Source organism: Anomaloglossus baeobatrachus, chromosome 11 (genome assembly GCF_048569485.1).
Source record: "Anomaloglossus baeobatrachus isolate aAnoBae1 chromosome 11, aAnoBae1.hap1, whole genome shotgun sequence".
Classification (NCBI taxonomy): domain Eukaryota; kingdom Metazoa; phylum Chordata; class Amphibia; order Anura; family Aromobatidae; genus Anomaloglossus; species Anomaloglossus baeobatrachus.
Window position 1 is genome coordinate 76953837 of NC_134363.1, and position 144179 is coordinate 77098015.

The window sequence follows — 144179 nt, forward strand, 5'->3', positions numbered from 1 at the left end:
CGCACCCAGCAGCTCAACAACTTTCATCACTCCAGAAGTCTTTTGGTCTGGCGGGTCAATGCCTGAAATGCGATGTGCCGACACACCGGAATTTGAATCTGCACATGATGCAGCGTCAGTGGCAGCACCGCAGAGCCCTGCTGAAATACGTTATGAATTATACCCTGGGCTAACTTGATCCAGAAGTGGTGCAGATCATGCTGCTGGAGTGGTGTCAGATCAAGGACCTATGCACCCTTCTACACAGTTTACAATTGTCGACGAAGATGTTTAGCACTGGCGATGCCATTCTCAGCGTGACAATTCTGGTCATCTACAAGATGGAGCACACTGTAAGCATTATTCGGAGTCAGGTGTTGGGACAAGAGGAAGGGGAGGAAGTACAGGAGTAGTCATATGCGGAAGGGATAACAAGATCTACAAAGTCCAGATGGTCAGTGGCACCTAGGCGGCAGTCATGGGACGGTGGGGGAGAGGGATTAACAAGGGTGCATAAAATCAGCAAAACTGTTGAGGAAGGTGCAGGAGCCCATGAAGAAATGGAGGACGAACTGGCGATGGGCATGGAAGACTCAGCAGACGAGTGAGAGCTTGCTCACATTTTGGTTGTGCGAGGTTGGGGGAGAGGGCAGAGGAAGGAGGCACGATTTTCACCTCTCCGTCACCAACACAGCAAAGACTTGGTCCTCCTGGATGCACAAGACACATGAGCGCCTTCTTGCTGGACTACCTACAACATGACCCTCGGATTGTACGAATTGGACAAAATAATTACGGCCATAGAAAGGGACGCACGTATGCAGGAGTATCAGCAGAAGGTGGTACGCAATCTTAGATTTGCTTTCCACTAAACACCTGTTCTGCACAGAGTGAATCTCAACTCTTTGTCATGGATAGGAGGAAATGGTCTTTTACTTGTCCAGATCTGAGGGACCGAGGACTGGCTGCTGTGCTGAGACGGCATTGAGTACGGTGTCCCCGCAGAGTTGCACTTTTGGTCATATACAAAATGAGTTGAAAAAGGACAGATGCTGGTGGAAAGGGGAAGAGGTGTGTTGGAAAGGGGAAAAAGGTTTGTGTCCGTGGGTTTGGTGGTTAAGCAACTGTAACATTTGTGAAGAAACAAGATCTGTTATAATGGGAATGGCAGATTTTATACTATGTTAGCGAAATATAAAAAAAATTAAGAAGAAATGAAAGAGAAAGGTATATATCCCCATAGCCAGTCGGTGTCCACCGTGCTCCCAGATGGAAAAAGGAGATACTGGCAACTGGAAGCTTAGGTTGAGGATACAGAGCTGAGTGGCTATGAAACTAATAGCAGCCTGAACTGAGTTAGACGCCACTCGGATCTGGAGAGTGGGAGCCCTGTTAGCGTCACAGGGTCCACACGCCCACCCAGCCCAGGAACTCCCTGTTAACAACACAGTGGACATTGGGTTCGCTGTCCATGTGCGTAGGGGCTACACCTGTGGACAGCAGGCGCATCAGCAGCAGCAGGCCTGTTAATGCCACTGGGATGCACTAGCAGGACTGGTAGGACAGGAGCTGGTCTTAACCGTTTTGCGTTACCAACTGTGGTGGCAGCCTGCATCGACGCCCTATCCCTGCCTACCTCTGGACTAAAGCCGCAATGGGTTCAACACATGAAGGTGTGCTCTTTCGGAGCATAACAGAAGACTGCGCACCTCCTTGTTGGCTCCAGCCCCTTTTATAATCTGGGTGCGCCCCAAACCAGGGTGGACCACAATGCACCTCCTGGAGACAAAAGCAGAGTGACACGTTATGAGTGGCATAACTAGCGTCCTATTCGGAACCGCCACTTTAATGATGACCTCATGGCTGCCACGACCCAAACACCTCACCAGTCATCGTCTGACCAACAATAATGAGGTGACAAGTCATAGGGGCTGGCCTCTGCAAGCCAGTTGGGAGTGGCCTGGCCACATCGTCAGGACACCTGATGCCCTGTGGTCTATATGGGCCCCCCACATCAGGGACAGGGCCAAAGAGTTCATTACCAGATCTAGCCTCTGATGCAGTAAGTGCCTGAGCATGCTCAGTAGCATTTAATACAGTCTCCGAAAAAAGACTATCCGCTTCAGCATGCTGTCTAGGCACAACACAGGACTTAGACCTGGCACAGAGTGCAAGTACCTGTGCAAAGAGGCTTTTCGCACTAAGTGTGAAGCCCCACAGATGTTTTGTCAGTGCGTTACCTTCAGGGACTCCACGTGGAGGAACAGTCTGGTCACAGGTAGGTTGCTTCTTTATATATAGTTTTGTGACACCACTCTCGATATTGCAGTCAGTGGGGACCGCCACTGCAGTATAAGGGGACACCTGGGGCTGATGTTGGGTGCAGTCAGTTGTAGTGGCCTCCCGAGAGTGATGCAAGCCCCAGGGCCCTGTGTAAGTGTGTGGAACCACAGGTCGCAGAATGACTCAGGCACAGTCCAAACGAGCATGCGCTGTAGCCCGAAATGAAGACTTAGGAATGGCACAGTCAGGCTGAGCATACTCAGTAGGCGAAACACTGAAGTTAGGCTGGGGTAAGTCGGCACACGCATGTGCACTAGCCGCCTCTCCACACTTAGACGTGGAGGAGAAAGCAGCCAGCTGGACAACCTGAGGCACAGCCCTAAATGGCAACTGACACCTGGGCGCAACTGGAACCACAGCAGGTTGCTTGCGTTTACGACGACACCAATTCGTAACAACAAATAACAGCCAAAATAACAGGTGTACTTCTTCCCGTGGATAATCGCATATGATCTTTTTTTCATGGACACGACCATCGCTAACAAATGTAGATGAGGCACCAAAACAGCAGCTGCTTCAATGGATCTCAAGTGCGCCATAAAGTGGCCTTTCCTCCACCTCAAGTTCAATATCACAAATACTCCATTCCACTGTGGTGTCAACCCAATCGCACTTGCTTCATAACAGCTCTCACGTTTCCACCAGCCCTGCTGAGTATGGGGTAACAGAGATGGTTGAGTCTGCAGAGCTGTTCAGTCACACTATAGCTTGTGAATCAGAGGTCTGCTCAAAAGCTGCAGTGAGTACAGACAAAGAAGTTATTATTATAATTTATTTTTAGAGCACCATTGAGTCCATGGTGCTGTACATGAGAAGGGGGTTACAAACACAATACATATACAAGTAACAATAGACAGACTGGTACAGAGGGAAGAGGGCCCAGCCCTTGCGGGATTACATTGTAAAGTATTTTGGGGAGGAGACAGTAGGTGGGGTGTAGGTTGGGCGGCAGCTCCACACGGTGGTGGGGTCATTGAAGGTTATATTAATTTCTGAACAGATGAGTTTTCAGGTTCCGTTTGAAGCTTGCGGGTGTAGCAGATAATCTGACGTGTGGAGGCAGTGAGTTCCAGGAGACAGGGGAAATGATCTGCACAGATGGCCAAAAGCTTTGTGAGTCGGATCCAGACCCCGATGAAGAAGGTGCTGAGCATAATGTACACCCTCATTTCCAAACCGTACATCATCCTGGTGGAGATAATGGTGAACATGATGAGGAGACTCAGATACCTGATTGTAACGACAACTTTGCTATTCGGTCAGGGCAGGAAGAGGTTGTCACGGAGGACTCAGGACGAGGGGAATGAAAACACACAGGGTGATGATGAGGTTGGAGACCCCACTTACTGTCAAACCAAAGTCAGCCAGTCGATGACGTCAGCAGAGGAGGTGGAGGAGGATGCTACTGACAACAAGTTTACGTTGTGTCTTCCTGGACAGAGACAAAGTACTGGCAGCACGTAAACAACTGAATCCTCGGTCACAACTCTGCCTCTGAGCATAAGTCATGTTGGCTACGCAGGTCGCATGGGTGTAAGCCTTGCCTAGCCTGGGACTTTTTGGACATAGCAAAGGATCACCCAAGTCATGTAATCTGTACCAATCTCTAAGTAGAAGGCAAAAACTCACAACTTTGAGTACTTCCACCATGAAGTGTCACATGGATAAGAATTGATAGCGTGAGGCTGTATTGCTCAGCTTTAGCCACTGTCAATGCAACATGCTTATTTGCCATTCATTGCATGCATTGTTGCAGACTACACACAAGGGGCTGCTGTTTTTTTGGATCTGCCTTTGTCTGTTTGGTCACTATAGCAATAGCAAAACGGTCTTTGGGTGTGGACTTGGAGATGCTGTCTATGAACAGAAGGAAAAGCCGAAGGTGTGTGTTACAGCAAGGAGCCACCGCAGAAACACTTTGTTCAATTGTGAGGGGAGTCGTGTTGGAGTTTGGTGAGGAGGACCGTAACGTCGGTGAGCAGCATCCTGTGCCACAGACCAACATTCTTCCGGTGCTGTCTATACTGTTTACCATGAGAGGAGCGTAAAGTCTGTATTTATGGCACCTGGACATCACAGTACCCGGGTACAGTAGGCTGTGCCCAGACAGTAATGCGTGCATGCAACACTTTGTTTTATTAGCAAAACACATATCTGTTCTGGGTAGACCGACTGTGTAGACAATAAGACTTGCTGCCTTTGCACTGTCAAATTGTCACGTACAGTTTAAGTCATAGAGGGACAGCGACACATGTTTGCATTGACTGTTGCTTTTCAAGATTTCCATGACTGTGTTGCAGAGCTGTGTGGTTTGCATTCACACTGTTATCATCTGCCTTATCTGTGAGGCTTCAGCTAACAAGGGTATTCGGGGGGGGGGGGGTAATGTGGTTTGTCTATGTTTAGGTAGATAATTTTGTAGCTCTTGTGATGCACCACTGGCAAGTCGTGATTGCACACACACACACACACACACACACACGCACAAACACACAATTACTGCTGCTACGCAGAGGGATTAGCAGGTAGTAGGCAATTGAATAGCTTGTTCTATTATTTCAATTTTCTGCATGGTTCTTATTGTTTTTTTTGGGAAAGTTAAACAATCATTTATCAACCCAACTGCCTAGAGTGCTTTTCCTGTTACGTGGTTTTGCTGCATACTGGGGAGCCCACCAAGCACAAGACTTAAAATGAAGCATAAGTCGCAATGGGAATTTCACTGTGCTACAATGCGGCCTAGTATGCCTGTGCAACCATCGCCTACCCCATCAAGTGCATCTGCGTGGTCTTCATCCTCTGTGACTCTGGGGACAGCAGTCACACATGCTTTTTCACACTGAACTTCCACCCCGTTACCCATAAGCGGGAGTGTGATTGGCAGGTCGTCACTTGTTTTGGAAGTGGAAACAGATGATATTGTTGAGCTGTCAGACATCGAGAGAACCACCATTGGAAGAAGGCAACATTATATCCACGCCTGCACCTTCGTCAAAGATTGGCTGGACTACCTGCAGTTAATAATTGCGTTCCACAAATGGAAAGGAGTGTAGAATGCACATGTGTTGCAACTTGCTTGGCAGCAAAGGAACACTAAGTATTCCAGACAATTTTAGGATAGCAAAAAAAGAGTCAGCTCTATGGGCAAATTAAATAGCGTGGCAAAAGTGGGCAGGTGGGTACAGTGGCCGTGTTCTGTGGGTACCAGGACAGTAAAGGAAGCCTCACTTTCTATCCCTCCTAATGATGAAATGCAGCAAGGAATACCCTGAGTTTGCTATAAAATTTGCGAAGCAAACTGTGCCGGAGGGGAGAATGCAGAGGTGGTGGGACTTGCTTGGCACCAGTGCCACAATAATGGAGTACAGCAGCCACTCTTTGGATGGGACTAACTGTCAGCACTCTTTTCAATTAAAATGGCTTTGCGAAAATGAGCAGGAGGATGTAATGCAGAGGTGATGGAAATTGCTTGGCACTAGAGGGACACAAATGGAGTAAAACAGCCACTTTTTGGATGCCACTAAGTTTCAGCAGTGTTTGACTTTCCTAAGGGGGCGGGTCGTGCGGCGTCATAGCGACGTCACACGACAGGCGGCCAATAGCGGCGGAGGAGCGGAGATGAGCAGGATGTAAACATCCCGCCCACCTCCTTTCTTCCGCATATCCTACGGACGCCGCGGTAACGCCGGTAGGAGATGTTCCTCGCTCCTGCGGCTTCACACACAGCGATGTATGCTGCCGCAGGAACGAGGAACAACATCGGACCGTCGCGTCAGCGTAATTATGGATTACGCCGACGCTGCACCGATGATATGATTATGACGATTTTGCGCTCATTAATCGTATCATCTAGGCTTTACACACTACGATGTCGCATGCGATGCCGGATGTGCGTCACTTTCAATTTGACCCCACCGACATCGCACCTGCGATGTCGTAGTGTGCAAAGCTGCCCTAAGGGCGTACAACAGCCACTTTTTGGATGCCACTAAGTTTCCTCAGTGTTTTCTATTATAACAGCTTAGTAAAAATGAGCAGGAGGGTGTAATGCAGAGGTGCTGGAAATTGCTTGGCACCAGTGGGACACAAATGGAGTACAACAGCCACTTTTTGGATGCCACTAAGTTTTTGCATTTTTTGCTATTATAATAGCTTAGTAAAAATGAGCAGGAGGGTGCAATGCAGAGGTGCCGGAAATTGCTTGGCACCAGAGGGAAACAAAAGGAGTACAACAGCCACTCTTTGGATGCCACTACGTTTAAGCATTTTTTACTATTATAATAGCTTAGTAAAAATGAGCAGGAGGGTGCAATGCAGAGGTGCTGGAAATTGCTAGGCACCAGAGGGACACAAATGGAGTACAACAGCCACTTTTTGGATGCCACTAAGTTTCAGCATTTTTTGCTATTATAATAGCTTAGTAAAAATGAGCAGGAGGGTGTAATGCAGAGGTGCTGGAAACAGCTTGGGAACCAGTGGGACACTAACGGCGTACAACAGCCACTTTTTGGATGCCACTAAGTTTCCTCAGTGTTTGCTATTATAATAGCTTAGTAAAAATGAGCAGGAGGGTGTAATGCAGAGGTGCTGAAAATTGCTTGGCACCAGAGGGACACAAATGGATTACAACAGCCACTTTTTGGATGCCACTAAGTTTTGGCATTTTTTTGCTATTATTATAGCTTAGTAAAAATGAGCAGGAGGGTGCAATGCAGAGATGCTGAAAATTGCATGGCACCAGTGGGACACTAATGGAGTACAACAGCCACTTTTTGGTTGCCACTAAGTTTCCTCAGTGTTTGCTATTATAATAGCTTAGTAAAAATGAGCAGGAGGGTGTAATGCAGAGGTGCTGGAAATTGCTTGGCACCAGTGGGACACTAATGGAGTACAACAGCCACCTTTTGGATGCCACTAAGTTTCCTCAGTGTTTGCTATTATAATAGCTTAGTAAAAATGAGCCGGAGGGTGTAAAACAGAGGTGATGGAAATTGCTTGGCACCAGAGGGACACAAATGGAGTACAACAGCCACTTTTTTGGATGCCACTAAGTTTCAGCATTTTTGCTATTATAATAGCTTGATAAAAATGAGCAGGAGGGTGTAATGCAGAGGTGCTGGAAATTGCTTGGCACCAGAGGGACACAAATGAGTACAAAAGCAACTTTTTGGATGCCACTAAGTTTCAGCATTTTTTGCTATTATAATAGCTTGATAAAAAAGAGCAGGAGGGTGTAATGCAGAGGTGCTGGAAATTGCTTGGCACCAGAGGGACACAAATGGAGTACAACAGCCACTTTTTGGATGCCACTAAGTTTTAGCATTTTTTGCTATTATAATAGCTTAGTAAAAATGAGCAGGAGGATGTAATGCAGAGGTGCTTGAAACTGCTTGGCACCAGGGGGACACTAAGGGCGTACAACAGCCACTTTTTGGATGCCACTAAGTTTTCCAGTGTTTCCTATTATATTAGCTTGGTAAAAATGAGCAGGAGGGTGTAATGCAGAGGTACTGGAAATTGCTTGGCACCAGTGGGACACTAATGGAGTAAAACAGCCACTTTTTGTATGCCACTAAGTTTCCTCAGTGTTTGCTATTATAACAGCTTAGTAAAAATGAGCAGAAGGGTGTAATGCAGAGGTGCTGAAAATTGCTTGGCACCAGTGGGACACTAATGGAGTAAAACAGCCACTTTTTGGATGCCACTAAGTTTCCCAGTGTTTCCTATTATAATAGCTTAGTAAAAATGAGCAGGAGGGTGTAATGCAGAGGTACTGGAAATTGCTTGGCACCAGAGGGACACAAATGGAGTACAAAAGCCACTTTTTGGATGCCACTAAGTTTTGGCATTTTTTGCTATTATAATAGCTTAGCAAAAATGAGCAGGAGGGTGTAATGCAGAGGTGCTGGAAATTGCTTGGCACCAGTGGGACACAAATGGAGTACAACAGCCACTTTTTGGATGCCACTAAGTTTCCTCAGTGTTTGCTATTATAATAGCTTAGAAAAAATGAGCAGGAGGGTGCATTGCAGAGGTGATGGAAATTCCTTGGCACCAGAGGGACACAAATGGAGTACAACAACCAGATTTTGGATGCCACTAGGTTTCAGCTTTTTTTGCTATTATAATAGCTTGACAAAAATGAGAAGGAGCGGTTAATGCAGAGGTGCTGGAAATTGCTTGGCACCAGAGGGACACAAATGAGTACAACAGCAACTTTTTGGATGCCACTAAGTTTTAGCATTTTTTGCTATTATAATAGCTTGATAAAAATGAGCAGGAGGGTGTAATGCAGAGGTGCTGGAAATTGCTTGGCACCAGAGGCAGACAAATGGAGTACAACAGCCACTTTTTGGATGCCACTAAGTTTTAGCATTTTTTGCTATTATAATAGCTTAGTAAAAATGAGCAGGAGGGTGTAATGCAGTGGTGCTGGAAACTGCTTGGCACCAGAGGGACACTAAGGACGTACAACAGCCAATTTTTGGATGCCACTAAGTTTTACAGTGTTTCCTATTATATTAGCTTGGTAAAAATGAGCAGGAGAGTGTAATGCAGAGGTACTGGAAATTGCTTGGCACCAGAGGGACACAAATGGAGTACAAAATCCACTTTTTGGATGGCACTAAGATTTAGCATTTTTTGCTATTATAATAGCTTTGTAAAAATGAGCAGGAGGGTGTAATGCAGAGGTGCTGGAATTTCCTTGGCACCAGTGGGAGACAAATGGAGTACAACAGCCACTTTTTGGATGCCACTAAGTTTCCTCAGTGTTTGCTATTATAATAGCTTAGTAAAAATGAGCAGGAGGGTGTATTGCAGAGGTGCTGGAAATTGCTTGGCACCAGTGGGACACCAATGGAGTACAACAGCCAATTTTTGGATGCCACTAAGTTTAAGCATCTTTTGCTATTATATTAGCCTAGCAAAAGTGAGTAGTAGGGTGAAATGCAAAGGTGCTGCAAACTGATTGGCACCAGTGGGACACCAAGGGCATACAACAGCCACTTTTTGGATGCCACTAAGTTTCCTCAGTGTTTGCTATTATAATAGCTTAGTAAAAATGAGCAGGAGGGTGTAATGCAGAGGTATTGGAAATTGCTTGGCACCAGTGGGACACTAATGGAGTACAACAGCACCTTTTTTGGATGCCACTAAGTTTCAGCATTTTTGCTATTATAATAGCTTGATAAAAATGAGCAGGAGGGTGTAATGCAGAGGTGCTGGAAATTGCTTGGCACCAGAGGGACACAAATGAGTACAAAAGCAACTTTTTGGATGCCACTAAGTTTCAGCATTTTTTGCTATTATAATAGCTTGATAAAAAAGAGCAGGAGGGTGTAATGCAGAGGTGCTGGAAATTGCTTGGCACCAGAGGGACACAAATGGAGTACAACAGCCACTTTTTGGATGCCACTAAGTTTTAGCATTTTTTGCTATTATAATAGCTTAGTAAAAATGAGCAGGAGGATGTAATGCAGAGGTGCTTGAAACTGCTTGGCACCAGGGGGACACTAAGGGCGTACAACAGCCACTTTTTGGATGCCACTAAGTTTTCCAGTGTTTCCTATTATATTAGCTTGGTAAAAATGAGCAGGAGGGTGTAATGCAGAGGTACTGGAAATTGCTTGGCACCAGTGGGACACTAATGGAGTAAAACAGCCACTTTTTGTATGCCACTAAGTTTCCTCAGTGCTTGCTATTATAACAGCTTAGTAAAAATGAGCAGAAGGGTGTAATGCAGAGGTGCTGAAAATTGCTTGGCACCAGTGGGACACTAATGGAGTAAAACAGCCACTTTTTGGATGCCACTAAGTTTCCCAGTGTTTCCTATTATAATAGCTTAGTAAAAATGAGCAGGAGGGTGTAATGCAGAGGTACTGGAAATTGCTTGGCACCAGAGGGACACAAATGGAGTACAAAAGCCACTTTTTGGATGCCACTAAGTTTTGGCATTTTTTGCTATTATAATAGCTTAGCAAAAATGAGCAGGAGGGTGTAATGCAGAGGTGCTGGAAATTGCTTGGCACCAGTGGGACACAAATGGAGTACAACAGCCACTTTTTGGATGCCACTAAGTTTCCTCAGTGTTTGCTATTATAATAGCTTAGAAAAAATGAGCAGGAGGGTGCATTGCAGAGGTGATGGAAATTCCTTGGCACCAGAGGGACACAAATGGAGTACAACAACCAGATTTTGGATGCCACTAGGTTTCAGCTTTTTTTGCTATTATAATAGCTTGACAAAAATGAGAAGGAGCGGTTAATGCAGAGGTGCTGGAAATTGCTTGGCACCAGAGGGACACAAATGAGTACAACAGCAACTTTTTGGATGCCACTAAGTTTTAGCATTTTTTGCTATTATAATAGCTTGATAAAAATGAGCAGGAGGGTGTAATGCAGAGGTGCTGGAAATTGCTTGGCACCAGAGGCAGACAAATGGAGTACAACAGCCACTTTTTGGATGCCACTAAGTTTTAGCATTTTTTGCTATTATAATAGCTTAGTAAAAATGAGCAGGAGGGTGTAATGCAGTGGTGCTGGAAACTGCTTGGCACCAGAGGGACACTAAGGACGTACAACAGCCAATTTTTGGATGCCACTAAGTTTTACAGTGTTTCCTATTATATTAGCTTGGTAAAAATGAGCAGGAGAGTGTAATGCAGAGGTACTGGAAATTGCTTGGCACCAGAGGGACACAAATGGAGTACAAAATCCACTTTTTGGATGGCACTAAGATTTAGCATTTTTTGCTATTATAATAGCTTTGTAAAAATGAGCAGGAGGGTGTAATGCAGAGGTGCTGGAATTTCCTTGGCACCAGTGGGAGACAAATGGAGTACAACAGCCACTTTTTGGATGCCACTAAGTTTCCTCAGTGTTTGCTATTATAATAGCTTAGTAAAAATGAGCAGGAGGGTGTATTGCAGAGGTGCTGGAAATTGCTTGGCACCAGTGGGACACCAATGGAGTACAACAGCCAATTTTTGGATGCCACTAAGTTTAAGCATCTTTTGCTATTATATTAGCCTAGCAAAAGTGAGTAGTAGGGTGAAATGCAAAGGTGCTGCAAACTGATTGGCACCAGTGGGACACCAAGGGCATACAACAGCCACTTTTTGGATGCCACTAAGTTTCCTCAGTGTTTGCTATTATAATAGCTTAGTAAAAATGAGCAGGAGGGTGTAATGCAGAGGTATTGGAAATTGCTTGGCACCAGTGGGACACTAATGGAGTACAACAGCACCTTTTTTGGATGCCACTAAGTTTCAGCATTTTTGCTATTATAATAGCTTGATAAAAATGAGCAGGAGGGTGTAATGGAGAGGTGCTGTAAAGTGCTTGGCACCAGAGGGACACAAATGAGTACAACAGCAACTTTTTGGATGCCACTAAGTTTCAGCATTTTTTGCTATTATAATAGCTTAGTAAAAATGAGCAGGAGGGTGTAATGCAGAGGTGCTAGAAACTGCTTGGCACCAGAGGGACACTAAGGGCGTACAACAGCCACTTTTTGGATGCCACTAAATTTTCCAGTGTTTCCTAATATATTAGCTTGGTAAAAATGAGCAGGAGGGTGTAATGCAGAGGTACTGGAAATTGCTTGGCACCAGTGGAACACTAATGGAGTAAAACAGCCACTTTTTGGATGCCACTAAGTTTCCTCAGTGTTTGCTATTATAACAGCTTAGTAAAAATGAGCAGAAGGGTGTAATGCAGAGGTGCTGAAAATTGCTTGGCACCAGTGGGACACTAATGGAGTAAAACAGCCACTTTTTGGATGAAACTAAGTTTCCCAGTGTTTCCTATTATAATAGCTTAGTAAAAATGAGCAGGAGGGTGTAATGCAGAGGTGCTGGAAATTGCTTGGCACCAGTGGGACACAAATGGAGTACAACAGCCACTTTTTGGATGCCACTAAGTTTCCTCAGTGTTTGCTATTATAATAGCTTGGTAAAAATGAGCAGGAGGGTGCAATGCAGAGGTGCTGGAAATTGCTTGGCACCAGAAGGACACAAATGGAGTACAACAGCCATTTTTTGGATGCCACTAAGTTTCAGCATTTTTTGCTATTATAATAGCTTAGTAAAAATGAGCAGGAGGGTGGAATGCAGAGGTGCTGGAAATTGCTTGGCACCAGTGGGACACTAATGATTCCAACAGCCACTTTTTGGATGCCACTAAGTTTCCTCAGTGTTTGCTGTTATAATAGCTTTGTAGAAATGAGCAGGAGGGTGTATTGCAGAGGTGCTGGAAATTCCTTGGCACCAGAGGGACACAAATGGAGTTCAACAGCCAATTTGTGGATGCCACTAAGTTTTAGCATTTTTTGCTATAATAGCTTAGTAAAAATAAGCAGGAGGGTGGAATGCAGAGGTGCTGGAAATTGCTTGGCACCAAAGGGACACAAATGGAGTTCAACAGCCAATTTGTGGATGCCACTAAGTTTCAGCATTTTTTGCTATTATAATAGCTTAGTAAAAAATGACCAGAAGGGTGGAATGCAGAGATGTTGGAAATTGCTTGGCACCAGTGGGACACTAATGAAGTCCAACAGCCACTTTTTGGATGCCACTAAGTTTCAGCATTTTTTGCTATTATAATAGCTTAGTAAAAATGAGCAGGAGGGTGTAATGCAGAGGTGCTGGAAATTGCTTGGCACCAGTGGGACACTAATGGAGTACAACAGCAACTTTTTGGATGCCACTAAGTTTCAGCATTTTTTGCTAATATAATAGCTTAGTACAAATGAGCAGGAGGGTGTAATGCAGAGGTGCTGAAAACTGCTTGGCACCAGTGGGACACTAAGGGCGTACAACAGCCACTTTTTGGATTCCACTAAGTTTCCTCAGTGTTTGCTATTATAATAGGTTAGTAAAAATGAGCAGGAGGGTGTAATGCAGAGGTGCTGAAAGTTGCTTGGTACCAGAGAGACACAAATGAAGTACAACAGCCACTTTTTGGATGCCACTAAGTTTGAGCATTTTTTGCTATTATAATAGCTTAGTAAAAATGAGCAGGAGGGTGCAATGCAGAGGTGCTGGAAATTGCTTGGAACCAAAGGGACACAAATGGAGAACAATAGCCAATTTTTGGATGCCACTAAGTTTCAGCAGTGTTTGAAATTATAATAGGTTAATAAAAATGAGCAGGAGGGTGCAATGCAGAGGTGCTGGAAATTGTTTGGCACCAGAAGGACACAAGTGGAGTACAATAGCCACTTTTTGGATGCCACTACGTTTCCTCAGTGTTTGCTATTATAATAGCTTAGAAAAAATGAGCAGGAGGGTGTAATACAGAGGTGCTGAAAATTGCTTGGCACCAGAGGGAAACAAATGGAGTACAACAGCCACTTTTTGGATGCCACTAATTTTCAGTATTTTTTGCAATTATAATAGCTTGATAAAAATGAGCAGGAGGGTGTAATGCAGAGGTGCTGGAAATTGCTTGGCAGCAGAGGGACACAAATTAGTACAACAGCCACTTTTTGGATGCCACTAAGTTTCCTCAGTGTTTGATATTATAATAGCTTAGTAAAAATAAGCAGGAGGGTGCAAGGCAGAGGTGCTGGAAATTACTTGGCACCAGAGGAACACAAATGGAGTACAACAGCCACTTTTTGGATGCCACTAAGTTTTAGCATTTTTTTGCAATTATAATAGCTTAGTAAAAATGAGTAGGAAGGTGTAATGCAGAGGTGCTGGAAACTGCTTGGCACCAGTGTGACACTAAGGGCGTACAACAGCCACTTTTTTGGATGCCACTAAGTTTCAGCATTTTTCCTTTTATAATAGCTTGATAAAAATGAGCAGGAGGGTGTAATGCAGAGGTGCTGGAAATTGCTTGGCACCAGAGGGACACAAATGAGTACAACAGCCACTTTTTGGTTGCCACTAAGTTTCCTAGTGTTTGCTATTATAATAGCTTAGTAAAAATGAGCAGGAGGGTGGAATTGCAGAGGTGCTGGAAATTGCTTGGCACCAGTGGGACACAAATGGAGTACAACAGCCACTTTTTGGATGCCACTAAGTTTCAGCATTTTTTGCTATTATAATAGCTTAGTAAAAATGAGCAGGAGGGTGTAATGCAGAGGTGCTGGAAACTGCTTGGCACCAGTGGGACACTAAAGGCGTACAACAGCCACTTTTTGGATGCCACTAAGTTTCCTCAGTGTTTGCTATTATAACAGCTTAGTAAACATGAGCAGGAGGGTGTAATGCAGAGGTGCTTGAAATTGCTTGGCACCAGTGGGACACTAATGGAGTACAACAGCCACTTTTTGGATGCCACTAAGTTTCAGTATTTTTTGCTATTATAATAGCTTAGTAAAAATGACCAGGAGGGTGTAATGCAGAGGTGAAGGAAAATGCTTGGCACCAGTGGGACACTAATGAGTTCCAACAGCCACTTTTTGGATGCCACTAAGTTTCCTCAGTGTTTGCTATTATAATATCTTAGTAAAAATGAGCAGGAGGTTGTAATGCAGAGGTGCTGAAAATTGCTTGGTACCAGAGGGACACAAATGGAGTACAACAGCCACATTTTGGATGCCACTAAGTTTCAGCATTTTTTGCTATTATAATAGCTTGATAAAAATGAGCAGGAGGTTGTAATGCAGAGGTGCTGAAAATTGCTTGGTACCAGAGGGACACAAATGGAGTACAACAGCCACATTTTGGATGCCACTAAGTTTCAGCATTTTTTGCTATTATAATAGCTTGATAAAAATGAGCAGGAGGGTGTAATGCAGAGGTGCTGGAAATTGCTTGGCACCAGAGAGACACAAATGAGTACAACAGCCACTTTTTGGATGCCACTAAGTTTCAGCATTTTTGCCATTATAATAGCTTAGTAAAAATGAGCAGGAGGGTGTAATGCAGGGGTACTGGAAATTGCTTGGCACCAGTGGGACACTAATGGAGTACCACAGCCACTTTTTGGATGCCACTAAGTTTCCTCAGTGTTTGCTATTATAATAGCTTAGTAAAAATGAGGAGGAGGGTGCAATGCAGAGGTGCTGGAAATTGCTTGGCACCAGAGGGACACAAATGGAGTACAACATCCACTCTTTGGATGCCACTAAGTTTAAGCATTTTTTGCTATTATAATAGCTTAGTAAAAATGAGCAGGAGGGTGGAATGCAGAGGTGCTGGAAATTCCTTGGCACTAGAAGGACACTAATGGAGTACAACAGCCGTTTTTTGGATGCCACTAAGTTTCAGCAGTGTTTGCTTTTTTAATAGCTTAGTAATAATGAGCAGGAGGGTGTATTGCAGAGGTGCTGGAAATTGCTTGGCACCAGTGGGACACCAATGGAGTACAACAGCCACTTTTTTGATGCCACTAAGTTTCTTCAGTGTTTGCTATTATAATAGCTTAGTAAAAATGAGCAGGAGGGTGTAATGCAGAGGTGCTAGAAATTCCTTGGCACCAGAGGGACACAAATGGAGTACAACAGCCAGATTTTGGATGCCACTAAGTTTCAGCATTTTTTGCTATTATATAAGCTTAGTAAAAATGAGCAGGAGGGTGTAATGCAGAGGTGCTGGAAATTGCTTGGCACCAGAGGGACACAAATGGAGTACAACAGCCACTTTTTGGATGCCAATACGTTTCAGCATTTGTTGCTATTATAATAGCTTGATAAAAATAAGCAGGAGGGTGTAATCCAGAGGTCCTGGAAATTGCTTGGCACCAGAGGGACACAAATGAGTACAACAGCCACTTTTTAAATGCCACTAAGTTTCAGCATTTTTTGCTATTATAATAGCCTAGTAAAAATGAGCAGGAGGATGTAATGCAAAGGGGATGCAAACTGATTGGCAACAGTGGGACACCAAGGGCGTACAACAGCCACTTTTTCGATGCCACTAAGTTTCCTCAGTGTTTGAAATTATAAAAGCTTAGTAAAAAATGAGCAGGAGGGTGTAATGCAGAGGTGCTGGAAATTGCTTGGCACCAGTGGGACACAAATGGAGTACAACAGCCACATTTTGGATGCCACTAAGGTTTAGCTTTTTCTGCTATTATATTAGCTTAGTAAAAATGAGCAGGAGGGTGCATTGCAGAGATTTTGAAAATTGCTTGGCACCAGTGGGACACTAATGGAGTACAACAGCCACTTTTTGGATGCCACTAAGTTTCCTAGTGTTTGCTATTATAAAAGCTTATTAAAAATGAGGAGGAGGGTGTAATGCAGGGGTGCTGGAAATTGCTTGGCACCAGTGGGACACAAATGGAGTACAACAGCCACTTTTTGGATGCCACTAAGTTTTAGCATTTTTTGCTATTATAATAGCTTAGTAAAAATGAGCAGGAGGATGTAATGCAGAGGTGCTTGAAACTGCTTGGCACCAGGGGGACACTAAGGGCGTACAACAGCCACTTTTTGGATGCCACTAAGTTTTCCAGTGTTTCCTATTATATTAGCTTGGTAAAAATGAGCAGGAGGGTGTAATGCAGAGGTACTGGAAATTGCTTGGCACCAGTGGGACACTAATGGAGTAAAACAGCCACTTTTTGTATGCCACTAAGTTTCCTCAGTGTTTGCTATTATAACAGCTTAGTAAAAATGAGCAGAAGGGTGTAATGCAGAGGTGCTGAAAATTGCTTGGCACCAGTGGGACACTAATGGAGTAAAACAGCCACTTTTTGGATGCCACTAAGTTTCCCAGTGTTTCCTATTATAATAGCTTAGTAAAAATGAGCAGGAGGGTGTAATGCAGAGGTACTGGAAATTGCTTGGCACCAGAGGGACACAAATGGAGTACAAAAGCCACTTTTTGGATGCCACTAAGTTTTGGCATTTTTTGCTATTATAATAGCTTAGCAAAAATGAGCAGGAGGGTGTAATGCAGAGGTGCTGGAAATTGCTTGGCACCAGTGGGACACAAATGGAGTACAACAGCCACTTTTTGGATGCCACTAAGTTTCCTCAGTGTTTGCTATTATAATAGCTTAGAAAAAATGAGCAGGAGGGTGCATTGCAGAGGTGATGGAAATTCCTTGGCACCAGAGGGACACAAATGGAGTACAACAACCAGATTTTGGATGCCACTAGGTTTCAGCTTTTTTTGCTATTATAATAGCTTGACAAAAATGAGAAGGAGCGGTTAATGCAGAGGTGCTGGAAATTGCTTGGCACCAGAGGGACACAAATGAGTACAACAGCAACTTTTTGGATGCCACTAAGTTTTAGCATTTTTTGCTATTATAATAGCTTGATAAAAATGAGCAGGAGGGTGTAATGCAGAGGTGCTGGAAATTGCTTGGCACCAGAGGCAGACAAATGGAGTACAACAGCCACTTTTTGGATGCCACTAAGTTTTAGCATTTTTTGCTATTATAATAGCTTAGTAAAAATGAGCAGGAGGGTGTAATGCAGTGGTGCTGGAAACTGCTTGGCACCAGAGGGACACTAAGGACGTACAACAGCCAATTTTTGGATGCCACTAAGTTTTACAGTGTTTCCTATTATATTAGCTTGGTAAAAATGAGCAGGAGAGTGTAATGCAGAGGTACTGGAAATTGCTTGGCACCAGAGGGACACAAATGGAGTACAAAATCCACTTTTTGGATGGCACTAAGATTTAGCATTTTTTGCTATTATAATAGCTTTGTAAAAATGAGCAGGAGGGTGTAATGCAGAGGTGCTGGAATTTCCTTGGCACCAGTGGGAGACAAATGGAGTACAACAGCCACTTTTTGGATGCCACTAAGTTTCCTCAGTGTTTGCTATTATAATAGCTTAGTAAAAATGAGCAGGAGGGTGTATTGCAGAGGTGCTGGAAATTGCTTGGCACCAGTGGGACACCAATGGAGTACAACAGCCAATTTTTGGATGCCACTAAGTTTAAGCATCTTTTGCTATTATATTAGCCTAGCAAAAGTGAGTAGTAGGGTGAAATGCAAAGGTGCTGCAAACTGATTGGCACCAGTGGGACACCAAGGGCATACAACAGCCACTTTTTGGATGCCACTAAGTTTCCTCAGTGTTTGCTATTATAATAGCTTAGTAAAAATGAGCAGGAGGGTGTAATGCAGAGGTATTGGAAATTGCTTGGCACCAGTGGGACACTAATGGAGTACAACAGCACCTTTTTTGGATGCCACTAAGTTTCAGCATTTTTGCTATTATAATAGCTTGATAAAAATGAGCAGGAGGGTGTAATGCAGAGGTGCTGGAAATTGCTTGGCACCAGAGGGACACAAATGAGTACAAAAGCAACTTTTTGGATGCCACTAAGTTTCAGCATTTTTTGCTATTATAATAGCTTGATAAAAAGAGCAGGAGGGTGTAATGCAGAGGTGCTGGAAATTGCTTGGCACCAGAGGGACACAAATGGAGTACAACAGCCACTTTTTGGATGCCACTAAGTTTTAGCATTTTTTGCTATTATAATAGCTTAGTAAAAATGAGCAGGAGGATGTAATGCAGAGGTGCTTGAAACTGCTTGGCACCAGGGGGACACTAAGGGCGTACAACAGCCACTTTTTGGATGCCACTAAGTTTTCCAGTGTTTCCTATTATATTAGCTTGGTAAAAATGAGCAGGAGGGTGTAATGCAGAGGTACTGGAAATTGCTTGGCACCAGTGGGACACTAATGGAGTAAAACAGCCACTTTTTGTATGCCACTAAGTTTCCTCAGTGCTTGCTATTATAACAGCTTAGTAAAAATGAGCAGAAGGGTGTAATGCAGAGGTGCTGAAAATTGCTTGGCACCAGTGGGACACTAATGGAGTAAAACAGCCACTTTTTGGATGCCACTAAGTTTCCCAGTGTTTCCTATTATAATAGCTTAGTAAAAATGAGCAGGAGGGTGTAATGCAGAGGTACTGGAAATTGCTTGGCACCAGAGGGACACAAATGGAGTACAAAAGCCACTTTTTGGATGCCACTAAGTTTTGGCATTTTTTGCTATTATAATAGCTTAGCAAAAATGAGCAGGAGGGTGTAATGCAGAGGTGCTGGAAATTGCTTGGCACCAGTGGGACACAAATGGAGTACAACAGCCACTTTTTGGATGCCACTAAGTTTCCTCAGTGTTTGCTATTATAATAGCTTAGAAAAAATGAGCAGGAGGGTGCATTGCAGAGGTGATGGAAATTCCTTGGCACCAGAGGGACACAAATGGAGTACAACAACCAGATTTTGGATGCCACTAGGTTTCAGCTTTTTTTGCTATTATAATAGCTTGACAAAAATGAGAAGGAGCGGTTAATGCAGAGGTGCTGGAAATTGCTTGGCACCAGAGGGACACAAATGAGTACAACAGCAACTTTTTGGATGCCACTAAGTTTTAGCATTTTTTGCTATTATAATAGCTTGATAAAAATGAGCAGGAGGGTGTAATGCAGAGGTGCTGGAAATTGCTTGGCACCAGAGGCAGACAAATGGAGTACAACAGCCACTTTTTGGATGCCACTAAGTTTTAGCATTTTTTGCTATTATAATAGCTTAGTAAAAATGAGCAGGAGGGTGTAATGCAGTGGTGCTGGAAACTGCTTGGCACCAGAGGGACACTAAGGACGTACAACAGCCAATTTTTGGATGCCACTAAGTTTTACAGTGTTTCCTATTATATTAGCTTGGTAAAAATGAGCAGGAGAGTGTAATGCAGAGGTACTGGAAATTGCTTGGCACCAGAGGGACACAAATGGAGTACAAAATCCACTTTTTGGATGGCACTAAGATTTAGCATTTTTTGCTATTATAATAGCTTTGTAAAAATGAGCAGGAGGGTGTAATGCAGAGGTGCTGGAATTTCCTTGGCACCAGTGGGAGACAAATGGAGTACAACAGCCACTTTTTGGATGCCACTAAGTTTCCTCAGTGTTTGCTATTATAATAGCTTAGTAAAAATGAGCAGGAGGGTGTATTGCAGAGGTGCTGGAAATTGCTTGGCACCAGTGGGACACCAATGGAGTACAACAGCCAATTTTTGGATGCCACTAAGTTTAAGCATCTTTTGCTATTATATTAGCCTAGCAAAAGTGAGTAGTAGGGTGAAATGCAAAGGTGCTGCAAACTGATTGGCACCAGTGGGACACCAAGGGCATACAACAGCCACTTTTTGGATGCCACTAAGTTTCCTCAGTGTTTGCTATTATAATAGCTTAGTAAAAATGAGCAGGAGGGTGTAATGCAGAGGTATTGGAAATTGCTTGGCACCAGTGGGACACTAATGGAGTACAACAGCACCTTTTTTGGATGCCACTAAGTTTCAGCATTTTTGCTATTATAATAGCTTGATAAAAATGAGCAGGAGGGTGTAATGGAGAGGTGCTGTAAAGTGCTTGGCACCAGAGGGACACAAATGAGTACAACAGCAACTTTTTGGATGCCACTAAGTTTCAGCATTTTTTGCTATTATAATAGCTTAGTAAAAATGAGCAGGAGGGTGTAATGCAGAGGTGCTAGAAACTGCTTGGCACCAGAGGGACACTAAGGGCGTACAACAGCCACTTTTTGGATGCCACTAAATTTTCCAGTGTTTCCTAATATATTAGCTTGGTAAAAATGAGCAGGAGGGTGTAATGCAGAGGTACTGGAAATTGCTTGGCACCAGTGGAACACTAATGGAGTAAAACAGCCACTTTTTGGATGCCACTAAGTTTCCTCAGTGTTTGCTATTATAACAGCTTAGTAAAAATGAGCAGAAGGGTGTAATGCAGAGGTGCTGAAAATTGCTTGGCACCAGTGGGACACTAATGGAGTAAAACAGCCACTTTTTGGATGAAACTAAGTTTCCCAGTGTTTCCTATTATAATAGCTTAGTAAAAATGAGCAGGAGGGTGTAATGCAGAGGTGCTGGAAATTGCTTGGCACCAGTGGGACACAAATGGAGTACAACAGCCACTTTTTGGATGCCACTAAGTTTCCTCAGTGTTTGCTATTATAATAGCTTGGTAAAAATGAGCAGGAGGGTGCAATGCAGAGGTGCTGGAAATTGCTTGGCACCAGAAGGACACAAATGGAGTACAACAGCCATTTTTTGGATGCCACTAAGTTTCAGCATTTTTTGCTATTATAATAGCTTAGTAAAAATGAGCAGGAGGGTGGAATGCAGAGGTGCTGGAAATTGCTTGGCACCAGTGGGACACTAATGATTCCAACAGCCACTTTTTGGATGCCACTAAGTTTCCTCAGTGTTTGCTGTTATAATAGCTTTGTAGAAATGAGCAGGAGGGTGTATTGCAGAGGTGCTGGAAATTCCTTGGCACCAGAGGGACACAAATGGAGTTCAACAGCCAATTTGTGGATGCCACTAAGTTTTAGCATTTTTTGCTATAATAGCTTAGTAAAAATAAGCAGGAGGGTGGAATGCAGAGGTGCTGGAAATTGCTTGGCACCAAAGGGACACAAATGGAGTTCAACAGCCAATTTGTGGATGCCACTAAGTTTCAGCATTTTTTGCTATTATAATAGCTTAGTAAAAAATGACCAGAAGGGTGGAATGCAGAGATGTTGGAAATTGCTTGGCACCAGTGGGACACTAATGAAGTCCAACAGCCACTTTTTGGATGCCACTAAGTTTCAGCATTTTTTGCTATTATAATAGCTTAGTAAAAATGAGCAGGAGGGTGTAATGCAGAGGTGCTGGAAATTGCTTGGCACCAGTGGGACACTAATGGAGTACAACAGCAACTTTTTGGATGCCACTAAGTTTCAGCATTTTTTGCTAATATAATAGCTTAGTACAAATGAGCAGGAGGGTGTAATGCAGAGGTGCTGAAAACTGCTTGGCACCAGTGGGACACTAAGGGCGTACAACAGCCACTTTTTGGATTCCACTAAGTTTCCTCAGTGTTTGCTATTATAATAGGTTAGTAAAAATGAGCAGGAGGGTGTAATGCAGAGGTGCTGAAAGTTGCTTGGTACCAGAGAGACACAAATGAAGTACAACAGCCACTTTTTGGATGCCACTAAGTTTGAGCATTTTTTGCTATTATAATAGCTTAGTAAAAATGAGCAGGAGGGTGCAATGCAGAGGTGCTGGAAATTGCTTGGAACCAAAGGGACACAAATGGAGAACAATAGCCAATTTTTGGATGCCACTAAGTTTCAGCAGTGTTTGAAATTATAATAGGTTAATAAAAATGAGCAGGAGGGTGCAATGCAGAGGTGCTGGAAATTGTTTGGCACCAGAAGGACACAAGTGGAGTACAATAGCCACTTTTTGGATGCCACTACGTTTCCTCAGTGTTTGCTATTATAATAGCTTAGAAAAAATGAGCAGGAGGGTGTAATACAGAGGTGCTGAAAATTGCTTGGCACCAGAGGGAAACAAATGGAGTACAACAGCCACTTTTTGGATGCCACTAATTTTCAGTATTTTTTGCAATTATAATAGCTTGATAAAAATGAGCAGGAGGGTGTAATGCAGAGGTGCTGGAAATTGCTTGGCAGCAGAGGGACACAAATTAGTACAACAGCCACTTTTTGGATGCCACTAAGTTTCCTCAGTGTTTGATATTATAATAGCTTAGTAAAAATAAGCAGGAGGGTGCAAGGCAGAGGTGCTGGAAATTACTTGGCACCAGAGGAACACAAATGGAGTACAACAGCCACTTTTTGGATGCCACTAAGTTTTAGCATTTTTTTGCAATTATAATAGCTTAGTAAAAATGAGTAGGAAGGTGTAATGCAGAGGTGCTGGAAACTGCTTGGCACCAGTGTGACACTAAGGGCGTACAACAGCCACTTTTTTGGATGCCACTAAGTTTCAGCATTTTTCCTTTTATAATAGCTTGATAAAAATGAGCAGGAGGGTGTAATGCAGAGGTGCTGGAAATTGCTTGGCACCAGAGGGACACAAATGAGTACAACAGCCACTTTTTGGTTGCCACTAAGTTTCCTAGTGTTTGCTATTATAATAGCTTAGTAAAAATGAGCAGGAGGGTGGAATTGCAGAGGTGCTGGAAATTGCTTGGCACCAGTGGGACACAAATGGAGTACAACAGCCACTTTTTGGATGCCACTAAGTTTCAGCATTTTTTGCTATTATAATAGCTTAGTAAAAATGAGCAGGAGGGTGTAATGCAGAGGTGCTGGAAACTGCTTGGCACCAGTGGGACACTAAAGGCGTACAACAGCCACTTTTTGGATGCCACTAAGTTTCCTCAGTGTTTGCTATTATAACAGCTTAGTAAACATGAGCAGGAGGGTGTAATGCAGAGGTGCTTGAAATTGCTTGGCACCAGTGGGACACTAATGGAGTACAACAGCCACTTTTTGGATGCCACTAAGTTTCAGTATTTTTTGCTATTATAATAGCTTAGTAAAAATGACCAGGAGGGTGTAATGCAGAGGTGAAGGAAAATGCTTGGCACCAGTGGGACACTAATGAGTTCCAACAGCCACTTTTTGGATGCCACTAAGTTTCCTCAGTGTTTGCTATTATAATATCTTAGTAAAAATGAGCAGGAGGTTGTAATGCAGAGGTGCTGAAAATTGCTTGGTACCAGAGGGACACAAATGGAGTACAACAGCCACATTTTGGATGCCACTAAGTTTCAGCATTTTTTGCTATTATAATAGCTTGATAAAAATGAGCAGGAGGTTGTAATGCAGAGGTGCTGAAAATTGCTTGGTACCAGAGGGACACAAATGGAGTACAACAGCCACATTTTGGATGCCACTAAGTTTCAGCATTTTTTGCTATTATAATAGCTTGATAAAAATGAGCAGGAGGGTGTAATGCAGAGGTGCTGGAAATTGCTTGGCACCAGAGAGACACAAATGAGTACAACAGCCACTTTTTGGATGCCACTAAGTTTCAGCATTTTTGCCATTATAATAGCTTAGTAAAAATGAGCAGGAGGGTGTAATGCAGGGGTACTGGAAATTGCTTGGCACCAGTGGGACACTAATGGAGTACCACAGCCACTTTTTGGATGCCACTAAGTTTCCTCAGTGTTTGCTATTATAATAGCTTAGTAAAAATGAGGAGGAGGGTGCAATGCAGAGGTGCTGGAAATTGCTTGGCACCAGAGGGACACAAATGGAGTACAACATCCACTCTTTGGATGCCACTAAGTTTAAGCATTTTTTGCTATTATAATAGCTTAGTAAAAATGAGCAGGAGGGTGGAATGCAGAGGTGCTGGAAATTCCTTGGCACTAGAAGGACACTAATGGAGTACAACAGCCGTTTTTTGGATGCCACTAAGTTTCAGCAGTGTTTGCTTTTTTAATAGCTTAGTAATAATGAGCAGGAGGGTGTATTGCAGAGGTGCTGGAAATTGCTTGGCACCAGTGGGACACCAATGGAGTACAACAGCCACTTTTTTGATGCCACTAAGTTTCTTCAGTGTTTGCTATTATAATAGCTTAGTAAAAATGAGCAGGAGGGTGTAATGCAGAGGTGCTAGAAATTCCTTGGCACCAGAGGGACACAAATGGAGTACAACAGCCAGATTTTGGATGCCACTAAGTTTCAGCATTTTTTGCTATTATATAAGCTTAGTAAAAATGAGCAGGAGGGTGTAATGCAGAGGTGCTGGAAATTGCTTGGCACCAGAGGGACACAAATGGAGTACAACAGCCACTTTTTGGATGCCAATACGTTTCAGCATTTGTTGCTATTATAATAGCTTGATAAAAATAAGCAGGAGGGTGTAATCCAGAGGTCCTGGAAATTGCTTGGCACCAGAGGGACACAAATGAGTACAACAGCCACTTTTTAAATGCCACTAAGTTTCAGCATTTTTTGCTATTATAATAGCCTAGTAAAAATGAGCAGGAGGATGTAATGCAAAGGGGATGCAAACTGATTGGCAACAGTGGGACACCAAGGGCGTACAACAGCCACTTTTTCGATGCCACTAAGTTTCCTCAGTGTTTGAAATTATAAAAGCTTAGTAAAAAATGAGCAGGAGGGTGTAATGCAGAGGTGCTGGAAATTGCTTGGCACCAGTGGGACACAAATGGAGTACAACAGCCACATTTTGGATGCCACTAAGGTTTAGCTTTTTCTGCTATTATATTAGCTTAGTAAAAATGAGCAGGAGGGTGCATTGCAGAGATTTTGAAAATTGCTTGGCACCAGTGGGACACTAATGGAGTACAACAGCCACTTTTTGGATGCCACTAAGTTTCCTAGTGTTTGCTATTATAAAAGCTTATTAAAAATGAGGAGGAGGGTGTAATGCAGGGGTGCTGGAAATTGCTTGGCACCAGTGGGACACAAATGGAGTACAACAGCCACTTTTTGGATGCCACTTAGTTTTAGCATTTTTTGCTATTATAATAGCTTAGTAAAAATGAGCAGGAGGGTGCAAGGCAGAGGTGCTGGAAATTACTTGGCACCAGAGGAACACAAATGGAGTACAACAGCCACTTTTTGGATGCCACTAAGTTTTAGCATTTTTTGCAATTATAATAGCTTAGTAAAAATGAGTAGGAGGGTGTAATGCAGAAGTGCTGGAAACTGCTTGGCACCAGTGGGAAACTAAGGGCGTACAACAGCCACTTTTTGGATGCCACTAAGTTTCCTCAGTGTTTGCTATTATAATAGCTTAGTAAAAATGAGAAGGAGGGTGTAATGCAGAAGTGCTGGAAATTGCTTGGCACCAGTGGGACACTAATGGAGTACAACAGCCACTTTTTGGATGCCACTAAGTTTCAGCATTTTTTGCTATTATAATAGCTTAGTAAAAATGACTAGGAGGGTGGAATGTGGAGGTGCTGGAAATTGCTTGGCACCACTGGGACACTAATGGAGTCCAACAGCCACATTTTGGATGCCACTAAGTTTCCTCAGTGTTTGTATTATAATAGCTTAGTAAAAATGAGCAGGAGGGTGTAATGCAGAGGTGGTGAAAACTGTTTGGCACCAGAGGGACACAAATGAGTACAACAGCCACTTTTTGGATGCCACTAAGTTTCAGCATTTTTTGCTATTATAATAGCTTAGTAAAAATGAGCAGGAGGGTGTAATGCAGAGGTGCTGGAAACTGCTTGGCACCAGTGGGACACTATGGGCGTACAACAGCCACTTTTTGGATGCCACTAAGTTTCAGCATTTTTTGCTATTATAATAACTTGATAAAAATGAGCAGGAGGGTGTAATGCAGAGGTGCTGGAAATTGCTTGGCACCAGAGGGACACAATTGAGTACAACAGCCACTTTTTGGATGCCACTAAGTTTCAGCATCTTTTGCTATTATAATAGCCTAGTAAAAATGAGCAGGAGGGTGTAATGCAAAGGTGCTGCAAACTGATTGGCACCAGTGGGACACCAAGGGCGTACAACAGCCACTTTTTGGATGCCACTAAGTTTCCTCAGTGTTTGCTATTATAATAGCTTAGTAAAAATGAGCAGGAGGGTGTAATGCAGAGGTGCTGGATATTTCTTGGCACCAGTGGGACACTAATAGAGTACAGCAGCCACTTTTTTGGATGCCACTAAGTTTCAGCATTTTTGCTATTATAATAGCTTGATAAAAATAAGCAGGAGGGTGTAATGCAGAGGTGCTGGAAATTGCTTGGCACCAGAGGGACACAAATGAGTACAACAGCAATTTTTTGGATGCCACTAAGTTTCAGCATTTTTTGCTATTATAATAGCTTAGTAAAAATGAGCAGGAGGGTGTAATGCAGAGGTGCTGGAAACTGCTTGGCACCAGTGGGACACTAAGGGCGTACAACAGCCACTTTTTGGATGCCACTAAGTTTCCTCAGTGTTTGCTATTATAATAGGTTAGTAAAAATGAGCAGGATGGTGTAATGCAGAGGTGCTGGAAATTGCTTTGTCACCAGTGGGACACAAATAGAGTACAACAGCCACATTTTGGATGCCACTAAGTTTTAGCTTTTTTTTGCTATTATATTAGCTTAGTAAAAATGAGCAGGAGGGTGCAATGCAGAGTTGCTGGAAATTGCTTGGCACCAGTGGGACACTAAGGGCACACAACAGCCACTTTTTGCATGCCACTAAGTTTCAGCATTTTTTGCTATTATAATAGCTTAGTAAAAATGAGCAGGAGGGTGTAATGCAGAGGTGCTGGAAATTGCTTTTCACCAGTGGGACACTAATGGAGTACAACAGCCACTTTTTCGATGCCACTAAGTTTCCTCAGTGTTTGCTATTATAACAGCTTAGTAAAAATGAGCAGGAGGGTGCAATGCAGAGGTGCTGGAAACGGCTTGGCAGCAGTTGGACACTAAGGACGTACAACAGCCACTTTTTGGATGCCACTAAGTTTCCTCAGTGTTTGCTATTATAATAGCTAAGTAAAAATGAGCAGGAGGGTGCAATGCAGAGGTGCTGGAAATTGCTTTTCACCAGTGGGACACTAATGGAGTACAACAGCCACTTTTTCGATGCCACTAAGTTTCCTCAGTGTTTGCTATTATAACAGCTTAGTAAAAATGAGCAGGAGGGTGCAATGCAGAGGTGCTGGAAATTGCTTTTCACCAGTGGGACACTAATGGAGTACAACAGCCACTTTTTGGATGCCACTAAGTTTCCTCAGTGTTTGCTATTATAATAGCTTAGTAAAAATGAGCAGGAGGGTGCAATGCAGAGGTGCTGGAAATTGCTTTTCACCAGTGGGACACTAATGGAGTACAACAGCCACTTTTTGGATGCCACTAAGTTTCCTCAGTGTTTGCTGTTATAACAGCTTAGTAAAAATGAGCAGGAGGGTGCAATGCAGAGGTGCTGGAAATTCCTTGGCACCAGAGGGACACAAATGGAGTACAGCAGTCAGATTTTGGATGCCACTAAGTTTCCGCATTTTTTGCTATTATAATAGCTTAGTAAAAATGAGCAGGAGGGTGTAATGCAGAGAGTCTGGAAATTGCTTGGCACCAGAGGGACACAAATGGAGTACAACAGCCACTTTTTGGATTCCACTAAGTTTCAGCATTTTTTTCTATTATAATAGCTTAGTAAAAATGAGCAGGAGGGTGCAATGCAGAGGTGCTGGAAATTGCTTGGCACCAGTGGGACACTAATGAAGTCCATCAGCCACTTTTTGGATGCCACTAAGTTTCCTCAGTGTTTGCTGTTATAATAGCTTAGTAAAAATGAGCAGGAGGGTGTAATGCAGAGAGTCTGGAAATTGCTTGGCACCAGAGGGACACAAATGGAGTACAACAGCCACTTTTTGGATGCTACTAAGATTCAGCATTTTTTGCTATTATAATAGCTTAGTAAAAATGTGCAGGAGGGTGTAATTCAGAGGTGCTGGAAATTGCTTGGTACCAGAGCGACACAAATGGAGTACAACAGCCACTTTTTGGATGCCACTAAGTTTCAGCATTTATTGCTATTATAGTAGCTTAGTAAAAATGACCAGGAGGGTGGAATGCAAAGGTGCTGGAAATTGCTTGGCACCAGTGGGACACTAATGAAGTCCAACTGTCACTTTTTGGATGCCACTAAGTTTCCTCAGTGTTTGCTATTATAATAGCTTATTAAAAATGAGCAGGAGGGTGCAATGCAGAGGTGCTGGAAATTGCTTTTCACCAGTGGGACACTAATGGAGTACAACAGCCACTTTTTGGATGCCACTAAGTTTCCTCAGTGTTTGCTATTATAATAGCTTAGTAAAAATGAGCAGGAGGGTGCAATGCAGAGGTGCTGGAAATTGCTTTTCACCAGTGGGACACTAATGGAGTACAACAGCCACTTTTTGGATGCCACTAAGTTTCCTCAGTGTTTGCTATTATAACAGCTTAGTAAAAATGAGCAGGAGGGTGCAATGCAGAGGTGCTGGAAATTCCTTGGCACCAGAGGGACACAAATGGAGTACAGCAGTCAGATTTTGGATGCCACTAAGTTTCCGCATTTTTTGCTATTATAATAGCTTAGTAAAAATGAGCAGGAGGGTGTAATGCAGAGAGTCTGGAAATTGCTTGGCACCAGAGGGACACAAATGGAGTACAACAGACACTTTTTGGATTCCACTAAGTTTCAGCATTTTTTTCTATTATAATAGCTTAGTAAAAATGAGCAGGAGGGTGCAATGCAGAGGTGCTGGAAATTGCTTGGCACCAGTAGGACACTAATGAAGTCCATCAGCCACTTTTTGGATGCCACTAAGTTTCCTCAGTGTTTGCTGTTATAATAGCTTAGTAAAAATGAGCAGGAGGGTGTAATGCAGAGAGTCTGGAAATTGCTTGGCACCAGAGGGACACAAATGGAGTACAACAGCCACTTTTTGGATGCTACTAAGATTCAGCATTTTTTGCTATTATAATAGCTTAGTAAAAATGTGCAGGAGGGTGTAATGCAGAGGTGCTGGAAATTGCTTGGTACCAGAGCGACACAAATGGAGTACAACAGCCACTTTTTGGATGCCACTAAGTTTCAGCATTTATTGCTATTATAGTAGCTTAGTAAAAATGACCAGGAGGGTGGAATGCAAAGGTGCTGGAAATTGCTTGGCACCAGTGGGACACTAATGAAGTCCAACTGTCACTTTTTGGATGCCACTAAGTTTCCTCAGTGTTTGCTATTATAATAGCTTAGTAAAAATGAGCAGGAGGGTGTAATGCAGAGGTCCTGAAAATTGCTTGGTACCAGAGGGACACAAATGGAGTACAACAGCCACTTTTTGGATGCCTCTAAGTTTCCTCAGTGTTTGCTATTATAATAGCTTATTAAAAATGAGCAGGAGGGTGTAATGCAGAGGTGCTGGAAATTGCTTGGCACCAGTGGGACACTAATGGAGTACAACAGCCACTTTTTTGGATGCCACTAAGTTTCAGCATTTTTGCTTTTATAATAGCTTGATAAAAATGAGCAGGAGGGTGTAATGCAGAGGTGCTGGAAATTGCTTGGCACCAGAGGGACACAAATGAGTACAACAGCAACTTTTTGGATGCCACTAAGTTTTAGCTTTGTTTGCTATTATAATAGCTTAGTAAAAATGAGCAGGAGGGAGCAATGCAGAGATACTGAAAATTGCTTGGCACCAGTGGGACATTAATGGAGTACAACAGCCACTTTTTGGTTGCCACTAAGTTTCCTAGTGTTTGCTATTATAATAGCTTAGTAAAAATGAGCAGGAGGGTGGAATTGCAGAGGTGCTGGAAATTGCTTGGCACCAGTGGGACACAAATGGAGTACAACAGCCACTTTTTGGATGCCACTAAGTTTCAGCATTTTTTGCTATTATAATAGCTTAGTAAAAATGAGCAGGAGGGTGTAATGCAGAGGTGCTGGAAATTGCTTGGCACCAGTGGGACACTAAAGGCGTACAACAGCCACTTTTTGGATGCCACTAAGTTTCAGTATTTTTTGCTATTATAATAGCTTAGTAAAAATGACCAGGAGGGTGTAATGCAGAGGTGAAGGAAAATGCTTGGCACCAGTGGGACACTAATGAATTCCAACAGCCACTTTTTGGATGCCACTAAGTTTCAGTATTTTTTGCTATTATAATAGCTTAGTAAAAATGACCAGGAGGGTGTAATGCAGAGGTGAAGGAAAATGCTTGGCACCAGTGGGACACTAATGAATTCCAACAGCCACTTTTTGGATGCCACTAAGTTTCCTCAGTGTTTGCTATTATAATAGCTTAGTAAAAATGAGCAGGAGGTTGTAATGCAGAGGTGCTGAAAATTGCTTGGTACCAGAGGGACACAAATGGAGTACAACAGCCACATTTTGGATGCCACTAAGTTTCAGCATTTTTTGCTATTATAATAGCTTGATAAAAATGAGCAGGAGGGTGTAATGCAGAGGTGCTGAAAATTGCTTGGCACCAGAGAGACACAAATGAGTACAACAGCCACTTTTTGGATGCCACTAAGTTTCAGCATTTTTGCCATTATAATAGCTTAGTAAAAATGAGCAGGAGGGTGTAATGCAGGGGTACTGGAAATTGCTTGGCACCAGTGGGACACTAATGGAGTACCACAGCCACTTTTTGGATGCCACTAAGTTTCCTCAGTGTTTGCTATTATAATAGCTTAGTAAAAATGAGCAGAAGGGTGTAATGCAGAGGTGCTGAAAATTGATTGGCACCAGAGGGACACAAATGGAGTACAACAGCCACTTTTTGGATGCCTCTAAGTTTTAGCATTTTTTGCTATTATAATAGCTTAGTAAAAATGAGGAGGAGGGTGCAATGCAGAGGTGCTGGAAATTGCTTGGCACCAGAGGGACACAAATGGAGTACAACATCCACTCTTTGGATGCCACTAAGTTTAAGCATTTTTTGCTCTTATAATAGCTTAGTAAAAATGAGGAGGAGGGTGCAATGCAGAGGTGCTGGAAATTCCTTGGCACTAGAAGGACACTAATGGAGTACAACAGCCGTTTTTTGGGTGCCACTAAGTTTCAGCAGTGTTTGCTTTTTTAATAGCTTAGTAATAATGAGCAGGAGGGTGTATTGCAGAGGTGCTGGAAATTGCTTGGCACCAGTGGGACACCAATGGAGTACAACAGCCACTTTTTTGATGCCACTAAGTTTCCTCAGTGTTTGCTATTATAATAGCTTAGTAAAAATGAGCAGGAGGGTGTAATGCAGAGGTGCTAGAAATTCCTTGGCACCAGAGGGACACAAATGGAGTACAACAGCCAGATTTTGGATGCCACTAAGTTTCAGCATTTTTTGCTATTATATAAGCTTAGTAAAAATGAGCAGGAGGGTGTAATGCAGAGGTGCTGGAAATTGCTTGGCACCAGAGCGACACAAATGGAGTACAACAGCCACTTTTTGGATGCCAATAAGTTTCAGCATTTTTTGCTATTATAATAGCTTGATAAAAATAAGCAGGAGGGTGTAATGCAGGGGTACTGGAAATTGCTTGGCACCAGTGGGACACTAATGGAGTACCACAGCCACTTTTTGGATGCCACTAAGTTTCCTCAGTGTTTGCTATTATAATAGCTTAGTAAAAATGAGCAGAAGGGTGTAATGCAGAGGTGCTGAAAATTGATTGGCACCAGAGGGACACAAATGGAGTACAACAGCCACTTTTTGGATGCCTCTAAGTTTTAGCATTTTTTGATATTATAATAGCTTAGTAAAAATGAGGAGGAGGGTGCAATGCAGAGGTGCTGGAAATTGCTTGGCACCAGAGGGACACAAATGGAGTACAACATCCACTCTTTGGATGCCACTAAGTTTAAGCATTTTTTGCTCTTATAATAGCTTAGTAAAAATGAGGAGGAGGGTGCAATGCAGAGGTGCTGGAAATTCCTTGGCACTAGAAGGACACTAATGGAGTACAACAGCCGTTTTTTGGGTGCCACTAAGTTTCAGCAGTGTTTGCTTTTTTAATAGCTTAGTAATAATGAGCAGGAGGGTGTATTGCAGAGGTGCTGGAAATTGCTTGGCACCAGTGGGACACCAATGGAGTACAACAGCCACTTTTTTGATGCCACTAAGTTTCCTCAGTGTTTGCTATTATAATAGCTTAGTAAAAATGAGCAGGAGGGTGTAATGCAGAGGTGCTAGAAATTCCTTGGCACCAGAGGGACACAAATGGAGTACAACAGCCAGATTTTGGATGCCACTAAGTTTCAGCATTTTTTGCTATTATATAAGCTTAGTAAAAATGAGCAGGAGGGTGTAATCCAGAGGTCCTGGAAATTGCTTGGCACCAGAGGGACACAAATGAGTACAACAGCCACTTTTTAAATGCCACTAAGTTTCAGCATTTTTTGCTATTATAATAGCCTAGTAAAAATGAGCAGGAGGATGTAATGCAAAGGTGCTGCAAACTGATTGGCACCAGTGGGACACCAAGGGCGTACAACAGCCACTTTTTGGATGCCACTAAGTTTCCTCAGTGTTTGAAATTATAAAAGCTTAGTAAAAATGAGCAGGAGGGTGTAATGCAGAGGTGCTGGAAATTGCATGGCACCAGTGGGATACAAATGGAGTACAACAGCCACATTTTGGATGCCACTAAGGTTTAGCTTTTTTTGCTATTATATTAGCTTAGTAAAAATGAGCAGGAGGGTGCATTGCAGAGATTTTGAAAATTGCTTGGCACCAGTGGGACAGTAATGGAGTACAACAGCCACCTTTTGGTTGCCACTAAGTTTCCTAGTGTTTGCTATTATAATAGCTTAGTAAAAATGAGCAGGAGGGTGCAAGGCAGAGGTGCTGGAAATTACTTGGCACCAGAGGAACACAAATGGAGTACAACAGCCACTTTTTGGATGCCACTAAGTTTTAGCATTTTTTGCAATTATAATAGCTTAGTAAAAATGAGTAGGAGGGTGTAATGCAGAGGTGCTGGAAACTGCTTGGCACCAGTGGGACACTAAGGGCGTACAACAGCCACTTTTTGGATGCCACTAAGTTTCAGCATTTTTTGCTATTATAATAGCTTAGTAAAAATGAGCAGGAGGGTGTAATGCAGAGGTGCTGGAAACTGCTTGGCAGCAGTGGGAAACTAAGGGTGTACAACAGCCACTTTTTGGATGCCACTAAGTTTCCTCAGTGTTTGCTATTATAATAGCTTAGTAAAAATGAGAAGGAGGGTGTAATGCAGAAGTGCTGGAAATTGCTTGGCACCAGTGGGACACTAATGGAGTACAACAGCCACTTTTTGGATGCCATTAAGTTTCAGCATTTTTTGCTATTATAATAGCTTAGTAAAAATGACTTGGAGGGTGGAATGTAGAGGTGCTGGAAATTGCTTGGCACCACTGGGACACTAATGAAGTCCAACAGCCACATTTTGGATGCCACTAAGTTTCCTCAGTGTTTGTATTATAATAGCTTAGTAAAAATGAGCAGGAGGGTGTAATGCAGAGGTGGTGAAAACTGTTTGGCACCAGAGGGACACAAATGAGTAAAACAGCCACTTTTTGGATGCCACTAAGTTTCAGCATTTTTTGCTATTATAATAGCTTAGTAAAAATGAGCAGGAGGGTGTAATGCAAAGGTCCTGAAAATTGCTTGGTACCAGAGGGACACAAATGGAGTACAACAGCCACTTTTTGGATGCCACTAAGTTTCAGCATTTATTGCTATTATAGTAGCTTAGTAAAAATGACCAGGAGGGTGGAATGCAAAGGTGCTGGAAATTGCTTGGCACCAGTGGGACACTAATGAAGTCCAACTGTCACTTTTTGGATGCCACTAAGTTTCCTCAGTGTTTGCTATTATAATAGCTTAGTAAAAATGAGCAGGAGGGTGTAATGCAGAGGTCCTGAAAATTGCTTGGTACCAGAGGGACACAAATGGAGTACAACAGCCACTTTTTGGATGCCACTAAGTTTCCTCAGTGTTTGCTATTATAATAGCTTAGTAACAATGAGCAGGAAGGTGTAATGCTGAGGTGCTGGAAATTGCTTGGCACCAGTGGGACACTAATGGAGTACAACAGCCACTTTTTGGATGCCACTAAGTTTCCTCAGTGTTTGCTATTATAATAGCTTAGTAAAAAAGAGCAGGAGGGTGTAATGCAGAGGTGCTGGAAATTGCTTGGCACCAGTGGGACACTAATGGAGTACAACAGCCACTTTTTGGATGCCACTAAGTTTCCTCAGTGTTTGCTATTATAACAGCTTAGTAAAAATGAGCAGGAGATTGCAATGCAGAGGTGCTGGAAATTCCTTGGCACCAGAGGGACACAAATGGAGTACAGGAGCCAGATTTTGGATGCCACTAAGCTTCCGCATTTTTTGCTATTATAATAGCTTAGTAAAAATGAGCAGGAGGGTGTAATGCAGAGAGTCTGGAAATTGCTTGGCACCAGAGGGACACAAATGGAGTACAACAGCCACTTTTTGGATGCCACTAAGTTTCAGCATTTGTTGCTAATTTAATATCTTAGTAAAAATGAGCAGGAGGGTGCAATGCAGAGGTGCTGGAAATTGCTTGGCACCAGAAGGACACAAATGGAGTACAACAGCCACTTTTTGGATGCCACTAAGTCTCCTCAGTGTTTACTATTATAATAGCTTAGTAAAAATGGCAGGAGCGTGTAATGCAGAGGTGCTGGAGATTGCTTGGCACCAGAGGGACACAATTGGAGTACAACAGCCACTTTTTGGATGCTACTAAGATTCAGCATTTTTTGCTATTATAATAGCTTAGTAAAAATAAGCAGGAGCGTGTAATGCAGAGGTGATGGAAATTGCTTGGCACCAGAGGGACACTAAGGGCGTACAACAGCCACTTTTTGGATGCCACTAAGTTTCCTCAGTGTTTGCTCTTATAATAGCTTAGTAAAAATGAACAGGAGATTTTAATGCAGAGGTGCTGGAAATTGCTTGGCACCAGTGGGACACTAATGGAGTACAACAGCCACTTTTTGGATGCCACTAAGTTTCCTCAGTGTTTGCTATTATAACATCTTAGTAAAAATGAGCAGGAGGGTGTAATGCAGAGAGTCTGGAAATTGCTTGGCACCAGAGGGACACAAATGGAGTACAACAGCCACTTTTTGGATGCCACTAAGTTTCAGCATTTATTGCTATTATAATACCTTAGTAAAAATGACCAGGAGGGTGGAATGCAAAGGTGCTGGAAATTGCTTGGCAGCAGTGGGACACTGATGAAGTCCAACTGCCACTTTTTGGATGCCAATAAGTTTCCTCAGTGTTTGCTATTATAATAGCTTAGTAAAAATGAGCAGGAGGGTGTAATGCAGAGGTCCTGAAAATTGCTTGGTACCAGAGGGACACAAATGGAGTACAACAGCCACTTTTTGGATGCCACTAAGTTTCAGCATTTTTTTCTATTATAATAGCTTAGTAACAATGAGCAGGAGGGTGCAATGCAGAGGTGCTGGATATTGCTTGGCACCAGAGGGACACAAATGGAGTACAACAGCCACTCTTTGGATGCCACTAAGTTTAAGCATTTTTTGCTATTATAATAGCTTAGTAAAAATGACTTGGAGGGTGGAATGTAGAGGTGCTGGAAATTGCTTGGCACCACTGGGACACTAATGAAGTCCAACAGCCACATTTTGGATGCCATTAAGTTTCCTCAGTGTTTGTATTATAATAGCTTAGTAAAAATGAGCAGGAGGGTGTAATGCAGAGGTGGTGAAAACTGTTTGGCACCAGAGGGACACAAATGAGTAAAACAGCCACTTTTTGGATGCCACTAAGTTTCAGCATTTTTTGCTATTATAATAGCTTAGTAAAAATGAGCAGGAGGGTGTAATGCAGAGGTGCTGGAAACTGCTTGGCACCAGTGGAACACTATGGGCGTACAACAGCCACTTTTTGGATGCCACTAAGTTTCAGCATTTTTTGCTATTATAATAGCTTGATAAAAATGAGCAGGAGGGTGTAATGCAGAGGTGCTGGAAATTGCTTGGCACCAGAGGGACACAAATGTAGTACAACAGCCACTTTTTGGATGCCACTAAGTTCTAGCATTTTTTGCTATTATAATAGCTTATTAGAAATGAGCAGGAGGGTGCAAGGCAGAGGTGCTGGAAATTGCTTGGCACCAGAGGGACACAAATGGAGTACAACAGCCACTATTTGGAAGCCACTAAGTTTTAGCATTTTTTGCAATTATAATAGCTAAGTAAAAATGAGCAGGAGGGTGTAATACAGAGGTGCTGGAATATGCTTGGCACCAGTGGGACACTAAGGGCACACAACAGCCACTTTTTGCATGCCACTAAGTTTCAGCATTTTTTGCTATTATAATAGCTTAGTAAAAATGAGCAGGAGGGTGTAATGCAGAGGTGCTGGAAACTGCTTGGCAGCAGTTGGACACTAAGGGCGTACAACAGCCACTTTTTTGATGCCACTAAGTTTCCTCAGTGTTTGCTATTATAATAGCTTAGTAAAAATGAGCAGGAGGGTGTAATGCAGAGGTCCTGAAAATTGCTTGGTACCAGAGGGACACAAATGGAGTACAACAGCCACTTTTTGGATGCCACTAAGTTTCAGCATTTATTGCTATTATAGTAGCTTAGTAAAAATGACCAGGAGGGTGGAATGCAAAGGTGCTGGAAATTGCTTGGCACCAGTGGGACACTAATGAAGTCCAACTGTCACTTTTTGGATGCCACTAAGTTTCCTCACTGTTTGCTATTATAATAGCTTAGTAAAAATGAGCAGGAGGGTGTAATGCAGAGGTCCTGAAAATTGCTTGGTACCAGAGGGACACAAATGGAGTACAACAGCCACTTTTTGGATGCCACTAAGTTTCCTCAGTGTTTGCTATTATAATAGCTTAGTAAAAATGAGCAGGAAGGTGTAATGCTGAGGTGCTGGAAATTGCTTGGCACCAGTGTGACACTAATGGAGTACAACAGCCACTTTTTGGATGCCACTAAGTTTCCTCAGTGTTTGCTATTATAATAGCTTAGTAAAAAAGAGCAGGAGGGTGTAATGCAGAGGTGCTGGAAATTGCTTGGCACCAGTGGGACACTAATGGAGTACAACAGCCACTTTTTGGATGCCACTAAGTTTCCTCAGTGTTTGCTATTATAACAGCTTAGTAAAAATGAGCAGGAGGTTGCAATGCAGAGGTGCTGGAAATTCCTTGGCACCAGAGGGACACAAATGGAGTACAGGAGCCAGATTTTGGATGCCACTAAGTTTCAGCATTTTTTGCTATTATATAAGCTTAGTAAAAATGAGCAGGAGGGTGTAATGCAGAGGTGCTGGAAATTGCTTGGCACCAGAGCGACACAAATGGAGTACAACAGCCACTTTTTGGATGCCAATAAGTTTCAGCATTTTTTGCTATTATAATAGCTTGATAAAAATAAGCAGGAGGGTGTAATCCAGAGGTCCTGGAAATTGCTTGGCACCAGAGGGACACAAATGAGTACAACAGCCACTTTTTAAATGCCACTAAGTTTCAGCATTTTTTGCTATTATAATAGCCTAGTAAAAATGAGCAGGAGGATGTAATGCAAAGGTGCTGCAAACTGATTGGCACCAGTGGGACACCAAGGGCGTACAACAGCCACTTTTTGGATGCCACTAAGTTTCCTCAGTGTTTGAAATTATAAAAGCTTAGTAAAAATGAGCAGGAGGGTGTAATGCAGAGGTGCTGGAAATTGCTTGGCACCAGTGGGATACAAATGGAGTACAACAGCCACATTTTGGATGCCACTAAGGTTTAGCTTTTTTTGCTATTATATTAGCTTAGTAAAAATGAGCAGGAGGGTGCATTGCAGAGATTTTGAAAATTGCTTGGCACCAGTGGGACAGTAATGGAGTACAACAGCCACCTTTTGGTTGCCACTAAGTTTCCTAGTGTTTGCTATTATAATAGCTTAGTAAAAATGAGCAGGAGGGTGCAAGGCAGAGGTGCTGGAAATTACTTGGCACCAGAGGAACACAAATGGAGTACAACAGCCACTTTTTGGATGCCACTAAGTTTTAGCATTTTTTGCAATTATAATAGCTTAGTAAAAATGAGTAGGAGGGTGTAATGCAGAGGTGCTGGAAACTGCTTGGCACCAGTGGGACACTAAGGGCGTACAACAGCCACTTTTTGGATGCCACTAAGTTTCAGCATTTTTTGCTATTATAATAGCTTAGTAAAAATGAGCAGGAGGGTGTAATGCAGAGGTGCTGGAAACTGCTTGGCAGCAGTGGGAAACTAAGGGTGTACAACAGCCACTTTTTGGATGCCACTAAGTTTCCTCAGTGTTTGCTATTATAATAGCTTAGTAAAAATGAGAAGGAGGGTGTAATGCAGAAGTGCTGGAAATTGCTTGGCACCAGTGGGACACTAATGGAGTACAACAGCCACTTTTTGGATGCCATTAAGTTTCAGCATTTTTTGCTATTATAATAGCTTAGTAAAAATGACTTGGAGGGTGGAATGTAGAGGTGCTGGAAATTGCTTGGCACCACTGGGACACTAATGAAGTCCAACAGCCACATTTTGGATGCCACTAAGTTTCCTCAGTGTTTGTATTATAATAGCTTAGTAAAAATGAGCAGGAGGGTGTAATGCAGAGGTGGTGAAAACTGTTTGGCACCAGAGGGACACAAATGAGTAAAACAGCCACTTTTTGGATGCCACTAAGTTTCAGCATTTTTTGCTATTATAATAGCTTAGTAAAAATGAGCAGGAGGGTGTAATGCAAAGGTCCTGAAAATTGCTTGGTACCAGAGGGACACAAATGGAGTACAACAGCCACTTTTTGGATGCCACTAAGTTTCAGCATTTATTGCTATTATAGTAGCTTAGTAAAAATGACCAGGAGGGTGGAATGCAAAGGTGCTGGAAATTGCTTGGCACCAGTGGGACACTAATGAAGTCCAACTGTCACTTTTTGGATGCCACTAAGTTTCCTCAGTGTTTGCTATTATAATAGCTTAGTAAAAATGAGCAGGAGGGTGTAATGCAGAGGTCCTGAAAATTGCTTGGTACCAGAGGGACACAAATGGAGTACAACAGCCACTTTTTGGATGCCACTAAGTTTCCTCAGTGTTTGCTATTATAATAGCTTAGTAAAAATGAGCAGGAAGGTGTAATGCTGAGGTGCTGGAAATTGCTTGGCACCAGTGGGACACTAATGGAGTACAACAGCCACTTTTTGGATGCCACTAAGTTTCCTCAGTGTTTGCTATTATAATAGCTTAGTAAAAAAGAGCAGGAGGGTGTAATGCAGAGGTGCTGGAAATTGCTTGGCACCAGTGGGACACTAATGAAGTCCAACTGTCACTTTTTGGATGCCACTAAGTTTCCTCAGTGTTTGCTATTATAATAGCTTAGTAAAAATGAGCAGGAGGGTGTAATGCAGAGGTCCTGAAAATTGCTTGGTACCAGAGGGACACAAATGGAGTACAACAGCCACTTTTTGGATGCCACTAAGTTTCCTCAGTGTTTGCTATTATAATAGCTTAGTAAAAATGAGCAGGAAGGTGTAATGCTGAGGTGCTGGAAATTGCTTGGCACCAGTGGGACACTAATGGAGTACAACAGCCACTTTTTGGATGCCACTAAGTTTCCTCAGTGTTTGCTATTATAATAGCTTAGTAAAAAAGAGCAGGAGGGTGTAATGCAGAGGTGCTGGAAATTGCTTGGCACCAGTGGGACACTAATGGAGTACAACAGCCACTTTTTGGATGCCACTAAGTTTCCTCAGTGTTTGCTATTATAACAGCTTAGTAAAAATGAGCAGGAGGTTGCAATGCAGAGGTGCTGGAAATTCCTTGGCACCAGAGGGACACAAATGGAGTACAGGAGCCAGATTTTGGATGCCACTAAGTTTCCGCATTTTTTGCTATTATAATAGCTTAGTAAAAATGAGCAGGAGGGTGTAATGCAGAGAGTCTGGAAATTGCTTGGCACCAGAGGGACACAAATGGAGTACAACAGCCACTTTTTGGATGCCACTAAGTTTCAGCATTTGTTGCTAATTTAATATCTTAGTAAAAATGAGCAGGAGGGTGCAATACAGAGGTGCTGGAAATTGCTTGGCACCAGAAGGACACAAATGGAGTACAACAGCCACTTTTTGGATACCACTAAGTCTCCTCAGTGTTTACTATTATAATAGCTTAGTAAAAATGGCAGGAGCGTGTAATGCAGAGGTGCTGGAGATTGCTTGGCACCAGAGGGACACAATTGGAGTACAACAGCCACTTTTTGGATGCTACTAAGATTCAGCATTTTTTGCTATTATAATAGCTTAGTAAAAATAAGCAGGAGCGTGTAATGCAGAGGTGATGGAAATTGCTTGGCACCAGGGGGACACTAAGGGCGTACAACAGCCACTTTTTGGATGCCACTAAGTTTCCTCAGTGTTTGCTCTTATAATAGCTTAGTAAAAATGAACAGGAGATTTTAATGCAGAGGTGCTGGAAATTGCTTGGCACCAGTGGGACACTAATGGAGTACAACAGCCACTTTTTGGATGCCACTAAGTTTCCTCAGTGTTTGCTATTATAACATCTTAGTAAAAATGAGCAGGAGGGTGTAATGCAGAGAGTCTGGAAATTGCTTGGCACCAGAGGGACACAAATGGAGTACAACAGCCACTTTTTGGATGCCACTAAGTTTCAGCATTTATTGCTATTATAATACCTTAGTAAAAATGACCAGGAGGGTGGAATGCAAAGGTGCTGGAAATTGCTTGGCAGCAGTGGGACACTGATGAAGTCCAACTGCCACTTTTTGGATGCCAATAAGTTTCCTCAGTGTTTGCTATTATAATAGCTTAGTAAAAATGAGCAGGAGGGTGTAATGCAGAGGTCCTGAAAATTGCTTGGTACCAGAGGGACACAAATGGAGTACAACAGCCACTTTTTGGATGCCACTAAGTTTCAGCATTTTTTTCTATTATAATAGCTTAGTAACAATGAGCAGGAGGGTGCAATGCAGAGGTGCTGGATATTGCTTGGCACCAGAGGGACACAAATGGAGTACAACAGCCACTCTTTGGATGCCACTAAGTTTAAGCATTTTTTGCTATTATAATAGCTTAGTAAAAATGACTTGGAGGGTGGAATGTAGAGGTGCTGGAAATTGCTTGGCACCACTGGGACACTAATGAAGTCCAACAGCCACATTTTGGATGCCATTAAGTTTCCTCAGTGTTTGTATTATAATAGCTTAGTAAAAATGAGCAGGAGGGTGTAATGCAGAGGTGGTGAAAACTGTTTGGCACCAGAGGGACACAAATGAGTAAAACAGCCACTTTTTGGATGCCACTAAGTTTCAGCATTTTTTGCTATTATAATAGCTTAGTAAAAATGAGCAGGAGGGTGTAATGCAGAGGTGCTGGAAACTGCTTGGCACCAGTGGAACACTATGGGCGTACAACAGCCACTTTTTGGATGCCACTAAGTTTCAGCATTTTTTGCTATTATAATAGCTTGATAAAAATGAGCAGGAGGGTGTAATGCAGAGGTGCTGGAAATTGCTTGGCACCAGAGGGACACAAATGTAGTACAACAGCCACTTTTTGGATGCCACTAAGTTCTAGCATTTTTTGCTATTATAATAGCTTATTAGAAATGAGCAGGAGGGTGCAAGGCAGAGGTGCTGGAAATTGCTTGGCACCAGAGGGACACAAATGGAGTACAACAGCCACTATTTGGAAGCCACTAAGTTTTAGCATTTTTTGCAATTATAATAGCTAAGTAAAAATGAGCAGGAGGGTGTAATACAGAGGTGCTGGAATATGCTTGGCACCAGTGGGACACTAAGGGCACACAACAGCCACTTTTTGCATGCCACTAAGTTTCAGCATTTTTTGCTATTATAATAGCTTAGTAAAAATGAGCAGGAGGGTGTAATGCAGAGGTGCTGGAAACTGCTTGGCAGCAGTTGGACACTAAGGGCGTACAACAGCCACTTTTTGGATGCCACTAAGTTTCCTCAGTGTTTGCTATTATAATAGCTTAGTAAAAATGAGCAGGAGGGTGTAATGCAGAGGTCCTGAAAATTGCTTGGTACCAGAGGGACACAAATGGAGTACAACAGCCACTTTTTGGATGCCACTAAGTTTCAGCATTTATTGCTATTATAGTAGCTTAGTAAAAATGACCAGGAGGGTGGAATGCAAAGGTGCTGGAAATTGCTTGGCACCAGTGGGACACTAATGAAGTCCAACTGTCACTTTTTGGATGCCACTAAGTTTCCTCACTGTTTGCTATTATAATAGCTTAGTAAAAATGAGCAGGAGGGTGTAATGCAGAGGTCCTGAAAATTGCTTGGTACCAGAGGGACACAAATGGAGTACAACAGCCACTTTTTGGATGCCACTAAGTTTCCTCAGTGTTTGCTATTATAATAGCTTAGTAAAAATGAGCAGGAAGGTGTAATGCTGAGGTGCTGGAAATTGCTTGGCACCAGTGGGACACTAATGGAGTACAACAGCCACTTTTTGGATGCCACTAAGTTTCCTCAGTGTTTGCTATTATAATAGCTTAGTAAAAAAGAGCAGGAGGGTGTAATGCAGAGGTGCTGGAAATTGCTTGGCACCAGTGGGACACTAATGGAGTACAACAGCCACTTTTTGGATGCCACTAAGTTTCCTCAGTGTTTGCTATTATAACAGCTTAGTAAAAATGAGCAGGAGGTTGCAATGCAGAGGTGCTGGAAATTCCTTGGCACCAGAGGGACACAAATGGAGTACAGGAGCCAGATTTTGGATGCCACTAAGTTTCCGCATTTTTTGCTATTATAATAGCTTAGTAAAAATAAGCAGGAGCGTGTAATGCAGAGGTGCTGGAAATTGCTTGGCACCAGAGGGACACTAAGGGCGTACAACAGCCACTTTTTGGATGCCACTAAGTTTCCTCAGTGTTTGCTCTTATAATAGCTTAGTAAAAATGAACAGGAGATTTTAATGCAGAGGTGCTGGAAATTGCTTGGCACCAGTGGGACACTAATGGAGTACAACAGCCACTTTTTGGATGCCACTAAGTTTCCTCAGTGTTTGCTATTATAACATCTTAGTAAAAATGAGCAGGAGGGTGTAATGCAGAGAGTCTGGAAATTGCTTGGCACCAGAGGGACACAAATGGAGTACAACAGCCACTTTTTGGATGCCACTAAGTTTCAGCATTTATTGCTATTATAATACCTTAGTAAAAATGACCAGGAGGGTGGAATGCAAAGGTGCTGGAAATTGCTTGGCAGCAGTGGGACACTGATGAAGTCCAACTGCCACTTTTTGGATGCCAATAAGTTTCCTCAGTGTTTGCTATTATAATAGCTTAGTAAAAATGAGCAGGAGGGTGTAATGCAGAGGTCCTGAAAATTGCTTGGTACCAGAGGGACACAAATGGAGTACAACAGCCACTTTTTGGATGCCACTAAGTTTCAGCATTTTTTTCTATTATAATAGCTTAGTAACAATGAGCAGGAGGGTGCAATGCAGAGGTGCTGGAAATTGCTTGGCACCAGAGGGACACAAATGGAGTACAACAGCCACTCTTTGGATGCCACTAAGTTTAAGCATTTTTTGCTATTATAATAGCTTAGTAAGAATGAGCAGGAGGGTGCAATGCAGAGGTGCTGGAAATTCCTTGGCACCAGTGGGACACAAATGGAGTACAACAGCCACTTTTTGGATGCCACTAAGTTTCAGCATTTTTTTGCTATTATAATAGCTTAGTAAAAATGAGCATGATGGTGTAATGCAGAGGTGCTGGAAATTGCTTGGCACCAGAGGGACACAAATGGAGTACAACAGCCACTTTTTGGATGCCAATAAGTTTCAGCATTTTTTGCTATTATAATAGCTTAGTAAAAATGAGCAGGAGGGTGTAATGCAGAGAGTCTGGAAATTGCTTGGCACCAGAGGGACACAAATGGAGTACAACAGCCACTTTTTGGATGCCAATAAGTTTCAGCATTTGTTGCTAATTTAATATCTTAGTAAAAATGAGCAGGAGGGTGCAATGCAGAGGTGCTGGAAATTGCTTGGCACCAGAAGGACACAAATGGAGTACAACAGCCACTTTTTGGATGCCACTAAGTCTCCTCAGTGTTTACTATTATAATAGCTTAGTAAAAATGGCAGGAGCGTGTAATGCAGAGGTGCTGGAGATTGCTTGGCACCAGAGGGACACAATTGGAGTACAACAGCCACTTTTTGGATGCTACTAAGATTCAGCATTTTTTGCTATTATAATAGCTTAGTAAAAATAAGCAGGAGCGTGTAATGCAGAGGTGCTGGAAATTGCTTGGCACCAGAGGGACACTAAGGGCGTACAACAGCCACTTTTTGGATGCCACTAAGTTTCCTCAGTGTTTGCTCTTATAATAGCTTAGTAAAAATGAACAGGAGATTTTAATGCAGAGGTGCTGGAAATTGCTTGGCACCAGTGGGACACTAATGGAGTACAACAGCCACTTTTTGGATGCCACTAAGTTTCCTCAGTGTTTGCTATTATAACATCTTAGTAAAAATGAGCAGGAGGGTGTAATGCAGAGAGTCTGGAAATTGCTTGGCACCAGAGGGACACAAATGGAGTACAACAGCCACTTTTTGGATGCCACTAAGTTTCAGCATTTATTGCTATTATAATACCTTAGTAAAAATGACCAGGAGGGTGGAATGCAAAGGTGCTGGAAATTGCTTGGCAGCAGTGGGACACTGATGAAGTCCAACTGCCACTTTTTGGATGCCAATAAGTTTCCTCAGTGTTTGCTATTAAAATAGCTTAGTAAAAATGAGCAGGAGGGTGTAATGCAGAGGTCCTGAAAATTGCTTGGTACCAGAGGGACACAAATGGAGTGCAACAGCCACTTTTTGGATGCCACTAAGTTTCAGCATTTTTTTCTATTATAATAGCTTAGTAACAATGAGCAGGAGGGTGCAATGCAGAGGTGCTGGAAATTGCTTGGCACCAGAGGGACACAAATGGAGTACAACAGCCACTCTTTGGATGCCACTAAGTTTAAGCATTTTTTGCTATTATAATAGCTTAGTAAGAATGAGCAGGAGGGTGCAATGCAGAGGTGCTGGAAATTCCTTGGCACCAGTGGGACACAAATGGAGTACAACAGCCACTTTTTGGATGCCACTAAGTTTCAGCATTTTTTTGCTATTATAATAGCTTAGTAAAAATGAGCATGAGGGTGTAATGCAGAGGTGCTGGAAATTGCTTGGCACCAGAGGGACACAAATGGAGTACAACAGCCACTTTTTGGATGCCAATAAGTTTCAGCATTTTTTGCTATTATAATAGCTTAGTAAAAATGAGCAGGAGGGTGCAATGCAGAGGCGCTAGAAATTGCTTGCCCCAGAGGGACACTAACGGAGTTTAACAGCCACTTTTTGGATGCCACTAAGTTTCCTCAGTGTTTGCTGTTATAATAGCTTAGTAAAAATGAGCAGGAGGGTGTAATGCAGATGTGCTGGAAGTTACTTGGCACCAGTGGGACTCTACTGGAGTACAGCAGCCACTTTTTGGATGCCACTAAGTTTCCTCAGTGTTTGCTGTTATAATAGCTTAGTAAAAATGAGCAGGAGGGTGTAATGCAGAGGTGCTGAAAATTGCTTGGCACCAGAGGGACACAAATGGAGTACAACAGCCACTTTTTGGATGCCACTAAGTTTCAGCATTTATTGCTATTATAATGTCTTAGTAAAAATGAGAAGGAGGGTGTAATTCAGAGGTGCTGGAAATTGCTTGGCACCAGAGGGACACTATTGGAGTATAACAGCCACTTTTTGGATGCCACTAAATTTCCTCAGTGTTTGCTTTTATAATAGCTTAGCAAAAATGAGCAAGAGGGTGTAATGCAGAGGTGCTGAAAATTGCTTGGCACCAGAGGGACACAAATGGAGTACAACAGCCACTTTTTGGATGCCACTAAGTTTCAGCATGTTATGTTATTATAATAGCTTAGTAAAAATAAGCAGGAGCGTGTAATGCAGATGTGCTGGAAATTGCTTGGCACCAGAGGGACACAAATGGAGTACAACAGCCACTTTTTGGATGCCACTAAGTTTCAGCATTTATTGCTATTATAATAGCTTAGTAAAAATGACCAGGAGGGTGGAATGCAAAGGTGCCGGAAATTGCTTGGCAGCAGTGGGATACTAATGAAGTCCAACTGCCACTTTTTGGATGCCACTAAGTTTCCTCAGTGTTTGCTATTATAATAGCTTAGTAAAAATGAGCAGGAGGGTGTAATGCAGAGGTCCTGAAAATTGCTTGGTACCAGAGGGCCACAAATGGAGTACAACAGCCACTTTTTGGATGCCACTAAGTTTCATCAGTGTTTGCTATTATAATAGCTTAGTAAAAATGAGCAGGAAGGTGTAATGCTGAGGTGCTGGAAATTGCTTGGTGTCACGCTCCCCGGGTCCCGACATCGTTTCTCACTCACCGCTCCAGTCCCCGGGTCCCCTGCCTCCAGCCACACGTCCTCCTCGGCACCGCTCCCTGCTCTGGCCTCCGGCACCCGGGCGTCACGCATGTGCATTAGGGCGCACGTGCAGTCACTGACTTCCTCTTAAAGGCCCTGCACTCCCTAAACAGGATATTACATCAGTCAGGGTCAGGTATATTAGGAGCTTCCTGCCTGGAGGGCGTCGCCTGTTCCTCAAGTTCTGCAAGCTAGGAGTCCAGGTCCCCATGTGCCTTGCCTGTGCTAACGCTGTCTCTTTCGTAGAGTCTGATCTGCCTCCGTAACCGGCTCCTGAATCCGGGTTTGCCTAGAGGTCCTCCGGTGTCCGTCAGCGGGGAATCCCACCACCGTTACATCTGCCTGTGCCTGTCTGTGATCCCCGGCTTCACCCGGCTGCCTCCCCGTCACATCCAGCTAACCCGGATCCCGTCTGAGCTTCCTAACCAGCACCCGTACCGGACTCCCTTAATTGTCTCCTAGAACTCTGTGGTTCTAAAGACTCCGTTCTTCCCGTTCCCTGAGGGACGCTATCCCGGTCCCGCTAGTACTCCGGCTACCGTGTACCTAGGCCCTCTGGTGGGGTGACCGGACAGTCCCTGTATAGGGGTTAGCTCCAGGTTGCCTCACTGGGGGAGTCTGGTGCACGGCCCAGAGGATCCACCATCACCCGGACCTAACAGAATGAACAGGCCATGGATCCCGCCGAAGCACTAGCATCCCAACTGGCCGGATTGCAGCAGGAGCTGGTACGTCAGCGAGAAACCCAATCCCGTATGTTGGCCTTCATGACGTCAGTGGACACCCGCCTGAACACACTGCAATCCACAGCCACGTCCCTGTCCACTTCCGCCACATCCACAGCTTCCGTAGGGACAACTTCTGCGACCTCGCAACTGAGACTAGCCTCTCCGCCTCGGTTTGCCGGGGACTTGAACCAGTGCTCGCTGCACTTCAAACTGCTCCCACATCTCTTCGCTTCCGACCAAGCTGAGGTTGAATTCGTCATTTCTCATCTGGAGGGTGAAGCACTGGCATGGATGAACCCCTTGTGGGAGAGGGAAGATCCAGTAACCACCAACATCCAGGACTTCCTGCACACCTTCCGCACCGCGTTCGATGAACCCGGACGTGCTTCTTCATCCGCCTCATCCCTCCTCAGGCTACGCCAAGGAACTTTGACAGTTGGTCAGTATGCCATCCGATTCCGCATGCTGGCATCTGAGTTGGGGTGGAACAATGAAGCCTTGACTGCCGCTTTCTGGGAGGGGCTTATCGGTCGTATCAAGGACGAGCTGGCCGGCCGAGACGTCCTCTCCACCTTGGACTCCCTGATCGCCCTCGCAACCCAGATAGACCTCCGCTTTCAAGAAAGGTCTAAGGAAATGTCCCGCGAGCGGCGCCCTGTAAGGCACTCCGCTTCTCCACAGATGCCTATCCTCTCCTCATCCGGGCTCTCTGGCTCCTCCATCCATGAGCCCATGGAGTCCGGCTACGGTCCTCCGAGCAGCGTCGAGCGGAACGAGCCGCCAAGGGTCTCTGTTTCTATTGTGGAGATGGCGCACACCGGGTGCGTGCCTGCCCAGCGAAACCGGGAAACTCCAAGGCCTAGGGTTGGTAGGAGAGGCCACCCTAGGTACTGGGAAGCTCTCTGACCCAGTGACATGGACTGTACAGGTGACAACAGGAGAAACCTGCTTCACGGCTGAGGCATATCTCAACTCCGGGGCAGCGGGTAACTTCATCCACCAGGCCACAGTTGACAAGTACAAGTTACCTGTCACCCCGCTGCAGACACCGCTTGTGATAGCCTCTGTGGATGGGAAACCCCTCTCTGATTCCGTCCTGTTCGTCACTAAACCTGTGAAACTGCGTATCGGTGCGCTACACACCGAAGAAATCGCCTTCTATGTTCTACCACGCATGTCTCATCCGCTTCTGCTGGGTTTACCCTGGTTACGGGTACACGAACCTACTGTCAGCTGGCGTACTGGAGAAATCATCCGCTGGGGCCCGTCTTGTCATGAGAACTGCCTCCAGTCAGTCCAGCCCGTCCGTCGTCCTCCGGCCCCGGACTCCTTACCTGGTCTTCCTCCAGCCTATTGGTCCTTCGCGGATGTGTTCGATAAAAAGGAGTCGGAGGTATTGCCTCCACATCGACCCTACGACTGTGCCATTGACCTTCTGCCGGGAACCACACCCCCTCGGGGACGGATATACCCTTTGTCCCCTGCTGAGACCCGGGCCATGTCTGAATACATCACCGAGAACCTGGCACGGGGGTTCATTCGCAGGTCCTCGTCCCCGGCTGGTGCGGGCTTCTTCTTCGTCAAGAAAAAAGAAGGCGACCTATGGCCCTGTATCGATTACCGGGGACTAAACCAGATCACAGTGAAAAACAAATACCCCCTGCCTCTCATCCCTGAACTCTTCGATCGGCTCCGGGGAGCCCGTATATTCACCAAATTGGATCTCCGTGGGGCTTACAACCTGGTTCGCATACGCTCCGGGGACGTGTGGAAGACCGCCTTCAACACCCGGGACGGGCACTATGAATATTGCGTGATGCCCTTCGGCCTTTGCAATGCTCCGGCAGTCTTCCAGGAGCTGGTGAACGACGTGTTCAGGGACCTCCTCTATGTCTGTGTAGTCGTATACCTGGACGACATCTTAATCTACTCCCCAGACCTACGTAACCACAGAGAGCACGTGCAAATCGTGCTACAGAGGCTGAGGAAGAATCGCTTATACGCCAAACACGAGAAGTGTGTGTTCAAACAATCATCTCTCCCCTTTTTGGGCTATGTAATATCGGACACCGGACTGCAGATGGATCCCGGGAAGGTCACTGCTATCCTCGACTGGCCTTCTCCTTCGGGACTAAAAGCCATCCAACGTTTCCTCGGTTTTGCTAACTACTATCGCCAGTTCGTCCCTCACTTCTTGACCCTAACTGCTCCGCTCTCCGCCCTGACCAAGAAGGGGGCCAATCCGAAGGCTTGGACACCCGAGGCCGAAGCCACCTTCTGCTCTCTGAAGCGGTCCTTTGCTTCTTCTCCCGTCCTTCACCGTCCTGAGTTGAACCGCCAATTCACCTCCGCAGGGGCAGGAGCCGTACTTATGCAGAAATCCGCCACCGGGAAGATGGTCACCTGCGGCTTCTTCTCCAAGGTCTTCTCAGCCCCAGAACGCAATTATACCATTGGTGATCGAGAGCTCCTGGCCGTCAAGATGGCGTTGGAGGAATGGCGATATCTCCTGGAGGGAGCGGTTTACCCGGTGATCATCTATACTGACCACAAAAACCTGGAGTATATATGCTCCGCTCAAAGGCTGAATCCGTGCCAAGCACGTTGGTCTCTCTTCTTCGCCAGGTTTGATTTTCAGCTACACTATCGGCCTGCGGACAAGAACATACGGGCAGATGCCCTGTCTCGGTCCTTTGTTCCGGTAGACCAAGAGGAGGAGCCAAGCCAGCCCATCATCTGTCCTAGCAAGGTCATCCCGGTGGCTCCCGTCTCCCTGGCACAGATTCCTCCTGGGAAGACGTACGTCATGGAGACCGACCGACTCAAGGTCCTCCAATGGGGATACTCCTCGAAAATGGCCGGACACGCCGGCCAGAAGAAAACCTGGGGCGTCCTCGCCCGTCACTATTGGTGGCCGTCTCTTCGTACGGATGTCACCGCCTTCGTCTCTGCATGTTCCTCCTGTGCCCGGAACAAGACGCCTAAGCACCTGCCCTTTGGTCCTCTTCTTACATAGTTACATAGTTACATAGTTACTTAGGTTGAAAAAAGACCTAGGTCCATCTAGTTCAACCTTCCTCCACCAGTTCTACATTTAGTCACTAAGTCATTTATAACCAACAATGTTTTGTGTACTGAGGAAATCATCCAGCCCTTTTTTAAAAGCTGTTATAGTATCTGCCATTACTACCTCTTGTGGTAGGGCATTCCACAGTCTGACCGCTCTAACTGTAAAGAACCCTTTCCTATTTAGGTATCGGAATCGCTTTTCTTCCACTCGCAGTGAGTGCCCCCTAGTCCTTAGTACTGTCTTTGGAAGGAATAAGTCATGTGCCAGTCCTTTATATTGACCACACATGTATTTATACATATAAATGAGATCTCCTCTGAGACGTCTTTTTTCTAAGCTAAACATATCTAACTTTTTCAACCTGTCATCATATGGGAGGCCTTCCATTCCTTGTAATAGTCTAGTTGCCCGCCTTTGAACTGACTCTAATTTCTGAATGTCCTTTTTAAAATGTGGAGCCCAAAACTGGATCCCGTATTCCAGATGTGGCCTTACAAGTGATTTATAGAGGGGTAACAATACGTTAGGATCACGGGATCTAATCTCTCTTTTTATACACCCTAAAATCTTGTTTGCTTTAGCAGCTGCTGCTTGACATTGAGTGCTGCTGCTCAGCTTATTTGTAATGAGAATACCCAAGTCCTTCTCCTGTTCTGTAGTCCCGAGTTTACTTCCATTTAATGTATATGCAACTATAGGATTACTCCGTCCTAGGTGCATTACTTTACATTTATCAACATTAAATCTCATTTGCCAAGTATCTGCCCATTCTGACATCTTATCCAGATCTTTTTGTAATATTGTACTATCCAGGTCAGTTTTTAATATCCTACATAGTTTGGTGTCATCGGCAAAGACTGACACTGTACTATCAATCCCATCCACAAGGTCATTAATAAAGAGAGTAAAAAGAATCGGTCCAAGCACAGATCCCTGCGGCACCCCACTGCTGACTACAGCCCATTTAGAGAATGTACCATTTATGACTACTCTTTGTTTCCTATCTTTTAGCCAATTCCTTACCCAGTTGCATATTGTGTCCCCTAGTCCTTGCTTCTGGAGCTTTAGTATAAGGCTATTATGTGGTACAGTATCAAATGCCTTTGCAAAGTCCAAATAAATCACATCAGCTGCATTACCAATATCCAGGTTTGAACTTACCCCCTCATAGAACCCCAACAGGTTGGTTAGACACGACTTATCTTTCATGAATCCATGCTGTTTGTCAGTTATCATATTATTTTCTGCAATATATTTTTGCATGTCATCCCTTAAAATGCCCTCAAAAACTTTGCATACTACTGATGTCAGGCTTACTGGACGGTAGTTGCCTGGATCTACCCTCTTACCTTTCTTAAATATCGGTACCACATCAGCAATCCTCCAATCCTGAGGCACCAACCCTGTTACAAGTGAGTCTAAAAAGATGAGATACAGCGGTCTGTCGATTACGGAGCTCAATTCCCTCAATATTCGTGGATGAATGCCATCTGGCCCTGGGGATTTGTCAATGTTTAATTTACTCAGACGTAGGCGTACTTCATCTTGTGTTAAATTAATTATATCGGGTGGTGGACTTTGATTTTTCACTTGTTGAATGATCCCTGTTGAATGATCTCCCTCTGCCAACTCCTTCCATTCCATGGCAACACATAGCCATGGACTTTGTCACGGACTTACCCTTGTCCTCCGGTCATACGGTCATCTGGGTCGTGGTGGACCGATTCTCGAAAATGGCTCATTTTGTTCCTATGGCCGGATTGCCCTCTGCTCAAGAGCTTGCGGATGCCTTCATACAGCACATCTTCCGGCTGCATGGCTTTCCTGCCCATATCGTGTCCGACAGAGGAACCCAATTCACCTCACGCTTCTGGAGAGCTCTCTGTGAACACCTGGGGGTGTCTCTGGACTTTTCCTCTGCCTACCACCCTCAGTCAAACGGACAAGTGGAACGAGTCAACCAGATCATGACCACCTTCCTTCGTCACTACGTCAATGTCCACCAGGACAACTGGTCCTCGCTCCTTCCTTGGGCTGAATTCTCTCATAACCACCAGGTCAGCGAATCCACCTCCAGTTCTCCCTTCCATGTTGTCTATGGTCTTCAGCCTTCTGTGCCGTTACCAGTCTCTCCAGCTTCCGATGTACCTGCAGCAGATGCCCTGGCCAGAGACTTCTCCGCTATATGGGCCTCAGTCAAGACCTCCCTGGGACATGCTGCTGCACGAATGAAGAAACATGCGGACAAGAGACGTCTTGATCCTCCTTGCTTCTCTCCTGGGGACTTGGTCTGGCTTGCCTCCAAGTATGTCCGACTCAAGATTCCTTCGTACAAGCTGGGTCCGCGGTATATCGGTCCCTTCAAGGTCCTCAGGAAGATCAATGAGGTGTCCTACAAGTTGCAACTACCGCCCTCCATGCGGATACCCAACTCCTTCCATGTGTCCTTGCTGAAACCTGTTGTCCTCGGTCCCTTCTCCTCTGATGCCTGTCCTCCTCCTCCCATAGCCGATGATGACATCTATGCGGTAAGAGATATTGTGGCCATGAAGACCGTCAGGGGACGGCAGTACTTCCTGGTTGATTGGGCAGGTTATGGTCCCGAAGATAGGTCCTGGGAACCCCGGGAGAATGTGGGTACTCCTCTGATTCGTGCCTTTCTGTCCCGGTTGCGGGGAGGAGGGCCTGGGGGGGGGTACTGTCACGCTCCCCGGGTCCCGACGTCGTTTCTCACTCACCGCTCCAGTCCCCGGGTCCCCTGCCTCCAGCCACACGTCCTCCTCGGCACCGCTCCCTGCTCTGGCCTCCGGCACCCGGGCGTCACGCATGTGCATTAGGGCGCGCGCGCGGTCACTGACTTCCTCTTAAAGGCCCTGCACTCCCTAAACAGGATATTACATCAGTCAGGGTCAGGTATATTAGGAGCTTCCTGCCTGGAGGGCGTCGCCTGTTCCTCAAGTTCTGCAAGCTAGGAGTCCAGGTCCCCATGTGCCTTGCCTGTGCTAACTCTGTCTCTTTTGTAGAGTCTGATCTGCCTCCGTAACCGGCTCCTGAATCCGGGTTTGCCTAGAGGTCCTCCGGTGTCCGTCAGCGGGGAATCCCACCACCGTTACATCTGCCTGTGCCTGTCTGTGATCCCCGGCTTCACCCGGCTGCCTCCCCGTCACATCCAGCTAACCCGGATCCCGTCTGAGCTTCCTAACCAGCACCCGTACCGGACTCCCTTAATTGTCTCCTAGAACTCTGTGGTTCTAAAGACTCCGTTCTTCCCGTTCCCTGAGGGACGCTATCCCGGTCCCGCTAGTACTCCGGCTACCATGTACCTAGGCCCTCTGGTGGGGTGACCGGACAGTCCCTGTATAGGGGTTAGCTCCAGGTTGCCTCACTGGGGGAGTCTGGTGCACGGCCCAGAGGATCCACTATCACCCGGACCTAACACTTGGCACCAGTGGGACACTAATGGAGTACAACAGCCACTTTTTGGATGCCACTAAGTTTCCTCAGTGTTTGCTATTATAATAGCTTAGTAAAAATGAGCAGGAGGGTGTAATGCAGAGGTGCTGAAAATTGCTTGGCACCAGTGGGACACTAATGGAGTACAACAGCCACTTTTTGATGCCACTAAGTTTCCTCAGTGTTTGCTATTATAACAGCTTAGTAAAAATGAGCAGGAGGTTGCAATGCAGAGGTGCTGGAAATTCCTTGGCACCAGAGGGACACAAATGGAGTACAGGAGCCAGATTTTGGATGCCACTAAGTTTCCGCATTTTTTGCTATTATAATAGCTTAGTAAAAATGAGCAGGAGGTGTAATGCAGAGAGTCTGGAAATTGCTATGCACCAGAGGGACACAAATGGAGTACAACAGCCACTTTTTGGATGCCACTAAGTTTCAGCATTTATTGCTATTATAATAGCTTAGTAAAAATGACCAGGAGGGTGGAATGCAGAGGTGCTGGAAATTGCTTGGCAGCAGTGGGACACTAATGGAGTACAACAGCCACTTTTTGGATGCCACTAAGTTTCCTCAGTGTTTGCTATTATAACAGCTTAGTAAAAATGAGCAGGAGGGTGCAATGCAGAGGTGCTGGAAATTCCTTGGCACCAGAGGGACACAAATGGAGTAAAGCAGCCAGATTTTGGATGCCACTAAGTTTCAGCATTTTTTGCTATTATAATAGCTTAGTAAAAATGAGCAGGAGGGTGTAATGCAGAGATTCTGGAAATTGCTTGGCACCAGAGGGACATAAATGGAGTACAACAGCCACTTTTTAGATGCCACTAAGTTTCAGCATTTGTTGCTATTATAATATCTTAGTAAAAATGAGCAGGAGGGTGCAATGCAGAGATGCTGGAAATTGCTTGGCACCTTAAGGACACAAATGGAGTACAACAGTCATTTTTTGGATGCCACTAAGTTTCAGCATTTTTTGCTATTATAATAGCTTAGTAAAAATGAGCAGGAGGGTGGAATGCAGAGGTCCTGGAAATTGCTTGGCACCAGTGGGACACTAATGAAGTCCAACAGCCACTTTTTGGATGCCACTAAGTTTCCTCAGTGTTTGCTGTTATAATAGCTTAGTAAAAATGAGCAGGAGGGTGTAATGCAGAGGTGCTGAAAATTGCTTGGCACCAGAGGGACACAAATGGAGTACAACAGCCACTTTTTGGATGCCACTAAGTTTACTCAGTGTTTGCTCTTATTATAGCTTAGTAAAAATGAACAGGAGATTTTAATGCAGAGGTACTTGAAATTGCTTGGCACCAGTGGGACACTAATGGAGTACAACAGCCACTTTTTGGATGCCACTAAGTTTCCTCAGTGTTTGCTATTATAACATCTTAGTAAAAATGAGCAGGAGGGTGTAATGCAGAGGTGCTGGAATTTCCTTGGCACCAGAGGGACACAAATGGAGTACAGCAGCCAGATTTTGGATGCCACTATGTTTCAGCATTTTTTGCTATTATAATAGCTTAGTAAAAATGACCAGGAGGGTGGAATGCAAAGGTGCTGGAAATTGCTTGGCAGCAGTGGGACACTGATGAAGTCCAACTGCCACTTTTTGGATGCCACTAAGTCTCCTCAGTGTTTGCTATTATAATAGCTTAGTAAGAATGAGCAGGAGGGTGCAATGCAGAGGTGCTGGAAATTCCTTGGCACCAGAGGGACACAAATGGAGTACAACAGCCACTTTTTGGATGCCACTAAGTTTCAGCATTTTTTTGCTATTATAATAGCTTAGTAAAAATGAGCAGGAGGGTGCAATGCAGAGGCGCTAGAAATTGCTTGGCCCCAGAGGGACACTAACGGAGTTCAACAGCCACTTTTTGGATGTCACTAAGTTTCCTCAGTGTTTGCTGTTATAATAGCTTAGTAAAAATGAGCAGGAGGGTGTAATGCAGATGTGCTGGAAGTTACTTGGCACCAGTGGGACTCTAATGGAGTACAACAGCCAAATTTTGGATGCCACTAAGTTTCCTCAGTGTTTGCTGTTATAATAGCTTAGTAAAAATAAGCAGGAGGGTGTAATGCAGAGGTGCTGAAAATTGCTTGGCACCAGAGGGACACAATTGGAGTACAACAGCCACTTTTTGGATGCCACTAAGTTTCAGCATTTATTGCTATTATAATATCTTAGTAAAAATGAGAAGGAGGGTGCAATGCAGAGGTGCTGGAAATTGCTTGGCACCAGAGGGACACTATTGGAGTACAACAGCCACTTTTTGGATGCCACTAAGTTTCCTCAGTGTTTGCTTTTATAATAGCTTAGCAAAAATGAGCAGGAGGGTGTAATGCAGGGGTGCTGAAAATTGCTTGGCACAAGAGGGACACAATTGGAGTACAACAGCCACTTTTTGGATGCCACTAAGTTTCAGCATTTATTGCTATTATAATATCTTAGTAAAAATGAGAAGGAGGGTGCAATGCAGAGGTGCTGGAAATTGCTTGGCACCAGAGGGACACTATTGGAGTACAACAGCCACTTTTCGGATGCCACTAAGTTTCCTCAGTGTTTGCTATTATAATAGCCTGATAAAAATGAGCAGGAGGGTGCAATGCAGATGTACTGGAAATTGCTTGGCACCAGAGGGACACAAATGGAGTACAACAGCCACTCTTTGGATGCCACTAAGTTTAAGCATTTTTTGCTATTATAATAGCTTAGTAAGAATGAGCAGGAGGGTGCAATGCAGAGGTGCTGGAAATTGCTTGGCACCAGAGGGACACAAATGGAGTACAACAGCCACTTTTTGGATGCCACTAAGTTTCAGCATTTTTTGCTATTATAATAGCTTTGTAAAAATGAGCAGTAGGGTGCAATGCAGAGGCGCTAGAAATTGCTTGGCCCCAGAGGGACACTAACAGAGTTCAACAGCCACTTTTTGGATGCCACTTAGTTTCCTCAGTGTTTGCTGTTATAATAGCTTAGTAAAAATGAGCAGGAGGGTGTAATGCAGATGTGCTGGAAGTTACTTGGCACCAGTGGGACTTTAATGGATTACAACAGTCACTTTTTGGATGCCACTAAGTTTCCTCAGTGTTTACTATTATAATAGCTTAGTAAAAATGAGCAGGAGCATGTAATGCAGAGGTGCCGAAAATTGCTTGGCAGCAGAGAGACACAAATGCAGTACAACAGCCACTTTTTGGATGCCACTAAGTTTCAGCATTTTTTGCTATTATAATAGCTTAGTAAAAATGAACAGGAGGGTGCAATGCAAAGGTGCTGGAAATTGCTTGGCACCATAGGGACACTAATGGAGTACAAGAGACACTTTTTGGACGCCACTAAGTTTCCTCAGTGTTTGCTATTATAATAGCTTAGTAAAAATGAGCAGGAGGGTGTAATGCAGAGGTGCTGGAAATTGCTTGGCACCAGAGGGACACAAATGGATGGAGTACAACAGCCACTTTTTGGATGCCACTAAGTTTCAGCATGTTTTGCTATTATAATAGCTTTGTAAAAATGAGCAGGAGGTTGCAATGCAGAGGTGCTGGAAATTGCTTGGCACCAGAGGGACACAAATGGAATACAACAGCCACTTTTTGGATGCCACTAAGTTTCAGCATTTTTTGCTATTATAATAGCTTTGTAAAAATGAGCAGGAGGGTGCAATGCAGAGGCGCTAGAAATTGCTTGGCCCCAGAGGGACACTAACAGAGTTCAACAGCCACTTTTTGGATGCCACTTAGTTTCCTCAGTGTTTGCTGTTATAATAGCTTAGTAAAAATGAGCAGGAGGGTGTAATGCAGATGTGCTGGAAGTTACTTGGCACCAGTGGGACTTTAATGGATTACAACAGTCACTTTTTGGATGCCACTAAGTTTCCTCAGTGTTTACTATTATAATAGCTTAGTAAAAATGAGCAGGAGCATGTAATGCAGAGGTGCTGAAAATTGCTTGGCAGCAGAGGGACACAAATGCAGTACAACAGCCACTTTTTGGATGCCACTAAGTTTCAGCATTTTTTGCTATTATAATAGCTTAGTAAAAATGAACAGGAGGGTGCAATGCAAAGGTGCTGGAAATTGCTTGGCACCATAGGGACACTAATGGAGTACAAGAGACACTTTTTGGACGCCACTAAGTTTCCTCAGTGTTTGCTATTATAATAGCTTAGTAAAAATGAGCAGGAGGGTGTAATGCAGAGGTGCTGGAAATTGCTTGGCACCAGAGGGACACAAATGGATGGAGTACAACAGCCACTTTTTGGATGCCACTAAGTTTCAGCATGTTTTGCTATTAGAATAGCTTTGTAAAAATGAGCAGGAGGGTGCAATGCAGAGGTGCTGGAAATTGCTTGGCACCAGAGGGACACAAATGGAATACAACAGCCACTTTTTGGATGCCACTAAGTTTCAGCATTTTTTGCTATTATAATAGCTTTGTAAAAATGAGCAGGAGGGTGCAATGCAGAGGCGCTAGAAATTGCTTGGCCCCAGAGGGACACTAACAGAGTTCAACAGCCACTTTTTGGATGCCACTTAGTTTCCTCAGTGTTTGCTGTTATAATAGCTTAGTAAAAATGAGCAGGAGGGTGTAATGCAGATGTGCTGGAAGTTACTTGGCACCAGTGGGACTTTAATGGATTACAACAGTCACTTTTTGGATGCCACTAAGTTTCCTCAGTGTTTACTATTATAATAGCTTAGTAAAAATGAGCAGGAGCATGTAATGCAGAGGTGCTGAAAATTGCTTGACAGCAGAGGGACACAAATGCAGTACAACAGCCACTTTTTGGATGCCACTAAGTTTCAGCATTTTTTGCTATTATAATAGCTTAGTAAAAATGAACAGGAGGGTGCAATGCAAAGGTGCTGGAAATTGCTTGGCACCATAGGGACACTAATGGAGTACAAGAGACACTTTTTGGACGCCACTAAGTTTCCTCAGTGTTTGCTATTATAATAGCTTAGTATAAATGAGCAGGAGGGTGTAATGCAGAGGTGCTGGAAATTGCTTGGCACCAGAGGGACACAAATGGATGGAGTACAACAGCCACTTTTTGGATGCCACTAAGTTTCAGCATGTTTTGCTATTATAATAGCTTAGTAAAAATGAGCAGGAGGGTGCAATGCAGAGGTGCTGGAAATTGCTTGGCACCAGAGGGACACAAATGGAGTACAACAGCCACTCTTTGGATGGCACTTACTGGCAGCACTCTTTTAAATTAAAATGGTTTTGCAAAAATGTGCAGGAGGGGAGAATGCAGAGGTGGTGGGCTTGTTTGGTACAAGTGGCACAATAATGGAGTACAACAGCCACTTTTTGGATGCCACTAACTGTCAGCACTGTTTTAAATTAAAATGGCTTTGCAAAAATATGCAGGATGGGAGAATGCAGAGGTGGTGGGACTTGCTTGGCACAAGTGGCACAATAATGGAGTACAACAGCCAGTTTTTGGATGCCACTAACTGGCAGCACTCTTTTAAATTAAAATGGCTTTGCAAAAATGTGCAGGAGGGGAGAATGCAGAGGTGGTGGGACTTGCTTGGCACAAGTGGCACAATAATAGATTACAATAGCCACTTTTTGGATGCCACTAACTGGCAGCACTCTTTTAAATTAAAATGGCTTTGCAAAAATGTGCAGGAGGGGAGAATGCAGAGGTGGTGGGACTTGCTTTGCACAAGTGGCACAATAATGGAGTACAACAGCCTCTTTTTGGATGCCACTAACTAGCAGCACTCTTTTAAATTAAAATGGCTTTGCAAAAATGTGCAGGAGGGGAGAATACAGAGGTGGTGGGACTTGCTTGGCACCAGTGGCACAATAATGGAGTGCAGCAGCCACTCTTTGGATGCCACTAACTGGCAGCACTCTGGAATTAAAATGGTTTTGCAAAAAAGGGCAGGAGTGTACAGTGGCCGGGTTGTGGGTCAGTGTAGAGGAAAGGAAGCCTCACTTTCTATCCGTCCTAATGGTGAAATGCAGCAAGGAATTCCCTAAGCTTAGCTACACAGATGCTGTTATCTGAAGCTGTATACAGCGTTTCCACGGACCTTACTGTCACCTATGGCTCTGAGCCAGCTGTAATTAGCCCTAAAAAGGACTGAAATAAACTTCTGCCCCTAATCAGGAGAGCGCTGTGTGTATAGCGTACACAGCAGGACCGGTGACAGGAGCTGCGTGAGCGGTGACTGACACCCAGACTCAGAAGGCAGATAATGGCGTCCTGAGGGAAAATGTCCGTTTTTATAATGCAAGTACATGTGACATGGACAGCCTATGACACATGCCCTTGCTTGTCTGGCAATAAGTACACTTAGCCGTGTGTGTGTCTGGGATTGGCTGACATGCTGGCCCGCCCCACTAGACGCGCGCTTAGAAAAAAAAAAAAATGGCGATCGCCTTTATACCAGCAACGGTGATCTAAACGTGCAGCCCCCACACACTATACGCTGAAATTTGATAATAGTGTGAATCACAGAGTGACTCACACTATTAAAGTGAAGAGCCAGCTAGTAATTAGCTAGGCTTTTTGTTGATAGAACCGTTCTCAAACGTAACTCGAGCTAACAAACTTTTAGCAAAAAGCTCGAGTTCTAGTTCTATCTAGAACACCCCCCAAAATCACTCGAACCGCAAACCTGGAGAACCATGAACCACGAACCGCGCTCAACTCTAGTTGTGATATGGTGGACTTCCCGGTGTGGAACACGGGAGTCTGCTCCCGGTACTTCTGTTGGGAGCCGTGCCTGCTGACACTGACCCGTGGGACCTACCAGGCCCTGGCGGATGCCCTATCCCTCTCTGTGGGTGGTTGTCTGCTTTTGGGACTTTTCTTGAGACAGGACCTGTAATCCTGCCCTCAATTGATTAATTAGCTAGGCCGTTGGTTCCGGTCCTGGATTCAGGGTCCAGGTATCCCCTCTGTGCACGGTTTCCATGTCGGATTTCCGGTGTCGGTACCGGCGGGCTCCAACTCTGCCCCGGTCCACGTCGGATCTCCGGCTGCCGTCCTCCCATCTCCTGTCAGACACGGACCACCGTCTGCCACCTAGCCAATACACCGGGGCTCCAACCCCAGCGCCTCTGCTCTTAGACTGCACTTTCCCCTCCTCAACTACTCCACTCCTCTCCACTTGAACTTCAACTCAGAACTACTGCATTTCCCGCCCCGGGTTCTCCAGACCCCTAGGTGGGCATTTTCCATCCGCCTGGTCCCGCCCACTGGTGTGCCTTTCCTACCCTGGGGGGGTGACTAGGATTTAGAGATGAGCGAACCGGTTGCGGTTCGGCTCGAGGTCGGTTCGCCGAACGGAGCTCCCGTTCGAGTTCGGTTCGTCGAACGTTCGACGAACCGAACTCGAACTGCATAGGAAACAATGGCAGGCATTCACAAACACATAAAAACACCTAGAAAACACCCTCAAAGGTGTCCAAAAGGTGACAAACAACTCACAACACAACACAAACACATGGGAAAGTGACAAGGACAAATTCTCATGTGAAAACAAAACAGCGTTACGAGGAAAAAGAGGACGAGACACAGATATAGGCATGGCATGCCCTTCTAAAATCATGTAAAACACCGCAAGGTGACTCCAAGCGGAGTCTCCCTTTTTTACAAAAATTGGGCCACACAGACACCCCTTCAGTGGCAGCAGTTGTGCCCCAGTTGTACACTTCACAGCTAGATTTGCATCAAGCACATTCAAAAAAACGCCATACTTAACCGTCCCCAGGATGACACCGGGGTAGGTAGCAAAGTCTTTGCTGAACCATGACTTGTTCATCTTGGCTTCTTTTAAAAACAATGTAAGCAAGGGTTACTCGAAGTGGAGTCTCCCTTTTTTCCAAAAATTTGGCCCCACACACACCCACCCCTTCAGTGGCAGCAGTTGTGCCCCAGTTGTACACTTCACAGCTAGATTTGCATCAAGCACATTCAAAAATACGCCATACTTAACTGTCCCCAGGATGACACCGGGGTAGGTAGCAAAGTCTTTGCTGAACCATGACTTGTTCATCTTGGCTTCTTTTAAAAACAATGTAAGCAAGGGTTACTCCAAGCGGAGTCTCCCTTTTTTCCAAAAATTGGGCCCCACACACACCCACCCCTTCAGTGGCAGCAGTTGTGCTCCAGTTGTACACTTCACAGCTAGATTTGCATCAAGCACATTCAAAAATACGCCATACTTAACCGTCACCAGGATGACACCGGGGTAGGCAGCAAAGTCTTTCCTGATCCCAGCTCTGTTCATCTTGGCTTCTTTTAAAAACAATGTAAGCAAGGGTTACTCCAAGCGGAGTCTCCCTTTTTTCCAAAAATTGTGCCCCACACACACCCACCCCTTCAGTGGCAGCAGTTGTGCCCCAGTTGTACACTTCACAGCTAGATTTGCATCAAGCACATTCAAAAATACGCCATACTTAACCGTCCCCAGGATGACACCGGGGTAGGTAGCAAAGTCTTTCCTGATCCCAGCTCTGTTCATCTTGGCTTCTTTTAAAAACATTGTAAGCAAGGGTTACTCCAAGCGGAGTCTCCCTTTTTTCCAAAAATTGGGCCCCAGACACATCCACCCCTTCAGTGGCAGCAGTTGTGCCCCAGTTGTACACTTCACAGCTAGATTTGCATCAAGCACATTCAAAAATATGCCATACTTAACCGTCCCCAGGATGACACCGGGGTAGGTAGCAAAGTCTTTGCTGAACCATGACTTGTTCATCTTGGCTCCTTTTAAAAACAATGTAAGCAAGGGTTACTCCAAGCGGAGTCTCCCTTTTTTCCAAAAATTGGGCCCCACACACACCCACCCCTTCAGTGGCAGCAGTTGTGCCCCAGTTGAACACTTCACAGCTAGATTTGCATCAAGCACATTCAAAAATACGCCATACTCAACCGTCCCCAGGATGACACCGGGGTAGGTAGCAAAGTCTTTCCTGATTCCAGCTCTGTTCATCTTGGCTCCTTTTAAAAACAATGTAAGCAAGGGTTACTCCAAGCGGATTCTCCCTTTTTTCCAAAAATTGTGCCCCACACACACCCACCCATTCAGTGGCAGCACTTGTGCCCTAGTTGTACACTTCACAGCTAAATTTGCATCAAGCACATTCCAAATCCACAAGCATTTACTCTCCCCAGGATGACACAGGGGTAGTAAATTCCTGGTGGATCCATGACTTGTTCATTTTGATGAACGTTAGTCTGTCCACATTGTCACTGGACAGACGCGTGCGCTTATCTGTCAGCACACACCCAGCAGCACTGAATACACGTTCAGAGACAACGCTGGCAGCTGGACACGACAAAATCTCCAAGGCGTAACTGGAGAGCTCTGGCCATTTTTCTAGATTTGAAGCCCAAAATGAGCAAGGCTCCATTTGCAAAGTCATGGCATCGATGTTCATTTGGAGATACTCCTGTATCATCCTCTCCAGCCGTTGACTATGTGTCAGACTTGTTGTCTCTGGTGGCCTTGCAAAGGACGGTCTAAAAAAATTATGAAAAGATTCCATAAAATTGCTGTTACCAGCACCAGATACAGTCCTACTGGTACAGGAAGACTGTTGAAGATGACGAGACCGTCCCATGTTTGTCAAGTTACAACTGGGAGATTCACTCCCTGCACCTGCACGGTTGTTTGGTCGAAAAGCCGAGCTAAGATCGAGTAACAGCTTCTGCTGGTACTCCTGCATACGTGCGTCCTTTTCTATGGCTGGAATTATGTCACAAAATTTGGACTTGTACCGGGGATCTAATAGTGTGGCAATCCAGTAGTCATCATCACTTCTAATTTTGGCAATATGAGGGTCATGTTGGAGGTAGTGCAACAAGAAGGCACTCATGTGTCTTGCGCAGCCATGCGGACCAAGTCCACGCTGTGTTTGTGGCATAGAGGTGCTACCCGTTCTTTCTTCCTCTGATATCTCCCCCCAACCTCTTTCAACTGAAATTTGACCAAGGTATCCCTCATCCGCTGAGTCTTCCATGTCCATGGACAGTACGTCCTCCATTTCTTCATGTTCTCCTGCACCTTCCTCAACATTTCGCCTGCTACTATGTGCCCTTGTTGATCCCTGTCCACCATGGTCCCATGCCTGCTGTGTTGGTGATGATGAATGTCTGGACCTTGGTGATGTTGTTGTCCCTTACGCATATGAATCCTCCTGTAGTTCATCCCCTTCCTGTTGTCCCACCCCCTGACTCCGAATAGTGTTTAGTGTGTGCTCCAGCATGTAAATGACTGGAATTGTCATGCTGATAATGGCATTGTCAGCGCTAAACATATTCGTCGCCATGTCGAAACTGTGCAGAAGGGTGCATAGGTCCTTGATCTGAGACCACTCCATCAGGGTGATCTGCCCCACCTCTGCATCTCGTTGGCCCAGGCTATACGTCATGACGTATTGCACCAGGGCTCGGCGGTGCTGCCACAGTCGCTGTAACATGTGGAGAGTCGACTTACAGCGTGTCGCCACATCGCATTTCAGGCGATGAACCGGCAGACCGAAAGACTTCTGGAGCGATGCAAGTCGCTCAGCTGCGGCGGTTGAACGGCGGAAGTGAGCAGACAGTTTTCGTGCCCTGTTCAGAAGGCCATCTAGGCCGGGATAGTGTGTTAAAAATTGCTGGACAACAAGGTTCAACACGTGAGCCATACAAGGCACGTGTGTCACCTTGCCCAGGCGAAGGGTCGCACCCAGGTTTGCAGCATTGTCGCACACGGCCTTACCAGGCTGCAGGTTGAGTGGAGACAACCATTTATTAAACTCGGACCGCAGAGCTGACCACAACTCCTCAGCTGTGTGACTCCTATTCCCAAGACATGTCAAGCTAAAGACCGCCTGATGCCGTTGTGCTCTGCTGCCAGCATAGTAATGAGGGGTGCGTGATTCATTCTGCGCAGTGAGAATGCTGGTGGCCTGACCAGGCAGGCTTGGGGCGGAGGTGGAGGACCCAGATGAGGTGGAGGAGGCAGAAGCAGTGGCGGAACTTGGACAGACAGAGGATTGACACACAAGTCGTGGGGACAGCAAGTCTTGTGCAGCAGACCCTTCACCATCTATCACTATAGTTACCCAGTGCCCTGTCAGCAACGTGTAACGTCCCTGTCCATGCTTACTGGTCCAAGTATCAGTGGTGAAATGCACCCGTTCACACACAGAGTTTCTCAAGGAAGCAGTGATGTTGTGTGCGACATGCTGGTGTAGCGCGGGCACACCTTTCTTAGAGAAGTAGTGGCGACTAGGCATCTGGTACTGGGGCACAGTGACAGACATAAGGTCTCTAAAATCCTGTGTGTCCACTAGGCGGAAAGGCAGCATTTCGGTAGCCAAGAGCTTACAGAGGGATAGAGTCAACCTCTTAGCTTTGTCATGGGTCTCAGGAAATGGCCTTTTATTTGACCACATCTGAGGGACAGAGATCTGGCTGCTGTGTGTAGACGGTGTTGAGTAGGGTGTCCCTGGAAAAATGCAGGTTTGTGAGGAAAGTGCAGGCGGAGACATGATGTTGCCTTCATCCAACGTTGGTGCTATCGATGTCTGAGAGAGCTGTACACACTCACTTGTTTCCCCTTCCAAACCAACTGATGACCTACCAAGCAAACTGCCTGTTGCGGTTACAGTGGTGGAAGTTGTGCGTGGAAAACCAGGTGTGACAGCTGTCCCCACAGTCCTAGAAGATGAAGAGCGCGCGGATGGACTGGAAGGGGCAGGCCGTGGATGGTTCGCTCCGCTAGGCCGCATTGCAGCACGGTGAGCTTCCCACCGGGACCTATGATATTTATTCATGTGACGATTCATGGAAGAAGTTGTCAAACTGCTGAGGTTTTGACCTCTACTAACAGAATCACGACAAATTTTACACATCACATAATTTGGGCGATCTTTTTCTATGTCAAAAAAGGACCAGGCTAGGCAAGGCTTAGAGGGCATGTGACCTGCTGAGCCCCCCCGACTAGTGCTCAGAGGCAGAGTGGTGGCTGATGATGCAGTTGTAGACGTGCTACCAGTGCTCCGACTCTGTCCAGGAGGGCGCAAGGTAACTTCGTCGTCGGTTGCATCCTCCTCCACCGCCTCTGTTGACCTCCTCGAGTGCCTGACTGTGGGTTGACAGAAGGTGGGATCTAGAACTTCATCATCAATTGTTGTGTTTGCACTCCCCTCCCCCTCAGACCGAGCCTCTTCTTGCCCTGACCGAATATTTAAGTTGTCATCCCAATCTGGTATCTGCGTCTCATCGTCATCAGTATGTTCCTCATTGTCTATAACCACAGGTGTTACAGTTTGTGACAAAGGGTCAACATTATGCTCAGAAACTTGGTCCTCACGGCCTGAATCAGAGTCACAAAGGTTCTGGGCATCACTGCAGACCATTTCCTGGTCCGTACTCACTGTAGCTTGGGAGCAGACCTCTGATTCCCAGGCTATAGTGTGACTGAACAGCTCTGCAGACTCAGCCATCTCAGTTCCACCATACTGTGCAGGGCTGATGGAGACTTCAGAGCTGGGAGAAAGCAAGTTTGATTGGGATGACAACTCAGAGGACTGGTGTTTTTTGGATGCGGTACTTGAAGTGGCTGAGAGGGCACTTGTTGGACCACTTGAGATCCATTCAAGCATTTTCCTTTTTTGGCCATCATCTACCTTTGTTCCTGTTGTTCATGTCCGTAAAAAAGGGAGCACATCGGATTGTCCACGGTAAGTAGTAGACATCTTACTTTTGCTGGTAGATGGTCTATCTTCAGCAGATGATAATGGAGCTTTGCCACCTTCCCCACGGACAAACCCTTTTTTTCCTTTTCCACCACGCCTCTTCCCCTTTCCACCAGCATCTGTCATTTTGCCACTCATGTTGATCGCGACAAGATTGTGCACTGAAAATGTGGTAGTAAAAATTGAGAGGTGGTGTAGATTGCAGTGGTGGTCTAGCTTTATTAACAGCAGAATAATAAAGAATAAATATCCCTGACAATGCAACTACGGCCCTTAAACTGGCAGCATAAATTGCTAGTATAATGGCTTAGTTATAATGAGTTTGAGTGTGCAATGCTGGCAGACGTGCTGCAAATATCTTTGCACTAGTGGGACTATACAGAAGTCCAATAGCCACGTTTAGGATGCCACTAAGTTCACTCAGTGTTTGCTAGTATAATGGCTTAGTTATAATGAGTTTGAGTGTGCAATGCAGGCAGACGTGCTGCAACTATCTTTGCACTACTGGGACTATACAGAAGTCCAATAGCCACGTTTAGGATGCCACTAGGATCACTCAGTGTTTGCTAGTATAATGGCTTAGTTATAATGAGTTTGAGTGTGCAATGCAGCCAGACGTGCTGCAAATATTTGTGCACTACTGGGACTATACAGAAGTCCAATAGCCACGTTTAGGATGCCACTAAGTTCACTCAGTGTTTGCTAGTATAATGGCTTAGTTATAATGAGTTGGAGTGTGCAATGCAGGCAGACGTGCTGCAAATATCTTTGCACTAGTGGGACTATACAGAAGTCCAATAGCCACGTTTAGGATGCCACTAGGTTCACTCAGTGTTTGCTAGTATAATGGCTTAGTTATAATGAGTTGGAGTGTGCAATGCAGGTAGACGTGATGCAAATATCTTTGCACTAGTGGGACTATACAGAAGTCCAATAGCCACGTTTAGGATGCCACTAGGTTCACTCAGTGTTTGCTAGTATATTGGCTTAGTAACAATGAGTTGGAGTGTGCAATGCAGGTAGACGTGATGCAAATATCTTTGCACTAGTGGGACTATACAGAAGTCCAATAGCCACGTTTAGGATGCCACTAGGTTCACTCAGTGTTTGCTAGTATATTGGCTTAGTAACAATGAGTTGGAGTGTGCAAAGGGCAGAAGGGTACAGTGGCAGGGTTGTGGGTCTCTGGGTAGAGGAAAGGAAGCCTGCCTTTCTATCCCTCCTAATGGGGAAATGCAGCAAGGAAATCCCTGACCTTAGCTACACAGATGCTGTCATCTTGTGTAGCTGTTAAACTCTGTTTTCAGGACCTGTCACCTATGGCTCTGACCCTGCCGGTATGAGCCCTTAAAAGGACTGATAGAAAGTGCTATCCCTATGCTGTACAGCGCTGTGTATGGAGCGTAATACAGCTGTATCGGCGATAGGAGCTGCGCCAGTGATGTCTGACACCAAGGACACAGAAGAGATAATGGCGTCCGGACGGGCAGATACTCGTTTTTATAATGCAGGGACATGTGACATGGACATCCTATCACACATGCCGTTGCTTCTCTGGCTAAAAGTCCACTTAGCTGTGTGTGTGTCTGGGATTGGCTGACATGCTGGCCCTCCCCACTACACGCGCGCGCTTAGGGAAGGAAGACAAGGAAAAAAAAAAAATGGCGATCGCCATTATACATACAGCAGTGATCTGAATGCGCTGTTCCTGCACACTATACACTGAAATGTAAAATTGTGTGAGTCACAGAGTGACTTACACTATTACAGCGGAAAGCCAGCTAGGAATTAGCTGTTTTTTTTGCTGCTAGAACCGTTCTCGAACGTATCTAGAACTATCGAGCTTTTGCAAAAAAGCTCGAGTTCTAGTTCGATCTAGAACAGCCCCCAAAATCACTCGAGCCGCGAACTGGAGAACCACGAACCACGAACCGCGCTCAACTCTACTAGGATTTGGTTGGCAAGGTTTAACCCTGTGAGGGAAGGTGTTGTGCAGGGGCCTATTTATGTGACTATCTGGTTTTGCCAGGGCGTCACATGTCCACATGGTAAGTGAAGAAATAAAGTCTGGCTCACTATTAGAAAAATAGGTGCCACCGAGAAAATATCACAGTCTAGAAAAACAATAACTCGGGCACTCAAAAGAAGGTAAGAGTCTGAGGCAGAATAATGCTTGAATTTTTTTGTTTGCTTGTTTTTATTGATTCAAAGGTCCAAAGAAAAATATTCTAACGTTTCGTCCTCAACATATAGGCCTTCGTCAGAGATAATCTATATGATCATAGAAGAGAAATACGTATTCATATAAGTGAAATCCTCGTAGAAGGAATATGGTCGCCTTTGCTGTATGTCACTGATGGTGTGTCATAATGTAGAAAGAGGTAATTCACAGAAAACACTGAAGTGTTAGGATCCACTCCGTGGTACCTATATGGACGGTATGTGTCAAAATACTGGAAGGATTAGTATCTATTGTGGTCAAAAAGATTCCTTAGTCAGATTTGGTGACTAGCATGTTCACTTGATGGGGATAGTCTGTGATGAGTCCAAATTTGGACAAGCACCTTAGTCTATTGGGTAATGGACATAGGGTATCATATATCAGGAGATAATGATAGTAAGGAGATCAGTTCCACTCCTGGAAAGGAGAAACTCCTATGTGTTCAGTGGTCTCCGTGTGGATTCCTATGGTCCTATTGTCAGCATGGGGAGGCCCTTGGTTATTGTACCTCAAGGTGTAAATTATAAGTCCAAGCCACGCAGAATTATTGCATTCATTAGATACGTCAATTCTGGCACTTTACATGGCTCATCCTGATTACCATAGTGCAGTGAAAATCAGGGTAATATAAGGGGTTAATGACAGCTCATAGCTGCCACTAAACCCTAGATTAGTCATGGGTAGGGGTCTATGAGACCTCCCCAACATTAATCTTATAAGTAAAAAGAAATAAACACAAACACCAATAAAATCATTTATTTAAAATAAAATAGAAAAAACACCCTTTTTATTCAATTTATTAACCCTACAAACACCCAGGACTGATTTAATCCACATGAGGTCCCATGACAATCCCAGCTTTGCTACTTACTGAAGTCGCAGCATGCAGGCACATTACAGAACACTACTAGCGACTACAGGTTCAGGCAGAGACTGATTGAGCTGTAGCTGTGAGCGGTGACTTCACTAAGTTTATGTTTGGTCACAGCTTGAGGTTCCCACTGTACCTCACCTGTGACTGCAGGTAAACTCACATCAGGTGAACTCATTGAACTCAGTGACCTCACATCAGGTGAAATCATTGACTTTAATTAGACCTGCATCCACTGGATGAAAATCACGCTTTTTTTTTGCCAGGAGATGCAGATTTGATCTTCTGGCAAAAACTGCTTCAATATTGGCACAAAACCACATCGCGTTTAGATACTTTTTTTTTGCCAGAAGATGCAGATTTGGTGCAGGAATTTGGTGTATAAATTTCAGCATCAGATCTGCATCTCTTGGCAAAACAACACAGTTTAGGTGTGGTTTTCTGCTAGGAGATGCAGATTTGGTGCAGAAATGTCTGCATCAGATTTCTGCTCCAAATTTGCATCTTCTAGAAGAAACTGTATCAAAACAGTATCAAAACTGTTTTTGTGCATTATTTTTGCTAGGATATGCAGATTTAGTGCTGGAATTTATGCACCAAATTCCTGCAGCAAATCTGCATGTTTTGGCAAAAAATAGCATCAATATTGCCACAAAACCACATTGCGTTTAGATACTTTTTTTGCCAGATGAAGCAGATTTGGTGCAGGAATTTGCTGTGTAAATTTCAGCAGCAGATCTGCATCTCCTGGCAAAACAACACAGTTTAGGTGTGGTTTTCTGCTAGGAGATGCAAATTTGGTGCAGAAAATGGCATCAAATGTGCGTTTTTGTCCAATTTTCTGCCAATAGATGCAAATTTGGTGCTGGAATTTGTGCACTAAATTCCTGCAACATATCTGCATCTTCTGGCAAAAAACTGCCTCAATATCACCAGAAAATGTTTAGATACTTTTTTGCCAGACGATGCAGAGTTGGGACAGGAATTTGGTGTGTAAATTCAAGCACCAAATATGCATCTCTTGGCCAAAAAAAATACAATTTTCTGCTAGCAAATACAGGTCTCATTGAAGTCAATTAGTTCACTTCAGGTGAGGTCACTGACTTCAATGAGTTCACCTTTAGTGAGGTTACCTGCAGTCACAGGTGGGGTACCATGGGAACCTCAAGCTTTGATTGCACATATACTCAGTGACGTCACTGCTCACAGCTGTGGCTCAGTTAGTATCTACCTGAAGGCATAGTGGGCTGTCACAGTCTGTAATGTGCCCGCATGCTGTGACTTCAGTATGTAGCAGAGCCAGAATCATTGTGGGACCCCATGTTTATTATGTCAGTCCAGGGTGTTTGTTGGGTTAATAAACTGGAGAAAGAGGATGAGTTTGTGTGTATTTTATTTCAAATAAAGGATTTTTTTTGTCTGTTTCAGGTGTTGGGTTATTATTCCTTGCTCTACTGAGCATGCAGAAGCTGTCAATTGCGACATATGATCAGTAGATTTTTGTCATGGTGCAATATGCACAGTGACAGTGCACTCGCTCACCAGCTCTGATCAGAAGTAATGAGCAGGCAAAAGAGCATACTAAAAGTGTGCATTGTAAGATGAGCGAGCAGAGACTAGCGCCGCCTCATCAAGTGATGCCTTGCCTAGCACTGTAAGCCATAGCATTATCTTTCCTTACCAAATTTTACACTTGTCACTAGAGTTGAGCGCGGTTCGTGGTTCGTGGATCTCCAGTTCTAGGCTCGAGTGATTTTGGGGCATGTTCTAGATCGAACTAGAACTCGAGCTTTTTTGCAAAAGCTCGATAGTTCTAGAAACGTTCGAGAACGGTTCTAGCAGCAAAAAACCAGCTAAATCCTAGCTTGGTTTCTGCTGTAATAGTGTAAGTCACTCTGTGAATCACACTATTATGACATTTCAGTGTATACTGTGCGGGAACAGCGCATTCAGATCACTGCTGTTTGTATAATGGCGATCGCCATTTTTTATTTTTTTTTTCTTGTCTTCATTCCCTAAGCGCGCGCGTCTTGTGGGGCGGGCCAGCATGTCAGCCAATCCCAGACACACACACAGCTAAGTGGACTTTTAGCCAGAGAAGCAACGGCATGTGTGATAGGATGTCCATGTCACATGTCCCTGCATTATAAAAACGGACATTTTCCTCCAGGACGCCATTATCTCTTCTGCGTCTTTGGTGTCAGACATCACTGTCGCAGCTCCGTCTTGAGTCCTATCGCTGATACAGCTGTATGCGCTCCATACACAGCGCTGGACAGCTTAGGGAGAGCACTTTCTAGCAGTCCTTTTAAGGGCTCAAACCGGCAGGGTCAGAGTTAAGGTGACAGGTCCTGAAAACAGCGCCAGCGTCTGTGTAGCCAAGGTCAGGGATTTCCTCCCTGCATTTCCCTATTAAGAGGGATAGAAAGGCAGGCTTCCATTCCTCTACCCAGAGACCCAAAATCCTGGCACTGCACCCTCCTGTCCTCTGCACACTCCAACTCATGATAACTAAGACATTATACTAGCAAACACTCAGTGTACCTAGTGGCATCCTATACGTGGCTATTGGACTTTGCTATAGTCACACTAGTGCAAAGACATTTGCAGCACCTCTACCTGCATTGCACACTCCAACTCATGATAACTAAGCCATTATACTAGCAAACACTCAGTGTACCTAGTGGCATCCTATACGTGGCTATTGGACTTTGCTATAGTCCCACTAGTGCAAAGACATTTGCAGAGCGCGTCTGCCTGCATTACACACTCCAACTCATTATAACTAAGCCATTATACTAGCAAACACTCAGTGTACCTAGTGGCATCCTATACGTGGCTATTGGACTTTGCTATAGTCCCACTAGTGCAAAGACATTTGCAGAGCACGTCTGCCTGCATTGCACACTCCAACTCATAACTAAGTCATTATACTAGCAAACACTCAGTGTACCCAGTGGCATCCTATACGTGGCTATTGGACTTTGCTATAGTCACACTAGTGCAAAGACATTTGCAGAGCGCATCTGCCTGCATTGCACACTCCAACTCATGATAACTAAGCCATTATACTAGCAAACACTCAGTGTACCTAGTGGCATCCTATCTGTGGCTATTGGACTTTGCTATAGTCCCACTAGTGCAAAGACATTTGCAGAGCGCGTCTGCCTGCATTGCACACTCCAACTCATAACTAAGCCATTATACTAGCAAACACTCAGTGTACCTAGTGGCATCCTATCTGTGGCTATTGGACTTTGCTATAGTCCCACTAGTGCAAAGACATTTGCAGAGCGCGTCTGCCTGCATTGCACACTCCAACTCATAACTAAGCCATTATACTAGCAAACACTCAGTGTACCTAGTGGCATCCTATACGTGGCTATTGGACTTTGCTATAGTCACACTAGTGAAAAGATATTTGCAGCACCTCTACCTGCATTGCACACTCCAACTCATGATAACTAAGCCATTATACTAGCAAACACTCAGTGTACCTAGTGGCATCCTATACGTGGCTATTGGACTTTGCTATAGTCTCACTAGTGCAAAGACATTTGCAGAGCGCGTCTGCCTGCATTGCACACTCCAACTCATGATAACTAAGCCATTATACTAGCAAACACTCAGTGTACCTTGTGGCATCCTATCTGTGGCTATTGGACTTTGCTATAGTCCCACTAGTGCAAAGACATTTGCAGAGCGCGTCTGCCTGCATTGCACACTTCAACTCATTATAACTAAGCCATTATACTAGAAAACACTCAGTGTACCTAGTGGCATCCTATCTGTGGCTATTGGACTTTGCTATAGTCCCACTAGTGCAAAGACATTTGCAGCACCTCTACCTGCATTGCACACTCCAACTCATGATAACTAAGCCATTATACTAGCAAACACTCAGTGTACCTAGTGGCATCCTATACGTGGCTATTGGACTTTGCTATAGTCCCACTAGTGCAAAGACATTTGCAGAGCGCGTCTGCCTGCATTGCACACTCCAACTCATAACTAAGCCATTATACTAGCAAACACTCAGTGTACCTAGTGGCATCCTATACGTGGCTATTGGACTTTGCTATAGTCACACTAGTGCAAAGACATTTGCAGAGCGCATCTGCCTGCATTGCACACTCCAACTCATGATAACTAAGCCATTATACTAGCAAACACTCAGTGTACCTAGTGGCATCCTATCTGTGGCTATTGGACTTTGCTATAGTCCCACTAGTGCAAAGACATTTGCAGAGCGCGTCTGCCTGCATTGCACACTCCAACTCATAACTAAGCCATTATACTAGCAAACACTCAGTGTACCTAGTGGCATCCTATACGTGGCTATTGGACTTTGCTATAGTCCCACTAGTGCAAAGACATTTGCAGAGCGCATCTGCCTGCATTGCACACTCCAACTCATTATAACTAAGCCATTATACTAGCAAACACTCAGTGTACCTAGTGGCATCCTATCTGTGGCTATTGGACTTTGCTATAGTCCCACTAGTGCAAAGACATTTGCAGAGCGCGTCTGCCTGCATTGCACACTCCAACTCATGATAACTAAGCCATTATACTAGCAAACACTCAGTGTACCTAGTGGCATCCTATCTGTGGCTATTGGACTTTGCTATAGTCCCACTAGTGCAAAGACATTTGCAGAGCGCGTCTGCCTGCATTGCACACTCCAACTCATTATAACTAAGCCATTATACTAGCAAACACTCAGTGTACCTAGTGGCATCCTAAACGTGGCTATTGGACTTTGCTATAGTCCCACTAGTGCAAAGACATTTGCATCACCTCTACCTGCATTGCACACTCCAACTCATGATAACTAAGCCATTATACTAGCAAACACTCAGTGTACCTAGTGGCATCCTATACGTGGCTATTGGACTTTGCTATAGTCCCACTAGAGCAAAGACATTTGCAGAGCGCGTCTGCCTGCATTGCACACTCCAACTCATAACTAAGCCATTATACTAGCAAACACTCAGTGTACCTAGTGGCATCCTATACGTGGCTATTGGACTTTGCTATAGTCACACTAGTGCAAAGACATTTGCAGAGCGCATCTGCCTGCATTGCACACTCCAACTCATGATAACTAAGCCATTATACTAGCAAACACTCAGTGTACCTAGTGGCATCCTATCTGTGGCTATTGGACTTTGCTATAGTCCCACTAGTGCAAAGACATTTGCAGAGCGCGTCTGCCTGCATTGCACACTCCAACTCATAACTAAGCCATTATACTAGCAAACACTCAGTGTACCTAGTGGCATCCTATACGTGGCTATTGGACTTTGCTATAGTCCCACTAGTGCAAAGACATTTGCAGAGCGCATCTGCCTGCATTGCACACTCCAACTCATTATAACTAAGCCATTATACTAGCAAACACTCAGTGTACCTAGTGGCATCCTATCTGTGGCTATTGGACTTTGCTATAGTCCCACTAGTGCAAAGACATTTGCAGAGCGCGTCTGCCTGCATTGCACACTCCAACTCATGATAACTAAGCCATTATACTAGCAAACACTCAGTGTACCTAGTGGCATCCTATCTGTGGCTATTGGACTTTGCTATAGTCCCACTAGTGCAAAGACATTTGCAGAGCGCATCTGCCTGCATTGCACACTCCAACTCATTATAACTAAGCCATTATACTAGCAAACACTCAGTGTACCTAGTGGCATCCTATACGTGGCTATTGGACTTTGCTATAGTCCCACTAGTGCAAAGACATTTGCAGAGCGCGTCTGCCTGCATTGCACACTCCAACTCATTATAACTAAGCCATTATACTAGCAAACACTCAGTGTACCTAGTGGCATCCTATCTGTGGCTATTGGACTTTGCTATAGTCCCACTAGTGCAAAGACATTTGCAGCACCTCTACCTGCATTGCACACTCCAACTCATGATAACTAAGCCATTATACTAGCAAACACTCAGTGTACCTAGTGGCATCCTATACGTGGCTATTGGACTTTGCTATAGTCACACTAGTGCAAAGACATTTGCAGCACCTCTACCTGCATTGCACACTCCAACTCATGATAACTAAGCCATTATACTAGCAAACACTCAGTGTACCTAGTGGCATCCTATACGTGGCTATTGGACTTTGCTATAGTCTCACTAGTGCAAAGACATTTACAGCACCTCTACCTGCATTGCACACTCCAACTCATGATAACTAAGCCATTATACTAGCAAACACTCAGTGTACCTAGTGGCATCCTATACGTGGCTATTGGACTTTGCTATAGTCTCACTAGTGCAAAGACATTTGCAGAGCGCGTCTGCCTGCATTGCACACTCCAACTCATGATAACTAAGCCATTATACTAGCAAACACTCAGTGTACCTTGCGGCATCCTATCTGTGGCTATTGGACTTTGCTATAGTCCCACTAGTGCAAAGACATTTGCAGCACCTCTACCTGCATTGCACACTCCAACTCATGATAACTAAGCCATTATACTAGCAAACACTCAGTGTACCTAGTGGCATCCTATACGTGGCTATTGGACGTTGCTATAGTCCCACTAGTGCAAAGACATATGCAGAGCGCGTCTGCCTGCATTGCACACTCCAACTCATAACTAAGCCATTATACTAGCAAACACTCAGTGTACCTAGTGGCATCCTATACGTGGCTATTGGACTTTGCTATAGTCACACTAGTGCAAAGACATTTGCAGAGCGCGTCTGCCTGCATTGCACACTCCAACTCATTATAACTAAGCCATTATACTAGCAAACACTCAGTGTACCTAGTGGCATCCTATCTGTGGCTATTGGACTTTGCTATAGTCCCACTAGTGCAAAGACATTTGCAGCACCTCTACCTGCATTGCACACTCCAACTCATGATAACTAAGCCATTATACTAGCAAACACTCAGTGTACCTAGTGGCATCCTATACGTGGCTATTGGACTTTGCTATAGTCCCACTAGTGCAAAGACATTTGCAGAGCGCGTCTGCCTGCATTGCACACTCCAACTCATGATAACTAAGCCATTATACTAGCAAACACTCAGTGTACCTAGTGGCATCCTATCTGTGGCTATTGAACTTTGCTATAGTCCCACTAGTGCAAAGACATTTGCAGAGCGCGTCTGCCTGCATTGCACACTCCAACTCATAACTAAGCCATTATACTAGTAAACACTCAGTGTACCTAGTGGCATCCTATCTGTGGCTATTGGACTTTTGTCTAGTCCCACTAGTGCAAAGACATTTGCAGCACCTCTACCTGCATTGCACACTCCAACTCATGATAACTAAGCCATTATACTAGCAAACACTCAGTGTACCTAGTGGCATCCTATACGTGGCTATTGGACTTTGCTATAGTCACACTAGTGCAAAGACATTTGCAGCACCTCTGCCTGCATTGCACACTCCAACTCATTATAACTAAGCCATTATACTAGCAAACACTCAGTGTACCTAGTGGCATCCCATCTTTGGCTATTGGACTTTGCTATAGTCACACTAGTGCAAAGACATTTGCAGAGCGCATCTGCCTGCATTGCACACTCCAACTCATTATAACTAAGCCATTATACTAGCAAACACTCAGTGAACCTAGTGGCATCCTATCTGTGGCTATTGGACTTTGCTATAGTCCCACTAGTGCAAAGACATTTGCAGAGCGCGTCTGCCTGCATTGCACACTCCAACTCATAACTAAGCCATTATACTAGCAAACACTCAGTGTACCTAGTGGCATCCTATCTGTGGCTATTGGACTTTGCTATAGTCCCACTAGTGCAAAGACATTTGCAGAGCGCGTCTGCCTGCATTGCACACTCCAACTCATAACTAAGCCATTATACTAGTAAACACTCAGTGTACCTAGTGGCATCCTATCTGTGGCTATTGGACTTTTGTCTAGTCCCACTAGTGCAAAGACATTTGCAGCACCTCTACCTGCATTGCACACTCCAACTCATGATAACTAAGCCATTATACTAGCAAACACTCAGTGTACCTAGTGGCATCCTATACGTGGCTATTGGACTTTGCTATAGTCACACTAGTGCAAAGACATTTGCAGCACCTCTGCCTGCATTGCACACTCCAACTCATTATAACTAAGCCATTATACTAGCAAACACTCAGTGTACCTAGTGGCATCCCATCTTTGGCTATTGGACTTTGCTATAGTCACACTAGTGCAAAGACATTTGCAGAGCGCATCTGCCTGCATTGCACACTCCAACTCATTATAACTAAGCCATTATACTAGCAAACACTCAGTGTACCTAGTGGCATCCTATCTGTGGCTATTGGACTTTGCTATAGTCCCACTAGTGCAAAGACATTTGCAGAGCGCGTCTGCCTGCATTGCACACTCCAACTCATAACTAAGCCATTATACTAGCAAACACTCAGTGTACCTAGTGGCATCCTATACGTGGCTATTGGACTTTGCTATAGTCCCACTAGTGCAAAGACATTTGCAGAGCGCGTCTGCCTGCATTGCACACTCCAACTCATGATAACTAAGCCATTATACTAGCAAACACTCAGTGTACCTAGTGGCATCCTATCTGTGGCTATTGGACTTTGCTATAGTCCCACTAGTGCAAAGACATTTGCAGAGCGCGTCTGCCTGCATTGCACACTCCAACTCATTATAACTAAGCCATTATACTAGCAAACACTCAGTGTACCTAGTGGCATCCTATCTGTGGCTATTGGACTTTGCTATAGTCCCACTAGTGCAAAGACATTTGCAGAGCGCGTCTGCCTGCATTGCACACTCCAACTCATGATAACTAAGCCATTATACTAGCAAACACTCAGTGTACCTAGTGGCATCCTATCTGTGGCTATTGGACTTTGCTATAGTCCCACTAGTGCAAAGACATTTGCAGAGCGCGTCTGCCTGCATTGCACACTCCAACTCATTATAACTAAGCCATTATACTAGCAAACACTCAGTGTACCTAGTGGCATCCTATACGTGGCTATTGGACTTTGCTATAGTCCCACTAGTGCAAAGACATTTGCAGAGCGCGTCTGCCTGCATTGCACACTCCAACTCATGATAACTAAGCCATTATACTAGCAAACACTCAGTGTACCTAGTGGCATCCTATCTGTGGCTATTGGACTTTGCTATAGTCACACTAGTGCAAAGACATTTGCAGAGCGCATCTGCCTGCATTGCACACTCCAACTCATTATAACTAAGCCATTATACTAGCAAACACTCAGTGTACCTAGTGGCATCCTATCTGTGGCTATTGGACTTTGCTATAGTCCCACTAGTGCAAAGACATTTGCAGAGCGCGTCTGCCTGCATTGCACACTCCAACTCATAACTAAGCCATAATACTAGCAAACACTCAGTGTACCTAGTGGCATCCTATCTGTGGCTATTGGACTTTGCTATAGTCCCACTAGTGCAAAGACATTTGCAGAGCGCGTCTGCCTGCATTGCACACTCCAACTCATAACTAAGCCATTATACTAGCAAACACTCAGTGTACCTAGTGGCATCCTATACGTGGCTATTGGACTTTGCTATAGTCCCACTAGTGCAAAGACATTTGCAGAGCGCATCTGCATGCATTGCACACTCCAACTCATTATAACTAAGCCATTATACTAGCAAACACTCAGTGTACCTAGTGGCATCCTATCTGTGGCTATTGGACTTTGCTATAGTCCCACTAGTGCAAAGACATTTGCAGAGCGCGTCTGCCTGCATTGCACACTCCAACTCATTATAACTAAGCCATTATACTAGCAAACACTCAGTGTACCTAGTGGCATCCTATACGTGGCTATTGGACTTTGCTATAGTCCCACTAGTGCAAAGACATTTGCAGAGCGCGTCTGCCTGCATTGCACACTCCAACTCATAACTAAGCCATTATACTAGCAAACACTCAGTGTACCTAGTGGCATCCTATACGTGGCTATTGGACTTTGCTATAGTCCCACTAGTGCAAAGACATTTGCAGAGCGCCTCTGCCTGCATTGCACACTCCAACTCATTATAACTAAGCCATTATACTAGCAAACACTCAGTGTACCTAGTAGCATCCTATACGTGGCTATTGGACTTTGCTATAGTCCCACTAGTGCAAAGACATTTGCAGAGCGCGTCTGCCTGCATTGCACACTCCAACTCATAACTAAGCCATTATACTAGCAAACACTCAGTGTACCTAGTGGCATCCTATACGTGGCTATTGGACTTTGCTATAGTCCCACTAGTGCAAAGACATTTGCAGAGCGCATCTGCCTGCATTGCACACTCCAACTCATTATAACTAAGCCATTATACTAGCAATTTTTGCTGCCAGTTTAAGGGCCGTAGTTGCATTGTCAGGGATATTTATTCTTTATTATTCTGCTGTTAATAAAGCTAGACCACCACTGCAATCTACACCACCTCTCAATTTTTACTACCACATTTTCAGTCCACAATCTTGTCGCAATCAACATGAGTGGCAAAATGACAGATGCTGGTGGAAAGGGGAAGAGGCGTTGTGGAAAAGGCAAAAAAGGTTTTGTCCGTGGGGAAGGTGGCAAAGCTCCATTATCATCTGCTGAAGATAGACCATCTACCAGCAAAAGTAAGATGTCTACTACTTACCGTGGACAATCCGATGTGCTCTCTTTTTTACGGACACGAACAACAGGAACAAAGGTAGATGATGGGCAAAAAAGGAAAATGCTTGAATGGATCTCAAGTGGTCCAACAAGTGCCCTCTCAGCCACTTCAAGTACCGCATCCAAAAAACACCAGTCCTCTGAGTTGTCATCCCAATCAAACTTGCTTTCTCCCAGCTCTGAAGTCTCCATCAGCCCTGCACAGTATGGTGGAACTGAGATGGCTGAGTCTGCAGAGCTGTTCAGTCACACTATAGCCTGGGAATCAGAGGTCTGCTCCCAAGCCACAGTGAGTACAGAACAGGAAATGGTCTGCAGTGATGCCCAGAACCTTTGTGACTCTGATTCAGGCCGTGAGGACCAAGTTTCTGAGCATAATGTTGACCCTTTGTCACAAACTGTAACACCTGTGGTTATAGACAATGAGGAACATACTGATGAAGATGAGACGCAGATACCCGATTGGGATGACAACTTAAATATTCGGTCAGGGCAAGAAGAGGCTCGGTCTGAGGGGGAGGGGAGTGCAAACACAACAATTGATGATGAAGTTCTAGATCCCACCTACTGTCAACCCACAGTCAGACACTCGAGGAGGTCAACAGAGGCGGTGGAGGAGGATGCAACCGACGACGAAGTTACCTTGCGCCTTCCTGGACAGAGTCGGAGCACTGGTAGCACGTCTACAACTGCATCCTCAGCCACCACTCTGCCTATGAGCATTATTCGGGGTGGATTAACAGGTCGCATGGCCTCTAAGCCTTGCCTAGCCTTGGCCTTTTTTGACATAGAAAAAGATCGCCCAAATTATGTGATCTGTAAACTTTGTCATGATTCTCTTAGTAGAGGTCAAAACCTCAGCAGTTTGACAACTTCTTCCATGAATCGTCACATGAATAAATATCATAGGTCCCGGTGGGAAGCTCACCGTGCTGCAATGCGGCCTAGCGGAGCGAACCATCTACCGCCTGCCCCTTCCAGTGCATCCGCGCGCTCTTCATCTTCTAGGACTGTGGGGACAGCTGTCACACCTGTTTTTCCACGCACAACTTCCACCACTGTAACCGCAACAGGCAGTTTGCTTGGTAGGTCGTCAGTTGGTTTGGAAGGGGAAACAAGTGAGTGTGTACAGCTCTCTCAGACATCGATAGCACCAACGTTGGATGACGGCAACATCATGTCTCCGCCTGCACTTTCCTCACAAACCTGCATTTTTCCAGGGACACCCTACTCAACACCATCTACACACAGCAGCCAGATCTCTGTCCTTCAGATGTGGTCAAATAAAAGGCCACTTCCTGCGACCCATGACAAAGCTAAGAGGTTGACTCTATCCCTCTGTAAGCTGTTGGCTACCGAAATGCTGCCTTTCCGCCTAGTGGACACACAGGATTTTAGAGACCTTATGTCTGTCGCTGTGCCCCAGTACCAGATGCCTAGTCGCCACTACTTCTCTAAGAAAGGTGTGCCCGCGCTACACCAGCATGTCGCACACAACATCACCGCTTCCTTGAGAAACTCTGTGTGTGAACGGGTGCATTTCACCACCGATACTTGGACCAGTAAGCATGGACAGGGACGTTACATGTCGCTGACTGGGCACTGGGTAACTATGGTGATAGATAGTGAAGGGTCTGCTGCACAAGTCTTGCCGTCCCCACGACTTGTGTGTCAATCCGCTGTCTGTCCAAGTTCCGCCACTGCTTCTGCATCCTCCACCTCATCTGGGTCCTCCACCTCCGCCCCAAGCCTGCCTGGTCAGGCCACCAGCGTTCTCACTGCGCAGAAGGAATCACGCACCCCTCATTACTATGCTGGCAGCAGAGCGCAACGGCATCAGGCGGTCTTTAGCTTGACATGTCTTGGGAATAAGAGTCACACAGCTGAGGAGTTGTGGTCAGCTCTGCGGTCCGAGTTTAATAAATGGTTGTCTCCACTCAACCTGCAGCCTGGTAAGGCCGTGTGCGACAATGCTGCAAACCTGGGTGCGGCCCTTCGCCTGGGCAAGGTGACACACGTACCTTGTATGGCTCACGTGTTGAACCTTGTCGTCCAGCAATTTTTAACACAATATCCCGGCCTAGATGGCCTTCTGAACAGGGCACGAAAACTGTCTGCTCACTTCCGCCGTTCAAGCGCCGCAGCAGAGCGACTTGCATCGCTCCAGAAGTCTTTCGGCCTGCCGGTTCATCGCCTGAAATGCGATGTGGCGACACGCTGGAATTCAACTCTCCACATGTTACAGCGACTGTGGCAGCACCGCAGAGCCCTGGTGCAATACGTCATGACGTATAGCCTGGGCCAACGAGATGCAGAGGTGGGGCAGATCACCCTGATGGAGTGGTCTCAGATCAAGGACCTATGCACCCTTCTGCACAGTTTCGACATGGCGACGAATATGTTTAGCTCTGACAATGCCATTATCAGCATGACGATTCCAGTCATTTACATGCTGGAGCACACGCTAAACACTATTCGGAGTCAGGGGAAAACATGAAGGGGAGGAACTACAGGAGGATTCATATGCGCAAGGGACAACAACATCACCAAGGTCCAGACGTTCATCATCACCAACGCAGCAGGCATGGGACCATGGGGGACAGGGATCGACAAGGGCGCATAGTAGCAGGCGAAATGTTGAGCAAGGTGCAGGAGAACATGAAGAAATGGAGGACGAACTGTCCATGGACATGGAAGACTCAGCGGATGAGGGAGACCTTGGTCAAATTTCAGTTGAAAGAGGTTGGGGGGAGATGTCAGAGGAAGAAAGAACGGGTAGCACCTCTATGCCACAAACACAGCGTGGACTTGGTCCGCATGGCTGCGCAAGACACATGAGTGCCTTTTTGTTGCACTACCTCCAACATGACAGTCGTATTGTCAAAATTAGAAGTGATGATGACTACTGGATTGCCACACTATTAGATCCCCGGTACAAGTCCAAATTTTGTGACATAATTCCAGCCATAGAAAGGGACGCACGTATGCAGGAGTATCAGCAGAAGCTGTTACTCGATCTTAGCTCGGCTTTTCCACCAAACAACCGTGCAGGTGCAGGGAGGGAATCTCCCAGTTGTAACTTGACAAACATGGGACGGTCTCGTCATCTTCAACAGTCTACCCTTACCAGTAGGATCGTATCTGGTGCTGGTAACAGCAATTTTATGGAATCTTTTCATAATTGTTTTAGACCCTCCTTTGCAAGGCCACCAGAGACAACAAGTCTGACACATAGTCAACGGCTGGAGAGGATGATACAGGAGTATCTCCAAATGAACATCGATGCCATGACTGTGCAACTGGAGCCTTGCTCCTTTTGGGCTTTAAACCTAGAAAAATGGCCAGAGCTCTCCAGTTACGCCTTGGAGATTTTGTCGTGTCCAGCTGTCAGCGTTGTCTCTGAACGTGTCTTCAGTGCTGCTGGGTGTGTGCTGACAGATAAGCGCACGCGTCTGTCCAGTGACAATGTGGACAGACTGACGTTCATCAAAATGAACAAGTCATGGATCCAGAAGGAATTTACAACCCCTGTGTCATCCTGGGGAGAGTAAATGCTTGTGGATTTGGAATGTGCTTGATGCAAATCTAGCTGTGAAATGTACAACTAGGGCACAAGTGCTGCCACTGAATGGGTGGGTGTGTGTGGGGCACAATTTTTGGAAAAAAAGGGAGACTCCGCTTGGAGTAACCCTTGCAAACATTGTTTTTAAAAGAAGCCAAGATGAACAAGTCATGGTTCAGCAAAGACTTTATCTACCTACCCCGGTGTCACGCTGGGGACGGTTAATTATGGCGTATTTTTGAATGTGCTTGATGCAAATCAAAACAACCTGTTTGCAACTGGGGCACAACTGCTGCCACTGAAGGGGTGGGTGTGTGTGGGGCCCAATTTTTGGAAAAAAGGGAGACTCCGCTTGGAGTAACCCTTGCTTGCTGTGTTTTTTAAAAGGAGCCAAGATGAACAGAGCTGGGATCAGGAAAGACTTTGCTACCTACCCTGGTGTCATCCTGGGGACGGTTAATTATGGCGTATTTTTGAATGTGCTTGATGCAAACCTAGCTGTGAATTGTACAACTGGGGCACAACTGCTGCCACTGAAGGGGTGGGTGTGTGTGGGGCCCAATTTTTGGAAAAAAGGAAGACTCCGCTTGGAGTAACCCTTGCTTACATTGTTTTTAAAAGAAGCCAAGATGAACAAGTCATGGTTCAGCAAAGACTTTATCTACCTACCCCGGTGTCACGCTGGGGACGGTTAATTATGGCGTATTTTTTAATGTGCTTGATGCAAATGTAGCTGTGAAGTGTACAACTGGGGCACAACTGCTGCCACTGAAGGGGTGGGTGTGTGTGGGGCCCAATTTTTGGAAAAAAGGGAGACTCCGCTTGGAGTAACCCTTGCTTGCTGTGTTTTTTAAAAGGAGCCAAGATGAACAGAGCTGGGATCAGGAAAGACTTTGCTACCTACCCTGGTGTCATCCTGGGGACGGTTAATTATGGCGTATTTTTGAATGTGCTTGATGCAAACCTAGCTGTGAATTGTACAACTGGGGCACAACTGCTGCCACTGAAGGGGTGGGTGTGTGTGGGGCCCAATTTTTGGAAAAAAGGAAGACTCCGCTTGGAGTAACCCTTGCTTACATTGTTTTTAAAAGAAGCCAAGATGAACAAGTCATGGTTCAGCAAAGACTTTATCTACCTACCCCGGTGTCACGCTGGGGACGGTTAATTATGGCGTATTTTTGAATGTGCTTGATGCAAATCAAAACATCCTGTTTGCAACTAGGGCCCAAGTGCTGCCACTGATGGGGTGGGTGTCTGTGTGGCCCAATTTTTGGAAAAAAGGGAGACTCCGCTTGGAGTAACCCTTGCTTGCTGTGTTTTTAAAAGAAGCCAAGATGAACAGAGCTGGGATCAGGAAAGACTTTGCTACCTACCCCGGTGTCATCCTGGGGACGGATAAGAATGGCGTATTTTTGAATGTGCTTGATGCAAATGTAGCTGTGAAGTGTACAACTGGGGCACAACTGCTGCCACTGAAGGGGTGGGTGTGTGTGGGGCCCAATTTTTGGAAAAAAGGGAGACTCCGCTTGGAGTAACCCTTGCTTGCTGTGTTTTTTAAAAGGAGCCAAGATGAACAGAGCTGGGATCAGGAAAGACTTTGCTACCTACCCTGGTGTCATCCTGGGGACGGTTAATTATGGCGTATTTTTGAATGTGCTTGATGCAAACCTAGCTGTGAATTGTACAACTGGGGCACAACTGCTGCCACTGAAGGGGTGGGTGTGTGTGGGGCCCAATTTTTGGAAAAAAGGAAGACTCCGCTTGGAGTAACCCTTGCTTACATTGTTTTTAAAAGAAGCCAAGATGAACAGAGCTGGGATCAGGAAAGACTTTGCTACCTACCCCGGTGTCATCCTGGGGACGGTTAATTATGGCGTATTTTTGAATGTGCTTGATGCAAATCTAGCTGTGAAGTGTACAACTAGGGCACAAGTGCTGCCACTGAAGGGGTGGGTGTGTGTGGGGCCCAATTTTTGGAAAAAAGGGAGACTCCGCTTGGAGTAACCCTTGCTTACATTGTTTTTAAAAGAAGCCAAGATGAACAAGTCATGGTTCAGCAAAGACTTTATCTACCTACCCCGGTGTCACGCTGGGGACGGTTAATTATGGCGTATTTTTGAATGTGCTTGATGCAAATCAAAACATCCTGTTTGCAACTAGGGCCCAAGTGCTGCCACTGATGGGGTGGGTGTCTGTGTGGCCCAATTTTTGGAAAAAAGGGAGACTCCGCTTGGAATAACCCTTGCTTGCTGTGTTTTTAAAAGAAGCCAAGATGAACAGAGCTGGGATCAGGAAAGACTTTGCTACCTACCCCGATGTCATGCTGGGGACGGATAAGAATGGCGTATTTTTGAATGTGCTTGATGCAAATGTAGCTGTGAAGTGTACAACTGGGGCACAACTGCTGCCACTGAAGGGGTGGGTGTGTGTGGGGCCCAATTTTTGGAAAAAAGGGAGACTCCGCTTGGAGTAACCCTTGCTTACATTGTTTTTAAAAGAAGCCAAGATGAACAAGTCATGGTTCAGCAAAGACTTTATCTACCTACCCCGGTGTCACGCTGGGGACGGTTAATTATGGCGTATTTTTGAATGTGCTTGATGCAAATCAAAACATCCTGTTTGCAACTAGGGCCCAAGTGCTGCCACTGATGGGGTGGGTGTCTGTGTGGCCCAATTTTTGGAAAAAAGGGAGACTCCGCTTGGAGTAACCCTTGCTTGCTGTGTTTTTAAAAGAAGCCAAGATGAACAGAGCTGGGATCAGGAAAGACTTTGCTACCTACCCCGGTGTCATCCTGGGGACGGATAAGAATGGCGTATTTTTGAATGTGCTTGATGCAAATGTAGCTGTGAAGTGTACAACTGGGGCACAACTGCTGCCACTGAAGGGGTGGGTGTGTGTGGGGCCCAATTTTTGGAAAAAAGGGAGACTCCGCTTGGAGTAACCCTTGCTTGCTGTGTTTTTTAAAAGGAGCCAAGATGAACAGAGCTGGGATCAGGAAAGACTTTGCTACCTACCCTGGTGTCATCCTGGGGACGGTTAATTATGGCGTATTTTTGAATGTGCTTGATGCAAACCTAGCTGTGAATTGTACAACTGGGGCACAACTGCTGCCACTGAAGGGGTGGGTGTGTGTGGGGCCCAATTTTTGGAAAAAAGGAAGACTCCGCTTGGAGTAACCCTTGCTTACATTGTTTTTAAAAGAAGCCAAGATGAACAGAGCTGGGATCAGGAAAGACTTTGCTACCTACCCCAGTGTCATCCTGGGGACGGTTAATTATGGCGTATTTTTGAATGTGCTTGATGCAAATCTAGCTGTGAAGTGTACAACTAGGGCACAAGTGCTGCCACTGAAGGGGTGGGTGTGTGTGGGGCCCAATTTTTGGAAAAAAGGGAGACTCCGCTTGGAGTAACCCTTGCTTACATTGTTTTTAAAAGAAGCCAAGATGAACAAGTCATGGTTCAGCAAAGACTTTATCTACCTACCCCGGTGTCACGCTGGGGACGGTTAATTATGGCGTATTTTTGAATGTGCTTGATGCAAATCAAAACATCCTGTTTGCAACTAGGGCCCAAGTGCTGCCACTGATGGGGTGGGTGTCTGTGTGGCCCAATTTTTGGAAAGAAGGGAGACTCCGCTTGGAGTAACCCTTGCTTACATTGTTTTTAAAAGAAGCCAAGATGAACAAGTCATGGTTCAGCAAAGACTTTATCTACCTACCCCGGTGTCACGCTGGGGACGGTTAATTATGGCGTATTTTTGAATGTGCTTGATGCAAATCAAAACATCCTGTTTGCAACTAGGGCCCAAGTGCTGCCACTGATGGGGTGGGTGTCTGTGTGGCCCAATTTTTGGAAAAAAGGGAGACTCCGCTTGGAGTAACCCTTGCTTGCTGTGTTTTTAAAAGAAGCCAAGATGAACAGAGCTGGGATCAGGAAAGACTTTGCTACCTACCCCGGTGTCATCCTGGGGACGGATAAGAATGGCGTATTTTTGAATGTGCTTGATGCAAATGTAGCTGTGAAGTGTACAACTGGGGCACAACTGCTGCCACTGAAGGGGTGGGTGTCTGTGTGGCCCAATTTTTGGAAAAAAGGGAGACTCCGCTTGGAGTCACCTTGCGGTGTTTTACATGACTTTAGAAGGGCGTGCCATGCCTATATCTGTGTGTCCTCCTCTTTTTCCTTGTCCAGCTGTTTTGTTTTCGCATGAGTATATGTCCTTGTCACTTTCCCATGTGTTTGAGTTGTTTGTCACCTTTTGGACACCTTTGAGGGTGTTTTCTAGGTGTTTTTCTGTGTTTGTGATTGCCTGCCATTGTTTCCTATGCAGTTCGAGTTCGGTTCGTCGAACGTTCGACGTGCCGAACTCGAACGGGACCTCCGTTCGGCGAACCGGCCTCGAGCCGAACCGGTTCGCTCATCTCTACTTTTCACTATGCTGTTAGGCAGGTAACAACTAGAGTTGAGCGCGGTTCGCGGTTCGTGGTTCTCCAGTTTGCGGTTCGAGTGATTTTGGGGGCTGTTCTAGATCGAACTAGAACTCGAGCTTTTTGTTCTAGTTACGTTCGAGAACGGTTCTAGCAGCAAAAAGCCAAGCTAATTACTAGCTGGCTTTCCGCTGTAATAGTGTAAGACACTCTGTGACTCACACTATTATGAAATTTCAGCGTATAGTGTGCAGGAACAGCGCATTCAAATCACTGCTGCTGGGATAATGGCGATCGCCATTTTTTTTTCCCTTGTCTTCCTTCTCTAAGCGCGCGCCTGTAGTGGGGCGGGCCAGCATGTCAGCCAATCCCAGACACACACACAGCTAAGTGGACTTTTAGCCAGAGAAGCAACGGCATATGTGATAGGATGTCCATGTCACATGTACCTGCATTATAAAAATGGGTATCTGCTTGTCCGGACGCCATTATCTCTTCTGCGTCTGGGTGTCAGTCACCGCTGGTGTAGCTCCTGTCTCCGATACTGCTGTGTACGCTCTACACACAGCGCTATACAGAATAGGGATAGAAGTTTCTATTAGCCCTTGTAAGGGCTAATAACAGCAGGCTCAGAGCCATAGGTGACAGTCAGGTCCGTGGAAACAGATTTTAACAGCTACAGAAGATAACAGCATCTGTGTAGCTAAGCTCAGGGACTTCCTCGCTGCATTTCCCCATTAGGAGGGTAGAAAGGGAGGCTTCCTTTCCTGTACACTGACCCACAACCCTGCCAGTGTACCCTCCTGCCCTTTGCACACTCAAGCTCATTGTTACTAAGCCATTATACTAGCAAACACTGAGTAAACTTAGTGGCATCCTAAAAGTGGCTATTGGACTTCCATTAGTGTCCCACTAGTGCAAATCTATTTGCAGCACCTCTGCATTGCACACTCAAACTCATTCTTACTAAGCCATTATACTAGCAAACACTGAGTAAACTTAGTGGCATCCTAAAAGTGGCTGTTGGACTTCCATTATTGTCCCACTGGTGCAACGCTATTTGCAGCACCACTGCATTGCACACTCAAACTCATTGTTACTAAGCCATTATACTAGCAAACTCTGAGTAAACTTAGTGGCATCCTAAAAGTGGCTGTTGGACTTCCATTATTGTCCCACTGGTGCAAAGCTATTTGCAGCACCACTGCATTGCACACTCAAGCTCATTGTTACTAAGCCATTATACTAGCAAACACTGAGTAAACTTAGTGGCATCCTAAAAGTGGCTGTTGGACTTCCATTATTGTCCCACTGGTGCAAAGCTTTTTGCAGCACCACTGCATTGCACACTCAAACTCATTGTTACTAAGCCATTATACTAGCAAACACTGAGTAAACTTAGTGGCATCCGAAAAGTGGCTGTTTGACTTCCATTATTGTCCCACTGGTGCAAAGCTATTTGCAGCACCACTGCATTGCACACTAAAGCTCATTGTTACTAAGCCATTATACTAGCAAACACTAAGTAAACTTAGTGGCATCCTAAAAGTAGCTGTTGGACTTCCATTATTGTCCCACTAGTGCAAAGCTATTTGCAGCACCACTGCATTGCACACTCAAACTCATTGTTACTGAGCCATTCTAATAGCAAACTATGCTGCCAGTTTAAGGGCCGTAGTTGCATTGTCAGGGATAGTTATTGTTGTTTATTCTGCTGTTAATAAAGCTAGACCACAGCTAAAATCTACACCACCTCTCAATTTTTACAACCACATTTTAAGAGCACAATCTTTTCGCAATCAAAATGAGTGGCAAAATGACAGATGCTGGTGGAAAGGGGAAGAGGCGTGTTGGAAACGGAAAAAAAGGGTTTGTCCGTGGGGAAGGTGGCAAAGCTCCTTTAACATCTGCTGAAGATAGACCATCTTCCAGCAAAAGTAAGATGTCTACTACTTACCGTGGACAAGCCGGTGTGCTCCCTTTTTTTACGGACACGAACAAATGGAACAAAGGTAGATGATGGCCAAAACAAGAAAATGCTTGAATGGATCTCAAGTGGTCCAAAAAGTGCCCTCTCCGCCACCTCAACTACCGCATCCAAAAAACACCAGTCCTTTGAGTTGTCATCCCAATCACACTTGCTTTCTCCCAGCTCTGAAGTCTCCATCCGCCCTGCACAGTATAGTGGAACTGAGATGGCTGAGTCTGCAGAGCTGTTCAGTCACACTGTAGCCTGGGAATCAGAGGTGTGCTCCCAAGCTACAGTGAGTACAGACCAGGAAATGGTCTGCAGTGATGCCCAGAACCTTTGTGACTCTGATTCAGGCCATGAGGACCAAGTTTCTGAGCATAATGTTGACCCTTATTCACAAACTGTAACACCTGTTGTTATAGACAATGAGGAACATACTGATGATGATGAGACGCAGATACCAGATTGGGATGACAACTTAAATATTCAGTCAGGGCAAGAAGAGGCTCAGTCTGAGGGTGAGGGGAGTGCAAACACAACAATTGATGAGGAAGTTCTAGATCCCACCTTCTGTCAACCCACAGTCAGGCACTCGAGGAGGTCAACAGAGGCGGTGGAGGAGGATGCAACTGACGACGAAGTTACCTTGCGCCTTCCTGGACAGAGTCGGAGTACTGGTAGCACGTCTACAACTGCATCCTCAGCCACCACTGTGCCTCTGAGCGCTAGTCGGGGTGGATCAGCAGGTCGCATGCCCTCTAAGCCTTGCCTAGCCTGGTCCTTTTTTGACATAGCAAAAGATCGCCCAAATTTTGTGATCTGTAAAATTTGTCGTGATTCTGTTAGTAGAGGGCAAAACCTCAGCAGTTTGACAACTTCTTCCATGAATCGTCACATGAATAAATATCATATGTCCCAGTGGGAAGCTCACCGTGCTGCAATGCTGCCTAGCGGAGCGAAATATCCACCGTGTGCCCCTTCCAGTGCATTTGCGCGCTCTTCATCTTCTAGGACTGTGGGGACAGCGGTCACACCTGGTTTTCCACGCACAATTTCCACCACTGTAACCGCAACAGGCAGTTTGCTTGGTAGGTCATCAGTTGGTTTGAAAGGGGAAACAAGTGAGTGTGTACAGCTCTCTCAGACATCGACAGCACCAACGTTGGATGAAGGCAACATCACGTCTACGCTTGCACTTTCCTCACAAACCGGCATTTTTCCAGGGACACCCTACTTAACACCGTCTACACACAGCAGCCAGATCTCTGTTCCTCAGATGTGGACAAATAAAAGATCATTTCCTGCCACCCATGACAAAGCTAAGAGGTTGACTTTATCCCTCTGTAAGCTCTTGGCTACCGAAATGCTGCCTTTCCGCCTGGTGGACACACAGGATTTTAGAGACCTTATGTCTGTCGCTGTGCCCCAGTACCAGATGCCCAGTCGCCACTACTTCTCTAAGAAAGGTGTGCCTGCGCTACACCAGCATGTCGCACACAACATCACTGCTTCCTTCAGAAACTCTGTGTGTGAACGGATGCATTTCACCACTGATACTTGGACCAGTAAGCATGGACAGGGACGTTACATGTCGCTGACAGGGCACTGGGTAACTATGGTGATAGATGGTGAAGGGTCTGCTGCACAAGTCTTGCCGTCCCCATCACTTGTGTGTCAATCCTCTGTCTGTCCAAGTTCCGCCACTGCTTCTGCCTCCTCCACCTCGTCTGGGTCCTCCACCTCCGCCCCAAGCCAGCCTGGTCAGGCCACCAGCATTGTAACTGCACAGAAGGAATCACGCACCCCTCATTACTATGCTGGCAGCAGAGCGCAATGGCATCAAGCGGTCTTTAGCTTGAAATGTCTTGGAAATAAGAGTCACACAGCGGCTGAGTTGTGGGCAGCTCTGGAGACTGAGTTTGGTAAATGGTTGTCTCCACTCAACCTGCAGCCCGGTAAGCCCGTATGCAACAATGCTGCATTCCTGGGTGCGGCCCTTCGCCTCGGCAAGGTGACACACGTGCCTTGTATGGCTCACATGTTGAACCTTGTTGTCCAGCAATTTTTAACACACTATCCCGGCCTAGATGGCCTTCTGAACAAGGCACAAAAACTGTCTGCTCATTTCCGCCGTTCAACCACCGCTGCTGAGCGACTTGCATCGCTCCAGAAGTCTTTCGGCCTGCCGGTTCATCGCCTGAAATGCGATGTGCCGACACGCAGGAATTCGACTCTCCACATGTTACAGCGACTGTGGCAGCACCGTCGAGCCCTGGTGCAATACGTCATGACGTATAGCCTGGGCCAACGAGATGCAGAGGTGGGGCAGATCACCCTAATGGAGTGGTCTCAGATCAAGGACCTATGCACCCTTCTGCACAGTTTCGACATGGCGATGAATATGTTTAGCGCTGACAATGCCATTATCAGCATGACAATTCCAGTCATTTACATGCTGGAGCACACGCTAACCATTATTCGGTGTCAGGGGGTAGGACAAAAGGAAAAAGAGGAACTACAGGAGGATTCATATGTGCAAGAGACAACAACATCACCAAGGTCCAGACATTCATCATCACCAACGCGGCAGGCATGGGACCATGGGGGACAGGGATCAACAAGGGCGCATGGTAGCAGGCAAAATGTTGAGGAAGGTGCAGGAGAACATGAAGAAATGGAGGACGAACTGTCCACGGACATGGAAGACTCTGTGGATGAGGGAGATCTTGGTCAAATTTCAGTTGAAAGAGGTTGCAGGGAGATGTCAGAGGAAGAAAGAACGGTTAGCACCTCTATGCCACAAACACAGCGTGGACTTGGTCCGCATGGCTGCACAAGACACATGAGCGCCTTCTTGCTGCACTACCTCCAACATGACCCTCGTATTGTCAAAATTAGAAGTGATGATGACTACTGGCTTGCCACACTATTAGATCCAAGGTATAAGTCCAAATTTTGTGACATAATTCCAGCCATAGAAAGGGACGCACGTGTGCAGGAGTATCAGCAGAAGCTGTTACTCGATCTTAGCTCGGCTTTTCCACCAAACAACCTTGGTGCAAGGAGTGAATCTCCCAGTTGTAACTTGACAAACATGGGACGGTCTCGTCATCTTCAACAGTCTACCAGTACCAGCAGCATCGTATCTGGTGCTGGTAAAAGCAATTTTATTGAATCTTTTCATAAATTTTTTAGACCATCCTTTGCAAGGCCACCAGAGACAACAAGTCTGACACATAGTCAACGGCTGGAGAGGATGATACAGGAGTATTTCCAAATGAACATAGATGCCATGACTTTGCAACTGGAGCCTTGCTCATTTTGGGCTTCAAATCTTGAAAAATGGCCTGAGATCTCCACTTACGCCTTGGAGATCTTGTCGTGTCCAGCTGCAAGTGTTGTCTCTGAACGTGTCTTCAGTGCTGCTGGATGTGTGCTGACAGATAAGCGCACGCGTCTGTCCAGTGACAATGTGGACAGACTAACGTTCATCAAAATAAACAAGTCATGGATCCACCAGGAATTTACTACCCCTGTGTCATCCTGGGGAGAGTAAATGCTTGTGGATTTGGAATGTGCTTGATGCAAATCTAGCTGTGAAGTGTACAACTGGGGCACAAGTGCTGCCACTGAATGGGTGGGTGTGTGTGGGGCCCAATTTTTTGGAAAAAAGGGAGACCCCGCTTGGAGTAACCCTTGCTTACAGTGTTTTTAAAAATGATCCAAGATGAACAGAGCTGGGATCAGGAAAGACTTAGCTACCTACCCCGGTGTCATCCTGGGGACGGTTAAGGATGGCGTATTTTTAAATGTGCTTGATGCAAATCTAGCTGTGAAGTGTACAACTGGGGCACAAGTGCTGCCACTGAAGGGGTGGGTGTGTGTGGGGCCCAATTTTTGAAAAAAGGGAGACTTCGCTTGGAGTAACCCTTGCTTGCTGTGTTTTTTAAAAGGAGCCAAGATGAACAAGTCATGGTTCAGCAAAGACATTGCTACCTACCCCGGGGTCATCCCGGGAACGGTTAAGTATGGCGTATTTTTGAATGTGCTTGATGCAAATCTAGCTGTGAAGTGTACAACTGGGGCACAAGTGCTGCCACTGAATGGGTGGGTGTGTGTGGGGCCCAATTTTTGGGAAAAAAGGGAGACTCCACTTGGAGTAACCCTTGCTTACAGTGTTTTTAAAAATAATCCAAGATGAACAGAGCTGGGATCAGGAAAGACTTAGCTACCTACCCCAGTGTCATCCTGGGGACGGTTAAGGATGGCGCATTTTTGAATGTGCTTGATGCAAATCTAGCTGTGAAGTGTACAACTGGGGCACAAGTGCTGCCACTGAATGGGTGGGTGTGTGTGGGGCCCAATTTTTGGAAAAAAGGGAGACTCCGCTTGGAGTAACCTTTGCTTACAGTGTTTTTAAAAATGATCCAAGATGAACAGAGCTGGGATCAGGAAAGACTTAGCTACCTACCCCGGGGTCATCCTGGGGACGGTTAAGGATGGCGTATTTTTAAATGTGCTTGATGCAAATCTAGCTGTGAAGTGTACAACTGGGGCACAAGTGCTGCCACTGAAGGGGTGGGTGTGTGTGGCCCAATTTTTGGAAAAAAGGGAGACTCCGCTTGGAGTAACCCTTGCTTTGCTGTGTTTTTTAAAAGGAGCCAAGATGAACAAGTCATGGTTCAGCAAAAACTTTGCTACCAACCCCAGGGTCATCCTGGGAATGGTTAAGTATGGTGTATTTTTGAATGTGCTTGATGCAAATCTAGCTGTGAAGTGTACAACTGGGGCACAAGTGCTGCCACTGAATGGGTGTGTGTGTGTGTGGGGCCCAATTTTTGGAAAAAAGTGAGACTCCGCTTGGAGTAACCCTTGCTTACAGTGATTTTAAAAATAATCCAACATGAACAGAGCTGGGATCAGCAAAGACTTAGCTACCTACCCCGGTGTCATCCTGGGGACGGTTAAAGATGGCGTATTTTTGAATGTGCTTGATGCAAATCTAGCTGTGAAGTGTACAACTGGGGCACAAGTGCTGCCACTGAATGGGTGGGTGTGTGTGGGGCCCAATTTTTGGAAAATAGGTAGACTCCGCTTGGAGTAACCCTTGCTTACAGTGTTTTTAAAAATGATCCAAGATGAACAGAGCTGGGATCAGGAAAGACTTAGCTACCTACCCCGGTGTCATCCTGGGGACGGTTAAGGATGGCGTATTTTTGAATGTGCTTGATGCAAATCTAGCTGTGAAGTGTACAACTGGGGCTCAAGTGCTGCCACTGAAGGGGTGGGTGTGTGTGTGGCCCAATTTTTGGAAAAAAGCGAGACTCTCCTTGGAGTAACCTTGCGGTGTTTTACATGATTTTAGAATGGCATGCCATGCCTATATCTGTGTCTCCTCCTCTTTTTCATTGTCCATCTCTTTTGTTTTCGCATGAGTATATGTCCTTGTCACTTTCCCATGTGTTTGTGTTGTGTTGTGAGTTGTTTGTCACCTTTTGGACACCTTTGAGGGTGTTTTCTAGGTGTTTTTATGTGTTTGTGATTGCCTCCCATTGTTTCCTATGTGGTTCGAGTGGTTCACCGAACCGGTTCGCCGAACCGAACTCTAACGAGACCTCCGTTCGGCGAACCGAACTCGAGCCGCGACCGGTTCGCTCATCTCTAGTAACAACCTCCTAATATTTGCCAAATTCATCAATCTGACAGAATTGTTTTTCCAGGTTTTTCTTTATAAATCAGAACCCAGAGAATAGAGAACGAGGCCCTTTTTAACTTTAATGCAAATTTTCTTTCTGTAAAAGCAAATCATAGACTGGAATAGATTCATCTTTTATTAACGATATTCATTTGACTGCTGCCAAGGATAGTAGATGGGAGCTACAGCTGAGCACTTTTGTACTGATGATGTATGAGGATATGATATATCTATCACTTCTCAGAAGTTTGTAAAAATAATGAGTGTCATTTTATAGTAAATGTTTAGTTTTTATTTCTCCTATTTATTGTTAGGCTATTTAGCAACTGGACCTTTAAAAAGATGCAATAATTTTTTTTTATAGCTTGTTTTCATGTTGCCCTGACTTTAAAATGGTTCCTCAGAAAAGAAAGCAAAAAAATCCCAAAGCATTAGAAAAACACGATTACAGTTCAAAAGACATTTTTTTTCAGTACTTTACGCTGCAAACAATCTCATCCTTTCTTGTGTGCATTGCAGCAAAGTACAATGTGGTACATAATCCATACTCTGCCTGATGTTGTGTGAAGTTTTTTCTGATACACCAAGTCTACATCTCCCAATCAACTTTATTCTCTCTTGGCTGAAATGTATCATCATTAGTCCTTCATTTTTTTCTAGTGCTTGAATGGTTCTTCTCAGTTAATACAATCTACTCTCAGAGCGATGCAAGCATTTTTGCTTTGAGACTAAAATTTAAATAAGACCTCTCAACCACACCCGGGTAATGGAAGCTCTGTATGTGGTCAAATGGCAGGTCTAAAGTGGACTACCATGAGCAGGGTTGGCACAGGCTGCTCAGTATTCCAGATTCTAATGCCGATGTCACACGGTACGGTATATCGGGCAATATGTCATCAGGGTAACGTCATTAGTGACGCACATTTGGCATCGTTTGACATATCATAGCATATGACAGCTACGAGCGATGGTGAACGAGCAAAAATACTCACCTTATCGTTGCTCGTTAACATGTCGCTCATTTTCAAAAAGTCGTTCCTCCTTCTGTGCGCCGGTTGTTCATCGTTCCTGAGGCAGCACATGTGACGCCCTGGACTAGCCAGGTAGTAACATACATACCAACATACACACCCCCACCCTAGGCAGTTACAACAGTCAGACAAAAACCCTTGTTGCCTCCCTCCAGGGCCTGATGTCCACACCAGGTGGGGCGGAGCCAGGTGGTTGGCCCCACCCACCGAGGAGTTCACAGGCCTCGAGGCGGGAAAAGTGTCAGATCAGATTTGGAGGTGAAAGTGAGAGGAGTAAACACTTCAAGTGTCTGGGTCGGAGCCCAGGCACTGACAGCAAGGTTGGCAGACGGTGGTGGCCATCTGCAGGAGTTGGTGGAACTCCGCAGAGCCGTAAGGACCGGGTTCGGGCGTCAGCCCGCCGGTACCGGACTGGAGAACGGAGTGAAGCTAAGCACACTGGCAGGGCCATCCGACCCCGACCAGGCTTGGAGCCACCGTCAATAGTCAAATCCGAGTGTGACAGGAAACCCAGGGGTTTCCTAACAACCAAGTCCCGATTGAAGGCAACCGTCCACCCATAGAGGATATACAGCCACCGCCACAGGCTAGAGATCCAAGGGCCAGCGCCTACGGGCAGAACGGGCTCCTATGGCACCTATACGCCGGTGAGTAGACTACCGGGGGGCAACCACAGGAGTCAGAACATTTCTAACAGGTGCAGGGAAAGACAGCCACCATCAGCCGTCTGGGGAGAGCACAACAACAACACTGCAGCCGGCTGTGGGACCCGTCCATCCGGCCATTTTAGTTTACCAGCGACTCTGTCAGTGATTGTCTGAGTGAGTACACCAGTGCTGTCCGGCACCGTGCCGCGCTGTCCCTGCAACCCTGCACCCCAGCCATCCAGCCTCCCCGTTACACCACCGAGCCCCGGGATCACCAACCCCCTACCCACGAAGGGGACAACATCCTAGCTGCACCCTACCATCTCTCCCGGGATCCCCGCTACCAGCAGCGGTGATGCCATCATCACTACGTCCCGTGGGTGGCGTCACAAACAATATCCCTAAACATACCACCCCCATTTTCACTCACGGGTGAGGAGCGCCACTCGAGTCCCCGGATCCGGCCGACCGTTCGAGCCACCGAGCAGCAGCAGCACCGGACCCGAGCGTTAGCGAGCGCAGCGCCCCGCCGCCCGCGACAATTTGGCGTCTGCGAACAGGATAGAACCGATCTACCTACCAATAGAGGTGCGCCTTGCAGTCTCCGCCGGCAGCGTCCGGCCGAAAAATTTGAAGCGCTGCCATCTTTGGCGCGAAGATTTCCCGCTCGAGCATCTTCCCCGAGCAGGGAAGGCGCGAAAAGCAAAGCCCCGCCCCCAAAGAAGAAGTGTTAGAAAGAACCAAGGGGGGGGCGGGTGAAAGCCTGCCAAATGTAGCCGAGGGCATAAAAAGCGGGGACGCCAGGACTCTGCAACATATCCGGTTCCTGGAAGTCTGCCAGAAAGCAAGTACATCCCGACCGTGCGGAGACGTGAGGTGGAGGCTGTGTTGGAGGAGCGGGTAAGCGACCCACGCCCCTGTGTCCGAGAAGGACCGGTCGCTGCGGCCGAGGGGCTCGGTCTGTGTCCGCTCACCCTCCTGTCTCCCCCGCCATCCATACCGGTTGCTGTTGCCCCTCCACTTGGTCCGGTACCCCCAACATCGGTAGTGGAATCTAACCCATCCGCCTTAGAAGACCGGCCTGTGGGCGTTAACCGGAGACGGCCCGCACCGATTCCACTGCCATGAAAGACCCCGTCGGTGGTGCCCGTCCGTGAAGCGAAGCCGTCGGCCCCGGAAGTGGCCGCACCCATAGGTGACCCGGCCCCGGCAGTCCGCCCGGCCGTGGAAGAACCGGCCGCTGCGGGCCCGAAGGCCCAGCCGGTGAGGCCAGCTGTCCCTGAATCCCACGCCTCGGCTGAGGCTGCGCCGGGCCGTCACTGCAAAGCGGCAGTCCAGGCCACGTCACCGCAGGATCCCCACAAAAGAGTACCGGTTGTGGTCGGTGTGGGCGCGGTCCAGCGGGGTCCGACCCGAGCAGAGGGGCATGCCAACGCCCCTTACTGGGACAGGGAGCCAAGACCGTTGGGCCGTGAAATTGCCGCCAGGGAGCAGCAGAGGGCCGAAGTGATGGCGCGAGTTATCAAGGAGAAAGACGCGCTCCGCAATGCCACCTTTCGGGTGCGGGGCCCGGTGTATGAAGGCCAAGTCCGGCAGTTTGACCCGCGAAGGGGGTTCGGCTTTATTTATGAACTGGGCCTGGAGGCCGAAGTGTTTGTGGCTCGCCACGACGTGAACTCGCACCTCCCAACGGGCCACTTATATCGCAATCTGTTGCCGGGTGACCTGGTGACCTACACCCGACACTGCGGGGAGAGGGGCTGGTTCGCCCTGGACGTCAAACAGAGGGAAAGCCGCGGTGTGCAGATGCGGCCCCAGCCCCCTCCTCCACCGTGCCATCCGGATATCGAGCTGGAGGAGGTCCTTGATGAGTGTGACCTCAAGTAAAGGCAGTGTTCCACCGTTGTCACCAAAGTTGTCCCCGGAGGGACCCTATGTGTGTTTACTGTCCGCATGAGGAACTGCTCATGGACATGGCCGAGAACTGGCAGGCCACCCACAAACTTGTGGGCTGGTTTTCCGTCCGTGCCGCCTCTGGAGAGGCAGATTGGAGGAAGGGCCCACAGCAAAGCAGGCTGGGGCCCGGCCACCACCTGGACCGGTGGCCATCCTCCGGGGGCCAGGGGTCCCCTTTGGACGTGGGGTCCCCTGAAGTGATAGCCGGGTGCGAGACACCGTACCCGTTCCCGCTCGGGTAACCTGGACCTGGACTATGGTAAAGGGGTGCTGCCTGTTTCTTAGGGGCAGCACCAAGGTTTAGGTTATTTGGGTGGGAGAGCGGATTACCACGAACCCGTCCGTTTTAATAAAAATGTTCAATATTTGATACGTTAAAGCACCGTGCCTCCCGTAAGGGAAGATTTCTAAATATGCTTATGTTGAAAGTTTTCACATGTTAACTTATCTTTTTCAGTTTAAAAAAATAAAACCGGTGATGGATGGGCAGCCTGCGGACGGTCTGCATATTACCAAGGGGGAGTGAGACGCCCTGGACTAGCCAGGTAGTCACATACATACCAACATACACCCCCCCACCCTAGGCAGTTACAACAGTCAGACAAAAACCCTTGTTGCCGCCTCTCAGGGCCTGATGTCCACACCAGGTGGGGCGGAGCCAGGCGGTTGGCCCCACCCACCGATGAGTTCACAGGCCTGGAGGCGGGAAAAGTGTCAGATCAGTTTTGGAGGTGAAAGTGAGAGGAGTAAACACTTCAAGTGTCTGGGTCGGAGCCCAGGCACTGACAGCAAGGTTGGCAGACAGTAGTGGCCGTCTGCAGGAGTTGGTGGAACTCCGCAGAGCCGTAAGGACCGGGGTCGGGCGTCGGCCCACTGGTACTGGACCGGAGAACAGAGTGGAGCTAAGCACACAGGCAGGGCCATCGGACCCTGACCAGGCTTGGAGCCGCCGTCAATAGTCAAATCCGAGTGTGACAGGAACCCCAGGGGTTTCCTAACAACCAAGTCTCGATTGAAGGCAACCGTCCACCCAGAGAGGATATACAGCCACCGCCACAGGCTAGAGATCCAAGGGCCATCGCCTGCGGGCAGAACGGGCTCCTACAGCACCTATACGCCGGGGAGCGGACTACCGGTGGGCAACCACAGGAGTCAGAACATTTCTAACAGGTGCAGGGAAAGACAGCCACCATCAGCCGTCTGGGGAGAGCACAACAACAACACTGCAGCCAGATGCAGGACCCGTCCATCCGGCCGTTTTGGTTTACCAGCGACTCTGTCAGTGATTGTCTGAGTGAGTACACCAGTGCCGTCCGGCACCGCGCCGCGCTGTCCCTGCAACCCTGCACCCCAACCATCCAGCCTCCCCGTTACACCACCGGGCCCCGGGATCACCAACCCCCTAACCACGGAGGGGACAACATCCTAGCTGCACCCTACCATCTCTCCCGGGATCCCCGTTACCAGCAGCGGTGGTGCCATCATCACCACATCCCGTGGGTGGCGTCACGAACAATCTGCCTAAACATACCACCCCCCTTTTCACTTACGGGTGAGGAGCACCGCTCGAGTCCCCGGATCCGGCCAACCGCTCGAGCCACCGAGCAGCAGCAGCAGTGCCGGACCCGAGCGTTAGCGAGCGCAGCGCCCCGCCGCCCGCGACACACACATCGCTCCGTGTGACACCCCGGGAACGATGAACACAGCTTACCTGCGTCCCGCCGGCAATGCGGAAGGAAGGAGGTGGGCGGGATGTTTACGTTCCGCTCATCTCCGCCCCTCTGCTTCTATTTGCCAGACGCTGTGTGACGTCGCTGTGACGCCAAATGTCCCACCGCCTTCAGGAAGAGGATGTTCGCTGCCCACAGCGAGGTCGTCCGGGAGGTAAGTGTGTGTGACGGGGGTTAACAACTTTGTGTGACACGGGCAACTAATTGCCCGTGATGCACAAATGACGGGGGCGGGTACAATCGCCGGGGAGCGGGTAGATCGTACCGTGTGACGCCGGCATAAGGGTTACCCTGACCTTCACCGTTTAATCCCTGTACAGGAATTTGGACTTCACATGGACCTCTAGCCATGGATATAGCTGTTGTTCGGTGGAGTGAGCTGGCAAGAACCAGGAGGTTAATACAGGATCAAAACATATCAGAAGTTTAGTCAAAATTAGGAATCTCTACAGGGAACTGGAAGTAAGATACTGAGCACTTCTCAAGGAGCAAGTCAAAATATAACAGGCAATGGACAGCAGTATTTCAGGATCTTAAATAGCTTGCAGCCCTACCCACCTCAAACAGCAGTTAATACTATATTGTCCTGTATGGAAGGGACTACAGCGGGCTTTACATGCTGCGATATCGCTAGCATTTGCTGGCGCTGTCGAGCGCGATAGCACCCACCCCTGTCATACGGCCAATATGTGGTGATCGCTGCTGTAGCGAACATTATCGCTACGGCAGCGTCACACGCACATACCTGCTCTGCGACGTCGCTCTAGCTGGCAAACCGCCTTCTTTCTAAGGGGGCGGTTCGTGCGGCGTTACAGCGGCGTCACACGGCAGGCATCCAATAGAAGCGGAGGGGGGGAGATGAGCGGGACGTAACATCCCGCCCACCTCCTTCCTTCCGCATTGCCAGTGGAGGCAGGTAAGGAGATGTTCATCGCTCCTGCGGTGTCACACACAGCGATGTGTGGTGCCGCAGGAACGAGGAACAACATCGCTAATAAGCAGAAATTGATTTTTTGTTTCAGGATGACCTCTCCGCGGCAAACGATTTTGACTGCTTTTGTGATCATTTAAGGTCACTCATAAGTGTCACATACTGCGGTCTCGTTGATGAAGCCGGATGTGCGTCACAAACACCGTGACCCCGACGATAATTGATTAACGATATCGTAGCGTGTAAAGCCCACTTACAAGTCCAAGAGGAGATAAAGCTAGAACTATCGCCCCCATATCACCCGCGATGAGGGTGTACTGCTGCTTTGTGACAGATGGAGAAAGACCAGGCTCTGATACCAATGTCACAGTACCACCCCTTTTATGAGGGGCTTCTGGACCCTTAGGGGTACTTTGTGTGGCGCCCTGGACAAGCCAGGGGCCACAGAGAAAAACACCCACAACACCCCACACTCCCAGCAGGCACACTGAAGTCAGACACAAAACCCTTGTTGCCTTCCTCCAGGGGATGATGTTCACACCAGGGGGTGGGCCAGGCAGTTGGCCCCGCCCACCGAGGAGTTCACAGTCTTGGAGGCGGGAAAACCAGACAGATTAGTTTTGGAGAGGAGAGAGGACAGTTGGAGAAGTGAAAGTGGAAGGAGGAAAGCAGTAAAAGAGCAGCCTGAAGTTGGTCCGGGTGTGTGGCCCGGACAGATCAGCAAGGTTGGCAGATGGTGGTGACCGTCTGCAGAAGTGGCCGATTGGAGTCTACCGTAAGGACCGTGGACGGGCGGTGGCCCGGCGGTACCAGACCGGTACGCAAAGAGAAGCCAGCACCATTTGGCAGGGGCTTACGGACCCCGGCAAGGCTAGGAGTCGCCGTGAATTTGCCGAATCCGTTAGTGAAGGGAACCTCCTGGGTTTCCCAACAACCAAGTCCCAACAGAAGGCAACAGTCCAACCAAGTGAGGGAGACACCGCCACCGCCAAGGCAACCGTTTCCCAGGGCCAGAGCCTGCGGGCAAAAGGAGCAGCAAAAGGAGCTCCAAGCCGGGGAGCGGGTTACCGGGGGGAACCCATTGGAACCATCTACCGTATCTAGGTGCAGGGAAAGGCAGTCACCACCAACCTGCTGGGAGAAAACAACACCGCAGCCGTCTGTGGGACCCATCCATCCAGCCGTGTGTTTTACCGAGAACTGTGTCCTCATCATTGGCTGAGTGAGTACCACCGTGCCGTGCGGCACAGCGCTGCCCCCGCGACCCTGCACCTCACCAGGCCCCGCAACCTGCCTGCCATCCATCCCTACCCCATCACCGGGCCCCGGGACAACCAACCCCCTACCCACGGAGGGGAGAACTAACAACAAAGCTGCTCCCTGTCACCGCTCCCGGGATCCCCGTCCAGAGCAGCGGTGGTGTCACCAATATCACCACAACCGTGGGTGGCGTCACGGACAATAATCAAAACCCCCACAATCAAAATCCCCTTTTCACTCACGGGCGAGGAGCGCCGCTCGAGTCCCCGGGATCCGGCCCACCGCTCGAGCCACCACCAAGCAGCAGCAGCCGCAGCAGCAGTGGCAGCCGGACCCGAGCAGTGGGAGAGCGCAGCGTCCCCTCCTCCGCCCGCGACAACTTGGCGTCACGAACAGGATCTTACCGCTCTGCCGTTGGGTAGGGGTGCACCTTGTTACCGCCGGAGGTGTCCGGCCGGAAAATTTGAAAAGCCACCATCTTGGGCGCGAAGAGTTCCCGCTCGAGCGTCTCCTCGAGTAGTGAAGGCGCGAAGGCCTAAGCCCCGCCCCTATAGAGGAGGAGCCGGAAAGAGGCTAAGGGGGACGGAAACAAGATGTCTGCGCCCGACAAAGCCGCTGGAGGAGCGGCGGACGCAGCCGCGGAAGCACCCATAAGTGGGAATGGGCCTGCCCAGGTCCTGGCCGCGTTGGCGGGGGGCGCCGCGGCCCCAGCTCTCGCTCAGGTGATGCCGTTCTCTTTGCCCTATGTGCCCGGAGCTGCCTGGCTACCGCAGTACGATGGGGAACCTGATGCCTTGCAGGTTTTCCGAAAAAAACTTAGTCCGCTGCTAGAACTGTACCCCCTGACTGATAAGCAACGTGCAGCGCTAGTGCTGGGGCAGCTAACCGGCGCGGCTGAGCAAGAGGCGGAGACCTGGGCCGAGGGGGACCGGTCCTTTGTAGCCACCATATTTGAAAAGCTGCAGACTGCATTTGAGACCCGTACCGAGGCAGAGTTGCGGATGCAGTTCTATCAATGCCGACAACGACCCGCAGATAGCATTCGGGACTATGCCCTGCGCCTGCAAACCGCGCTCCGCACACTGAAGTGGGTGGACACCATCAATAGTGTGGACAGTAACAAGATGTTAAGTGAGTAGTTTGTGCAGGGGATGAGGTCCTCCGAGGACCGAAAACAGCTCCGGCTGTGGGCCCTAGAACACCCTGATGTGGACTTTGCCGTATTAAAGGAACGGGCCATCAAAGCTCTGCAACCTCCTTCATGTGAAGCTCCTGATCCAACCCCGTGGCCAGTTGAGACTGCTCCCGTTGTGGTGGCTCCTACCCCACCGGCACCTCCAGTGCCTGCAGCCCCAAGCGGGATAATGGAAGAGCTCGCTGCTCGAGTTCGCCGCATGGATGGGGACCTGGCTAAGATTCTCGCCGCACTCCAGCCTCCAACCAGATCCCAGGCACCGGTGGAGATGCAGCTCGCCGACAGCCCGAAGGACGTCCCCTGGATGCAGCGGAGAAGGGCCAATGGCTCACGGAATGGGCCCCCAATCTGTTACAGGTGCAGCAAACCCGGCCACTACTCCCGACGGTGTCCGTTAAACGAGCAACCCCTGGGGCCACGGGCCAATCCTCAGGAGTAGAACCCCATGGCCCCCCAGACTGGCGGGACCGGTACATCGGGGCCCGGCCTATCATCCCCGTGGCTGTGGACGGCATAGCGGTGATGGCTCTCCTGGCCACTGGATCACAGGTAACCACTATACCATACACACTGTATCAACGGTATTGGGGAAAAGACGAGCTGGCTCCCCCAGATGCCAGTATAACACTGATTACTGCTGATGGACTCCCATTGACCCAAGTGGGATACAAGCAAGTGGCCATGACTGTGGGACGAGCTGAACTGCAACACCAGGGTATGATTGTGATAATGAATGAACCCAGTGATCATAACCCGAAGATAGTGCTAGGAACTAATGTGATGGAGCACTGTATGAGTGATGTGCTGACCCTACTGCAGCAGCTGGCCGCCACGGCGGCGGGGAGCCGACAGAGAGCTGTGCAGCATGCGATCCGAGCCTTGATGTACCGCCAGCATTTGAACTCGACAGGAGGAGAGATTGGTGGGGTGAGAGTGATGGATGTTGCCCCGTTGATTGTGCCCCCTAGGAGCGAGATGATGATTTGGTGTAGGGCAGCAGTAGGGCCCCAGGGGTGTGACTACCCTGCGATGATAGAGCCCATGCCCTCCGAGCACTGGCCCACAGTAATGGCCGCCCGAGGGGTGGTAGATGTAAAGAAGGGGAGAGTTCCTGTGAGGGTGCTGAACTGTGGGGAGGAAGAAGTCAGGCTTCCCCGGTATGCTACACTTGCCAAGTTGCTCACTTTGGATCCCCACACCATCCGCGAGGCAGTTCCCCCAACCTCACCACCGACTGCCAGCACTCACCCGCCCCAAGGGGAGTTAGATGAGTGGCACCGACAGTTACATGTAGGCACTGACGATACTCCTACACATCACAAAGAAGGGGTATACCGGGTGGTACGGGAGTATGAGCAAGTTTTTAGCAAACATCCCCTAGACTTTGGGCGGATTAAAGGGGTCCAACACCATATCCCCACCGGTGAACACCTCCCTATCAAAGAGAGGTACAGGCCTATTCCCCCTGGACACTATCAATGTGCCAAGGACATGTTGAGGAACATGAGGGAGGCAGGGGTTATCAGGGACAGCTGTAGTCGCTGAGCCACCCCGTTGGTACTGGTTAAGAAGAAGGACGGCACCATGCAGATGTGTGTGGATTACCAGAAGATTAACCAGATAACGCATAAAGATGCTTACCCACTGCCCTGCATTGAAGAGTCCTTGGCCGCACTGAGAACCGCAAACTACTTCTCTACCCTTGACCTCACCAGCGGGTACTGGCAAGTGGCCATGGCACCCGAGGACCGGGAGAAAACTACCTTCACCACCCCAATGGGGCTCTGTGAATTCAATAGTATGCCATTCGGGCTGTGCAACGCCCCTGGAACCTTCCAACGGCTGATGGAATGCTGTCTGGGGCATCTAAATTTCGAGACCATCCTGTTATACCTGGATGATGTTATTGTGTACTCCCAGACATATGAAGCCCACCTGGAGCACCTGGCCGAGGTGTTCGCGTCCCTTGCCAAATACGGGATGAAGTTGAAGCCCTCCAAGTGTCATCTGCTGAAACCCAGAGTGCAGTACCTGGGGCATGTGGTAGGTGCAGAAGGTGTCGCCCCCGACCCCGAGAAGATCACTGCCATCCAAGACTGGCCGAGACCAACCACAGTGAGGGAAGTAAGGCAGTTTCTGGGTCTGGTGGGGTACTACCGTCGCTTCATCAAGGGGTACACGAAGATGGCTGCCCCCATGCAAGACCTCCTCGTGGGATAGGCCAAAGGTGGTAGACCCCTCGGAGCCCCACTGGTGTGGGAAGAGAGGCATGAGGAATCCTTCCGCCAGCTGAAAGCGGCCTTGACCGGAGAGGAGATCCTAGCGTATCCTGATTACAGCCACCCATTCATCCTCTACACCGATGCCAGCAATGTGGGCTTGGGGGCAGTCTTATCCCAGGTCCAAGACGGGAAGGAAAAAGTGATTGCTTATGCTAGCCGAAAGCTCCGACCGACTGAAAGGAATCCTGAGAACTACAGCTCTTTCAAGCTCGAGCTCCTGGCGCTGGTGTGGGCTATCACCGAGCGGTTCTGCCATTACCTGGCCGCAGCAACGTTCACCGCTTTCACGGATAACAATCCGCTGACCCACCTGGACACGGCCAAGTTGGGCGCGTTGGAACAGCGGTGGGTGGCCAGGCTAGCCAACTACGATTTCACCATCAAATACAGGGCCGGTCGTGCCAACGTTAATGTGATGCACTCTCTCGGATGCCCCACGTGTCGGAAGAAGGGTGCGAGGATGACGACCTCGAAGAGATCGAGTTGCCTGCATTTCACCAGCCACCAACTGAGAAGGTGCATGTCCACCAACAACGGGTGAACCTGGACCCGCTGCCCAGTCAGGAGTGGCAGGAAGCTCAAAATCAGGCGCCCGCTGTCCGCCTAGTCAAGATCCTGGTGGAGCAAGGCGCTGCTGGAATAGACCCTGCCGCCCCAGCTGAGGCCCAACGCCTGTGGCGAGAACGGACCCGGTTGTATCTACACCAAGGGAAGTTGTACCGTGAGCTGATTAACCCGAAGACTCATGAGAATATCCGCCAGTTGGTGATTCCCCAAGCTAATGTGCCCACCGTTCTACAAGCGTACCATGATGGTGCCGGACACTTTGGATGGAAGAAGCTGGAAATGCTGTTGAGAGAGCGGTTCTATTGGAGCGGGATGCGGGAGTCTGTAGAGGCCTGGTGCCGAGAGTGCGGCCCTTGCACGCTGAGAAGGAAGGATGAGGCCAGCCAGAAGGTGCCCCTACACCCGATCGTTACACATCAACCGCTGGAGCTGGTCGCCCTGGACCATGTAAAGCTCACCCCCAGCCGAAGTGGGTACACCTACGCTCTAACCATAGTAGACCACTATTCAAGGTTCATGGTGGTTGTCCCAGTCAAAGACCTAACTGGCTGTACCGCCGCTAGAGCGTTCCAGGCTTATTTCTGTCAACCACATGGATACCCTGAGAAGGTGCTTACTGACCAAGGCCCGGCCTTTGAAGCGGAGGTGTTCCATGAGTTTTGTCAGTTGTACGGCTGCAAAAAGATCCAGACCACGCCTTACCATGCCCAGACCAACGGCATGTGTGAGAAGATGAACCACTTGGTCCTGGGCCTCCTCAAGACATTGCCGTTAAAAGAGCGGAACCTGTGGCCGGAGAAGCTACCTGACTTGGTCGATATGTACAACAATATTCCTTCCAGCTCAACGAAGTGCACCCCAGCATACCTGATGAGGGCTCATCCCGGCCGGTTACCGGTGGATCTGGACATGGGATTGGAAGCCACAGAAGCACTCCCTTCAACAGCTGAATGGGAAACTCGGCGGAGGGTTGAATACCGACAGATTCAGGAATATGTTGAGAAGAACTTGAGTCGGAGTCGGGAACAGCAGGAGCAGCGCTTCAATCAGAGGGCATCTGCTGGCCCTTTCCAGCCTGGAGATGTAGTGCTGAAGTGGAAGAAGAGGACCCACAAGCTGGATGATCAATGGGAACAAACCCCATACGTCATACAGCCCACAGGGTGGGAAGATGAAAAGGCCTACCAGATCAGTCGTGACCAAGGGGGCACTTTGGCCACGGTTTCCCGGGACCATCTAAAGAGGTGCCCACCAGCATTGAGGGCAGCGGCTGAAGTTCCGGTTCTTCCACCAGCGGAGAAGGCAAAAGAGGTAATCCACACCATGATGGGTGACTTCCCAGCGGACTGGCCTACACAGAACGGCGCGGTGATTCTTCCAGTGATACTGTTCCCACAACCCGTGGATGAAGAAGTGATGGAGTCGGTCGACCGTGAGCCAGTGCCAGTGCCCAGGGATGAACCTGTACCCAGCTCCACTATGCCTCCGCCTGCCCCACACGATAGCAGGGAAGAGGAACTGATTGTTCCCTCTGCCCCACTGCCTATCCCCACTGACACTGGACCCCGGAGGTCCACCCGTCCCAACCTAGGTAGACCCCCACTTAGGTACAGTGAAACTACTCTTTAAAAGGGGGAAAAAAATTATGTGTGTGTGTTAAAGTTGAAAGTTTGAAAAGTTGAAAATGATAAGTAAATGATACCGTGGAAAAAGTCACCTGATTGTCAACCCTGATTTGGAACCGGTCGTTGCCGGCAACTGGTCCCCGTTGGGACCCCCTTCACCATTTTTGCATAAGGAACTACTTACGAACAAGCCCGAGAACTAGCAGGGCAACCACAAACTAGTGGCATGTAAATAATTATGTTGTGGCTTCTACCGTTACCGCCTCCGGAGAGGCAGATTAGAGGAAGGGCCCGCAGTGGAGCAGGCTGGGGCCCAGCCACCACCGGAACCGGTGGCAATCCTCTGGGGGTTTCAGGGGTTGCCCATGGACGTGGGTCCCCTGAAAAGGACAGAACCCGCTCGGGCAGCTTGTGCAGAACTGGGGTCAAGGGGTGCTGCCTGTTTGTTTAGGGGCAGCATCAGGGCCAGGTTGCTTGGGTGGGAGAGAGCGGAACGCAACGTTTAAAGTAAGAGTACCTCCCGTTGTGGGAAGATGTTATTATACTTGTATGTGTGTAATCGTTTTTCTATTTATTTTTCAGTTGGTGAAAATAAAACCGGTGATGGACGGGCAGCCCTCGGACGGTCTGCATTTAACTAAGGGGGAATGTGGCACCCTGGACAAGCCAGGGGCCACAGAGAACATCACCCACAACACCCCACACTCCCAGCAGGCACACTGAAGTCAGACACAAAACCCTTGTTGCCTTCCTCCAGGGGCTGATGTTCACACCAGGGGGTGGGCCAGGCGGTTGGCCCCGCCCACCGAGGAGTTCACAGTCCTGGAGGCGGCAAAACCAGACAGATTAGTTTTGGAGAGGAGAGAGGACAGTTGGAGAAGTGAAAGTGGAAGGAGGAAAGCAGTAAAAGAGCAGCCTGAAGTTGGTCCGGGTGTGTGGCCCGGACAGATCAGCAAGGTCGGCAGACGGTGGTGACCGTCTGCAGGAGTGGCCGATTGGAGTCTACCGTAAGGACCGTGGACGGGTGGTGGCCCGGCGGTACCGGACCGGTACGCAAAAAGAAGCCAGCACCATTTGGCAGGGGATTACGGACCCCGGCAAGGCTAGGAGTCGCCGTGAATTTGCCGAATCCGTTAGTGAAGGGAACCTCCTGGGTTTCCCAATGACCAACTCCCGACAGAAGGCAACAGTCCAACCAAAAGAGGGAGACACCACCACCGCCAAGGCAACCGTTTCCCAGGGCCAGAGCCTGCGGGCAAAAGGGGCTCCTCCGGCCCACATCCAAGCCGGGGAGCGAGTTACCGGTGGGAACCCATTGGAACCATCTACCGTATCTAGGTGCAGGGAAAGGCAGTCACCACCAACCTGCCGGGAGAAAACAACACCGCAGCCGTCTGTGGGACCCGTCCATCCAGCCGTGTGTTTTACCGAGAACTGTGTCCTCATCATTGGCTGAGTGAGTACCACCGTGCCGTGCGGCACAGCGCTGCCCCCGCGACCCTGCACCTCACCAGGCCCCGCAACCCGCCTGCCATCCATCCCAACCCCATCACTGGGCCCCGGGACAACCAACCCCCTACCCACGGAGGGGAGAACTAACAACAAAGCTGCTCCCTGTCACCGCTCCCGGGATCCCCGTCCAGAGCAGCGATGGTGTCACCAATATCACCACAACCGTGGGTGGCGTCACGGACAATAATCAAAACCCCCACAATCAAAATCCCCTTTTCACTCACGGGCGAGGAGCGCCGCTCGAGTCCCCGTGATCCGGCCCACCGCTCGAGCCACCACCGAGCAGCAGCAGCGGCAGCCAGACCCGAGTAGTGGGAGAGCGCAGCGTCCCCTCCTCCGCCCGCGACATTTGCACGCTGCGACATTGCTAGCCAATTGTAGCGATGCCGAGCGTGATAGTCCACACCCCTGTCGCAGATGCGATATCTTGTGATAGCTGCAGTAGCGAACATTATCGCTACGGCAGCTTCACACGCACTTACCTGCCCTGCGACGTCGCTCTTGCCGGCGACCCGCCTCCCTCCTAAGGGGGCGGGTCGTGCGGCGTCACAGCAACGTCACACGGCAGGCGACCAATAGAAGCAGAGGGGCGGAGATGAGTGGGACGTAAACATCCCGCCCACCTCCTTCCTTCCTCATTGCAGGCGGGACTCAGGTAAGGAGATGTTCCTCGCTCCTGCGGCTTCACACACAGCGATGTGTGCTGCCGCAGGAACGAGAAACAACATTGTACCTGTCGCTGCAGCGAAATTATGGAAATGACCGACACTACACAGATCACCGATTTTCAACGCTTTTGCGATCGTTTATCGGTGCTTCTAGGCTTTACACGTTGCGACATCGTTACTGGCGCCGGATGTGCATCACTTTCGATTTGACCCCGACGAGATCACAGTAGTGATGTCAAAACGTGCAAAGTACCCCTTAGGGTTATGCTTATCTGAAAAGGATTGATGGAATCTTTGATCAGGTTAATAGCATTAATGTTACTAGCCAACACCCACAATCTTTTCTCAGGTCCATAACACTTCCAATTAATGAGGTATTGAAGGGATGCCCCTCACAAACCAAGAGTCAAGGATCTTCTGTACCTTGTACTCAAGACTGTCTGACTAGGGTGGGAGTATGAGTGTGCTGCCCTGGTGCAGACCGGGTTGTTCATATCCGGAATGGTCGTGGCTCAAGGGGTCTGGACCCGGGCTCGGCTAACACTCCGATCCTTAAAAAGGCGGTATTTACAGGGGAGAACTTCATGACACCACCTGCGGGTTGCGGTAATGGGAGTACCACCGCTGCTGGAAGGAGTACTGGGGCAGATGGTGTGGAGCAGCAAGGTGTCAGTCCCTCTGCAGGTAGGGAACGCCCTGGGTAGTCGTGGTGCTGGATGAGGATTACAAAGGAGACACTCACACTAAAGGTAAACCAAAGTCTCTGTGCATCACATTCGCTACAGGGAGCCCATCCAGGTGTTCACTCCCACCGGTGTCACTTGGTAATCCGGAGCCGACCTCCGTGCACAATTTTAGTTGTCTGTTGTGGCCCGTTGGCGTGAAGCTGTTGGGGCCCCGCTACCTATGTGTAGTGTAGCTGTGCTCTTGATGGCTGGCACTTGGGATTTCAGTGGGTTTCTTTATATGGAGAACCCTATCCCCCGCATTGTGCTGTTCCCTTCAATCTCTGAGCTCTTAGGGAAGTTCATGAAGATACTTTCCCTCCCAGGTTAATTATCAGGACGTTGTATCGGCTGATGTGTGGCGCCCTGGACTAGCCAGGTCGTCACAGGTACTACAACAGAACACCCCCACCCCGAGACAGGCACATCAGTCAGACACAAAATCCTTGTTGCCTCCCTTCAGGGGCTGATGTCCACACCAGGTGGGGTGGAGCCAGGCAGTTGGCCCCACCCACTGAGGAGTTCACAGTCCTGGAGGCGGGAAAAGGAAGTCAGATCAGTGAGAGTGAGAGTTGAGTGAGGAAGGAGTGAAGGAGTAGTGGAGGAGCAAACTGACAGTGTCCGGGTACGTGGCCCGGGCACTTAGAGCAAGGTTGGCAGATGGTGGTGGCCATCTGCAGGAGAGGCAGATCAACGCGGAACCGTAGGACCCGCCGGTACCGAACCGGGGAGCGAAGTGAAGCCAGCACAAACCGGCAGGGCCTGCGGACCCCGACCAGGCTTGGAGTTGCAGTTAATAAGGTCAAATCCGTCAGTGACCGGAACCCCAGGGGTTTCCTAACAGCCAAGACCCGATTGAAGGCAACCATCCAACCAACAAAAGGAAATACAGCTCCCGCCACAGCTAGAGTTCCAAGGGCCAGAGCCTGCGGGCAAAAGGGCTCCTCCGGCACATACACACGCTGGCGAGCGGGTTACCGGTGGGAAGCCATCGGGACCGAACATCCACAAAAGGTGCAGGGAAAGGCAGCCACCACCAATCGTCCGGGAGAAGCCAAAGCAGCCGACTGCGGGACCCGTCCATCCAGCCGTTTGGTTTACCAGAGACTTTGCGTACATTTGTGGCTGAGTGAGTACAACCGTGCCTTCCGGCACCGCGCTGCGCAGTCCCCGCGACCGTGCACCTTGCCAGCCCTGCTTCCCCGTCACCTCACCGGGCCCCGGGACCACCAACCCCTACCCATGGAGGGGGGAAACAACATCCCAGCTGCTCCCTACCATCGCTCCCGGGATCCCCGTCAATAGCAGCAGTGGTGCCTAACCTCACCACAACCCGTGGGTGGCGTCACGGACCAAATCCCCAAACAAAACTACCCCCTTTCACTCACGGGCGAGGAGCGCCGCTCGAGTTCCCGGATGCGGCCCACCACTCGAGCCACCGAGCAGCAGCAGCAGCGCCGGACCCGAGCGTGGTGAGCGCAGCGCCCCGCCACCCGCGACAAACTTGGCGTCACGAACAGGATCTTACCGTTCTGCCGGCTGGTAGAAGTGCGCCTTGTGTCCCGCCGGCGGTGTCCGGCCGAAAAATTTCAGAATCTGCCATCTTGGGCGCGAAGATTTTCCCGCTTGAGCGTCTTCTCGAGAAGCGGAGGCGCGAAAGCTGAAGCCCCGCCCTTGAAGAGGAGGTGCTGAGAAAAGACCAAGGGGGAGGAAACAAGATGTCTGCGCCCGACGAGGCCGCTGGAGGAGCGGCGGTCGCAGCCGCAGCGGCGCCTGTGGATGGGAATGGGCCAGACCATGCTCCGGCCGCACAAGCAGGGGAGGTCGCGGCCCCCGCCATTGCTCAGGTGATGCCGTTCTCCTTGCCCTATGTGCCCGGAGCTACCTGGCTGCCGCAGTATGACGGGAAACCTGACGCTTTACGGGTCTTCCGGAAAAAGCTTAACCCGGTCCTAGAACTGTATCCCCTGACCAATAAGCAACGTGCAGCGGTAGTGCTGGGGCAGTTAACGTGCGCGGCTGAGCAGTAGACGGAGACCTGGACTGAGGGGGACCGGGCCTCTGTGGCCACTATCTTTGAAAAGCTACAGATTGCTTTTGAGACCCGCACCAAAGCCGAGCTGTGGAGGCAGTTTTATCAATGTCGACAGCGGCCTGCAGATAGTATTAGAGACTATGCCTTGCGCCTGCAAACTTCTCTCCGTACACTGAAGCGGGTGAATACCATTAATGATGTGGACAGCAACAAAATGTTAGTTGAGCAGTTCGTGCAAGGGATGGGATCCCCGGAGGACCACAAGCAGCTCCGACTGTGGGCCCTAGAGCACCCTAATGTGGACTTTGCCGTGCTGAAAGAACGGGCCATCAAAGCTCTGCAGCCCCCAGCATCCGACGTCCCTTAGGCGGCCCCATGGCCAGCTGAGACGGCCCCCATTGTGGTAGCCCCTTCTCTCCCAGCTCCCTCGGCGCCTGCAGCCCCTGGAAGAATGATGGAGGAGCTGGCTGCTGAGGTCCGTCGCATGGATGGAGACCTCGCCAAGATCCTCGCCGCACTCCAGCCTTCGACGAGACCCAAGCCCCCGGGGAGGATGCAGCTCGCCGACAGCCCGGAGGACGTCCCCTGGATGCAGTGGAGGAGGGCCAATGACTCACGGTATGGACCTCCAATTTGTTATAGGTGCAGCAAGCCCGGCCACTACTCCCGACGGTGTCCGTTAAACGAGCAACCCCTGGGGCCAAGGGCCAATCCTCAGGAGTAGAACCCAGTGGCCCCCCAGACTGGCGAGACTGGTACATCGGAGCCCGGCCCATCATCCCTCTGGCAGTGGACGGCATCCCGCTGATGGCACTCCTGGACACTGGATCCCAGGTAACCACGATACCCTACACACTGCATCAGCGGTATTGGGGGAATGATGAACTTGCCCCTCCAGACGGTAGTGTGACACTGGTCGCAGCCGATGGACTCCCCTTGACCCAAGTGGGGTACAAACAGGTGGCCATGTCCGTAGGACGGGATGAACTGCAGCACCAGGGAATGATTGTGATAATGAATGAACCCAACGACCATAACCCGAAGGTAGTGCTAGGGACTAATGTGATGGAGAACTGCATGAGTGAGGTTTTGACCCTACTGCAGCAGCTGGCCGCCACAGCAGCGGGAGGCCGACAGAGGGCTGTGCAGCGTGAGATCCGGGCCTTGATGTATCGGCAGCAAGTGAATTCAACAGGAGGGGAGATTGGGGGAGTGAGAGTGATGGATGCAGCCCCTTTGATTGTGCCTCCCAGGAGTGAGAAGATGATCTGGTGCAGGGCAGCGGTAGGTCCCCAGGGACGGGATTACCCAGCCATGGTAGAGCCCATGCCCTCCGAACACTGGCCCACAGTAATGGCCGCCCGAGGGGTGGTAGACGTCAGGAAAGGGAGAGTGCCCGTAAGGGTGTTAAACTGCGGGGAGGAGGAGGTTAGGCTTCCCCGATACGCTACCCTCGCAAAGCTGCTTACTCTAGACCCCCACACCATCCAGGAGGCCGTTCCCCCGGCCTCACCGCCTCCTGCCAGTCACCACCCATCCCCGGAGCGGTTAGATGAGTGGTGTCAAGAGTTACATGTAGGCACTGATGATACCCCCACACATCACAAAGAAGGGGTATACAGGGTGTTACAGGAGTACGAGCAGGTTTTCAGCAAACATTCACTAGATTTTGGGCGGATTAAAGGGGTCCAACACCACATCCCCACCGGCGAGCATCCCCCCATTAAAGAGAGATACAGACCTATCCCCCCTGCATACTACCAATGCGCCAAAGACATGTTGAGGAACATGAAAGAGGCGGGGGTTATTTTTGGATAGCTGCAGTCCCTGGGCCGCCCCGCTGGTGCTGGTAAAGAAGAAGGATGGCACCATGAGGATGTGTGTGGATTACCGGAAGATTAACCAGATAACGCATAAAGATGCCTATCCTCTGCCCCGTATTGAAGAATCCCTGGCCGCACTGAGAACCGCTAACTACTTCTCTACCCTTGACCTCACCAGTGGGTATTGGCAGGTGGCCGTGGTGCCCGAAGACCGTGAGAAGACTGCCTTCGCTACACCCATGGGACTCTGTGAGTTCAGCAGCATGCCGTTCGGGCTGTGCAACGCCCCTGGAACCTTCCAACGGTTGATGGATTGCTGTCTGGGACATCTGAATTTTGAGACCGTCTTGCTGTACCTGGACAATGAAATTGTATACTCACAGACGTATGAAGCCCACCTGGAGCACCTGGCTGAGGTGTTCGCGTCCCTTGCCAAGTACGGGATGAAATTGAAGCCCTCCAAGTGCCATCTATTGAAGCCCAGGGTGCAGTATCTCGGACATGTGGTGAGCGCGGAAGGCGTCGCCCCAGATCCCAAAAAGATCACTGCCATTCAGGACTGGCCGAGGCCGACCACGGTGAGAGGGGTGAGACAGTTCCTGGGTCTGGTGGGCTACTACTGCCGCTTCATTAAGGGATACATGAAGATGGCCGCCCCATGCAAGACCTCCTCGTGGGGCAGACCAAGGGTGGCAGGTCCCCTGGAACCCCGTTGGCGTGGGAAAAAAAGCATGAAGAGTCCTTCCGCCAGCTGAAGACGGCCTTGACCAGGGAAGAAATCCTGGCGTACCCCGACTACAGTCTCCCATTCATCCTCTACACCGATGCCAGTAATGTAGGCTTGGGAGCAGTCTTATCCCAGGTCCAGGACGGAAGAGAGAAGGTGATCGCTTATGCTAGCCGGAAACTCCGACCTACAGAAAGGAACCCCGAGAACTACAGCTCTTTCAAGCTTGAGCTCTTAGCACTGGTATGGGCCATCACCGAGCAATTCCGCCATTACCTAGCGGCAGCCAAGTTCACCGCTTATACGGACAATAACCCACTAACCCATCTGGATACAGCTAAGCTGGGTGCATTGGAGCAGCGGTGGGTGGCCAGGTTAGCTAACTATGACTTCACCATCAAGTACCGAGCCGGCCGTAAAAATGCTAATGCAGATGCACTCTCCCGGATGCCCCACCTGTTGGGAGAGGGGCCGGACGATGATGACCTCGAAGAAATCGAGTTGCCTACATTTCACTGGCCGCCAGCCGAGAAGTTGCATGTCCATCAACAACAAGTGAACTTAGATCCGCTGCCCAGCCAAGGGTGGCAAGAAGCCCAGGACCAGGCACCTGCTGTCCGCTTGGTCAAGACCCTGGTGGAACAGGGCTCCACCGGAATAGACCCTGCCGCCCCCATCGAGGCCCAACGACTGTGGAGGGAGCGAGCCCGGCTATACCTGCACCAGGGGAAGCTGTATCGGGAATTGATCAACCCGAAGACCCACGAGAAGGTTCGCTAGCTGGTGATTCCCCAGGCTAACGTGCCCACTGTCCTGCAGGCATACCATGATGGTGCCGGGCACTTTGGGTGGAAGAAGCTGGAGATGCTGTTGAGGGAGCTATTCTATGGGAGTGGGATGCGGGAGTCTGTGGAGGCCTGGTGCCGAGAATGTGGTCCCTGTGCACTGAGAAGAAGGGACAAGGCCAGCCAGAAGGCCCCTTTGCGCCCAATCATTACGCATCAGCCGCTGGAGCTGGTCGCCCTCGACCACGTGAAGCTCACCCCTAGCCGAAGTGGGTATACTTACGCTCTGACCATTGTAGACCACTATTCAAGATTCATGGTGGTTGTCCCAGTCAAGGACTTGACCGGCCGTACCGCCGCTAGAGCATTCCAGGCCTATTTCTGTCGACCGCACGGGTACCCGGAGATGGTGCTTACCGACCGGGGCCCGGCTTTTGAAGCGGAGGTGTTTCAAGAATTCTGCCAGTTGTACGGCTGCAAGAAAATTCGGACCACACCTTACCATGCCCAGACCAATGGCATGAGTGAAAAGATGAACCACCTGGTCCTGGGTCTCCTCAAGACATTACCGCTAGAAGAGCGGAACCTGTGGCCAGAAAAGCTACCTGACCTAGTCGATATGTACAACAACATCCTTTCCAGCTCTACTAAATGTACACCGGCGTACCTGATGAGAGCTCGGCCTGGTCGACTGCCAGTGGACCTAGAAATGGGTTTGGAAGCCCCAGAAGCACTCCCTTTGACTGCTGTATGGGACACTCGGCGAAGGGTGCAGTACCGACAGGTCCAAGAATACGTAGAAAAGAACTTGTGCCGGAGTCGGGGATAACAGGAGCAGTGCTTCAACAGGAAAGCTCCTGCAGGTCCCTTTCAGCCTGGGGATGTAGTACTGAAGCAAAAGAGAAGAGCCCATAAGCTGGCTAATCTATGGGAGAAGACCCCGTGTGTCATACAACCCACTGAATGAGAGAATGGGAAGGCCTACTGGATCAGTCGTGACCAGGGGAAGACTTTGGCCACGGTTTCCAGGGACCACCTGAAGAGGTGCCCACCACCATTGAGGGTGGCAACTGAAGCTCCGGTCCCCAGACCGGCTGGGGAGAAAGAGAAAGGGGTAATCCACACCATGATGGGCGATTTCCCGGCAGATTGGCCTACGCAGAACGGTGCAGTGATTCTTCCAGTGATACTGTTCCCACAACCCGTGGAGGAAAAAGAGATGGAAGTAGCCAACAATGAACCAGTGCCAAGGGATGCACCTGTACCCAGCTCCCCTATGTCTCCGCCCGTCCCACACAATAGAAGGGAAGAGGAACCAGTTGTTTCCCCTGCCCCACTGCCTGTCACCACTGACATTGGGCCCCGAAGGTCCACGCGCCCCAACCTAGGTCGACCCCCGCTTAGGTACAGGGAAACTACCATTTAGGGGTGTGATACGTTGAGTATGTAAATAAGTAAGTGAATGACTGTGAATCAACCGAGTAAATCATGTGATTATCCATGCGAAGAGAACCATCCCCGTTGGGACTGGAGTTGTTGTCCCCTGATTAACCGATGATTACCCCCCACCGTGCATAAGAAACTGCTTATGGACATGCCTGAGAACTCGCAGGACACCCACGAACTTGTGGGATTGTAAATAGGTTGGGGCATGTTTCCATTGCCGCCTCCGGAGAGGCTGATTTGGAGGATGGGCCTGGAGGAAAGAGATGGCCCAGGCCCGCCACTACCGCAACCGGTGGCAATCCTCCGGGGGTCAGGGGTCCCCCATGGACGTGGGGTCCCCTGAAGTGACAGTCGGGTGCGAGGCACCGTACCCGTTCCCGCTCCGGCAGCCTGGATCTGGACTGGGGTCAAGGGGTGCTGCCCATTTTCTTAGGGGCAGCATCAGGGCTAGGTTGCTTGGGTGGGAGAGCGGAAGCCGTCTGTTGTTATTAAACTGTATACATATGTTTTGCAACGTTAAAGTACCATGCCTCCCGTTAAGGGAAGATTTATAAATATGCTTTTGTTGAATGTTTTCAAATGTTTTATATCTTTTGCAGTTGAAAAATAAAACCGCTGATGGACGGGCAGCCCGCGGACGGTCTGCATTTAACCAAGGGGGAATGTGACGCCCTGGACTAGCCAGGTCGTCACAGGTACTACAACACGACACCCCCACCCCGAGACAGGCACATCAGTCAGACACAAAATCCTTGTTGCCTCCCTCCAGGGGCTGATGTCCACACCAGGTGGGGTGGAGCCAGGCGGTTAGCCCCACCCACTGAGGAGTTCACAGTCCTGGAGGCGGGAAAAAGAAGTCAGATCAGTGAGAGTGAGAGTTAAGTGAGGAAGGAGTGAAGGATTGTGGAGGAGCAAACTGACAGTGTCCGGGTACGTGGCCCGGGCACTTAGAGCAAGGTTGGCAGACGGTGGTGGCCATCTGCAGGAGAGGCAGATCAACGCGGAACCGTGGGACTGGGGACGGCCGGTGGCCCGCCGGTACCGAGCCAGGGAGCGAAGTGAAGCCAGCACAAACCGGCAGGGCCTGCGGACCCCGACCAGGCTTGGAGTCGCCGTTAATAAGGTCAAATCCGTCAGTGACCGGAACCCCAGGGGTTTCCTAACAGCCAAGACCCGATTGAAGGCAACCGTCCAACCAACAAAAGGAAATACAGCTACCGCCACAGCTAGAGTTCCAAGGGCCAGAGCCTGCGGGCAAAAGGGCTCCTCCGGCACATACACACGCTGGCGAGCGGGTTACCGGTGGGAAGCCATCGGGACCGAACATCCACAAAAGGTGCAGGGAAAGGCAGCCACCACCAACCGTCCGGGAGAAGCCACAGCAGCCAGCTGCGGGACCCGTCCATCCAGCCGTTTGGTTTACCAGAGACTTTGCGTACATTTGTGGCTGAGTGAGTACAACCGTGCCTTCCGGCACCGCGCTGCGCAGTCCCCACGACCCTGCACCTTGCCAGCCCTGCCTCCCCGTCACCTCACCGAGCCCCGGGACCACCAACCCCTACCCACGGAGGGGGGAAACAACATCCCAGCTGCTCCCTACCATCGCTCCCGGGATCCCCGTCAATAGCAGCTGTGGTGCCTAACCTCACCACAACCCGTGGGTGGCGTCACGGACCAAATCCCCAAACAAAACTACCCCCTTTCACTCACGGGCGAGGAGCGCCGCTCGAGACCTCGGATCCGGCCCACCGCTCGAGCCACCGAGCAGCAGCAGCGCCGGCCCCGAGCGTGGTGAGCGCAGCGCCCCGCCGCCCGTGACAGATGCAGACAGTCCTTCAAGACTATGTTTGTCGCATCCTTTTCCAATGTCACTGCTACCGGTCACTGACTCCTCTGGTCCCGGACCCCCGTCTGTGACCAGACCTCAGTCTAGCTCTTTCGCGCCTCCACTGCTCGAGGAGACGCTCAAGCGGGAACTTTTTGCGCCCAAAAATGGCGGCTTCTGCAAATTTTCGTCCGGACACCTCCGGTGGTAACAAGGCGCACCTCTACCAGACGGCAGAGCGGTAAGATCCTGTTCGTGACGCCAAGTTGTCGCGGGCGGAGGAGGGGACGCTGCGCTCTCCCACTGCTCGGGTCCGGCTGCTGCTGCTGCTCGGTGGTGGCTCGAGTGGTGGGCCAGATCCCGGGGACTCAAGCGGCGTTCCTCGCCCGTGAGTGAAAAGGGGGAATTGATTGTGGGGATTTGGTATTGTCCGTGACGCCACCCACGGTTGTGGTGATATTGGTGACACCACCGCTGCTCTGGACGGGGATCCCGGGAGCGATGACAGGGAGCAGCCTGGATGTTAGTTCTCCCCTCCGTGGGTAGGGGGTTGGTTGTCCCGGGTCCCGGTGATGGGGTAGGGATGGATTGCAGGCGGGCTACGGGGCCTGGCGAGGTGCAGGGTCGCGGGGGCAGCGCTGTACCGCACGGCACGGTGGTACTCACTCAGCCAATGATGTACACAGAGTCTCCAGTAAAAGAAACGGCTGAATGGACGGGTCCCACAGACGGCTGCGGTGTTTTCCCCTGACCCCAGGTTGGTAATGTAAGTCCTTTCCTGCACCTTCCGTACACTCCTCCTGCACTCCGGTTTCCAGCTGGCTCCCCGGTTCGGTACCGGTGAGCCACCACCCAGCCCCGGCTACCTACAGTTCCACCAGACTGTCTTCCCGGCTCTCGCAGACGGCCACTAACGTCTGCCTGACTGCTGCACGAGGGCCCTAGGCTCCAACCTAGGCCCCAGTCTGCGTCTGCCTCTCTGCAGACCTCCTCTCTCTTCCTCTGCCTGGACTTCTCTCCTCTAGTTTCCTGCCTCAGGCCAGCCAGACTCTTTGGTGGGCGTGCCTATCTGCTTGACTCCGCCCACCTAGTGTGTCTGTCTGAACCCAAGGGAAGGAATCAGGTCTCACTGGGGATGTCTGCTGTGAACTGCTGGGGGTGGGTGTGTGTGTGTGTTGTTACCTGTGGCCCCTGGCTTGTCCAGGGCGCCACAGATGCAGTAAGCCCTCATGATAAAGGTGGGGTCAGTACCGGTACAAAATACTGATGAAATAGCCACTCACAGTCTACCATTTTATGTAGAATGTGGTACAGCTTGCGTAGAGAGCCACTCACACAGGTGCATGTGTCGCGGGCAGAGGGGACGCGCTCGCCACGCTTGGGTCCGGGGCTTCTGCTGCTGCTGCTCGGTGGCTCGAGCGGTGGGCCGGACCCGAGGACTTGGGAGATAGTTCGTGGCGCCACCCACGGGACGTGGTGATGATGGCACCACCGCTGCTGGTGACGGGAATCCCGGGAGAGATGGTAGGGAGCAGCTAGGATGTTGTCCCCTCCGTGGGTAGGGGTCGGTGCTCCCGGGGCCCGGTGATGTAACGGGAAGGCTGGATGGCTGGGGCGCAGGGTTGCAGGGACAGCGCGGCGCGGTGCCAGGCGGCACTGGTGAACTCACTCAGACAGAAAGTCACAAAGTCTCTGGTAAACCAAACGGCAGATGGACGGGTCCCGCAGCTGGCTGCAGTGTTGTCGTGCTCTCCTCGGATGGCTGATGGTGGCTGTCTTTCCCTGCACCTGTGTAAACTGTGTTGACTCCGATGGTTTCCCAACGGTAGTCCGCTCCCCGGCGTATAGGTGGCGGAGGAGCCCTTTTGCCCGCAGGCGCTGGCCCTTGGATCGCTAGCCTGTGGCGGTGGCTGTATATCCTCATGGTGTGGACGGTTGCCTTCTGACAGGACTTGGGTAGTTAGGAAACCCCTGGGGTTCCTGTCACACTCGGATTTGACTATTGTCGGCGGCTCCAAGCCTGGTCGGGGTCCGATGGCCCTGCCTGTGTGCTTAACTTCACTCCGGTCCCCGATTCGGTACCAGTGGGCCACCGCCTAACCCAGTCCTACGGTTCTGCAGAGATCCATCACTCCTGCAGACGGCCACCACCATCTGCCAACCTTGCTGTCAGTCCCTGGGCTCCAACCCAGACACTCGCAGTTCGTGACCTCTCACTTTCACCTCCTAAACTCATCTGAACCTTTTCCCGCCTCCAGGCCTGTGAACTCCTCGGTGGGTGGAGCCAACCGCCTGGCTCCGCCCCACCTGGTGTGGACATCAGACCCTGGAGGGAGGCAACAAGGGTTTTTGTCTGACTAATTTAACTGTCTGGGGGGTGGGGGTGTGTGTGTGTTTTGTCTGTGGCTACCTGGCTAGTCCAGGGCGCCACACATGCATTTACGCTGCAGTGCAATACGTAGCGTAAATGCATGAAATTTGGCAACGTGCGCATGAGCCCTAAGGCTACATGCACACACTGCATCTTTTTGTGTTCACAAACTACAGCCAAAACTGCAGCCAAACTGCAGCCAAAACTGCACGTTGTCAGAGAGAGCCTGGAAATTTCACAAAAAACGCTTGTGATTGTAAGTGCCTTTTTGGTGCGTTTTTCACAATATGCGTTTTTGCTGCATTTTTGTGACAAATGTTGACAAAAACGCAGGAAGAATGAACATCCTGCATTTTTTTTGTCACAAACTTTTGACAAATAAAACGCTGACAAATAAACTGCAATGTGCGCATAGCAAATCTGACTTCTCATAGAGATTGCTGGGAAGTCAAATGTCAGAAAGTTCTGACAACAAAACTGCACCAAAAATGCAGCAAACGCAGCATTTTGCATGTAGCCTTAGATCAGGTGGGCTGTTCAGATAAGTGAACCTTACAGGACAGACACCCCCACTTCTCCCAATCAACACTAAAGGATCTGGCTGCATCCTGCATAAAAATAAAAAAATAAATGTAAAAAATATTTTTTTAGCAATAAAAAGATGAAAAATTATATAAGAAAATACATAAGATATTGGTCCACATGTTAGCCAAAATATGCAAGCTCCTAAACCAACGTAAAGGGTCCCCATACTTTTGAGTCCCTACTCTACATCAAATTAAAAAAAACGGCTCACATAGGACATAAACTCAAAAAACATCACAGAAAAAGTGACAGCCATTACCAACACATAATGCAGCCAGGCCCGTTTGTGCTGGGATGACTAGGGTGTCTGTCCTGTAGTGTGCATTTATATAGTGTTAGGCAGCCCACATTTTCTAACAGTATGGGTGTGATATTATTGCTATTGTGAATCAAACGTACCTTTGTGACTGGCGTATTATGCAAGTCCTATCTGTCAAATACTAGTAACCACCGTCTCCATGAATTGATAGGTTGTGAGTGGTTGTATCATCAGTATTTTGTACCTGTGATGCCCCCACCTTTATCATCGGGGGCTTCTGTATCATGGAAGTGCATTGGTAGTCTGATCTTGTGTTGGTAATGGCTGGTTTTTTTTTGTGATGTTTATTCTTTTTTTTCCACAGAATGCCCTCCAGAATTTGGAATCAAACTGAGTAACTGAATTCCTCGATTGGAAACAATATTTTCCAGGATCCCAGGTAGACATGCAATTTGTTTAAAAAACAGCTAACTGAACTACTTTACGACCTAGGATGTACCTACAGTATACTGTATGTCCTAGGTTGAATCTGTCCCTTTTATGTGGGCTTGTGTGGTGAGCCAACATTATTTCACACACATGTGTGCAACTAAACGGTATGGGTGGATTGGAGATCTAATCACATCTGTTAACTAGTTAGATGGTGTTCTCAAACTCTGACAGCGCAACTCTAACGCACTCTGGCAGGGGATCACACCATTCCTTGTCGCCATTAGCGGCCCCGTGACACAATCACTGGCTGCCAATACTTTGCCATAACAGCATGGATCAGCTGATGACTTCTGTCGCTTTCTTGACTCTCTTCCTGTGAATACTGGTAGAGCGCCACCACTCACAGGAGATCAGTGTGACGCCCTGGCCTAGCAGGTCGTCACAGGGTATTGTGCAATCTGCCCTTCTGTGCAATATCCACCTCCTCCTTGGTTACGGGTCCCTAACCAAATGGTGTTGCCAAAGACCAGCTAATCAAAATCCTAGGAACACTCTGCACCACACCCACTAGACACACCAGTGGACGGCCTGAGTTGAATAGGGTCACCCACTTGGGGGGTTGGTTAAGGGGAGGTCAGGAGTGTCAGAAGTAGGTCAGTGTAATGTTGGAGGTGAAAGTGAGAGGAGGTCAGGAGCTGGGCTCCGTGATGTACTAGGTAGCAGACGTTGGTCTGGGCCTGGTAGGAGCTGGACCCCCGGTCGCAGGGGATCGTGACAAGGGGCACGGCATTGTCGTGGAGCACAGCCGGCGGCCTTGTACCATCACAGGGCTGGGACCACGGCATGACTGGGTACGTGGACCCTAGGTCAGGGAGTAGCTTAAGGCAAAATGACAGTTTACCCAACGAGAATGGAGCCTTCAAGATCCGCTCTCCACCCGCTCCAAAATCGGGGTACTAGCGCAATGAGAGGAATAGGACTTTCCACAAATACGGTCCAAGAAATCCCAAGCGGGAACCCTGAGAGCAAGCTCCCCCAGTTAGCCATACTGGGGAGCGGGACCCGACTAGTTTCAGGCTACAGGGACCAACTAGAGAGAAACAAGGTGCCAAAGGAAATGTTACAGATCAACAGGCAACACCAACGGCATCGGGACCCAAACTAGCTTCCCTCAGCGGAAGCGGTGTCCAGAACTTTGGTTTGCTACAGTTGTCGGTGTCAGCGCTATTGGACTGAGTGAGTACACAAGTGACCCTTACCTCTCCAACGGCACATCTCTGTCACCATCACTGAGGCATTCCCCCTACCCGTGGAGGGGTTAAACACCTGGCTGCCCACTACATCACCACCGGGTACTCCCAGCTGCAGCGGTGGTACTCCACCTTACCACACACTACAGGTGGCATCATGAACTATTCCATACAATACTCCCCTGTAAGTACCCTCTTTTTCTATTCGAGTGGCCGTGAGACCCCCGCGTCCGGACGCACCTCGAGCCACCGCGGATGCGGATCCGAGCAGCCCGGCTGACGACACAGGGGCGGTACATCAGCATCTCTGCTGTTCTGAAGGATGCTGTAGTATCACTCTGAACAGTAGAAGAGATCAGAGACTGTAAGCTTTAAGTCCCCTAGGGGACTACTAAAATTAATAAAGAGTAAAAAAAAAGTTTATAAAAACATGAAAAAATAAAAAAAACCTAGAAGTTCAAATCCCCCCCTTTTTGCCCCACTGAAAATAAACAATAATAAAAAATACACATATTTGGTATCACCACTTTCAGAAATGCCTTATCTATCAAAATATAAAATCAATGAATCTGATTAGTAAAAGGCACAGCTAGAAAAAATTCAAATGTCGGAATTACGTTTTTATGATATCCGCTACATTGCATTAAAATGTAATTAACAGGCGATCAAAACATTACATCTACCCAAAAATTGTATAATTGAAAATGCAAGCTCCAAACACAAAAAACTAAGTCATCACACAGCCCCAGAGCTCTAAAAAGTAGAATGCTATGGGTCTCGGAAAATCCCGATAAAAATGCATTTATTTTTTTTTATAAACTTCTGAATTTTTTTTCACCACTTAGATAAAAGTAAAACTGCATGTTTGGTATCTACAAACTCGTAGTGACCTGGGGAATTGAGGAATCATATGTAGTGAACATGGTAAATTAAGGAATGAAAAAACAATTGTGCAATTGCACTTTTCTTTGCAATTTCACGACACTTGCAGGGTTTTTTTTCATGTTTTCCATTGCAATATGGGGCAGAATGAATGATGTCATTTAAAAGTACAACTTGTCCCACACAAAAAAAGCTCTCATATTGCTACATTGAAGGAAAAATAAAAATGTTATGTCTCTTGAAAAAGGGGGAGAAAAAAACAAAAGCGAAAAAATAACAATCGACAGCTGATAAAGGGGTTAATGTTTGAGGGTTAGGGGTACTTCTCACATAGCGAGATCGCTGCTGAGTCACAGGTTTTGTGACGTACTAGTGACCTCATCAGCAATCTCGCTGTGTGTGACACTAAGCAACGACCTGGCCCCTGCTGTGAAATCGCTGATCGTTACACACTGATCTGGTTCATTTTTTGGTCGTTTGACACATTACCCAACGACCTCGTTCGTGACTCACGTAGGCGTGCATCTTCGTTCTTTTCCGCGCCCTCTCTGTTCTGATTGGTGATCGCTACTGCGTTGGTATTGGCCGCTTCCATCCTCTGTTCTGGCTTGTAGATCACAGTACATTTCAGAGGGCTTAATTCATTTGTCCCGGACCGCGTGTAGCAGCAGATCATAATACAGTCCATTCTGCATCGCTTCATCCGTTCAACAGTTCCTCTGGATCTGCAAACCAGAACAAAGGATGGAAGCGCTATTATGTTGCCTTCTCTAAAGGCAAGGCCGCCCAGTCACAACGCAGTTACGACCACCAATCGGAGCAGAGGGGGCGTGGAAAAGGCAATGTAGATGCACGCCTATGTTAATCAAGATTTGAATCGTGCTATGTGACAGGGTCCCAGCGACCGCCGATATCATTGTACAGGTCGTTATGGGTCGCCGTATCGTTGCTGCGTCGTTGGGAAGATCTGACTGTTTGACAGCTCACTAGCGACCCTGTAGCGACGTACCAGCCATCCTGACCAGGTCGTATCATGGTTGGAATCGCTGATACGTCGTTAGGCAGCCCAGATAAAGTAATTAAATTACACTGTTTATTAACTTTGTCCACAACTACCTAAATAACAGTCTTCCTTTCTAAGGGTGGGAGGTCAGTAATGAAGTCACAGAGATGTAGGTCAAAGGACTTTTATGAGGAGTAGGTAAGAGCTGTAATAGTTCGGTAGGAAGGGAACGGGGTGTTTTCGTTTGGGCACAAATTTTTACAAGCAATCACATATTCCTTACAATCTCAAACTATAGTTGGCCATTATTAATACCTGGCCACAAGATGAAAGGTATTGTTAATCCAAGGGTGACCTGTGAGAACTGAGGCTTGGGATTCTCATAGGACTTGCAGATGGAACTGGCGGTAGCAATTTTTGGTGAGAATTAGAGATGATCGAATCCAAACTGTAAATTTTGGGGTCCATATCAGACAACAATGGGGGGGATCCTACACCTTTTTCTAAAATTATTTAATAATTTTTTAAAAAACCACAGTATTCCCTCTATTTTGATATCCAACAACAGTAAAGTACACAGGTGGGGGCTGCAGCCTGTAAGTTTTTTTTTACGGATAAGGCTGCACATCAAAGTTAGATAATAGTATAATGCTATAAGCATACCGAAAAACATTGAAGCATACAATGAAAAATGCCACTTGCTAACTTGAAAGTGTGAATAATGAAATGCATACCTGCCATGAATATTAGGAAAAAGGAGATATTTAGCAATCGCATTGATCAATGTAACTGAGCCCCAAAACCTCGTCAAGGTATATCTCTATATTGGGGTCCCTAGCTCTATGACCCTAACTGTGTGTCATCTCATTGCAATTAAAAACTGCTATGTGTGGAGAGGGGTAACCAAGGACTTTCTTATATAGGAGATGGAAAAAAAATGGCCGAAAGGTTCGGAGCTGTGTTCACATTCAGAAAAAAACTTCATAATACTAAATAGGATAACTGAAGTGAGCACTAATATATATTATGAGTGCAAGTCAAAAAAATACATAGTACATAAGGATAAGGCTGCACATCAAAGTTAGATAATAGTATAATGCTATAAGCATACCGAAAAACATAGAGATATACCTTGACGAGGTTTTGGGGCTCAGTTACATTGATCAATGCGATTGCTAAATATCTCCTTTTTCCTAATATTCATGGCAGGTATGCATTTCATTATTCACACTTTCAAGTTAGCAAGTGGCATTTTTCATTGTATGCTTCAATGTTTTTCGGTATGCTTATAGCATTATACTATTATCTAACTTTGATGTGCAGCCTTATCCTTATGTACTATGTATTTTTTGGCTTGCACTCATAATATATATTAGTGCTCACTTCAGTTATCCTATTTAGTATTATGTAAGTTTTTTTTTATCTGCGCTGGCTGTCAAAATATCACGGGATCCCATATCATTTTTAAAAAATATTTATCTATTTTTAAACTACTGTGACACTCCTGGACTACTCAGGTCGTCACAGGGTACTGCACAAACTGCCCTCCTTGTGCAGTATTCAAAACCCTCATGGTTCTGGGTCCCCATCTTGCAGTACTACCTCTAAAAACAAATCAAATCCTAGATACACCCTGCATCACACCCACCAGGCACACCAGTGGTCGGCTTAAGCGGAAAAGGCCGCCCACCTGGAGGTCAGGCTGGGAGGTGGAAGGTGTTAGAGCAGAGAAGTGGTAGCCCTCGAGCTGAGAGGAGCTCAAAGGAAGCTGGGATTACTGGCTCCCAGGGGAAGCAGACTAGGTTGCAGATGGTAGTCTGAACCTAGAGGAGACGGACCGCCAGTCGCAGGGGATTGAGGCTAGGTGCCTGGGACCTGTCAAAGAGGACGGTCAGCAGCCTGGTCCTATCAACGGTCCGGGATCAAAGGTACGGCAGGGTACACGGACCCTGGATTGGGGAGAAGCTTCAAGCAACCCGGCAATTAACCTGCGGAGAATAGGGCCTATATGGACTGTTCCCACGAGCTCAGAGATCGGGGGCACTAGCTCAACGAGGGGGATAGGGCTTTCCACACAAGCGGCCCACTGAAATCCCAAGCGTGAGCCCCTGAGAGCAGGCTCCCTCACTTAGCCACAGTGGGGAGCGAGAACCGGCAAGTTTCAAGCTACCGGGCCACTACGAAGAATCTAAACTTTGTGCCAGGGGGTAGGTTACGGATCATCAGGCAGTGCTGCAGGGGACAGGACCCGGACGAGCTCCCCTTTGAGAGACAGTGGCAGTCAGAGACTTGGTTTACCCAGTTGTCAGCGTCTGCTTATTTGCTGAGTGAGTACCTGAGTGACCCCTGCGACCGGTGAGCCTGCATTCCCCCCTGCATCCCACAGCATCCCACAGAGTCCCGGGGCCTTCACCTATCCATGGAGGGCCACGACACCTTGCTGCTCCACTCTATCACCCCGAGTACTATCCATTACCATACACCACGGGTGGCGTCACAAACTAACTATAACTCCCCTGTATATACTCCCTTTTAGATTTGAGTGTGGCCCCTAGCCTCCGGGTCCGGAGACCCTTGAGCCACGAATAATCACCCCCATGGATCCAAGCAGTTCGATCTGCTGTCGGGCGGGCACACTACCATATAGCAAACTGATTGCAACCAATCACAGGGGAGCACACAGCGTGGGTGGCATGCATAGTAGTTACAGACACTGGCACAGAGGATGGGTTGGGGAAGCATTCATTATTGATGAACCTTAATAAGCTGGCATGGCAAATAGTCTGACTGCGGTGTGATCCTCCGGGAAACACGGTATGTATAACTATCCTGCTTTTACTACCATTTAACTTCCATGTGTAGCCACATTGCGTTACTACAGCCTAGAACTTCTCGTCCCCATTGACTTCTATGGGGTTCATTGTCCGTGGTCAAGTTCAGCTGCCGAACCCGACCTTTTGTTAGGCCATGCTGGTTCGGTGAACCCGAATATCCACCAGTTCCCTCATAACTAGTGAGAACATCCTCAGAGGCTAACTCTTGAGTTCTGTGGATCTCCTCTACAAGATCAAGGAAAATAGAAGACACATCTATACCAAGAATAGGAATTAGTTAAGATAGCTTAGGCTGACATTGACAGAAACTTCAGGAAAGCACATTGGCTTTAACAAACATAATTCCAGGTCTAACATCAATGCAAAATCAAATCTTGAAAAGAACAGAGCCCAGCTATCTACCTTAGGGTTTTCTGGCCCACTCAAGATGCATAATACTTTTGTGGTAACCGTGATTTTATGATTGGCACCTTCAAGAAAGTGACGCCATTCATCGAAGGCCCATTTCATTGCCAACAATTGATGATTGCCAATATCATCATTGTTTTTGGCAGAAGAAAATGTTTGTGAAAAGAAGGCACATAGGCGGAGTTGAGTGGGAGAAAGTGTACCCGGTGAAAACAACACTCCCACGCCAATTTTTGAAGCATCAACCTTCACAACAAGAGGATGTTAAAAAGTTAGCTGGACCAACACAGGGTCAGATGAGAAATGCTCATTTAACACAGTAAAGGCTCTGATGGCCTCGAGGTTCCTAAAAGCTGCATTTTCCCCCTTCTTGGTAAAGTCAGTTTGGTTTGGCAATCTTGGAAAAAAATGTAATACATTTACAGTAGTAGTTGTCAATCCCAAGCAAACATGGCAAGGCCTTCAGGGACTTGAATTGTACCCAGTCTTTAACAACTTGGACTTTAGAGGGATCCATATGAAAAGCTTTAGCAGACAAGATATACCACAGGAAATTTACTTCTTGAACCAACAACAGACATTTTTCAAGTTTAGCAAATATATTTTTAATATCCACAACATATTTAAAAACGTCAGGTACAGAAGAAGGCAATATTTTTAATTTTTTTTTTTACTAAATACAAGGCTAGGCACCCTTTAGTGCCACATGAAAGTCACTAAAGAGTGCCAGCTTAGAATATGTAGGGAGGTAGAACATTATATATGTGCTTGACATAGATCTGCCTGTCTATCTATCTATCCATCTATACTTTATCTATCTATCCATGATAATTATCTATCTATCTATCTATCTATTTATCTATCTATCCATTCTCTCTCTCTCTCATCTCTCTCACCTCTCTCTCTCATCTCTCTCTCTCACTCTCTCTCATCTCTCTCATCTCTCACTCTCATATCTCTCTCATCTATCTCTTTCTCTCATCTCTCTCTCTCTCATCTCTCTCTTTCTCTCATCTCTCTCTCTCACTCATCTCTCTCTCATCTCTCTCATCTCTCTCTCATCTATCTCTCTCTCCCTCATCTCTCTCTCTCTCATATCTCTCTCAAATCTCTCTCTTTCTCTCATCTCTCTCTCTCTCAACTCTCTCTCTCACTCACTCATCTTTCTCTCATCTCTATCTCTCACTCACTCATCTTTCTCTCATCTCTCTCTCTCATCTCTCTCTCTGATCTCTCTCTCACTCATCTCTCTCTGTCATCTTTGTAGCTGAATAATCTGCTTCTGGTTTCTCTACTGCAATACAGAGGTCAAGATTGCCAAATCTTCCCATGCTTTTCATTACAGGCAGTAGCTCAATGGGTAGAGCTGCTGCCTAAGGAGAATGAGTTTGAGTCCTGGTGAAAAATTTAATTTAATTTATTTTTCCATCTATCCTTTTTTATCTATCTATCTATCTATCTATCTATCCATTATCTATCTCTCTCATCTCTCTCTCTCATCTCTCTCCATCTCTCATCTCTCTCTATCTTTCATCTCTCATCTCTCAATCTCTATTCTCTATCCTCTACTCTCTACTCTCTATCCTCTGCTCGCTACTCTCTATCCTCTACTCTCTATCCTCTACCCTCTACTCTCTCATCTCTCTCTCTCTCTCACCTTTGTAGCTGAATAATCTGCTTCTGGTTACTCTGCTGCAATACAGAGGTCAAGATTACTAAACCTTCCTATGCTTTGCATTACAGGCAGTGGCTCAATGGGTAGAGCTGCTCCCTAACGAGAATTAGTTCATGAGTTCAAGTCCCAGCTGTCCCGGTAAAGAATTTAATTTATTTTAAATTATAATTATTATGTATTTATAATTATAATTTAATTTAATTATGCACTGAGGGGAGGAGCCAGACATCAGCTGTGAGCCATGGGACACACCTCAAAAATCGGAGCAGTTCACGGAATGAGGCTGTATTTGGTACTTGCTCACAGATGTCACAGAGTGTTGATTACGCCGTACCTGGATATTTGAGGGCTTAATAAAGTGGTGAAAGAGAGGCTGTTTGGTGTTTTATTTCCGTAACCATGGCCCTTGCCCTCCCCAGCCTGAGAATATCGGCCCGCTGCTGTGTGCTTACCTCAGCTGGGTATCATTTGGGGAGGGGGACTGCACATCATTGTTTTACATTATTTATTTTACTACACGATATAGACCCGCCCACCGGTGGCTGTGATTGGTTGCAGTAAGACAGATGTCACTCAGCATGGGGGCGTGTCTGACTGCAACCAATCATAGGCGCCGGTGGGCGGGGAAAGCAGGGAATACAAGATGGATTAATGTGCGGCCGGCGTTTTGAAAAGCTGCAGAACCCGCCACAGTGTGAGAGCTTTGCAGCGCCGCGCCAGTGATCGGTGAGTAAGAAAGAGAGAGGGAGAGACTGACTGACCATAATGGCCGCTGGCTTAAATAGCCCCTATGACGCCGTGCGGCCAAGCTAATCACAGTAACGCCACAACTTAGATGGCTGCGACGTTACTGTGAGGGCAAGCAACGTCAGATGTGTTCATTGGCTGGAAAATGGCACCAGGAAGTCCAGAAAGGAAAATGAAAGTACCGGAGCGAATACCATATTAGCCATCGGATAGTGAATACCTCGGATACCCTATTACCCGTAAGATACCGAATAGTGGCGAATACATTCGCTCATCCATAGTAAGTATGATTCTCATGGGGGATGTGCATTTTTTGGGAGTAAACTTTCCCCCAACCGTGCTTTCCCAATTATAAGCCCTATTACAAAAATAAGCCCTAGCACATTTTTTGGGGCAAAAAAACATATATAAGAAAGTGTCTTATTTTCGATAAAACATGGTATTTATGAAGGTAAGGGTATTACACTCTGAATTAAATTCATGTATGGTGTCATCTTCTTCACCTGCAATTTTGGTGTTGGGTTTGCCCTCACTAGTTATGTACAAACCTACTTTCATTTGGGAGACTGAGGAGGTTAAGTTTTGGGGTGACTATTGTTTTTTCTAGTTGCTTATCCAAACCCTTAGATTCTGTAAGGCCTCACATTACAGATTTTAATAAAAGGACAATCTGCAATCCTTATCGCTTACCCCTTATAACAGACCTGTTTAATCAGTTAGCAGGAGCTAAATGGTTTTCTAAATTGCACTTGAGAGGGGTATATAATATATTACAAGTTCAACAGGGTGACAAATGGAAAACTGCTTTAAGGCTATGTGCGCACTAGAAAAGTGATTTTTCTCAAGAAAATTTCTTGAGAAACTTCTGGGAGTTGAAAATTACTGCACCTACGGTAAAAATCCACACCAAAACCGCGGGAAAAACGCATGCATTTTTGCCGCGATTTTGCCGCGGTTTTGCCGCGGTTTTTCCGCAGGTTGGTCCCTGCGTTTTTTTTATGCTGAACTGCAATAAATAATATAGATAATAGATAGATAATCGATAGACAGACAGATAATGGATAGAGGGAAAGATGGATAGATGAATAGATAGATAGATAGATGAGAAAGACCTATATAATGTCCCACCCCCCTGCATATTTTAAGCTGGCACCCTTTAGTGACTTTCATGTGGCACTAAAGGGTGCCTAGCCTTGTATTTAGCCAAAAAATAAATAAATAATTTTAAAAAAAAAAATGACATGAGGTCCCCCCATCTTTTGTAGCCAGCTAGGGTAAAGCAGATGGCTGCAGCCTGCAGACCACAGCTGGCAGCTTCACCTTGGCTGGTAATCCAAAACATAGGTCACCCCATGCTGTTATTTTACATTAAATAAATAATTTAAAACAAAAAACGTAGGGTCCCCCCCATATTGGATCACCAGCCAAGGTAAAGCGGACAGCTGGGGTCTGATATTCTCAGACTAGGGAGGTCCACTGTTATCGGACACTCCCCAGCCTAAAAATAGGCCGCAGCTGCCCCAGAAGTGGCGCATCCATTAGACGTGCCAATCCTGACGCTTCGCCCCAACTCATCCCGTTGCCCTGGTGTGGTGGCAAACGGGGTAATATATGGGGTTGATGCCAGATGTGCAATGTGACCTGGCATCAAGCCCTGGGGTTAGTGATGTCTTGCGTGTATCAGATACCTGACATTACCAACCCAGTCAGTAAGAAATAAAAAATAGACAACATAAAAAGTTTTATTTGAAAAAACACTCCCCACATTCCCTCTTTCACCAATTTATTGACAACAACAATCAAATCCGGGTCCGGCGTAATCCAATAAGGGGGGGGGGTCCCACGACGATCCATACCATAGTCACTGTCCCAGTAAGTGAAGAACAGAAGGTTCCCCATTGGCTGGGAGAGTAATGCAGTGACCTGAGCTAACATCAATAGGTCAGCCCAGGTCACTGCAGGGGATGACGAGCGCTGCTGTCAGGAGGTTAGATGAGATCATTACCTGCTGTGACGATCATCTGTAGTCCTGCCATCAGCGCTGTCACTGCCTTCTATGCCCGCTGCGTTGTCAGCAGTATCGCGAGAGCCCGTGACGTCACCGCTAGTGACAGTCTCGGGCCGCGGGCATAGACAGCAGTGACAGCGGTGACGTCAGGAGGCAGGAGATCGTCACAGCAGGTAATTATCTCATCTCACCTCCTGACAGCAGCGCCCGTCATCCCCGCAGCTGCACACACTGCTGTGTGTCAGTGTCTGCCTGCGCTGCAGGGTGACAAGCTGCTGATACTGCGGGCAGACACTGACACACTGCAGGGCAGGAAGTGGCGGGGCCGGAGTGGGACACAGACTGCACGGGCACCTGGAGGTCACACGGAAGTGCTTCTGTGCGGCGTCCAGGGAGTGTGACGTCTGTGTTTACTCTGCTGCGCTTCCTCTTCTGTCATAATGACATCACTCCCTGCAAAACTGCAGGCAGCGATGAGCATTGCCGCAGGTAAATCGTGGCTATACCGGGGGTATACCGCACATCATTTGCTACCTGCGGTATACCCCCGGTATTTTGCAATTACATTACAGTAAAGAAGTGACATGCACATTTTCTCAAATTTTCTCAAGAAAATCTTCACAAAGAATTTTCTTGAGAAAAAAACACAGTGTGCGCACAGCTATTTTTTTTTCCCATAGGTTTTGCTGGGAAATGTCTGCAGAAAGATTTCAAAGATTTCTCAAGAAATTTCCGCAGCAAAACCGCGGGTAAATACACAGGTAAAACAGCCTAGTGCGCACATAGCCTTAGCGCGCAGTAGGGTTGGGAAAATCTAGTGATGCAGTTTGGTTTGACCAACGCTCTAGCGGTTTTTCAAAATTTCTTAAATTATATCTTTTGCTCTTTTGTGGGTAGATTTGTGGTGATCTATCCTGATGCCATTTTTTTACTCACGTTCTCAGGAGAAACAATAAGAATACGTCTGTCAGGTCCTTCAGATTCTTCGTGACATTGATTTATTTGCTAAGCTGGAGAAATGTGTTTTTGAAGTGCAGCAGGTCAAAATTTCTAGATCATCTTGTTTCTGATTCAGGGTTTCAAATGGAGCTTGTTAAGGTGCAGGACATGTTTGGTTGAGTTCACAGACTAAACTGAAGGCATTGCAGATATTTTTAGGTTTTGCAAATTATTACCGGAAGTTCATTAAGAATCCTTTGGTCAGAGGCTTTCTTGCACCCGGGGCAAGAATTCAGTTTGGCCCCCCATCCCCATCAAGCAGTTTGGGTTGTCATTGTGTGACCAATCATTCATATGTGATTTGCGCACTTACAGTTACATGATGATGAGCTTCTCTTAATAATTCTCTCAATGTTCAATGAGAAACGTATGAAGAAAAACTAATTGTCACATGCAAGTATGAATATCACATATGAATGGAGTGGCCATGTGATGACTGATGGAACCAGCAAGCAGAGCTTATTTGTGACAGTGGATATATTACATGCTGTTAGAACTGAAGATACTACACTGCTTAATTTTGTATTTAAAGGGGTTGTCCAGACTTGAGATAAAAGTCTGCAGTGACTCTATTCTTGACTTCAGGCTTCTTAATTCTTTAAGTGCATGCTCTGCACACTTTTAGGATTCTCCAGTGCCAGTGACGAGAGTGGACAGTCATGTAAGCACAAGTAGGAGATTTGTATTCTTCTGGCCACATTCTGATTTGATGTGTCCAGCATCTGCCAATTCATTTTCATTGAGCATATCTGTTCAGCACGGGACCACATCTATGTAAATCACATACTTGCAGCTTTGTAACCTCCCACTCTCACCGCTGGCACCAGAGAATCCTGAAAGCGTGCAGTGTGAGAGTTCAGAAGTCTGCAGTCACAGAGAGTGACACATAGAGTGACTGCAGGCTCATCACAAACTTGGACAACACCTTTAATGGTCCTAACAACATAAATAAAACCATAGTAACCCTTAACTTGTTAGACAGCACAAGACTTTATTAAAGAGATTGTCCACTACTTTAACATTGATGGCCTTTCCTTAGTATAGTTCACCAATGTCTGGTTGATCTGGGTCCGGCACCTGGCACCCCTGTCAATCACCTGTTCAATGTGCCATGCCAGTGGTGGCAGGTGGCCGGAAGTGCTCAGTTCTGGATCTGCTCCATCTTCTAATAGTGGCAGCAGCCTCCTATTAAAATCAATGAGGAGGATGTGCACTACCCGGCCGTGGACACTATCAGTGGACGGAGCAGTTCCAGAAATAAGCATTTCTGGCCACCTGCACCAAGAACAGCTGATCAGTGGGGGTCCCATTGCGCTCACATCAGAAGCAATGTGCAAGTGGCAGCAAGGCCTAATAATGGGACATAGTCAGTATCACAAATAAACATTTACATTCAGTTACCTTATAGATGATGTTGTCTCTGAGTCATTTCTTTCTATTCATCCTATTGTCCTGACACCATGAAGACTATTCACATCTCGTTTCTGCAGATTTCCATCTTCTCCACTCTTTTGCAGCACATCCTGCCATGATGTCCCTACAAATAGCAGAATTATTATAATGCTTCTATTTAAAAATATCTGCCCCAGAATAAATAATGGCCCCTCACTGTGTTCTCTGCACAAAATATAACCCACATACTGTCCCTCTTATGGTACATGCCCTCCACACTTCCCTCTGCTTTCCATACTGAGCCTACTCTTCACACTGTCCTTTACATGTTTCCCCTTATACTGCCCAGTCTTTATAGTGTGCTGTTGTGAACACATTTGGACTGGGTACCGGTTTGGGGCTCCCTCTTGTGGCCAGTGCTGGTAGTAGAGTTAGTCTGCTTAACAGAAGCCAGACAGCTGATGATGATTGGAAATCAGGTTGCTCAGACTGGGTGTATATAACTGAGTAGTGTTATCTTGGTCTGGGCCGATGATTCATTTTGTCTCCTGTGGTACTGTGGACATTCTGGAGCCTGCCCTATCTTCTGTTTCTACCTGAACTCCTTGCAGATAAATGTTATCTTTGTACCTTTTGCTGGTTTGTTTCCATTCTCTTGTTGTTTTACTTTTTGTGGTACTAAAGCTTGTCTCCTGGTTTTGCTTGTGTGGAGTTCTGGGTGGAGTTGGATCATTCCCTGCTAGGAATGTCTGTGTACCTTGCTCCATATTCTTCAATGTATTTTTGATTTCTCATGCTTGGTATTAGTTTCAGTCCTCCCTCTATAAGGCCCGTTTCACACGTCAGTGAAAAACACAGACGTTTTTCACTGGCGTGTAAAACACGCACATGTCCCTGCGTGTGCCGAAAATCACGGCACACGTGGCTTGTCTAAGTGCAATCCGGGCTCCGTTCTTCGTGGCCCGTGATTGCACTTATAGATTCACTCACCTGCGCCCGCTCCCGCTGTCCGTGGTGCTGAATCCTCCCGCGACACATCATCCGGCCGGCGGTGACCCCTGCAAGAGCTGCCTCCGGGTCGGCTGTGTCGCGCATAATGAATATGCGCGACAGTAATCAGCCGGCACAGAAGGAGCAGGGAGAACGGGCTGCAGAGGACATCGCTGGACGCCGGGTGAGTTAAAATGTTTATTATTTTAAAGCCACGTTTTTTTCTGGCACGTGTTTCACGGACCACACCACTGCGTGGTCCGTGGAACATCAGTGATGCCAGAAAAAAATGGACATGTCTCCGTGCAGCAATCACGCACACGCGGGTACGCTGCACGGAGACACGTGCAGTGACAAATCACTGACGTGTGAGCAGACCCATTCATTAGAATGGGTCTGCGTATGTCAGTGATTCTGGTACGTTTAAAAAAAAGCACAAACGTACCAGAATCACTGACGTGTGAAAGGGGCCTAATAGTGTTTTGCTTGGATCCCAGTAACACCAGAGTACTGATATAGTGGGGGAGAGGCTGTGTAGTCTCATCTTTTTACATATCAGGTGTGTTGGTTTTTTTAGGGTATTTCGTGGCTACAGACAGTGCTCTTTTCTGTCCTTTCCTATATAGATAGTTTGGGCCTCATCCTTGCTGAATCTGTTTTCTACCTGTGTACTGTGTTTCATCTTGTCTCCCAGGCTTTACATGTTTGGGGGCTATCTATATCTTTGGGGGACTGCTCCAAGGCAGATTAGCTTTCCTTGTTTTCTCTCTTCAGGAATAATTAGCTCTCCGGCTGTGTCGAGGCGACTAGGTCATCGTAGGCACGTCCCATGGCTACTTCTAGTTGTGTTGTCAATTACAGGTCTGCAGTCAGCTGAGCTTCCAACCACTCTGGTGATTCTCTGGGTTTCCTAGTTTTTGCCCCTTTTTGATCCTCCTCGATCACTGAATTATAACACTTTGCTCTCTCATCACACAACCCTCCTCACTATGACCTCACACTGTCCTCCCATTCTGTCCCCTCTGTATACCACCCCCCCAACTACCCAGTCTCTATTCTGTGCCCCTTTACACTTTTCTCATCCCTTACTGTCTCCTCACTGCCTCCTGTGTGTCCGTATTCTTTTCCCCCTCGCTCCCCATCCTGCCCACTTGCTGCTCATACCATGTCACTTTTTTTCTGTATCCTCAAAATTTCTTTCCCGTTTTTTTCCCCACACTATGTCCGTATACATTCCCCCAATCACTCCACATACTATGTCTGTATACATTCCCCTCACCCTCGCTCCCTATACTATGCCTGTATACATCACCCCTCACTCCCTATACTATGTCTGTATACATCACCCCTCACGCTCACTCCCTATACTGTCTGCATATATCACCCGACACCCTCACTCCCTATACTGTATGTATACATCACCCCTCACCCTCACTCCCTATACTATGTCTGTATACATCAGCGCTCACCCTCTCTCCCCATACATCACCCCTCATCCTCTCTCTCCCCATACTGTGTCCAAAGATACTTCCCCCTCCCAATCCTGTCTTCCCAGCATACTGTGTCAACATATAGTTCCCTCTCCCTCATACTGTACTCATACATATAGATACTGCCCCCAGCTCACCATCTGTCCCCCCATTCTGGGTCCATAGATACCTCTCCCCATACTGTTCCTCTCCGGTGTCTTCAGCTCCAGTGGAGAACTTATCACCAGCCACCAGAGAAACTTTCACAGCGCCGCATCAGGTAGCCCAACAGCGCCCCCCTGACAGTTATGCCCAGGGCACATGCCATGCCAGCCCCCCTAGATATACCTCTGCTTTGGTTAAATCATTAACTGACATGACCAAGACGGGGACTGAATTTTCTTTATAATCAGGTGAGGCAGAGAATAAATTTTCTGCCCTAAAGACAGTCTTTTTTTAAAGCTCCTATTCTTAGTTAACCTGATAATGAGCTGTCTTTTGTGGTTGAAGTTTATGCTTCTACTGTAGGGATGGGGCAGTTCTTCATGGAAAAAGAATGGTTACCTTTATGCTTGTGCTTTTTATTCTCCGAAGTTTTCTAAAGCTGAATTTAACTTTGATATTAGTGATCATGAGCTTTTGGCAAGTTAAGATGACCTTTAAGGAATGGAGACACTGGTTGGAGGGGGCTAGGCATAAGGTAACAATATTTACCGATCATAAAAACCTACTATATATTGATGCTACTAAGTGTCTAAACACCAGACAAGCCCTGTGGCCTCATTTATTTGCTCAGTTTGATTTCTCTGTAACCTACGGTATATCCCGGATCTAAGAATATTAAACTTGATGCTTTGTCTCGCAGTTTTGTTCCAGAGTTGCGGGACAACAATTCTGTTACAGTTTTTACTGAAGGGGTGGTCTTGGGTGCTCTTGGGATTCATAGCAGACAGAGCATTCAGGGTGTGCAGATCTGTGTACCGAATGGTTTGCCTGTAAATTAACTGTTTGTCCCACCAACTTTATGCATGGATCTTCTTGAGGAGGTGCATAATTTTGTTTTGGCTGTGCATTTGGATTCTTCTGCTACTTGGAGATTTCTTTCTAGATCCTTTTGGTGGAAGAATGCTCATAAGGATGTGGGTGAGTATGTCCGTAAGTCCATGGTGTGTGCCAGGGCTAAAGCTTTTTGTCATGCCCCAGCAGGTTATCTCTTGCCTAAGGACATTCTGTCACAGCCTTGGATTCACTTATCTATGGGTTTTCCCACTGATTTATCTAGTTCTGGTGATAATACCATTGTGTGGGTTGTGATGGACCAATTCACCAAGATGGAATTGATGGTGCTATAATAATAAATAATATTCTTATTCTTCTTCTTATTATTATTATTAATAATAATAATAGTAATAGTTTATTTGGTCCCACTTCCTAAGTTTCCTACTGCTGTAACTTAAACTACATTGTTCATTTCTATGTTAGACTACATGATGTTCTCAAAAATATTATTTTTGATAGAGGGATTCAATTTGTGGCTAGGTATTGCAGTAGTTGTTGCTCCAGATTGGGTATCTTTTTGTCATTTTCATCAGGATACCATACCAAGATTAATGGACAGACTGAAAGGATGAACTAAGAAATAGAGCAATTGTTTTGTTTCATCTAATCATGAAGACTGGGTAGAGTTTTTGCCCCTTGCTGAATTTTCTTTATTGTACTTCCATGGCTACTGGAACCTCACCTTTTTTTTTGTTGTGGGGGTTTTCATCCAGCGTCTGGGTTGTAGTCCTCCATGCCAGAGGAGAAGACATTTTCTTCCAGTGTGATAAAAGTCTGGAAGGAGGTTGAAAGGGGTCTTTTGGTTGCTAATGATCAGTTAAAAAAAGGAGTTTGTGTGGTTGTTCTCTAAAAATTTATGGCTCAAAGTGGCTTCTAGAAAACTTGCTCCCAAATTTGTATGTCATTAGAATTACTGAAGATTTGAATCCAGTAACGGTTAAGCTTCAACTCCCTGTAGCTTGGAAAATCAACAACTCATTCCATTCTTTCCTTCTGAAGAGATTTGTGTGTACTCCAGGTCCTCGTGACATTATTGAGGTGGATCTGGGGGAGGATCAAGAGTATGAAGTGGAGCAATTTCTGGGATCCAGGCGAGTCAGGCATCATCTGCAATATCTGGTAGAGTGGAAGTCTTATGGTCCTAAGGATAATTCCTAGGTCAATTCACAGGACCTACATGCTGATTGCCTGATAAGAGACTTCCATCAGTGTCATCAGAGATTATGGATTTCTGAGTGTCCAGTGGCCCCTCATGAAAGGGCAATACTGTCATGGCTCCACTCTGGGGTTCGAAACGGGCAGTTCTGGGTGGATGGTTTTTGGAGTCCCAAGTTTTCAGTTAAGGTTTTCTTACTGAGACATTGCTATTGCTATTCCCTGCAGTTTGTTTATGTATATCCCTTCCCTGTTATCTCCTATTTTGTTTAATTTATAGTTTGGGTGGGTTTCCATATACTCTGTTACTCTTTTTGGTTTCTTCTTGTATTCCATAATTCCTCTAGGGTCTCAGGGGAAAACTATTCTCCTTGCGGAGACTGACAAACCAATCTAGCTGTCAGTGGTGAGGAGTCTTATAGCAGCAATGCTCTTCTGGGAGATATTCAAATTGGCTCTTCAGGGAGGAATGAGTCAAACTCTAGTGCCACATATTGGAAGTAGCAATCCTAAAAGTCAAAAGTGACTCTACAACGAGCCTTTTCATATGACCTAGGATTTATGCCAGATCAGAATCTCAATTTGCAGACACAGTGTTTCGGGATGATTGTCCCTCGTCAGTGCAAAGCATGAGTCTGATCTGGCTGAATGAGAATCTCTTCTGGGGTCTCAGGAGAAAACTTTTCTCCTTGTGGAGACTGACAAACAAATCTGGCTGTCAGTGGTGAGGAGTCATATAGCTGCAATGCTTCTCTGGGAAATATTCAAATTGTCTCTTCAGGGAGGAAGGAGACAAACTCTAGCGCCACCTATTGCAAGTAGCAATCCTAAAAGTCAGAAGTGACTCTCCAATAGAGATGAGCGAACCGGTCGTGGTTCGGCTCGAGTTCGGTTCGCTGAACGGAGGTCCCGTTTGAGTTCGGTTCATCGAACGTTCGACGAACCGAACTCAAACCGCATAGGAAACAATGGCAGGCATTCACAAACACATAAAAACACCTAGAAAACACCCTCAAAGGTGTCCAAAAGGTGACAAACAACTCACAACACAACACAAACACATGGGAAAGTGACAAGAACAAATTCTCATGCGAAAACAAAAGAGCGTAACGAGGAAAAAGAGGACAAGACACAGATATAGGCATGGCACGCCCTTCTAAAATCATGTAAAACACCGCAAGGTGACTCCAAGCGGAGTCTCCCTTTTTTCCAAAAATTGGGCCCCACACACACCCACCCATTCAGTGGCAGCACTTGTGCCCTAGTTGTACACTTTACAGCTAGATTTGCATCAAGCACATTCAAAAATACGCCATTCTTAATCGTCCCCAGGATGACACCGGGGTAGGTAGCAAAGTCTTTCCTGATCCCAACTCTGTTCATCTTGGATCACTTTTAAAAACAATGTAAGTAAGGGTTACTCCAAGCGGAGTCTCCCTTTTTTCAAAAAATTGGGCC